Source organism: Muntiacus reevesi, chromosome 2 (assembly GCF_963930625.1).
Source record: "Muntiacus reevesi chromosome 2, mMunRee1.1, whole genome shotgun sequence".
Classification (NCBI taxonomy): domain Eukaryota; kingdom Metazoa; phylum Chordata; class Mammalia; order Artiodactyla; family Cervidae; genus Muntiacus; species Muntiacus reevesi.
In genome coordinates this window covers 58,822,723-58,966,901 of record NC_089250.1, presented here as the reverse complement: position 1 = coordinate 58,966,901, position 144,179 = coordinate 58,822,723, and the positions used below count along the sequence as shown (strand labels likewise).

The 144,179-nt window shown below is 43.2% G+C and overlaps 3 protein-coding genes and 1 pseudogene across 5 annotated transcripts in view; all 4 read right to left on the bottom strand.

The window, feature by feature from the left end:
• Window positions 1-3,599: 3,599 nt before the first annotated feature.
• TBC1D20 (TBC1 domain family member 20) lies at window positions 3,600-22,399 on the bottom strand. Its single transcript, XM_065921774.1, has 8 exons — window positions 22,185-22,399; window positions 13,524-13,709; window positions 11,236-11,316; window positions 8,460-8,646; window positions 8,202-8,303; window positions 7,146-7,287; window positions 6,164-6,351; window positions 3,600-5,900 (listed from the first exon to the last, which is right to left on the bottom strand). The coding sequence occupies exons 1-8, from the start codon at window positions 22,252-22,254 to the stop codon at window positions 5,645-5,647; spliced, it is 1,212 nt and encodes a 403-aa protein (XP_065777846.1). The 5' UTR covers window positions 22,255-22,399; the 3' UTR covers window positions 3,600-5,644.
• A 12,794-nt stretch (window positions 22,400-35,193) lies between these two features.
• On the bottom strand, window positions 35,194-90,010 carry CSNK2A1 (casein kinase 2 alpha 1). 2 transcript variants are annotated; one of them, XM_065921767.1, is made up of 13 exons: window positions 89,876-90,010; window positions 57,855-58,065; window positions 55,501-55,612; window positions 50,947-51,048; window positions 50,382-50,432; window positions 49,229-49,288; window positions 47,680-47,763; window positions 42,957-43,067; window positions 42,128-42,229; window positions 40,682-40,782; window positions 39,797-39,945; window positions 38,591-38,677; window positions 35,194-36,576 (listed from the first exon to the last, which is right to left on the bottom strand). In XM_065921767.1, the coding sequence occupies exons 2-13, from the start codon at window positions 57,953-57,955 to the stop codon at window positions 36,461-36,463; spliced, it is 1,176 nt and encodes a 391-aa protein (XP_065777839.1). In that variant the 5' UTR covers window positions 57,956-58,065; window positions 89,876-90,010; the 3' UTR covers window positions 35,194-36,460. The 2 variants fall into 2 exon arrangements, with proteins under 2 accessions (XP_065777839.1, XP_065777840.1); XM_065921768.1 differs by lacking the exon at window positions 89,876-90,010 and adding an exon at window positions 61,864-61,882.
• On the bottom strand, window positions 70,531-71,157 carry LOC136157944 (large ribosomal subunit protein eL19-like; annotated as a pseudogene).
• Window positions 90,011-137,443: 47,433 nt separating the features above from the next.
• TCF15 (transcription factor 15) overlaps window positions 137,444-144,179 on the bottom strand; it is a 9,603-nt gene continuing 2,867 nt past the window's right edge. The window contains exons 2-3 of one of the 2 annotated variants that reach the window (XR_010661288.1): window positions 141,043-141,183; window positions 137,444-139,592 (exon numbers count right to left, since the gene is read on the bottom strand). Coding sequence is in view for 1 of the 2 variants with exons in the window: in XM_065919731.1 (XP_065775803.1) it covers window positions 141,109-141,183 (75 nt within the window). In the remaining variant the exon portion in view is untranslated. Of the gene's footprint in view, window positions 139,593-140,214; window positions 141,184-144,179 lie in introns of those variants that run through there. The other variant, XM_065919731.1, reaches the window with a different exon arrangement.

Below are 144,179 nucleotides of genomic sequence, written 5' to 3'. Positions count from 1 at the left end.
TCCCTCTCCTGCCAGGGCCTGTCTTGGCCTTGGTGAACCATAGAGGCCTATTGTGGAGCAAAGTAGACCACTCTCGGTGCACAGGTACGAACTACTAAGCCCCAGGCTATAACTGGTCTACCTAGTCTTGTTTTATAAACTTGAATTGGTTGCTAGTATTTTTAAATTGAAGATGCTACATTAAAATCTAGATACCCAACTTCTCTTGAAAAACGTTGAAGCTCGGTAATCTGGGTCCTCATTTCCACGTGGCAGGTCCAGATCACATGATGTTCCTGATCCAGCTCACTGCAGTCCTTCACCCCTAGCGCTTGTCACACTACACTTCCCAGTGTCCTTGCACCATTCTTTTGAGACTGAGTACTAAGAAATGTTAATGAAACGTTTCTTTACCCATGGCTGTATCAAAAAAGAGAGGACAAGAAGGAAGTGGGAACTGCGTGGGCCGCATTCTTCACTTGGCCCACTCCATCTGCTCCAAGGCAGGCAGTGGGTTTATGTCTGCTGCAGCCAAATGGGGGGCTCAGGAGGGCAAATGGGAGGGTGCAGGGCTGTCCCAGGGTTCTAGCTTCCAGCACCATACATCACATGCCAGAGGGTGAATAATCTAAAATGGGCAGGCTCACAAGTGCTTCCCACTGCAGTCAAGTGGAGGTACCACCCTCTCCCAAGGAGTCACCCCAAACAGGGCCCTGGCACGAACTCTCCAGGGCGGACTTGAAACCAAACCCACAGGCTTTGGACTCAAGCCATCTACCTGAGGAAGCAGTAGGAGGTCCCGGATGTACTTGTGTGACACAGTTTTTCTCTCCAAGGCCAGTGGAAGCATACTGCTCAGATAAAGGGCAGCCGCTGATGTGGGCAGGAAGTGGCGGATGGGCCCCACAGCCTGTGTCAGAGTAACACGTGTCTTCTAGCGTCTGGGGCTGCCATGAAAGCCACTCACTCAAAAAGCAGGAAGCTGGAGGCAAGCCCATAGCCTTGCCAACTCACAAAGGCTGCTTGACAAATCCCAACCATATGTTAAGTCTGGAGAAAAGGGCCTTTGAGAACTGGAAAAAAGCAGCAGGATCCACCAGCAGCAAACATGGAGGGGACAGTAGGGCAAATGGAAGAACACAAGCCAGGCTGAGCCTCAGGCACCATCATCTGGTAGTTGTATTTGGTAGAAGCTTCTGGCCTATTCTTCAAACACCACTTAATCCAGGGATGAGCTCCCGGGGCGCAAGTGCAAGGCTGAATTAAGGTGTTTATTGATCTATATATGTTCACAGGTATGAAGTCAAAATACTTGTACAACTTCAGTTTGTAAAACATTTTCACAAATGTCAGTTCATTAAACCATCCATGGTGGGATGAGACTATCTCTATTTTACTGTCATTGACAATGAGTTGAGAGATGTAGTGCCTTGGAGAAGCTCACATTGCCAACGAGGGACACGTTTGCCATCATGTCATCAGTCACTCTCTCCAAACTGAGTTTTGGTCATGGCCCATCCTCACCCTACAAACTGCCTACAGAGGGAGTCCCAGTTGCCTTCCACAGATCTCAAAACTCCTCCGCCTGAGCCCCAAGTCCTCTTTCATTGACAATGCACACTCCATCTCTGTACAAAACACCCACACTTTTTATTCAGCTGTATTTTTAGTTTTCCCTTCAGCCTTGTGTGTTGTGCAGTACTTTCTTCTAACGCTCTCCCAACTGAGCTATTTCGGCGAGGCTTGTGCAGTACTTTCTGATATGACGCTTCTCCAATACTCCAACAGCAACTGGGTGTCCAGCAATTCAATCCAGTTCTGACACTAACTACCTGGGGAGTTAGCATCAGATGCCACAAGTTAAAGGGCTCAGTCCCACAAGGCTGTCCCATTTCAGATCCAGTTGCAAATGTGGTGCCCAGACCACCTACACTTCTGCCTGGTCAACTACAAGTTCACTAGTTTCCACAAAACCCTCTCAGGTTCAATAATTTGCTGGAAGTGCTCACAGAACTCAAGAAAACACTTCACTTACATGTACTGATTTACTGTAAAGGACACAACTCAGTAACAGCCAAATACAAGAGATGCATACGGCAAGGAAGGGTGGGAGGGCTGCGATATGCCCAAGCCTTCTTGGGCCATGTGATCCTCCCAGCACTTTGATGTATTCGGCAACCCAGCAGCTCTCTGAATCTCTGAACCAAGAGTTTCTGCAGCATTCAATGACCAGCCTCTCCTCCCCTCCCAGGCGGTCAGTGGTGAGGCTCAAAATTCCCACTATGTGAATTGGTACAGCCACTATGGAGAACAGTTTGGAGGTTACTAAAAAACTATAATGATCCTATAATGCCACTCCTGGGCATATGTCTAGGGAAAAACATGATCTGAAAGGAAATACACACCCCAGTGTTCACTGCAGCACTGTTTACAACAGCCAAGACATGGGCGCTACCTACACGTCTGCCGACAGAGGAATGGATACACGTACACAATGGAATACTTCTCATTAAAACAAGTGAAATAGTGCCATTTGCAAAAACATGGGTGGACCTAGTCATACTGAGTGAAGCAATTCACACAAAGGAGAAATATGACACCCCTTGTATGTAGAATCTTAAAAAAAAATGACATGAATAAACTTACTTAGAAAACAGAAACATACTCACAGACTTCAAGAACCAGCTTATGGTTACCAGGATGGAGGGGTGGGGGTGGGGGAGGGGATAGTGAGTTTGGGGTGAACAGGTACACACTACTATATTTAAAATGGATAACCAACAAGGCCCTACGTATAGCACATAGAATTCTGCTCAATGTTATGTCGCAGGCTGGATGGGAGGAGTGTTTGGGGGAGAATGGGTACATGTGTATGTATGGATGAGTCCCTTCACTGTTTACCTGAAACTATCATGTTGTTTGGTAATTGGCTATACTCCAATACACAATAAAAAGTTATAATAATTCCCCACTGTATAATCTTTCTGGTGTTCTGTCCCATCCTGAGGCTACTGAGGTGTCCAACCTTAACTCACCTCATTAATATCAACAGAGTTGGAATCAAAAGGAAATCATGATGAACAACAAAAGACACCCCTATCACTCAGAAAATTCAAAGGCTTTTAGGGGAACTGGTGACAAAACCCAAATATTTATTATACCACACATACCTTTTCTTCAGTTTTCCATTTATCAAAATTCTCTTTACATTTAATCAACTATGAAACTGCCACTGAAAATACCTTGCTCCTTCAATGCAGCTCTCTGGTGAGCTCCCAGAAGGCAGGGCGGTGTCCTGGCCAGCCCTGTATCCTCCATGAGTCAAATCAAAGGACAGCATGGGCAGCTGGCCTATGGTGGTGGGGCACAGTCAGAGAGCCAAGTGATGCCTGCTCAGCTTTCAGCCCCTTATGTCTCCCTCTGGGGCAAGGAAACAGTAAACTCAGACAAGTGAGTTCTTGCCTCAGGTGAAAGAGAAACTGTTTCAAGTTCTCCAGGTAAGTCAAAGCCAACCAAGAGTCCATAGCTTAAGGCACAGCTCCAGGTCAGGGGTGGAGGGAGGGAGTATCCAGATGTCTAAAGCCAGAGCCACTCCAACAAGGGAAGAATGACAAGAGGGGTCAGTAACCACATATGGCTGTTTATTTCATACAGGGCTCTGTACAAATTATTTACACGTATTCTTTACAGAATAGTAAACCACTTGAAGGTAAAAACTCTTTCTTCTCATTGGCAGGGGCTAATCCTGATGTCAGCAAAGCTATAAATCATATGAACTTTCTCCTTTCTAGGCCACAACAGAAGCAAATGCCACCTGTTTTCCTGGAATCCAAAAAACCGTGGCCTTGGGACTCTGATCACATGCACCTCCCCCCTCCTCTTCCCCATCACTTCCCTTCAGTATTTACAGACAGACCCGAGATTTGTGGCAGGAGGGGCCAATGCTGTACACTTGCAAAGATGATGATAAGACAAATTTGCTGTGGAAGACTGGGAATATCTGTCACATCATCTAGATCTTGGGAAAATTCCCTCTGTCTTGATAAATCTACCTTTTTCTAGATTAATCCACCTTTTTCTAGATTAATCCATTCATATCACGCTAACCCCAGATGGGACTCCAGCTATGGAGAATGATCCGTTGTTTTTGGCTATAAAGTGCTTAGTGTAACTCATGTAAGTAGATGCCTCTTCTAACCACTCTGCACACTGTGAGAATACGGGGAGGATGTGGAGGTCTGGTGTGGTGGGAGGGAGTGCTTATGGCATGTTTAAGAAAATACCTGCCTAGAGAGCACAGTGCCCGAGACAGACCAGGAAAAGAAAAGTACATGGCTGCTTCTTACCATACACCCCAGCTCTTCAAAGCAGCAAAAGGCACTTTTTTCCAAGCCACAGTTAATCTAAAACAAACCTAGGTTTGCTTACACGAAAAGCCGTATCAGAAGAACTGAATATGCATCGTGTTCCCTAAGGCCTGGAGAGTCCTTAGGAAGCCTGGAGCAGTGGGGCTGGCTGTCCCAGGCTCCCACCACACGCTTCAGGCTGCAGTTCGTCCCTTTCTGGGTGCTGACAAGTTCCCAGTGACATTTCCAACCAGGAAGGAGAGACCAGCAGCTGAAGAGATAGGTCAAACGCAAAAGACAAAACCAAGATCATGACTGGATGCTGATCTGGGGGGTAGAAGGGAGACTGAAGGAAAACATGAAGGAAGGAAGGGAAGCTGGACAGGAAGTGGGCACTGCGGAAGTGTGGGGCTGTTTATAAACAGCAGCTCTGGCTGAAGTGAAGTGCTAAATGCTTGAGTAGAAAGGAAACCTCAGGGTTTTAGAAGCTCATCCTTCTGATGAGAACTATTTTTTTCTTCCATGAAGGAACTATTATTTTAAAAGTGGTGGTGGTATTTTACATGTTGGATGTGTGTAATTCTAAAAATAGTAGTAAATGTACATTTTTATAACCACTGCGTGGCTTGTGGAAGAGAGTAACAAGAAAAAAAAAAGGCAGGCAAAAACCAGCCTATGTCAGGGGTCCTAAAACTTAATTAACATTCCTTCCTGTCTGACTGGAAATGCCCAAGTGATTTCTAGGCTGAAAATAGGTAGGATTTACCTACTAACCTAGCTCACATGTGTCTCTTAGATTTCTGACCAGCTTGGAGCTGTTCTTAAAAGGGGCCAATCTTGCTCCCAGGCCAGCCTCCTCTGCCCCATCCCCTTCATTCCCAAGTCTGACTAAAGCAGCAGCTCCGTCCTTCTTTGTCCAGCTGAAGCAGACAGACTGGAGGAGCCGCCAGGAGGGCCTTCAGTGGTCCAGTTAACTTACGAGCAGCCAAGACATTCCCCAGTGACCAGGCCCAGTGGGTTCCAAAGGCACCCAGGAGCTGCAGAGACCCATTTCCTTCAGCATAAGAGGAGGCAGCAGAGAGCTCACTCAGGCCACGAGAGAGAGGAGTTCTGTGCTCAGGCCCCCGAGTGCCCAGCGTCATGCAGGCTCTGCTACTGGCCTCTGAAGCAAAGGCATCCATGAACAGGAGGGAAAGGGTGCAGGAATAGAAAATCCTTGACAGAAACCCTTTTAATAAAGGAAATTCCACCCCCTCCCAATCTGTCCATGGAAGGGTGAGACTGTGACGTCATGTAAGAGGAAGTATCTTCGCTAGCATTTAGGGAAACAGCTGCAGCTGGAACTTTGGGGCCCACTCCAAGGCACTTTTCACCACGGCTAGGGCGGCTGCTCCAAGCGCCACTGTCAGCCCCATCACCGCCAGCTTCACAAAGCGGTTGGTCCTTGGTTTGGTCAGGACATCTTTTGTTCGCTCATCAGGCCGCAGGAGTCCCCGAAACCGCTGCCGCAGTACCGTGTCAGGCCTCTGCTGCGCAGATGCCAGCTCAAAGTCTTTGAACGTAGAGGCAGCCGTTCTGCAAAGGGGAAGGAGACAGAAGGGAATGGGATGAAAGAAGAAGGGGAAAAAAAATGGACTAAATAGTCTTGAGGGCAGAGCCATCCACTGCTCAGAAAACTCTTCTTGATCAAGACCCATGAAGTCTCAAGTGGGGATTCCACTGGCATAAGCACAGGTCTCTGGAAAAACCACTCCACCCTGTCCCTACCAGACACAATTGTCCATCACTCTGCTCACTAACAAACACCCCTGTGCAACCAGTGCCTCGGCCCCACTCACTTCTCGGTTTGCGGCTGGGCAGCTGCCTCTCGAGCAAGTTCGGACGGGGGAAACTGAACAAAGAGGTCTCCTGCTCTACTGATCAGTGTCTCATAGGGCAGGTCCTGAGGGATCTGGGACAACAGGTGGTGGACCGAGGCCATGTCGCAGTCACAATCCAGGACTTCCTGCTCTCGATACAACACGATCTGTGGGGAGCAAGGCCTTGCGTCAGAGACCAAAACACACAAGGGCGTGGCCCCTTCATTTCATTTTCCTTAGGGGTGATATAAATCAGTACCAAACAGGGCTCACCCAAAATGTTCAGCAAATTCCTGTATCTATCTGGGAAGTGACGCTATACTTATCTGAGTGCTTTTCCCAATGGGCCAGCACTTCCTGCTAGAGGCAAACTTCCACACCATGACATGAGAGGCTGACAAAGGAAGGAGGTTTTTTAGGAGGAAGGAAAGGAGAGAGATTACTGGAGATACCTTGAGCTCTAGCAAAGAAGAAATGGTTCAAAACAGTAGAAAGAATGGTCTTGCTTCCTTCAAAACACAATGAAGAACACCACCTCCACCCTCACGTCTGATAGTTCAGGCCTCTCTAATAACTGGAGGCCCTCATCCCCGACTAAAAACCATTTCAACTTTCCATCATAATATCATGCCTCTTCTTAAACCTGGAGTTGGCCATTTGCACTAGCTCCAGGAGTTGTCAACATAAACCCTAATAATTCACAATGCACATGAGCATTTAAAGGTTAAGAAGAATCAAACAGTAAACAATCTAACAACTTTGTTTAACCAGCATTTTTACACAGAATATTTTTGACTCCCATGACTCTCCCAGTAACATTCCAAGAACAGTGTCCAGGACGCCAGCCCAGGAAGTGCTGTCTTTTTTATCTTTCCATAATCACCAGGTTTCCTTTTAGGGAAGATAATCAAGCTGGTCTGGGGGGCACACGCCAAACTGCTGACTCATGGTCTGTACCTACCACAGCTGCAAAGTAAATGGGCATCAGCGGGTGGCAGGCCAGGAAGAAGTCGTATAACCGCACGACGTGCCTGAAGTCAGACAGGACGTGCCCGAACCAGGTGATGAGCCAGCTGAGCGCAAAGATGGTCCCCACCTCGGCACTAGGAGCAAGGGAATCCAGAGGTTAGGTTCCCTGCTGAGTTATCCTGTCCCTCTCCCTGGGCCTTCTTTGTCCTCAGTGCTGTGTGAAGAAAGTAACTGGGGAACACACTTTCTAGAAAATTCAGCTGCTGCTAAATTCAGCATCTTTTCCTCACAAAATATTATAGAAAGTCCTTGCAATATACTCCACATCGTGGCATTAATACCACTGTAGAGTCCTGGTTGGCCTTATCTCCTTGGGTGCTCTCATAATGGCCAAGAAATGTCAATTCCAGGAACAAGAATCAGCTGTTTTCAGAGAACTACATCATTTTCCTTCTGGGAAAGTCACACTCTTTTGGGGGGCACAGGCATCTATTCTTAGGCTTGAAAACATAACTGTATTAATTGTATAGTTAACATGAGATGACTGAAACACCTTAAGTCACAGTCTTTTTTTTTTTTTTAAAGAGAGGCAGGTATTGGCCAAGGACACACTTCCAACTAAACAGAAGAGAAAAATCATACAAGAATTATAAAGAAATATTTCTTCTCCTTGGTGTGTGGTAAATGGCCTCGGGTCCTACAGGACTCTGTACTTCTGTTGCAGCAAAAACCTCAAAGTCTATCCTGGCATACTTAGCTCGCCCACCTCTCTCCACTAAATGCAAACTCTTTAAGGGCATGGGCTGTGATATCTGCATTCCTTGAAGACCACAGCACGCAAAAGTGTTCTAAGACTGAGCACAGAACTGAATTATCTAGATTGCTGGTAACTGGAAAGGACAACTCAGAAGAACCTAACACTAATCAACATAAGATGATGACGCAATTGAGCTAGACTTGTGAAGAATAAACAAAGGCTAGGAGAAAGCTGAAGAGGGGTGTCTGTGTGTGTGTGCATGTGTACACATAAATGTAGACACATATATACCTCTGCATGAAGTCATGGAGTTCTGGATTCACCTGGTCAATGATGGGCATCAGATAGTTTAATATATACTTGGTGTTGTCCATTGTTGGGTCCATGAAATCCCTAGGAGACATTTCAATGAGCTTGGTCAGACCAAATGCTTGGATCAGGGTTGGGGGCAGTTGGGAGTGGGGTTCAACTCACTGAAAACACCAGCTAGAAAACGGGCTGAGGAGTTATCCCCGGGGGGAACTGTCTTCTGCCCTTTTGCGCGGATACCTGAGATGGTGGGTAGACAGCTTCTCTACCAGGGATGTTGCCAGCCTCTCGCCAAGCACCAGCAGAAATGTGACCACAATGTCGTGGTAGCCCTGGTAGTAGTGCAGCTGCGGGTTGCGCTCCAAGATGAGGAGGATGATGTCGATCAGCTCTTCCTGCAGCCCTTCTCTCTGTTCTTCTGGCATACCTGGGGGAAGGAAGTGGAGGGGAGAAACACTGAACAAGGCAAGCAGTCTAGTAACATGGAGGTAAGGAAGACGGTAAGCTGCGGATATGCAGAGAAACTATTTAGTAAAGTAAAACAACTTGGCAACACATTCATGATCCATATGCTGGTGATAGCCGCCTGGCCATGTAGGAAAGAGCCACAGACTTGGCAACATCACAGTCGGGGAACCCAGCCAACAACACCATCTTAACCAAGTCACCACAGGGCGTGATGCCAGCAGGGGGATTACTGGGCAGCATGTGCCTCTTGATGTGCTGGGGTGAAAAGAACTCAACATCGCTTCTGTGGAATTCCTATCAAGAGTGCATCACCTGAATCTTACAAGGAGGAAATAAAAACTGAGGGGGATTTTATAAAGTAACAGGCCTGTCATAAAACACAAAAGAACTAGTCCAGACTAAAGGAAGCTGAAGAGACATGAAGAGTGAATGGAAAATGTACATTTCCTATAAGGAACGTTATTGGAATAAATGGCAAAATATGAGTAAAATCTGTAGATTAGATAGTAGTATTTTTTGTTACTGATTTTAAGTGTGACTATGTATAAAAGAATTGTTTTTTTAAAAAACACACACTGAAATATTTAGGGATAAGGGGGCACCATGTATGTAATTTATTCTTAATAGCTCAGAGGGAAAAAACATGTGTATGTATGGGGAAGGAGAGAGAGAAAACAATACTACAGCAAAATCTAGTCAAAGGTTGATGTATAAAGAAATCTGGGAAAAACCTACCTGGGGAATTCTGTGTCCTACTTTTGCAGCCTTTTTGTAGGTGTAAAATTACATAAAAGCAAAAAATTTAAGAGATGTGTGCTCCCCTCAGAATCAAACTAAATACCACAGGAAGCACTGATCTTGACCCAGAGATGCAGCTGGAAACAGAGGAGCTGGTCTCGGGAGCTCTTTCAGCGCAGACACCTAGTCTGGCAGCGGTCAGCGTGGCTCCTCAGCTCTTCTGGCTCTTACCATAAAAAAGCCAACCCTTGGCCTCATGACCTGTGTTAGGAGGATGGCACACAATACAGCTTTCCCACACCATTAGGTTTTCCAGTCAAAAGTAGATCTTGTGAGAGAAAACAGCTAACGCAACAGCCCAGACTGAACTGAAAGAAAGGTTTTTAGGTGACAGTGATGCTCGTCTCTTGTGCACTTTTACCCATCCCTTCTCAAAAAGGCATATTGTAGAAGATAAAAAAGAAAATGTAAACCAAGTACTGTGGTCAGGTAAAGTAGAAACAGTGAGAGAAAAAAGTAAGCCTTATTTGAATTTTTGGTATAAAAGTGGTCAGCTAAGCTCAGAAGAACATGAATGTAAAAAGAATATGAAACCACATGGAAAGTTCTGTCTGGAAGAATAATATCCTGGACTGATGTCACATAAATGGAAGAGGAATAAAGGGCTCAGAAGGAAACCAGGTTACCTAGGGAAAAATATGAGATGCATCTGTCCTGTGTGGTCTCCTCAAGACCAGAGAACAGGAGAAGGGGACCGGACTGCAGGTGTATGTGTTTATCAAAACCAAGACAGCAAGCTACTGGCTACACAAGAATCATAAAAGACTTTCTGGGAATCAAGACTGTAAACAGGAGGGATGCCCTTTAATAAACAAAATCCAATGCCAGAGCATGGGCTCAGAAGAGTGAGGCAATGGGTTCTGAGACTCTTGTTCCCTCTAGCAACTGCCCTCTCTTCAATTCAAGGACTTGAGAGGTGGAGTTGCGAAAGGAAGAGAAACAGATGAGGTCCACTGCCCAGTTCCCTTCACTGTGAAAGTGGAGACAACTGCCATTCTTAGTATTTCTGGGAATGGAGAGACAATTTCAGTAACAGACTCTTTAAACATGTAGTGACTGGCCTTCCTTCTAGTCCAAGGCCCCAGTACATGTATATGCAAGATTGTTTGTTGTTGTTTAGTCTCTAAGTGTGTCCAACTCTTTTGTGACTCCAGAGACTGCAGCCCTCCAGGCTCCTCTCTCCATAGGATTTCCCAGGCAAGAATACTGGAGTGGGCTGCCATTTCCTCCTCTAAAGGATCTTCCAGACCCATGGATTGAACCTGAGTCTCCTGCAATGGCAGGCAGATTCTTTACCACTGAGCCACCAGGGAAGCCCATAGGCAAGATACTGCTACTTATAAATGAAGGTATTAACAGTTCCTGCTAGTGACATTTCCAAACCTATCTGCTCTTTAAAGTCAGACTGATGGCTCTAGAAATCCCTATGAAGTCTCTTCTGTAGCTCTAACGGGCAGGGGGAAAACCCTCTTCTCTCATTTACCACCTCTAAGCCAAGAGAAATTATTTTGGGCTCAGGCCTTCACAGTGGGGGTCTGAATGGACTAAGTCAATGAAAGAATGACTCAGCAGACTGGGAGCATGACGGGTCCCTGAGGAGGGAGGGTCCTGGACATGGTCACGTTCTGTGCTAGGACATAAACGTCTTGGGACGAGCAAACCCAACAGAGTAATGTAACTGAAACTGGACTGAAGCCACCCTACCAAACCTCCCCCTCCCCCCTCCAAAGACAGACAGAGCGTGTCTCACCAGGCGGGAACCGCCGTAGAGACCGCCGGACATCCAGGAGCACTTGTTGGTAGTCCTTGCTCACCTCTCGTAGGTTTTCTCCTATTGGAGGAGAAGGAACACGTTATTGTAGGAATGCCTGGGAAGCCACAGCAAGAGCAACACATCCTGGCATGACATAAAAGGCCTGGAAGACACACTCAAGGCTTTTCCTTGAAGGGGATATGACTCAAGATACAACGTGTGGACAGGAACCCCTGGTTTAGTTCCAAACATGCTGTTTCATGCAAGTCATGATGACCATGAGAGGAAGGCAGACAGATTATCCAGGAGCAATAGAGCAGCAGCGGAAAAGTCAGGAGGCCAGGACCCACTGTGAGTTACTGGGAACCACTCTGAATTTCAAAGTTCACATCTGTAAAATGGGGATTATTCCCTTCCATGTGTACCTCTCAGATTTCTGTTAAGCATCAAGTAAGATCATGAATGTGGAAACCACTGACTGCTGGAAAAACTCTAACATCTATAAAGTGTAGGGAAGATTGAGCTGTTCAGAAAGGAGTATTAAGATAAATGTATATGGAGAAGAACCCAAGCTCTCTTAACCCTGAAATTCTAAAACTAAAACACTGGTAACAGGAGACAGTACTTGTGTTCAGTTGTTAAGCCCAACTGAAAGCAAGGAGGCAGACTCCAGCTGTTATATATGTAACAAGTGCACATTTCCTTCATAACAGAAATCAAAACTTACCAGAGGAGCCTGTAGAATACTTCCCCACACACAGACTTCATCTTAAAAAGATATGAGAAATTTGGAATTTGACAGAACACCATCTCAGGTTTTAGAGTGTGAATATGGCAATGTCTATTCCTTCCAACAAAAGATCACTGCTCTGAGGCAGCCCAGGTCCAAAGACAGTAACAAGTGGCAACTTAAAACATCTACTTGGCCACACCATGAAACTGTGAACTTTTTATTGGTTGTGGCTGTTTTAATCCTCTCTGGTACCTAGCACACATTAGGAGCACAACTGTGTGTGTGTGCTAAATCACTGCATCCCCATGGACTGTAGCAGAATTAGTACTTGCCAAATGAATGAAAGAATCCCCAACACCTGGACTGTTGCCAAACATAGTAGGAAAGCAATAAACGTAAACTCAATGAATGACAGAGCGGATTCAGAGTTTTCTGTACTTTCTTTTGTATTCTGCACTGTATTCTAGAAACGTTTTTTTTATTACATGGGTCTTGCAGATAAAGTACAGTTAGTTGTCCCTTGGTATTTGAGGGGGACTGGATCCAGGACCCCCAAGGATAGCAAAATCCACTGATGCTCAAGTCTCATATATTAAACAGTTTAACATTTGCACATCCTCTTGTACACTTAAATCACCCTTAGATTACTTTCAAAACCTAACAGAATGTAAATGCTATGTAAATAGCTGCCAGAGCACAACAAATCCAAATTTTGCTTTTGGGAAATTTCTGGAGGTTTCTTCCCCCCAGAATATATGTGCGTGTGTGTACGTGCCTTTTTTTGGCCTTGCCAGGTGGAATGTAGGATCCTAGTTTTCTGACCAGGGACTGAATCCATGCCACCAGCGTTGGGTGTGTGGAGTCTTAACCACAGGACCTCTGCTGAAGTTCTTCTAGAGTATTTCTGATACATGGTTGGTTGAATCCTTGAACTTGGAGGGCCAACTGAAACAGCTTTTCATAGAATTACAGAAATTTAGAATTCAAAATGTTCTTAGTATTTCCCTATAAAAAGTATTTTTTTTTGTTTTGTTTTTAAGGACTATAAGAGGCATTATATCTCCGTAGAACCCCACGTTTCTCAAATGTCCATCTGTATCAGAATTATGTGGGATTTTTGCTAAAATACAGATTCTTGCTTCTAGGTGAATATAAACTGGAACATGCATTTTGTGTTTTGGCTGCACTGTGTGGTTTGTGGGATACTAGTTCCCGGATCAGGAATGGAACCCAGGCCCCTGGCAGTGAAAGCATGGACTCCTAACCACTTGACCATCAGGGAATTCCCAGAATATATATTTTTAATAAAGTCCCCTAACTAGCCAATAATAGCTCCCTCCCTACCTAATAAAAGCTCATTCCATTTTTAATTAAAATTTTATTTCGCAGTTTGGTCTTATTTTCACAGAAGGCCCAAGCATATCCTAAAACGCTTCAGGTGTTTACATGTCTACTCTTGGTTTGAAATGAGCATAAAAATTAAAGACCCTGGAATTCTTTTTTCCTTGCCTCCTAGACAAACTCCCATTACAGCAGCAATGTAACTAACTACCTGATATAGGAGGTGGATCATTGGTGTTGACATTGAGGAGCTTGGGCCACACTTTCCGCCTGATCTCATCAGTCAGGAGCCCTCCTTCACTGATCGCCATGCGTCTAAGGGCAGCCACATCAGTGGGCTCACTGTTCAGTGCCTGGTAGATCTCTGCCACTTTCTTTTTCCTTTTGGCATTAAAGTCTGCAAAACAGAACGGAAAAGGGCATTGGGCACATACTTACCGTGTGTATCTTTTCTGTTCAGGGCTCAGTCTCCTTACTTGGTTTGAAGTAAGGTAGATTTATTTAAAGTCAATTTACTGATGAGCATGGGCTTCCGAGGTGGTGCCAGTAGTAAAGAACCTGCTTGCCGAAGCAAGAGACGCAGGAGACATGGGTTTGATCCGTGGGTTGGGAAGATCCCCTGGAGAAAGAAATGGCAACCCACTCTAGTACTCTTTTCTGAAAAATCTAATAGACAGAGGAGCCTAGAGGGCTACAGTCCACAGGATCTCAAAGAGACATGACTGAAGCGACTTAGTATGCATACACACACACTGATTAGCATATATGGTGTGCGAAACACTAAGGAGACATACCATATAAGTAACAAAAAAGGAATTATAGTAAATGCTCAGTACATTTAGGCGTATCTAATAGCTACCGTTCATGTTTTCCTAAAGAATGCTGTGCTTCATTAATGCTAAACTTCACAGAGCATTGTTGTTGTTAAGTCAACTCTGCGACCCTATGGACTGCAACATGCCAGGCCTCCCTGTTCCTCACTATCTCCTCTCCTAGAGTTTGCCCAAGTTCATATCCATTGAATCGATGATGCAATCCAACCATCTCATCCTCTGTCGCCCTCTTCTTTTGTCTTCAAACTTTCCCAACAGCAGAGTCTTTTCCAATGAGTCAGCTCTTCGCATCAGGCGGCCAAAGTATTGGAGCTTCAGCTTCAGCACCAGTCCTTCCAATGAGTATGCAGGGTTGATTTTCCTTTTGATTGACTGGTTTGATCTCCTTGCTGTACATGGGATCTCAAGAGGCTTCTCTAGCACCACTTGAGAAAGCATCAATTCTTCAACCCTCAGTCTTCTCTATGGTTCAACTCTCACATCCATACATGACCACATATCTCTTAATATAATAAATTTTCTCTGTTATTTACTGAGGAAAAATGTACATGCATGTCACCAAAATTCAGTATTACATTTTTAAACAAAACCACATGTGAAAAACGCCTCTGGTTACATGCTAATACAATTGGAAAACATCAGAATCACATGGAGGTATTTTCAAAAGCAGAATGTCAAAGGGTATACTTGGGACTCCAGTGTAGCTAGCGGTAAAAGGGGCATGATACTGTTTCTCAAGAACCACATTAATCACTGGTGATCAGGAAGTAATGTATTAAGCATCTTACATCCTCATGTGATAGTTTGTTATTTATACACAGGCATTTTGCTGTGTTTAAATTACTTTTTTAGGAGACTAGTTGAGAGTTTTTTGTGGTTAATGTGCATCATACTATAACTGGCTCTATTTAAAATAATGGGGTAACAGGCTCTCAGAATTTTCATGCAGAATGTTTACTTCTAGGAACAGCAAACACAAGAAAAGTTAAAACTATTCAACCCACTGAAGAGATGTCACACAGCAGTGCGCTGTAATCGTCTGAAAAAAAGTATGAGCAGACACCAAGAGCTCAGACAGCTATGGGTCAGGCTAATCTAAGGAAGCATTATAGAAAAGTGAAATTTAAAAAGAAAGGGGAGCATTCAGAGAGGAGAGGAGGAGACCAGAAGAAAGGCTTAAAGACAGAAACACAGGCCCCTTCATTAGGAAGTATTTATGTAGCATATACGAGGGGCAGGGCATTAGCGCTAATGTAAAGTAGAAGATAACACTGGAAGGTAGGTCAGGCCTTAGAAAGGACTAACATCAGAAGGTAAGTGAGGCTTTTAGGACAGACACTAAGCGGCTTTCCTCAGTTATGTTCTATTCTGAGGCAACAGTATACAAACTGTTTCCATGACAAAGCCCCATATTGTTAACACAAATGAAAGGTGGTTCCAATAAGCCTGGTCACCTATCTATGAGAGAGAGCTGTGACATAAACCTTATAAACTCAAACCTTATAAACCGACTGGTTTGGAGTTCCATGCAATTGGAGATGCAGACAGGACAGGATGCTTTTTCACCCAGGTAAACCTGTTCTCCTGGCTAGACTGTTATTTTCCCTGGTGACCTAGTAAGTGAATCTGCTCCAGGCAGTCTGAGAGATTTCTGGTTTACATCTATATTTCTGGCATAGTTAATTGTTCATAGCAAACCCCTCCTCCCATCTGCACTCCCAAAAATGTCCCAGGTTGATGCTAAATTCAATGGTTACTCTATCTAGAAATCAGGAAAAATCAAGTCCCAATTCCCAATCAATCAGCACAGCACCAACTGTAACAAAATGCTTATTTACAAGGTGCTTCAAGCTCTTGGCCTGGACACGTCTTACCATCTATCCATGCACCTACCTGTCCGTTACTGTATCCGTTCACTGAGCACCCCGTCATTTCACAAGCAACTACCCACAGCGAAGCGCCAGGCTGTGCCGCGCTGCGCTTAGCCCCTCGGTCGTGTCTGACTCTCTGTGACCCCATGGGCTGTAGCCCGCCAGGCTCCTCAGGCCATGGGGAGTCTCCAGGCAGGCATACTGGAGTGGGTCGCCGTGTCCTCCTCCAGCAGATCTTCCCAACCCAGGGATCGAATCCACGTCTCCCGCATTGCAGGCGGGTTCTTTACCGTCTGAGCTACCAGGGAAGATCATGAATACTGCAGTGGATAAACTATCCCTTCTCTAGGGGATCTCCTCGACCCAGGAATTGAACCAGGATTTCCCGCATCGCAGGTAGAGACTTTACTGCTGAGCCACCTGGGAAGTCCATATAACAACATTGGATGAGACAAAATATGAGCAGCAATTGCATTTTTAGCAAAGAAGAAAATAAGATTAAAAAAAATTTTTTAACTTGAGTGTTCTTGTACTTTGTACTTTCTACACATCACAAATTAAGAACACTTAAATGGTAATACTGAATATTTTTTGAGGTATCTGATATTTATTTATTTATTTTTTTTTAAATTATTTTATTAGTTGGAGGCCAATCACTTTACAACATTTCAGTGGGTTTTGTCTTACATTGACATGAATCAGCCATATAGTTACACGTATTCCCCATCCCGATCCCCCCTCCCACCTCCCTCCCCACCCGACTCCTCAGGGTCCTCCCAGCCCACCAGGCCCGAGCACCTGACTCATGTATCCCACCTGGGCTGGTGGTCCGTTTCACCATAGATAATATACATGCTGTTCTTTCAAAACATCCCACCCTCCCCTTCTCCCACAGAGTTCAAAAGTCTGTTCTGTACTTCTGTGTCTCTTTTTCTGTTTTGCATATAGGGTTATCGCCACCATCTATCTAAATTCCGTATATATGTGTTAGTATACTGTAATGTTCTTTATCTTTCTGGCTTACTTCACTCTGTATAATGGGCTCCAGTTTCATCCATCTCATTAGAACTGATTCAAATGAATTCTTTTTAACGGCTGAGTAATATTCCATGGTGTATATGTACCACAGCTTCCTTATCCATTCATCTGCTGATGGGCATCTGGGTTGCTTCCATGTCCTGGCTATTATAAACAGTGCTGCGATGAACATTGGGGTGCACGTGTCTCTTTCAGATTTGGATTCTTCAGTGTGTATGCCCAGAAGTGGTATTGCTGGGTCATATGGCAGTTCTATTTCCAGTTTTTTAAGAAATCTCCACACTGTTTTCCATAGTGGCTGTACTAGTTGGTATCTGATATTTAGAAACCTTATTAATCTATTTGCTAAGAGTTTGGAAATTTTTCCTCAATTATTTTTAGACATATATCTACCCTGCCCCTTTTTCCACTTAAGCTATTCAGCAATCTGGGGGAAAGAAAAAGTGAAAGTGTCAGTCGCTCATCTGTGTTCAAGTGCAACCCTATGGGCTGTAGCCCACCAGGCTCCTCTGTTCACAGGATTTTCCAAGCAAAAATACAGCAGTGAATTGCCATTTCCTTTTCCAGGCAGAAAGGAAAACCACTGCTTATATCTTGCGGGAATTAACACTGTTTGCAATCAAGGGGACTTTTAGTGTGTGTTAGTCGTTCAGTTGTGTCCAACTCTTCGCAACCCCATGGATTGTAGCCCAACAGGCCCCTCTGTCCATGGGATTCTCCAGGCAAGAATACTGGAGCGGGTAGCCATTTCCTTCTCCGGGGATCTTCCTGACTAGGGATCAAACCTGGGTCTCCTGAATTGCAAGAAAGTTCTTCACCGTCTATTTTAACTATTTCTAAACCCAAATCATTGCTCCAATACTTATTTCTCTCAAAACTCTGCTTGGATTCTATTTAAGTCCTACATTTCAAAATTTACTGCTGTCATCCTGATTCTGATGCTCTGTGGGAACTCAATACATATGGGCGGAATAGAATAAATAATTTAACATAGCTACTGTTCCTCTGGAAAAATTGGCCTATAGTAAATGGCATTATTTCCCCATATTACTATTAATATTAAGAATATCCTCACTGTAGGGATTTCCCTGGTGGTCCAGTGGTTAAGAATCCACCTTCCAAAGAGGGAACACGGGTTTGACCCCTGGTCAGGGAACCATGAGCCCACATGTCATGGGCCAACTAAGCCTGTGTGCTGCAACCAGAGAAGCCTGCATGCCACAACAAAGAATTCGTGCTGCAATAAAGACGTGATGCTGTCAAATAAATAAATAAATTTTTAAAATTAAAAGAAGACAATACTCATTATATAACTCTAAATAGATTTATAGGCACTTTGGCCTTTTTCTAAATCTACTGGTGATTCCCAGGGTAGAATGCTGCTCAACTGTAGATTTTAGCTGTTGTCTGTTCAGACCCCAACATCACCTTTCTCAATCCCATATTTAAGTGATAAAATGTTAGTGGAAGATGAAGAAGGCACTCCTATGTGTGCCACACACAAACAAATATTTCATTGCACCTAATGTACAAGTTTTGATTGTGATATAAAAAGGTAGGAGAATACAGAAAAAAACTTAAATGATCTGGAGATGTATAAATTACATAGTGATAAGGTCAACTGTGAGACTACACAATGAGGGAGAAAAAGTTAATTGGAGTCTCAACCGAACAATTAATCTACGCATATCCTCTTTGCTACAGAAGGAGAAAAATCAGAGCTACTCTTGGGATGCATGGAAAAAGGTTAAAATAACTTTCCTCCTCCAGGGGATCTTCCCAATCCGGGGACTGAATCCGCATTTCCTGTGTCTCCTACATTGGCAGGTGGATTCTTCAGCAACTGTGCCACCTGGGAAGCCCAATGTCTAACTATCTATTTTAAGATAAATTTTACATATGGATTTTGGGGTAGGACACATTTCTGGACTTGAGAATGCTTTATTTGGCTTTGGGATAAAAGCCTACATTTCATCTACCGATTGCATGAAGTGAAGTCGCTCAGTCGTGTCTGACTCTTTGCCACCCCCATGGACTGACTGTAGCCTACCAGGCTTCTCCGTCCATTGGATTCTCCAGGCAAGAATACTAGAGAGGGTTGCCATTTCCCTCTCCAGGGGATCTTCCCGACCCAGGGATCGAACCCGGGTTTCCCGCATTGCAGGCAGATGCTTTAACCTCTGAGCCACCAGGGAAGCACAGACTGTATACATGTAAGTCAAATCCCCTTGAATCCTTTCTTCTCCAGTTTTGCTCTGCTTATATGAGATGTACTATATATTCCAAAACTGGTATCTTCCAAACCCTTTATAGTAAAGGTCTTGGCTTTCACAACCATGACAGAATGAAATGACTAACCTACAGCTGGCTGCAAAATACAAGGCACTGCTATAAATAAATCCCTGCTGTCTGAAAAGTAATTAATTCAACAGAGGAAAAAGGAATGATATTGGCATTACTTGACCAGCTCTCCATTAAAATGATCATTTAAATAAGGGGCACTGAAACAGTAGTTCTTAACAACTCTGATAAGGATGACTGAGTCTGTTATTGTCTCAAATCTCTCCCTACTCTGGCTATGGAAGTCAAGTAAAGATTTCTGTTTCCTCAGAGCAACAGGTATCTTCAAAAGCATCTGGCTTGGGAAACTTAATATATAGTTAAGGACAATGGCAAAAAATGAGTACTAGCTACACTTCCTCTAAAAGTTTTTCCACATCAGCAAAATACGTATCAGTGACTTAAATCAGGTAAATGATCTATACACTTAATATGCATCTTATGTGCACGAATAAAATTCCATACTGATTATTTGGTTTAAGCTTGCATATCAAGAAAGCTTTACAGACTTTAAACAGATGTTAAAATTAGCAACGCATTGTTGCTGTTGTTTAGTTGCTTCAGTCATGTCTGACTCTTCTGCGACCCATGGGCTGTAGCTCCCTAGGCTCCGCTGTCCATAGGATTTCTCAGGCAAGAATACTGGAGTGGGTTGACATGTCTTTCTCCAGGGAATCTTCCCCACCCAGGGATCGAACCTTGTCTCTGGCATTCTAGGCGTATTCTATACCACTGAGCCACCAGGGAAGCTCCCCTAGGCCTTAATCAAAACGATGGAAGAGGGAGGTCCCTGGTAGTCAGGTGGTTAAAACTCGGTGCTCCCAACGCCAAGGGCACAGGTTCAATCCCTGGTCAGGGAACTAAGATCCCACATGCCAAAAAAATAAAAATTATTAAAAAAAAAAACGATGGAAGAGCCAGTCAGATAGAGAGCCTCCCTGATAGACAGACACCCCCAGCTCCACTCCTTGAACTCCTGATGTTGATGCTGGAAATTAACTTAAAAATTTATGCTTACAAAAAAAGAGAATTACAGTGGGAGAGGAAAACCTAACCTTATTCTGATAAAGTTTAAGTGTTAGTCTCTCAGTCATGTACAACTCTTTGTAACCCCACAGACCCTCCAGGGTCTTCCGTCCATGGAATTCTCCAGGCAAGCATACTGGAGTGGGTTGCCATCCCCTTCTCCAGGGGATTTTCCCAACCCAGGGATCGAATCTGAGTCTCCTGCATTACAAGTGTAGTTTTTACCATCTGAGCCACCAAGGAAGCCCTATTCTGAGTAAGGTTCCCATCAAAAATAAACAAAAAAGAAACTGTTTTTGGAGGTCCCAATTAGTTTCAACAAACAGTACACAAATTAGCAGAGATTCAACGACTACCTGAAATATAAAGACAAGTACATATGAAGAATGATTGCTCTATCCACTCCCCAAAATGGAGAAAAAGAGAGTAAACCAATCCCATCACAACCTCCACAAAGGAGAGTTAACAGTATTAGTAACCTCTCCAATTCTCCAAGATGATGAAAACCAAAACACCAAAAATACGTAAATAAAACTCCTCTCATCTCTAAATTCCTCCCATTTATCCAGAGAAGCAAAATTCTGGACACTAGAGGATAAAGTCTCGCAACCTAGGCACAGTTGCACTCCAACAGGTCACAAGACCCATATGCCACTTGGGGCAATGACTATTATGCCATGAGGACAGATGTCATACAAACATCAGGAAAGGGTTACAAGGCCAAAGGGCCCAGAGGAGTAATATGAGGAGTGAGCTTCATTTCCATAGAGGACTGGAAGAGGAGAAAAAGGTAATAACAAAATGAATTCAGAGAAACAAAACTTGGGTTGCACTGGTGGTTGGTTCTGCTATGGGAATCATCCACCAGAGGATGGGAAAGTGGGAAAGTTACCTTACTCTTTCCCAGAGGGCAAAGAGATTATTTCACCTGGTACAGAGTAAACGTTAATAATTTTAACTGTCATGTATTAACCAGTCGGTAAAACATATTTGAAAACATAGTACACAATCAAACTCTTTCATGGAAATTAGTTTAAGGTGGTATAAAAAATAGACTTGCTTTTTACACAATTCCATAACATTAAAATAGGCAGCACAGGATTGGGACAGAGAATAGATTGGTAGTTGAAAGGAGCTGTGGAGAATGGGGCCTGCGGAGGGATGGTCTTTCTTTTTGGCATTAGAAATGCTGTGGAATTAAGACACTGCGATGGTTGCCCCACTTTGTAAAAATTACTAAGAACCACAGAACTGTACACTTTAAAGGGTGAACTTCACGGTAATTAAAAGAAATACGTGTCCAGCGCGTCAATCCAGACGACGACGACCGATGAATGAAGTTTGGAAAACTAGCCTGACCACTAGGGAGGCGGCCCTCCGGAGCCTGCGGACGTGGCCGGACAGTCTCGGCCGGGAGCGAGGCTTGGCCTCGGGTCTCGGACGAGATGGGACGTGGGTCCCCGCCGTCCTTCCCACTAGGGGGCTCGGGTCTGCCGCCAGTGTTCCTCCGGTCCCCTCAGCATCCGCTGACACCCCCCCCCCCCCCTCCCCAATGCCAGGCTGTCTTCCCCTTCAGACGTGACACGGGCCTTCAGTCTTTTCCTTTTTCGCTGTCCCGACCCTGGCCGGCGGCCCTGGGCGTAGCCCGCGCGGTCGTCCCTGGCCCCCCGGCCTGCGGCCCCCTCCTCCCGCAGCTGTCCCCTGCCCCCCCGGGCCGCCTCTATCCCGCAGGCCGCTCCTCGGCGCCCTGGCCGGCTTCCGTACCTGTCTTTTCCGCGCCGCCGTCCCAGCGGCCGGAGGTGGGGCCGTCACCCTGGGCAGTCCGGACAGCCATGTCCCGGGGGCCCGGGCTCGAGCCCGAGCCCCGGCTGGTGGCGGAGCAGACAGAAGACGCGGCTTCGGCCGCAGGTTCCAGCGCCTGCTCCGTGGAGCGAACTCGGCTTGGTCAGCCCGCGGCGCGCAGGCGTCCCCGCGCCGGCCCCGCCCCACGCCGGCACGTGACCACCCGCTACGCCGCGCGGGCGGCGGCGGGGCCGCGGCTGTCACCCGGCTGGCGCGCAGGCGCCCTGAGGGGCGAGCGAAGAGCTCGGGGAGCGCGCCACGGAGAGTTTGTTCCAACTGAACTTATAGAGCGTAGCAGTCTTGAAGTAATGTGTTCAGGAGCAGATTTTTATCATTTCTTTTGGTTTTCTTTATCTATAAAGTGATACGGATGATTATAGAAGTACTGGACTCACAAGAGTTCTTGGGAAAGTGTTTAGAGTATAGAAACTACTGGTGGCACTAGTAGTGGTAAAAGAACCTGCCTGCCAGTGCAGGAGACGTAAGAGCCGGGTTGCATCCCTGGGTTTCATGTCCATCCTCTGCAATCCAGGATCATGGTCCACCACCACATTGTCAGTCCTTTTTAAAAAGGTCCTCTGAGTAGTTTTCAGGAGCAGTAAAGACTGAAGTTAACCTGATTTTTAAAACTAATATTCAATTTACTAAAATTAGAAATCCTCAAACCTTGCTTTTCCTTGATTTCAACTGACATTTTACAGTTCCATTCATTAATCTAGTACGTTTAAACAATCACTTCTTTGGTACTATGAGTAAGACGGTATAGAGCCCTCGGAGGACAGACCCGGCACCCCTCTTCCATGTCCTCTGCGGGTGGCTTGTTGTGGAAAAACTTTAGCCTCCTAGGCCTTCCTCAAGTTCCAAGGAATAAATTTAATTAGAGAAGTGAGGGAAAAAAATATAGAAAGGAAGGAAAACAGTCAAACAAGACAAAATAATAGTTTAGCCAAGGCCCTTTAAGTTCCTTCTCAGGGGCTGTAGATATACTGGGAGCCATATCCTTTGACTTGTTTGGCAGATCCTGAAACCCCCACCAGGAGAAAAAAGTTAACTATATGCTGCCCACAAGCATGTAGACCCCAGTCCAGTTGAAACCGGAAGGTTGATGATGTTGACTCCTGATTACTTCACCACTAAGGAGTAAGAAAAATGTCCAAGAGCTGATCGCACACCATACAACCCCTCCCTCACCAAGTCTTTGAAAACCTTTCCCTGAAAGCCATCAAGGAATCTGGGTCTTTTAAGCACCAGCTGTGTGGACTCTGTGTTGACACCCTGCAATAAATGTTGCACTTTTCTTCTCCATAACCCTGGGTCGGTAGGTTGGCTTTGTTGTGCATGGGCCAACAGAACCAAGTTTGGTTTGGTAACTACCATTAATAAAACTTTATCAATTAATTGCCTTTGAACATTTGCAACTGCATTTATAAATGTAATAATTCATTTTTCTTTTTAAAGTACCACAAAAATATTAACAGTTTAAAACATTTCTAATTTTTAAATCATAGTTGTGATTAAAAGGTGTTTATTGCTTTGGAAGAAAAAATTAGGTCAACCCAATCTGGGAGTAGCATGCTGAAGCAATTTGGGATGTTTCTTCCCTTCTCAGTCACTGTGCTGGCCAGTTGAGCCAGCTGGATTCCTGCTTGCAATAGTGATGAGACGTGACTGGCTCCCCTCTCCACCATCACAACTCTAGGGCTAAATAGTGTGTGGTTATTGTGAAGTTTGGGCCAGCTCACATCCTCTGTAAAACAAGAAAGTGGCTGGCTCACCAGGAAAAGGAGGAGAGGGCCAACTACTGTCAAGTGCTCAAGAAGATGGAACAAGGTGTCCCTTAGAGATAATCAGTTTCTGTCCCAGACTGGTACCCCATCTTCTGAATAGCACTTTTTTTTTTTTTTTGGCAGCTTCATGAAGCTAGCAGAATCTTCATTTCCCGACCAGGGACTGAACCCCAGGCCCTCAGCAGTGAAAGCATGGAGTCCTAACCACTGCACTGACAGGGCATTCTTTTTTTTTTTTTCAATTCTTCCACTCATTCAATCAGTATCTACTGAGTCTTCCTTTATGAGAGCCCCTGCCCTAGCAGGTGGACATATAGCAGTAAATAATAGATACAAAAAAGAAATGAAGAGATGATTAAATATAGTTTGCTTCTCTGACTGGCAAAAATTTACAGACTGATAATATCAAATGCTGGTGGGGATGTGGAAAAAATGGGCTTTGAGCAGCACTTACAGTTGCAATTCATCACCATGGAGTTCTAAATAAGAGGGTGAGCAAAGATGCTAGTGATTTTGCCTCTTAATTTCCCATGTCCACTCTTGTTTAGAGATTTAGGTGGCAGGTGAAAATTTTGAAGAAACCTTCCTGAGTCAATAGAAACTAGCCTATGATCTGAACACTGGTCATGCCCACTGCACTGTGGCTTGGGTGTGGAGCCCGCTGGGTTGGTCTGCCACTGACACTGGGAAACATTAATATCTTGGAAGACCCCCAGTGACAAACATGGAGATTACTGTTTGCTCAACAAACGCTCATGGTCCTCCCCCAGCTCATGCTAGGAGCCAACATAATGAAGCTTTAGTCTCTGTGCTCCGGGAAGCTCAGATTAGTAAGGGAGATGGATTTATCAAAGCGTGCCAAGTTTTAGGAAAGGAAGAAACTTAAGAGGGTTATGCAAGCCCAAAGAACGGGATCAACCACACACAAGGGTAGAAGAGGGTGATGAAGGGAAGTTTCCTGGGGTAGTGATTTCTAAACTTATATAGAGCAAAGGGCAGCAGTAAGTCAGTTGATGTAGGGAAGACCATTCTAGTCGGAGAAAATAGCACAGGCATTATCTTGAAGCTATGAGGAAGCAAATTGTAGTCTAGAAACTACAAGTGGTTTAGTTTTCTTAAAGCACAGCAGGAAAGACAAAATGAACTTTGACACTAGTGAGGGCAGAGAAGTGTGCAGGGACAAGCCAGACAGAATCTCTTCAACCATATTCAGAGTTTGGACTGGATGGAGTCAGCAGGGTGAATTAAAGAATTTTTTTTTTTTAGCATTGAATATGTTCTTTGATGTCATCTAGATTAATCTTTATCTCCAATAAGAATCACTTCCACTTTTCCATATAACAAAAGTTTATGGATGAAACCAGTGCTAGGCTATGAGATAGGCCATAGATTGAGTTGAGTTGTTCAACTTCTAATGGGAAAGAGACAAGTAACCAGGCAATTGAAAAGCCAAGTGAAAAGAGCTCAGAAGAGGGCAACCTAGAAATCTGGGAGAACACAGAAAATCCCAGAAACCAAGACTCCTAACTGAGTAAAGGGCACAGGAGCACCCGTTAGGTCTGTGTGGTAGGCAGGATTCTAAGATGGTCCCCCAAATCCCCACTCCGTGGTGTACATGCCTGATGAATTCCCTCCCTTTGAGTGTGGGCAGGACTTGTGACCATAATAGGATCTCAGTCTCATGATTCAGTGATGTTATATGGCAAAGATGAAGACATTCTGCAGAGGTAATGAAGGTCTTAGATCAGTTGATTCTGTTAGTCAACTTAAAGATTGGCCTGGGTGGACCTAATCAAGCAAGTCATTTAAAAGAAAGTGCAGACCTTCCCTAGAGACATTCAAAGTAGGGGATAGTCTCCTGTAGGCGTTTTATCAATTTGTGGTGTTTTCTTACAGAGCAAAGGGATGGACAATTTCACTACCCCTCCCCCCCCCCCAAAAAAAAGCTCAGGCAAAAAGATACACTGGTTCACATTAAATGAAAAGTTGTTGCCCTTCTACATCTCCTGTCTCTCAGCTGCCCATCTCTTCATGTTGATTGCATTCTTCCACAGGTCCTCGGTTCATAACGACTCTGGCAGCTCCAGGTTTCACATACTTCCTACATCTGACTCTATGAAATACAGCTGAATTGTCTTTGTTTCTGCATTTCCAAGAAAAGTTCCCAAACCCTGGTGCTGAGAGTGGGAAAGAGGTGGAGATTAATTTATGATTGCCCTAGGATTTACAATACACATCTTTAATTTACCAATTTGCCTTCAAATAATATCCTGCTTTCATGGGAAGTATAATAAAGACCTCACAACAGTAGATTCCCATTTCCTCCCTTTTGTTCTTCATGCTGCTATCATATGCTTTTTAAATTCCTTATTTTGCTTATTAAATTCCTTCCTCTTTCCGTTCTACCCCAACCCTGCCTCAACCTACACTTGCAGGCAACTGCTTAAGCACATTCTGTCACTACATTAGCTTGCATTTTCTGGAATATTATGTGGATGGAACCAGATAGTATGTAGTCTTTTTGGTCTAGTATTCACTCAGCATAATATTCTAAGATTGACCCATGTTGTTGCATATATCAAGTTTATTACTTTTTATTGCTTAGTAGTTCATTATATCCTGCAGTTCATTTATTCACATTTAAAAACTTTAACATGCTATAAATACACAATTCATTGTTAATATTTTTGCTTTAGATTAGGGGTTAGCAAAGGGTAATTCATACATGCCAAAATCAGCTCACTGACTTTGTACAGTCCATGAGCTAAGAGTGGCTTTTACAATTTTAAATTATTGGCAAAAAAAAAAAAAAAATCAAAGTAGGATAATTTGCAGCACATAAAACCTATATGAAATGCAAATCTAAATCCATAAGTAAAGTTTTACTGAAACACAACCATGCTTTACCTAGTGTCTAAGACTGCTTTCATGCCACAGCAGAGTGGTTGCAATAGAGATCATGTAATCAGCAAAACCTAAGTCATTTATTTGCTCCTTTAGAGTAAGTTTGCCTACCTCCTACTTTAGATTTAAGGCAATTAAATCTTTTAAAAATTTACTTTCACCTATTCCATTTACAGTACTCTTTCATTGTGTACGTTCAAGTTTCTGTCTGGCATCCTATTCCTTCTGTCTGAAGAACTTCCTTTAATATTCCTTTATTATTTCTTCCAGTAACATATTTCCTCAGTTTTTCCTTGTCTGAGAAAAGGCTTTATTTCCCCCCTCATTTCAAAAGATATTTTCAGTGGGCATAGGATTCTAGATTGAGTTTTTACTTTCAGTACTAAAGTCACTCCATTGTCTTCTAGCTTGTATGGTTTCTGATAATTCTTAAGCTTCCTCTACATGCAATGTCCCATTTTTTTTCTCCCCTTTGGGCTGCCTTTAAGATTTTTTCTTAACATTAAAAAAAAATTTAAAGAATACTTTATTTTTGGCTGCACTGGGTCTTCATTGCTGTAGGTAGGCTTTCTCTTGTGGCCAGTGGGGAGCTAATCTCTAGCTGCGGTACATGGGCTTCTCAGTGCCATGGTTTCTCTTGTTGCAGAGCAAGGGCTCTAGGGCATGCAGACTTCAGTAGTTGTGGCACACCACCTTAGCTGGAGTATGGAATCTTAGTTCCCAGATCAGGCATTAAACCTGTGTCCTCTGACATTGGCAGGCTGATTCTTAACCACTGGACCACCAGGGAAGTCCTTTTAGTATTTTGAATATGGTATGCCTAGTTGTGTGTGTATAAATTTATGTTCTTAGAGCTTCTTGGACCTCTCTGTGGCTTGGTGTCTGTCCTTTGGCCTCTTGTGCCCCAAGCCATCCACCATAAGAACATGCCCTGGGTATCTGCTGCAACTTCAGCATGGGACCCAGAAGGAACTACATGGAGCCTGAAACCAAACACAGGAGCTCAGTTCAGTCCCATCAATCCTCAAGCTGAAGCTGAGCTGCTTGGCTGAACCCACTTTAGATCAGCTGAACTATAGTTGACCTAGAGATCTGTGTGAGGATAATGCAAGGACCAGAGAGCAAAAAAAAGCAAGAGAAAATTTATCTTTAATGACTGGTTAGAAACCTGGACAGCGATCCCAGAACCACAGCTATACAAAGGCACTCTGTGAAGCAGAACCAAGCAACATACATGGATTCTGATGGCAAGTGTGGGCCCTGGCAGCTCGAACTTGCTAAGGCAGGGCCTCTGTCAACTCAGCTTCATGTATCCCCTCCTCTGCAAAGGCTTTCTTGATCATTCTCCCCTCATCAAGAGTTCAGGACTTCTTTCTTCCTAAGGAGTTTTTCTAAAACATGGTATCACAAACTCACCCTTCAGAAGCAACTATAGCTAAACTTTGCTTTCTTCTAAACTCTTTTCCCAGAGGCAGCCTTTTCAAGTGCCAGAGGATTCTTTGTTTTTACCTTCAAAGACACTGAGGTTGTCTTCTCTCTCCCTCGGGGCATTCAAATCCTAGCCCCTAGCCTCTGAGGCCCACCTGTATCCAAGTCACATGTCCTGGGGCCCACTGTGACTTCAATACCCACTTACCTTCAGGATGAATTCTGTCTTCCTTTCTGCCATCTGGAAATTCCCACTTCTTTCTTTGAAACTGGCTATTTATTTTAAAGTAAATTAAGTTATATCAGCATCCTCACATATTTAGAGGTAAGTACCTATCTTTAGAGCAATCCACTATGCTGACTAGCAATATGATTTTTTTCCCCCTAGGGAACAATTTGTTTTCTGCTTTTCTGTTTGACAATAACACATTTCCCCATGGTTGTGCATCTCATCTCTCCCAACCTCCAGTGTTTAGCATGGGGCCAGGCTCACAGACATCAGCACATGTTTACTGAGGGGCATATTTTATAAAAAAATGAATTCTGTAAAGACCAGTCAAGATGAGTAGAAAAGTAACCCTGATTCTGGGCTGAGGGGATGAAGTTGAGTGGGTGAGCAAGAAATTAGAATGAGTAAACAGCTATGAGAATTTAGGTTTCTTCATAGGAAGTGTACCACAGAATTCTCAGAACTGTTCAACAGAGAAGCAAATCCTCTCTTTCTAGATAAGTCTACAGATGTCTATCTATAGCTGAGACTCTGACTCATAGGATGAAATCAGGAAACCACTTGCCAGCTGCTGCTACTTTTCCTTTTTATCATAAGAGGAGCCAAGAAAATTCTGTCAAAGCAGGTGATGCAAGAGTGAAGCTGATTCAGAAATACCCAATCCCCTCAAGAACTTCTCCAAGAAAGGGATTGGCCATCCTGTAGTCTCCCATCTGGGGGTGTCTGGGGAAGAGCTTCTTACATCGAGGTCACTAAGAATCCCTGGTGATTATGACCACAGGGAGACAAATCCAGACTGTAATTTGCTGTAGTGCAAGAATATTTGGCTTTCAGTAGAGAAAAATTCAGAGACGAGAGTGGTAGGATCTTAGAGGCAAAGAGTGATGGGGGTGAGAACAGGCCAATGCTGGCCTTCATGCAAATTAGAAACAACCTGCATCTGTTGAAAACCTGTCATATTTAGGGCATGGATTTTTTTTTTTTTCCTTTTAAAACCAGATACTTAGAGCCATCTGCTGTAAAATTATAGAAATAAATGCACAAGTCTACAGCACTGCACAGCTTATGTGGCATCTTTTTCTGCACATGCACATGACCTACACAATTACACACAATTCAGAGTGGAGATGAATCTCAGCCTAACTTTACTATGTGCCAGACACTGTGGCAAGCATTTGTATCTAACCTGAATAACCACTTTACAAAATAGATACCAAGACTCAAATTTTATATATGAGAACAATATTAGAACCTCTGGGGCAGGGAGAAAGAGAAGAGGGGCAAAAGGGGCTTCATTTGTATTGGTAATACAGACTCCGGTGGGTTCATGGGTGTGTTACAGCTTCTTTACAACTTGGTACATCTAAAAAGTTTTACAATGATAATTTAAGTCATCTGTGAGTATTCAAGAGGTTAAACTACTGATCTAAAACTATACTCTTGTGTAGCGTAACTCTCAGCAGAACCAGAGCATGTGAAGTTCAACTAGGTTACTTCTTGGCAGTAGTTAAAATTTACCACAGAATCACAGTAAGGTTATAAAATCTCAAAAGCACTTGTCTACATTAAATTTGACTCCAGAATCAGACTACCCTGTGACACCCTCTGTATGTCTGTTCTACTTGGAGAACTGCCTGAATTTCACATTATTATACACAGATGGTGTAAAGCAGGGATATTGTGTGTGGCATCTAAGTCTCTTAAATTGGTCAGGATCATTGCTCAGCCTTCAGCCACTTAAGATTTCACCAAAGGCTCATTACATTACTAAATAAAGCAGCAAACATTAAATAAAAATTTTGTCGTGTTAATCCAGTCCGGCCTATATCTTATCATTACAGCTGCAAACCTATGAACAAGGATCTTCTGATCTTAAGATCTTATCCAACAATACTTCCAATTAACTTATTATATGTGAGGGAGGGGGAAGGTGGAACTGGGAGTGTACGATGGAATTACTATTTATTGAGCACCTACTAGGAACCTGGTAGGGCTTCCCCGGTGGTGCTAGTGGTAAAGAATCTGCCTGTTAATGCAGGAGACTGCTAATGCGAGAAATGCAGGTTCAATCCCTAGTTCAGGAAGATCCCCTGGAGAAGAAAACAGCAACCCAATCCAGTATTCTTGCTCAGAAAATTCTATGGACAAAGGAGCCTCCCAGGCTATAAAGGAGCCTCCCAGGCTATACAGTCAATGGGGTCACAAAGAACTGGACACCACTAAGTATACACACACACGGTGCCAAGCATGTTCCCTGTGATACTCCACTGATCTTCAATTCTGAGGGATATTACCACATCCTCATAAAAGGTTTTTATGAGGATGCACAGATTCACTGATTAGTAAAACATACAAGGTCATCAGGGAGTTTGCATGCAGGGTGGGAGAGAGACAAAAATAACAAGTTCAGGTGTTACTAGGAAAAAGGGCACAGGGATAGAGATGGTAGTGGGGGAAGCAGAGAGAGGTGACTTTAAATATGGTGGAGATTAAGGTTTTTAGACCCATTTTTTTGAAGACAGAACTGGGGACAACTTTACTTCAAAGACTTCTGGTGACCATTTGTCAAGCAGGAAAAAATCCCAGGAAGAAAGCCTATCTAGCATGCACACCACTAATGATCAGCCACAGTCCTCAAAGCTGAGGCACAAGGGAGGGTGAAATTACCAGCAGGGACGTAGGAAAGGACTGAAAAGATGAAATAACTACTCAAACCCAACTCTAATCTCGGGAGAAATCTGCTAGTGGGAATGGTGACAGAACTAGGTATTTTTTCAAGAGATACTTATAACATACTTGACAACAGGTGAAACATGATGAAATTTAAAGACTGAGAGGAAATTAAAAAATTTTGAAATCTGTCAACCAATCCGCAATGTTCTCTACTATGTTAGGATTATAGTCATTGGTCACACCCTGAAGTTCTAATTTTACAAAGTATATTCCTCTGCCTCTAATAGGCCCACTCTAATAATTTAATCTTCCTATCTGTCTCATGGATAAAATAAGAAAGAGATAATGTCAGAAATTAACATTCAATTAACCTGGGCATTTCAGATACATGATATTATGCAATGGCTCCTTTTATCTAAACCATGTTTCTCAACTCCCAATATTAATAATATATGGATGCACTGAACATTTAAAGAAAACTAGGAATCTGGGATAACAGCATCTCCTGATTTCAACCTTATTTCTTTAAATGAGAAAGAATAAATGGCAATTCAAGTATATAATGTTATAGAATATACTCATTTGACATCAGTAAGCAACTACGTGGATCATAACAAACTGTGGAAACCTTTTCAAGAGATGGGAATACCAGACTATCCTAAGAAACCTGTACGCGGGTCAAGAAGCAACAGTTAGAACTTTATATGGAACAGCTCACTAGTTCAAAATTGAGAAAGGAGTACAAGGCTGTTTATTGTCACCTTGTTTATTTAACTTATGATGCAGAGCACATCATGCAAGATGCCAGGCTGGATGAGTTACAAGCTGGACTCAAGATTGCCAGGAGAAGTATCAACAATCTCAGATATGCAGATGATAACACTTTAATTGCAGAAAGCAAAAAGGAACTATAAAGAGCCTCTTGATGAAGGTGAAAAGCTGGCTCAAAACTTAGTATTAAACTAAGATCACGGAATCCGGTTCCATCACTTCATGGCAAATAGAAGGAGAAAAGGTGGAAGCAGTGACATCTAAAATCACTGTGGCTGGTAATTGCAGCCATGAAATTAGAAGATGCTTGCTTCTTGGCAGGAAAGCTATGACACACCTAGACAGTGTGTTAAAAAACAAAGACATCACTTTGCCGACAAAGGTCCATATAGTCAAGGCTATGATCTTTCCAGTAGTCCTGTACAGATGTCACAGCTGGACCATAAAGAAGGCAGAGCACCAACGAATTGATGCTTTCAAATTGCGGTGCTGGAGAAGACTCTTGAGAGAGTCCCCTGGACAGCAAGGAGATCAAACCAGTCAATCCAAAGGAGAATCAATGATGAATACTTGGAAGGACTGATGCTGAAGCTCCACTACTTTGGTCACCTGATGCAAAGAGCCGACACGCTGGAAAAGACTCTGATGCTGAGAAAGACTGAGGGCATAAAAAGGGGGAGACACAGAGTGAGATGGTTGGATGGCATCACCAATTCAATGGATATGAACTTGGGCAAACTCCAAGAGACGGCAAGGGACACGGAAGCCTAGTGTGCTGCAGTGCATGGGGTCACAATCAGTCGGACACGACTTACCAAATGAACAACAAAAGCCAACTCTGTTTCACTTCTTTTACTGGCCTTATCATAGTTTCTATTTAAGCTGCCAAATATGTTCCCATAAGCTCACCAGTGGACCTTTCATTCTAGGCCCCAAGACTGCAAATTGCCTCCCACACTGGGAGGTATCTCCAAAACTGATCTTCCACAGGGCTTACTGCCATTAACTAACACTGGTCTTTTCTGCTAACACACTGTCTCTATGGGCCTTTATGCACCAACTCAAACTTTCTAAAATCAGTGTCAGAGCTGAAAAGAAGCTCAGAAGACATCTCATCCAGTCTCCCCCTGACTGAACACACAGAGGTCCCAAGAGAGCCAGAGGAGACAGAGGTCATACTGTGAATTACCTGCAAAGTCAGGGCCAAGGACCAATCCTCCATATAAGGGGCCAGGGGAGTTAGGTTTAACAGGTGCCAGACACTTGATATTTACTCTCATTCAATCCAAAAGAAGCAGTGGCTCCATTTTGTGGATGATGAAACAGATCCAGAAGTAACTTGCCAAGTAGCCAAGTATGTAACAAGGGCAGGAATGAAACCAATCCTGTTTAGCAACATCGTGCTCTCTTCATTGTATCTCTATGTTAAAAACTCCTAGACTTCAGTGCTCCTCCACCAACCTTAATCCATCCCGCATCACATTGCCATCAACCCAGTATTAAATTCAAAGCACATGAGAACTAAGGAATCTATAACACACGGTGTCGGCAGGAGAAGCATACTGCTCAGGCTGCAGGGACATTTCATTTGTTTAAATGTTTTTTATTAAAAAAAAAAAAAATTAAAGACCTTCATGGCACAACTTCTTCCCAGCACAATTTATGTTTTTGTTATACCAATTACAATACAATTACAACCAATAAATCATTGAGGTGGGGAGGGGAAACTTATGACTTCAAACTTAAAAGTGGGGGGAGGAGCACTTCAATGTTAAAAAAATACTTAAAAAAAACAAAAAAAAACCTTTCAGAGTAACTGCCAACACATCTGAGATTGGCATTCCAAATCCTGCCATCTAATCAATGCAAACAGATAGTGCTGAGAAATGAAGTGTTCCAATACAAGGTATACAGATGAGGTAATTTACAACAACACAGAAGTTGTTACTCTGTAAACCCTTGTCCCTCCCACCCACCCAATTGGGTCTTTTTTAAATTTTTCATGCTTCTGCAGTAACTCCTTAAGTAGCATTTTTAAAACTTCTATTTCTTTTAAAAGGCTCTTGGGTAGCATTTCAGAGTCCTCTGCATTCACCTTCAGCTTTCTTCATGGTCTGTTGCATGTTAGGAGGTCCAGCTATTTGCAGCTTCCCACATCAGCCTCAGCTACACCTAGGTTGTTCTCTGAGCTACAAGGATGTGATGTAAAATCTTGATTTACAACCCTCCTCCCCACCTCAGAAGAAAGAATTCATTAGTCCTGTTCAAATCATAATCCAGTGCAAATGAAATCACAGACTGCATCTCTGGCACATCCGGTGCTTTGAGCTTCTGCAGATTCAACATGGTAACCCCCTACAGCATTCTAGGGCAAAAAAGAGTCAAGAACAATAAATATCCACTGTATGTGGCCACAAAGAAGAAAATCACCCTGCCACACAGTCAGAATGTTTTCCCTATGGTGGAGAAACATAAAAGAAGGCTTTAGTTTTCTCTAAAGTTTACCATTATATTTACTAAAGCCACCACCTTGATAAAGTTACTAGAGCCAAGATGGGTTACAAAGTTAGATAAGCTCATTAAATTCAACTCCTCAAACAATTATGTTTACCTCTGCTGTCCGGGTGAGAAAAATTTGTAAATCTATAAAGGTAAGAGAATGGGGAACTAAGACTTCAGGTCTTAAAATATGTTGGAAGAATTTTTCCTAGTCCCCACAAACAGCTACTGTAATGGAATAACAGGAGATAATACAGAGCTGATGGTTTTGCTATTGTGCTTAAAAAACTAGGCTTCCTCAGTGAAGCACCTGATAAACTTAGGTGGTTGGATTACAGTGGAAAATCCACTTTACACACACACAAACACACAAAAACTGGCGACTTTTCCCATCCCCAATCCCTGCACTGCTGAGACACAAAATGATTTTATGGCAAAGGATCCTTAATCCCCAGAGACGCTTTGGCTTGTGGTGCTTTTTTAAGGCCTCTCTGCCCTGCCCGGTACCATGGGTTGAACGAGGGGTGTATAAAAATGGGGGCCTTGGGAAGCCTCCATGGTTCAGGGCTGCAGGCCCTTCAGATGTGAACGTGAGACACCCACCCAGCGAGACCTTTACACAGGGAACTTAAATCTAACCTTGATAAATAAAACCAAACGTTTATTTACACCAAAGAATTCCAACACTGGATCTTTCACATATGAAGGACAAAGTATTATATATATACACACAGCAAGGGGTGGCAGGGCTGTAACAAGAGAGTTTAGTTTTCCCACAATTACAGGTCTACCATTTCCGTTTCACTGGAGATAGTGGCTCTGCTCCTACCACTCAGACACATCTATAAACCTGAGGGGCGGGTCTTCTCACTGGATGACATATGAGGGAAGGGGAAGGTAGAAGGAAACGAAGGTAGAAAGCTGAAAACGGACTTCAGTGGCCGCACCTCTCATCAGCTCTTAAAGAGGTGCTAGCATGAAACCTACAGAGACAATGCTTTTTTTCCTTTTGTAAAAAGCAATAAGTTATGCCCAATAACTAACTGAATTCAAAAGGGCCAAGTCAAAGAAAACTGAAAAAGATTTTACCTTCCCCCTCCTACCAGCTATAGAGCATGTTGGGAGATGAAAGGGCAGAGGACCAAGGTAAGGAGTCTGGGAGGGATGGTATTAAAGTTTTAAACTAAACAAACTAAATTATAAATGAGCTGGATTTAGGTTAGGTCAATAAGACATGATTCAAACTGCACGGAAGTTTTCAGGACCTGTCTGCACTTTGGGTAGATTTTCAGCATCTCAATGTAACTAAGACATATTTCCCCTAGATTCACCAGGATAACCCTACTGAAGCACTTTTGGAGTAAAGTGATGTAAGTGACTAGCAGTGCACTGCTTTTATAGGTTGGGTCCTACCTTCCTCCTTCCTTCCCACCTCCCCTGAAGAAGCTACATTTTTGTAATCTCTGGAGAACAGTGTGAAGTACAACCCCCCCAGAGTGTGGGATGGTAGGGGAGCAATGGTGAGCATGGGAAGAAATCTCCACCCAAACACAGCAGCTGGAATTGAGGCTGGTTTATCTTTGATCTTTAGTGACGAGAAACTGAATTTGGAAGGGGAGAAAAAAATTTGTCCGTGAAATAGTCCACCTGCAGATAATTTTTCAGGGAATCCCCTGAGTTATGAAAAGTTCGAGTTAAAAAAAAAAAAAAAGAAAGAAAAAAGAAAAAAAAGAAAATCAGCCTATTATAATTTTTTTTTTATGACTGAACTACTATAAATCCACAAGCAACGGTTCAGACACGGTGCTTCTGAAGTATTTCATCCCTCCCCGCCAGGCGCAAGCTGCATCAAGGGAGAGAGTGGACTCCCCAACCTCTGCTCAGGCATTAGGAGATAGAAGGGGCCGTTACTGCTGAGCGCCGGCGGCAGCTGGAACAGGCATCCCAAGGGGGTTGGCAGCAGCAATCACTGGTGAGCCCGCCAGAGGTCCAAGGGGTGAAGGGGTTGGCACTGAAGAAATCCCTGAAAGAAAACAGCTGACAGTGAGCTAGAAGTACCAACCACAGAACTCTTAAGTCACCAGTTTTTCAAAGCACCTATCTCAAAAGTGACACAATAAATACTCTCTTTATTGAATGCCTCGCCTTAATTTTTACAAATTAATCTCAAATTAAATCCTCACAAATTAAAATTTAAGTTCCAACAAATTTAGAAGACAGAGAAGGAAATCTAAGTTTGGAGAGTTTGAGCAGTTTGTCCAAGGTGCACAGCTAAGTAGCAGGTATGTTATGCCTGGATTTCAATCCAAGACTGTCTAAGATAACACAGTCCAACCAAACCTTCTGCTCTGTAACCTGTACTAACATGACAGTCACTAGCCACATGTGACTACTGAGCATTTGCAATGTGTAACTAAACTAAGCAACTGATTTTACAATTGTATTTGACTTCAGTGAATTTAAATAGCCACATGTGGCTAGTCACCACAAACTGAATAGCAGAAGGCTAGAGTCAAAGTTCATGGCCACTGTGCCTAGAGTCAGCCAGTGCAGAGAGGATCATTTCTCATCTCTAAGTTAAAAGTGTTTTAGGATTTATTTCCACTTACTTTCTTGATCATATTACCTGTTACCTTGCCCTCAGTCAGCTAGTTCTTTAAATTTTCAAAATAGTACATATATTTTCTGAATATGTAATATGGTTACATGACTCAAGTAACTGCAAAGAGGATACAGTGAGAATTCTCCCTTATCCTATAACTTGGCCAACTTACAGCACTATTTTTGGGAGTGTATCCTTCCAGAAATATTTTATGGATATACTTGAATTTTATAAAAATATGCATATAAGAATCACATATAAGAACTTGATTCTATGTTTTTGCCCATTCCTAGTCTTGAGCATGGTTCTGAATCTTGCTTCTTTTCACCTCACATTACTATCTTTGAGTTGAAGCTACAAAAGAACACAAAACACTTGTTCTATTCTCGGAGTATATAGTACTTTGCTGAAAGGATGCCCCATAATTCATCTTATCATTTCCTTATTCTACAAGGAGCTGTTTTTAATGTTCTCTGATTACAAATATGGCTAGAATGAGTAACCTTGGGTATGTATCATTTTGTACATTTGCATGATACCCAGAGGTTGAACTCTAGAAGGCAGCTAGTTCTTAAAAAAAAAAGAAATTGAGACAACAGCAATTCTTTGAGGGTGTCGGAATAGGTGCTCTCACAAGAGTATCCATGTGGGTGCTGCCCATGTATATAATCCTTAGGGGACAGGCCTATGATTTCTTTTGGGTAACTGTGGTTTCTTCTCGGTAAAAACTCACTCTAAATCATAATGACTCAACAACAACAACAACAAAAAGTAATTGCACACAAACCATTGTAATTTACTAGGCACCCTGTAGCTGCTCTGGAAAAAAGAACCATTCTTATTCACATATGTACCCATGTACAAACCCCCATCTCTCCTCTCCCTCATTTTCTTATGTGATGAGGACAACATCATGTACTGCCACTCTAACCTGTGAGATGAAAGGATCTCTTTTCATTCTTAATGGCTTGTTGAGACTGTCAAGTCCCAAACAATTTTTGTGATTCTGGCCTCAAAGAGACTGTTGATACTCTAACTCAGTGATGCCCAACCTTTCTGGCACCTGGAACTGATTTCACAGAAGCTAATTTTTCCATGGACTGGGGTTGTGGGGAATGGTTTCTGGATGATTCAAACACATTACATTTATTGTGTGCTTTATTTCTGACCTAATGCCACTGCTGATCTGACAGGAGGTACTGTTCTGTGGCCCAGAGGTTGGGGGACACTTGCTCTAACTACTAAGGGATAAGAGGTTTCAAAAGCATCCTGAAACCTGGTGGAGAGAGCCACACAAGTCAGTATGCTAATAAGGTAATCATTATAAAGGAGAGCCATAGAAATCAGGCCACAAAGGAGGAGCAAAATTAAGAATGACAATTGACTTCTATATATACATTTAACAAAAAAAAAGAAATTTACCAATGACACTGACCTGACATCATATTGGCGCTGCTGACAGGCGTACTGCCCCCTGGCATGCTAGATGAGCCCATTCGAGCCTGGTCCTTCACAACAGTGTCTAGAAAAAGAGACAAAAATGTGAGGTTCTGTTATGCTTGAAGAACTGAACTAATGGTCTAGGGTCTCATAGCAGCCATCCTGATTCTTTACATTTTATTTAGACTCTGTATTATTCCCCTAATAAAAGAATTGAGGTGTCAACTACCTTCACTATGAAATCAACAAGTAATAAAAAAACAAACAAACAAACAAACAAAAAACAAGTATTTACTTTTGGACATGCTGCATGGTATGTGGGATCTTAGTTCCCCAACCAAGAATTGAACTTGTGCCCCCTGTGGTGGAAGCACAGAGTCTTAACCACTGGATTGACAGGGAAGTCCCAGTAGAGCTAATTTAAGACAAAAACAATCCTGTTATAGTTTAATGAGACAATACAATCTACCCTACCTATCAGTATTATATTATGAGAATGAATGAGTTTTGCTGCAGTTGGTCAAGCATGGTGCCAAATGGGCCAAAACTACAGGTCTGATCAAGTTACTGCTATGACCACAGACTTAACTCTCCATCTCGATCAGCCTGTCAGTCAGCTTCAAGTATAGGAGATTGAGCAAGAATATAATTGATTCACTAAAACACCATCCCACCACTCCCCAAGGAACAACCTGACACTGACGCTAACATCACAGTGAGGATGCAGTGGAGTTAGCTAAGTGGCATTTTCATTCAAGACAGCAGAGTTAGCTATATTCACATACCTAGATCAGGGTGTTCATATAATTAGATTTTCAAGCCTCTCTGGCTCTCTCCAATGAATGATTAATAGGACAGACATAGGGCCGTATGTTCTAATCCAACCACTCCAAACTAGCCACGAGAACTGTTGCCCACACAATAAAAAAAGAAGTTTATTTAGGGATGACATGTGTCAGGTATTCTGTTAGACAAGAATCCTCTCAACAATTCTGCAAGACAACTGCCATCACTATCCGCATTGAAGAGACCAAGGCTCACTGTGGGTGAAGTAACTTTGCAGCAAGCTAAGTAAGGGAGGCTGGGATTCCAATTGTATTCTATGGGTCTGGAGCTTTCTTCACAGCATGTATTCTCCCTTGCTCTGTACAGTCTGCTGGTCAGGCCTGCAAGGCTCTGTGGACTGAACAGCTGGACTCACAGAAATAGGGGTGCTCCATGGCCTCTCTTGCAGTGAGCCGCGACTGGTGGTCGTATCGCAGCAGCTTGTCCAGGAAATCCAAGGCCTCAGGACTGACAAGGTGCTGGTTTTCACTGTGGACAAAGCGTTCCCATCGCTTACGGGAATGTCTGCAGAGCCAAAAGGGAGAATGAGAAATGGACCCAGAGGGAGAGAAGCCCAACATTTCAATCCTACATTTTCCTTAGTGGCTAGCATTCCAGCCAATCACAAAGAGAGGTCAAAACTCAAGACCTAACTGGAGAGACTGGAAATGGCAGTGTTGCAGAAAAGAGAAATCTGGGTCCCCACAATTTTATGAAACACAATTCAAGTTATAGAAGGCTGGGCTGGTTGGCCTCCTCCCCACCCCAACCCATATTCCTGGCATCTCTACCCCTTGGCCTCCAAAAGCCTTTGTAATAAGAAAGCCTACCTCTTCCCGTTAAGTGGTGAGTGAATTAGGACTGGGTCTAGTCACTACTTTTAGAGTCTATTGTCTGTAAATCAGTCTGAAACATGCACTTTCTAAGATTATTTCTTTCTCTTAGAGGGGGTTTTGTCATCTACAGAAGCAAGATAAATCTAGATTTTCATTTCTGACTCAACTACAACCCTTCTATTGGACTCTACAAGGTCAGGGATCCTCTGCCTACAACCTCCACACTCAGACTCCTGTGGGTGAATCTGGGAAAATGGCCATTCAATCCAAAGCTTTCATCATAGGCTTGCCCATGCACATCCTGTAGCAGTGGACCACAGACACTTTGCAGGCAAACAGAACATTAACTATTTTGGGAATCCAAAGCATCATTTTACATCCAAAGTGCTTATGGCACAGATGCATAATTTTGTTTTATGACTTACCTGCCCAAGATATCGTTGAAACGTGGATCTAATTCAATGTTGTATTTGTCAATATAGTCATATAAATCTTCTGTCCCCAGAACCTTGGCTATCCTCACCAACTAGGATTGAAAGAAGACAAAACCCACACCAAAAGCACATTACATGATTAAATCAACAATTAACCATTATTGAGTTAACAGAATGGGACCATCATGGCTACAGGTATGAATGCTACACCCATTTACTTCAAATTTCCTTGCATAGCATGAATGGATTTCCACACAACATTCACATTGTTGGATGTGAACATATCCAACAATGTGAACATATCAAAAAGAAAAAACAAACTATTTTATAACCTGGTTCCTTCCCTCAGGTGAAGTCTCATCCCTCCCCCCTGACCCCAACCACCTAGCTGAAGATGTTACTTCCTTTGGAAAGTTCTACATACACTTCTTCAGACCACTCACTCCCATTATAACCGCCTTTGTGTATCTTATCTACACTTTCACTGACATTTACGACTATAACTTATTTTCTTATACATTTGGTTCTCTTACTAGGTAAGACTGTGAAAAACCTTTTGTGGGACAGGGGGCTATTTTTTCTATATTCCTCAAACCTGTGTGGCACCTAACAAGAAGCTGCTGATTTTAACTGAATTCACCCAATATTCTTCAACTCATATGAAGAGTAGTCATCTTCATATGAATTGTAATATGTAAGTCATAGGTTTAAGTATGACTTCATAAAGTCATATTTACATAACATTCTTGGAATGCTAAAATTGCAGAAATGGAGATTACAACATAGTAGCATGAAGGCCAGGGGGAAGCTGGTGTGACTACAAAAGGGCAAATAAAGGATTCCTGAGGTGACAGGGATGTTCTGGTATTCTGGCTGTATTGATATTAATATCCTGGTTGCGATCTTGTACATAGTCAGCAAAAAGTTCTATTTGGGGGAAACTGGGTAAAAGATATACTATATCTCTCTGTATTATTATGGTAACTTCACGTGAATTTGCTTCCCTGGTGGCTCAGCTGGTAAAGAATCCGCCTGCAATGTGGAAGACCTGGGTTGGGAAGATTCCCTGGAGAAGGGAAAGGCTACCTGCTCCAGTATTCTGGCCTGCAGAATTCTATGGTCCAGGCAGTCACAAAGAGTCGGATACAAGTGAGTGACTTTCACTTTCATATCAATTTACACTATCTCAAATTAAATCACTGTGCTCAAACAAGGCAATAGTATCTCCCACAAGGCCCTGGAATCATTAAGTGAACAAGTCATTAACTGAAAACTATTTTGGAGTTTTACACTCAGAGATTCTAATTTATTAACAGCTCTCAGGTAGGGGTTAGGCATTTGTATTTTAGCAAGATTCATTGCAGTTTCTAAGGAGTAAGCAGATCTGGCCATTGTGAGGGTACATCAATAATTCCCAATAGGAACAACATATATTACCTGATCATAATTGTCATGTCCATGGAAAAATGGCTCCTTCCGGAAGATCATACTTGCCAGCATGCAACCCAAGCTCCACATATCCAAACTATAATCGTACATCTGCATTAAAGAAAATGCTGTCATCACACGTGAAATGACAAGATGAATCTTGTCACTTCAAATAAAAAGCTCTTTTTTAAAAACAGAAAAACAAACAAATCCCACTCCATTGACTTTAAGGTCCAAATATCAGTATCTTTATATATTTCTTTTCAGTCTTTTCTTCTTTGCATTTCCACTTATACTTCCTAACCCTCTCCTTTGAAACCTGTACCTACTATTTTGAATTACTTTCTTTACTTACATAAGAATACCCAATTGTTAGCTTATGGAAACCTTTTAATATGTACCATTATTTTATAGCATGACTGTTTCAGCATTTAATCTTTAGTGTACCCTATAGTAGAATAGCATTTTTCACCATTATAAATAATGCTGTAAAAAATATTTTTATGTATAAAATGCTCTTTGAATTCAGGGCTATACCAGAAAAGAAATTTCTAGGACAGAGCCTGAACTTTCAATTCTAAAAGAAGCTCTGGAATTTCTGATTACAAGTGACTTTCTTTTCAGTTAGGATCAAATGCAGACTTATATTCTACTGACACTGTGACAATACACACAAAAGTTGTGGTAGATTAACTGAAGAGATTCATATTTTACACTCCTATAAAAGGGACAGTCATGGATGTGCAAAAATGGCCCATTCAAAACGCAAAAGAACATTTTTAAAAAATCACGTGCAAAACAAACAGGACAAAAGTTTTATCTGCCCTTCTCTTCTCACCTGATAGTCTACAAGTAGCTCAGGACCTTTGAAATATCGGGAAGCAACTCGGACATTATATTCTTGGCCAGGATGGTAAAACTCAGCCAAACCCCAGTCTATTAGCCGTAGCTGAAGGGAAAAAAAAGATAATAAATAACTGTGTCTTTTAAGATACCCCCACAGTGCCATTAGAGTACTCTTTTTTTTTTTTTGGCCACATTGTGTGGCCTGTGGGATTTTTAGTTCTCCAACCAGGGATTGAACCTGGGCCCTTGGCAATTTAGAATTCCCAAAACTACTCTTTTTAACATATAATTATTTTGTGTTTCTGCAAATTTCAACTACTCCTCTGACTAAAATGTCTCTACTATTCAATCTAGACTCCTATTCTGGTGAACATCTCTTCTGAGTTAACTCCTTCAGCGAAATCTTTTCTAATTATGTAAATAGAAGCAACTACTGTCTTTGAATTGCCTCACCCACCAACCTCAGATAAATTTCTTTAATAGAACCTACAACTCTTTACTGAATATTTGCTTTCTACTTTTTAAAAAAATATGGACTGTGAGATCCTTGAGGGTAGGGACTTGTTTTATTCACCTTTGCTAATTTTTAGAATTCAACATAATGCTCAGTACACAGGAGAAAAATAAAAATACAGCTCTTACCAAAATAGTATTGGGTTGGTCAAAAAGTTCCTTCGGTTTTTAAGTAAAAATAAAAGACACAGTTTTCATTTTCACCAAGATCTTTATTGAACAACGTATTACTGTTTTGTTCTACTACATCCTGCCATTTTCCAGGCAATTTCACAATTCCATTTTCCCAACACTTTCTTTCTGAGTAAAGAACTGTTCCAGGTGCCTTTACAGTCTTACAGGAAACTGAAGTTTTTTCCACTAAGATAATTTCATAAAGACCAAAATAAACAGACATCCGAAGGTACAATGTCTGGTGAATATGGCAGATGAATCAGAACTTCCCAGCCAAGGTGCTAAACAGTTTTTGCCTGGCCATCAAAGAAACATGCGGTCTTGTGTCATCCTGGTGGAGGATTATGCATTTTCTGTTGACCAATTCTGGAGCGCTGCTTTCAGTTGGTCCAACTGGGAGCTGCACTTGTTGGGATTAATCGTTTAGTTTTCCAGAAGGAACTCATTATAGAGGACTCTCTTTCAACCCCACCACATATACAACATCACCTGCTTTGGATGAAGATCAGCTTTTGGTGTGGTTGATGGGTGGTTCATTTCGCTTGTCCCAAGATCTCTTCCATTCCACATTACCGTACAGTATCCACTTTCATCATCCGTCACAATTTGTTTTAAAAATGAACAATTTTGTTACGTTTAAGTATAGAGAATCACATGCGGAAATATGGTCAAGAAGGGTTTTTTACACTTAACTTATGTAGAACCCAAACATCAAAGTGGTTAACATAACCAAGCTGGTGCAAAGGATTTTCAACGCTTGATCTGGATATTTTGAGTATGTTGACTATCTCTTGCGTGGTATGTAACATTGATTTTTTTCAATCAATGTCTCGATTTGATCGCTATCAACTTCAATTGGTCTACCTGACCAAACAGCATCATCCAGCGGGAAGTCTCCAGTACAAAAGTTTGCAAACCACTTCTGACACAATCAGTCACAGTACCTTCTCCACACACTGCACAAATCTTTTTTTGCATTTCAGTTGCGTTTTCACCTCTCTTGAAACAATAAAACATATGCTGAAAATGTTGCTTTTTTCTTCCATCTTCAACATTAAAATGGCTTCACAAAAATTCACCAATTTGGCTAAGTTTTTTAAAAATGCACACTGATAACAATATAATCCGACAAAATTATTTCTAATGAAGTTAAAGACAACTAAGTGCTACTAGAGTCATCGTATGGAGAAATAAACAAACTTTTTGGCCACCCCAATAGTAGCAAGGACAAGAGGCAACCTTATTTGACCTTCATGCAAAGCATGACCATAACTTGTGTGAACAGAAGGGCCTGAGTAATGCTTGACTGCTCCAGCATTGTCTCCAAAACTTCAGTTAATTAGGTTCAGTGTATTCTTTTAGACAACAAAGGGAAATATAACAAAAAATATGAAAATGTAGCCTTTTAATAGTCTTTCTCTTCAACATCTTAATATCAGTGCTCCAGAGTTATTCCTGAGTTTCCTGTCTTATCAGTTAAGTATTCCCAGATGGCTATTTCTGGTCTTGTGGCTTCACACACAGCATCTCTGCTATTTCCACCTATATTTAGCCCACACCTCTCACCAGCCATCTCTCTCTGATCACCTGAAAGACATCTCAGAACTAAAACTCTGATTATTCACTGCAAAACTTGTTTTTTCCATGGAATCCTCCTCCTCCTCTGTTACCTTAAATGTAATTCCATTTATTCTGTCATTCAGGTTAAAAACTTTTCACCCTGGACTCTTCTCTCCCTCTACCCCGCATCTAATCTGTCAGCATATCCTGATGGTTCTATCAGATTCTGACCCTATCATCACATCCACTGCCACTGCCCTGGTCCATGCTATCACCAATCTCTGATTTACTGCAATAGCTGCTTTTCTTAACTGGTCTGCCTTTCATTTTTACCCTCGATTCTCCACACAGGAACCAAAATGATTCTCTTAAAAAATATTGTAAAATGGTTATAAATTCACAGGAATCTGGAGGTGTTCTGTGTACCCTTCATCCAGTTTCCCCTCATGGTAACATCTTACGTCACTATAGTACAATATTAAAGCCAGGAAACTGACACAATTCAGAGACCTTTCTTTTCAACAGTTTTACATGTGTGAATAGTTCTACACAATTTTATCACATATGCAGATTCATACAGCTAGATTCATATCTAGTCCATGATTAGATAAAGAGCATCACAACAGTTATCCTTTATGCTACTCCTTCCTCTCACTTTCTAAGCCCTGGCAACCCTTCTGTGCTCTAACTCTGTCATTGTGAGAAGTATAGAGATGGAACCATCAGTTTAAGTTTTTGAGATTGCTTTTTTCACTCAGCATGAGACTTATCCAAGTTGTTGTATCATCAATAGTTCTTACTAATCGGTAATGATACTACAATGGTATAGATACATCAGAGTTTAAAGAATCATTTATCCAACTGAAAGTTTCTGTATGGATCTCAGTCTGTTTCTCTGGGATAATGTCACTGCTGGGATGTTTGGTAAGCATATGGTTAGTTTTTAAAGAAACTGACAAACTATAAAACAATATAGATTGAAATTCTCCAAAATGAGTGTGCCACCTAACATTCTTACCAGCAATGTATGAGAGATTGAGTTACTCCACATTCCTGTCTGTATTTGGAATTCTTTTTTAAAACTTTTAGCTGTACTAATAGATGTGTAGTAAACTTTTAAATACAGAAGGGAGAACTTATCAACCCTCTGCTCAAACCCTGCAAAAACTTCTGTATCTTCAGAGAAAAGGCCTGACAGTGATCTTCAAGGTTTTACAAGATATGGTTCTATTTATCTCTCTCGATCTCATTTCCTTCTTCTTCCTCATGTTCATTCTATCCCAGTTCTACCCTTGCGCTGTTTTAATATGCCAGGCACATTCTTGTCTCAGGGTTTTTGCATCTGCTATACTCTCTTCTCAAAACCACACAGCTAATTCAAGTGTTCTACAAAATGTCACCTTCCTAACAAAATATTTTCCTTGTCACCCTGTTTAAAACTGAAACACCCTCTGACACTCCCCACTCCTGTTTTATTTTTCTTCCATACCACTTTTAACTCTGTATCCCACCAGTCTCCCTCAAGTGCAAGCTTCTATGGACAAGAATTTTTTGTTTTACACATACACCCCAGCCTCTAGAATAGTCCCCATTACACATAGTGTATATATGTGTAACAGGATATTAACTGAATGAATAAATCACCTATATCTCCAAAGCCTGCAACAGAAAGCCATCACTGCATACAAAAGGTGGGCTTGGGTCACCTTAAAAAACAGAAATGTTATACTGCAACTAATACTCATGACACCTGCAGCAGCAGTTTCTGAATATTTCATCCATTTTACAACTGTACACACTTAATCCTCATAATAACCTAGTGGCATGTACAACAAATATTATTACTTGTATACCCCCAAAAGAAAAAAAAGAGGCAGATGAGAAAAAGCATTTCCCAAGAGAGTAGTTTTTCAATAAATAAGACTAAAACCCAAACTAATGCTTTACCCACAACACTAATCTCTTTTATTTTTGATAGGAATATGAATGAAGTTTTAAACATTGTGATTTTTAAAAAAATTTTTTATTCTAGTTGATTTACAACGTTGTGTTAATTTCTGCTATACATAAAAGTGATTCAGTTATACATATATATACATTCTTTTCCATATTCTTCTCCATATGGTTTATCACAGGATATTGAATATAGCTCCCTGTGCTATAAAATAGGACCCTGTTGTTCATCCATTCTATATATGTTTTGCATCTGCTAATTCCATACTCCCAGCCCACCCCTCCCTCACGCACCTTCACTTTGGTATCCAGTCTGTGAGTCTGTTTCACAGATAAGTTCATTTGGGCCATATTTTAGATTCCACACTGATTTGTTCATTCATTCATTCGTCAAACATTTATCAAGTGCCTAATAGGTACCACAGACTATGACAGATGCTAGGGATAAAATGTTGAAAGACGGGCTGTTAACTTTCTTGTGCTGATAAATAAGACTTGTCCTTCTATCACTTTACCTTTCTGTGCTCATGATCAATCATGACATTATGGGGCTTGACATCTCTGTGCATAATCCCCATGCTGTGGCAGTAATCCAGAGCCTGTGGGAGGAACATGTAAAAAAGGGAAGAGTTAGCTTGTGTAAGACATTTTTTTAGTTGAAGTCTTTTACTTTCTCTTCCAGTTTTCCTTCAAGCCTCCAACACTCCTGAGAGTCAAGGTTAGGACAATCACTTCCACAGGTATTTTTCAGAGACTTGTGCAAACCCACGGACTCTAAATTCCCAAGACCTGTTCCTGCAGAGGTATTTCAACATCTTTCTTGTTAAAAACTCAAAAGTGTATACCAACTACTTCACTTCTAATTTCTCCCTCTTACCGAGAGCCTGGATTATTTTCACAAACATGAGCCCCTCAAAGGAAGAAACCTGACCTGTACTACAAACCTCTTATTCAAAGAATAGTAAATCTAGCAGCTAAGAGTCTACAACAGACGTCGGCAAACCACGATGGTCCCATGGGCCAAATATGACCTGTGGTTTGTTTTTGTGAATGTTTTATTGTAATGTTTTTATAAATTGTTTTATTGTTTTTAATAGCCACAACTATTTGCTTTCATGTTGCCTGTGGCTGCTTTCATGCTACAACAGCAGAGCTGAGTAGTGTGACCAAGACCCTCTGACCCACAAAGCCCCAAATTTTTAAACCATTTGGCCTTGTAAAGAAGTTTGAAAACTCCTGATTTATGACATCAAATCCAATTTGAAAACCAAGTCCAACTTCAAACTAGTGAGAGGCATAACTTCTGGAGTTTGCTAATCCAGGCCTTCAAGCCAGCTGAAGCCACTGGCCAAATTTTTGTCCTTTCTGAAGGGCAACCTGGGTTCCTATGATACCCAGGGTTAGGCAAGCATATCCTTAACTTTGTGAAGTCCTGCGTGCCACAAGACTGCATGAGCCAATGAAAGATAAAATAGTTCTGCTAGCGCAGTTTCTCTAGGGTACTTCTATAGTTCAAATGTAGACTTTATGTCAACCCTCATTTAGTAAAGCACTAGCCAACTCTTAGCAATTTTCTTACCTATAAAGCTGATCTTTTGAGTACTGGAAGCAATATATTTGGTGATCCTACTTTAGAAATCAAAGCTCATTCTAAATCAGCAATTTCTAAGCAGAGATTCACATAATCCTTAGGACAACGGCTCTTTGAGGGTTAAGTCAAAGTTTACTGTTTTATTTGCTCAATTTTAAGTGAAATAAAGTACATCAGAAGCCAGTACAACAGGAATTATTTTTGATAGAGATTACAAATGTTTGTTAAGGAGTCTTCTAACCTCTCTTCTAAATACCCTTTCCAAAGCATTATAAATTATATTCCTACTAGACCCTATCTTTCAATCAGCGTAAGAGTTCTGATGCTATTAGTTTATTAAGTATTTATAGAAACAGACTCCCCCACCCCAACAAATTTTACAAAGTCAACCCACTGGCTTCTCTACAGTCATTTGGATTATTTAACAAAAGGGAGATCAATACTACAATATTTAGTATTCAAGAATCCCTTACCTTCAGAATCTCATACATGTAAAATCGAATATCATAGTCTGTTAACGTCTGGTACAATTGCTGTTGAAGACAAATGCAACATTTGAGCCATGAAATAGTACTGAAAAGAAGGCAACTTCTCATTCTCATTAGTAGTAATTCAAATCAAGACTTGGCTCATGTACCACTGTTCTAAGATCTGTCTGTTTACCAGTCTCTACTTCTCCAACAATACACTAACTTTAAAGAGATACTGTGGGTTTTCAACTCTATATGTAAAAGTGAAGAACTACTTAAGCTCATATTGTTCAAACTGTAATCTACTTCTGGAAGCATACCAATTGATATTTGCAACATGCGCTGATACACATTTTCGGCTTAGTTTGTTTTTCATTTACCTCCAGATCCTCTCATAAAAGGAATGTGGGCAAATATATCACCTTAGTAGGGAATTAACCCACCTTTGGCCTACACAGTCATAGCCACTGCAGATCACCAGTGGGTATGCAGACGGCTTGTTGCCAAACACATCAGGCAATTTAACAGAATATTTCTGTCCCAATTTGAAAGTAAACTTTTCTTCCTTGTTTTCCTTCTCTCAGCATAAGAATTCAATCATTTATCCAAGGGAGTGCCCACATTCTTCTACTGTACTGGAATTGAGAACTGTTTGAATTTGGCTGGAGGTAAGAGATACCTATTTCAGGAGTTTGTGTTTTAGCAGAATTTACTACCATCCTTTCTTTCCCATCCATCTCTTTTTAAGATCAAGAGCCCAAAGTTTCTAAGGAATTCTAAGGTATAGCAAGCAGTCCTTGCTTTTATATGTATAATATATTCCTTCCTGAACTTTGTCGTTTTTAAAGCAAAATGCTGTAAGGCCAGATCCTGATTAAACATGAGCTGTTGCTTTCATTAAGTTTGACATCAGTGGAAACTGTCAAATGAATGGTAAACTGTCAAATGGTGACAAACCTACGCACTGGTCATTATTAAAGAGCATTAAACAAATAAGAGAGCAAAATACAAGATGTGGAAAGTGGGCCCTATACAACAGTATGTCTGTCTCTAAATTAACACTATAAGGATGAGAAGCTCTTCTAATAGTAACATCCCTAAAAGGTTTTTTATATGGCCTAAAACCCAGCTTGAAATGGTTGGTTATACATTATACCTTGAAGTCTGTGTTGTTTACGTGTTCAAAAACCAAGGCGGGAGTTCGTGACTAGGGGAAAGAAAAAGAAAACACACATTAGCAACAGACCTGGCAGCTTTAGTGGGCACATTGTTTGTGGACACTACGTGGTGCATTTGGCAGTCCTCGCCTCAGTAGTAGGAAACCCTCTATTGCTACAAGCCCTCCCCACTCTGATTGTCACCACACTTAGGTCACTTTGGGGATGGATTTCAAACAGAAGACATGGAGCTGAAGTCTCACCAGGCTCTAGGCAGCCCGACAATGCGCCCATCGCCCATCGGCATCGGACCTGAGTTTGCAAAATGGATTAACACATTTCAGTTTCCAGTGCTATCAGTCTCTTAGCCTAGAAGAATAAGAAATAGTCTGTGGGTGGAGGTCTCTTTGAAAGAAAGACCCGAACTAGTCAAATGGTATAACTGATTAAGCACTTTTAAAGCAGGACTTAATGGCAGAGGGAAGAACAGAAAGAGGCCAGTTGTGCTCAAGGTCAAATACCACCTCAGCCCTTGTGGGCCTTACTAGTGCCTACTATACTCACCACAGGGTCTTTTACAATGTCTGCCAGTGTGATGATGTTGGGACCACCTCGCAAATTCTCCAAAATCTTTATTTCACGCTTGATTTTCTTCTTCTTTACTGGCTGAAAGGGTAAAAGTAAAAAATTAAAAAAAAATTATTTCAGGATATTTCAATAGGTAGTATAATACACAAATGGTTTGCTTATGAACTCCTTGAAGGAAGAAAATGTGTCAGACATCTCTCTGAAGTCCCCTCTCCTGGTCCTGTGCCAGGTACTCTGCAGCTACTTAGCAATACTGAACTGAGAGAAAATAAAGATTTCTACTCCAAACAGCAGAACCCTGCAGAACTGGCATTTAATTCTGATGATCAGTCTTAATGTGTTAACATTAGAATGAAACATGGGGCTGTTTCCATTCCTTCCTCTAAGTCTTATTAACACCCTACAGAAATGAAGGAAATCAGGACCAGTAGCAAAGATGGTCAAACTATCTTTGTGCAGTATAACCTTTTGGGTTAAAAGTGGGCCTGGGAGTCAGACTGCCTAATGTGAATCCTACTTTCATTACCTGCTAGCTGTGTGTTTATAAGCAAGTTATATAACCTCTCTAAACCTTTCATTACAGGTAAAACGATCAATAAGAATACTTATAAAATTATTGTAAGACTCAAATGAGACATCTAAAAAGATCTCAGAATATGACTGAGACATAGTATCTGTTAAGCCTTATAACCAATGTATCTTTCATATTCCTTTGTCTTCACCCATCATTTCCACATCTGTTTTAGTACAGAAATCACTTTCATTTTTCTGAGAAGGGTTGTGGTCCAAATGCACCTCCTCTGCAAAGTCTTCTTTCTAAACAGTCTAAAACAGTGCTGGTCCAAAGAAATACAATGCAAGCCACAAGTGTATTTTATTTTTCAATCTATTTTGGTCATGCCACGAGACTTAGTTTCCTGACCAGGGAATGAACTCTGAGGCCATGGCAGTGAATGGACAAAGTTTGAACCACTGGACTGCCAGGGATTTCCTCACGTGTCTATTTAAAATATTCTAGCACCCACATTTTTTTTGTTATGTTACACATAGTTTTATTCAACTGGGTCAAGCAGCCATTATATTGGAATAGAAATGCTGAAAAGGAAGATTGTTCAGAGGTGGTATTGCTGTCAGTTAGCACCCACATTTAATATTTTAGGGCTAACAAAAAAAAATCCAAAATCTTATAATTTCAATATGTAAATCAATATAAAAAATTACTAATGAACAATTTTATATTCTTTTTTTGGTACTAAACCTTTAAAACTGCTGTATTTCATCCTTACAGCATATCTCAATTTGGATCAGCCATATTTCAAATGTTCAGTGTGACCTGTGTCTGCCACAATGGACCATGTGAGTCTTTCCTATCAGTTTTGGTCACCTCAGACTACTGACACACAGTATACACTTCTTAGAAATTACTGTAAGCATATAACATCTCTTCTTCAACAAGACTACTGGTCACTAAACTTTGATGATCAACCTGAATTTTTTAATATACAAACTATACAGACCCACTGAATCAGAATCTTGAGAAGAGAGATGGAGACCTATTTTTAGACATTTCACAGGTTGATGATTTAGGTCTAGGAACTACTAAACAATACTGCAGACTTTTTAAACCTTGAATCCTAAGCACATGGTACAGCAGAAAGGAGAAAGTTTTGGAAACAGACTGTCCTGAAAACCTGGCTTTGTAGCTGTGCAACTTTGGGAAAAACACTTAAGTGTTTCTGAACTTTACACCTGCCTTGCAGAATTGTGACATAAAACCACAGCTAGAAAAGGGCCCAACGTGGGGACTTCTCTGGTAGTTCAGTGGCAGAGGAGTCACCTGTCAATGCAGGGGACACAGGTTCAACCCCTTGCCTGGGGAGATTCCACATGCTGCAGAGCTACTGAGCATGCATGCCACAACTCCTGAAGTCCGTGTGCCCTAGAGCCCGTGCTCTGCAACAAGATAAGCCACTGCACACATAACTAGAGAGTAACTCCCGGTTGCCATAATTAGACAAAGTCGATACACACCAATGAGGACCTCGGGTGGACAAAAAATTTAAAAAAAAGGTCCAATGCAAAGTAGGCATTCAATAAATGAAAGCTATTTGATTATACTAACAGTGAATTCCATTTTTAATTCAATCCATGGCCTCAGCCTTGCTTCTATTAGAATTCAGCACACTGGGTGGGAAACTTAGCTAATCATAAATTTTCTTTTTGCTTCAACTATATCTTTCTCATCTGCCAGAGTATCTAGGAGATGTTTCTCCTCTCTAGGAAAGTCAAAGTGTTAGTTGCTCAGTTGTATCTGACTCTTTGCAACCCCATAGAATGTACCTGCTAGGCTCCCTCTGTCCATGGAATTTTCCAGGCAAGAAAACTAGAGTGGGTTGCCATTCCCTTCTCCAGGGGATTTTCCTGATTCAGGGATTGAATCCGGGTCTCCTGCATTGCGGGAGAAGGCAATGGCACCCCACTCCCGTACTCTTGCCTGGAAAATCCCACGGACGGAGGAGCCTGGTGGGCTGCAGCCCATGGGGTCGCTAAAAGTCAGACACGACTGAGCGACATCACTTTCACTTTTTACTTTCATGCATTGGAGCAGTAAATGGCAACCCCCTCCAGTGTTCTTGCCTGGAGAATCCCAGGGACGGGGGAGCCTGGTGGGCTGCTGTCTCTGGGGTCGCAGAGTCAGACACAACTGAAGCAACTTAGCAGCAGCTCCTGCATTGCAGGCAGAATGTACACCATCTAAGCCACCTGGGAATCCCTTCTCTCCAGAAACTAATCCAGTAATCTCTCTTCTGTTTTCTACTAATTGCTGTATCTCTATTGCTGGTTGATGGCAAATAGCTCCTGGTTTACAAAATGTTTTTCCTATAGAATCCTTTAAAATCTATAAGCTTACAAAAGCTAGTTTGTGATAGAGCAGACAGGTCACTTAAACCCTAATTTAATGTGATCAATGCAAATTTTGTCTTAATAAATGGGAGGAGATTAAAAAAAAAAAATCTTTCCAAACCACCCATCACTAAAGACCATTAATGGCTCCCAACAACCTAGAAGAAACAAAAATTGTAATTTTTTGGCTGGAAGGAAATGCAGAGGTTATCTTTTCCAGGTCATCACTAATTTATTCTCCCTTTCTAAGTTTACTTCCTATGTATGGTCACATGATAGCTTCCATATGAAACATTTCTCTCACTTATTTCTTTCTCTTTTCTTATCTTGTGCATTCTAGATTATGCTTCCCTCCCACCCTCCCATGCACACCGATCCAAATTCTCCTCACTCAGGCCCTGAAAACAGTTTCAGGGACCTTTCCCCAAGCACTACCACTGTCTTCTACACTGTAAGATTCACTACTTGTGCATTTCATATGACTCTAAATGATCTATCACCTCAGTCTATCATATACTTTTCTGTAGGAATATCATTTTATAATTACATAGAACTTCGGTGTCCAAAGCGTATATCTATATACAATTTTGTGTTTGATCCTAATAACTCTGAAAAAGACAGATAAAGCAAGACTATCCCATTTTCAAAGATAATCATGTCTTTAAAAAACAACTACCATGGCTAATTACTTTTAAAGTGGGATTAGAATCTAAAAGTCCAGATTTCAGCCTAGTTCTCTTCATACACACAATAAGATATAAATACTTAAATTCTCTGGTTCTTGAAAGGTATGCCAAAACACCCAGAAAATTCACAGGTGCTCTGTGGGCTTTTTAATTTTTGAGGGAAGCACCAGTTAATACTTGTGGTCTGCCAGTCACGACCAGCTTAAGGTAGTTCAGTTTCAATATTACACTGCACTACATTATCTTTGATGGCATATTTTTGTGAAGCTGGGTTTTCAGCAGTTGCTACGACAAAAAGCAAGTATCATGCAAAAATCAGTGTGAAACAGGAAATAAGGCTGCCTATGTCCAGTGTGATTCTGACATACCAGAAGCTGTGTAGCAACTAATAGGTATACATATCCCAATAGTAATTAATTATGGTGACAGAAGAATAAAACAATGTTAGTTTTCTCTTTAACTTCATATGTATAATTTTTAAAAGGCTACCAAGTTGAAACATAAATACTATTTTTAGTTATTTCTACTTAACTTGATAAACAAAACTATTTCATTTGGCTTAGGGGCACCATCAAAGTTAATGAGGCAATATGGGTGCTATAAATTGAGAAAGTCTGGGGCCCTCTGCTTCTTGTGTCAAATATAGAAAAGTTTCTGTGGTAAGGAACTATATGCTAAGTTCCTCGTATGTGACAGTACACAGTACAGTTATAACTAAAACAACCTGTACAACAGTAGCCCATGGGCCAATGTGGCCTGTACAGTGTTCTATACAACTTGAGTCAAAAAACTGCTCTTGCTTCAGTTTCCTGATTTGTCAAATGAAGATAATCTCTTCTATCAACTTCAAAGGAACAATAAAATAAAGGCATTAAAAGCACTAGAAATACACCTTCAAATGCTACTTAAGACCTCTGAATTACAATCTTTTTGTACTTACCTTGAGGATTTTAACAACAACTTTTTCATTATTTGTGATGTTGATGGCTTCAAATACTTCACTGTATTTACCCCGACCTAATTTTCTAACCAGCTGGTAGTCATCTTGATTTCTGGGAACAAAAAGAATCAAAGTGATTTACAAAGTTCAAATTATCAAGGACTAATTCAATTTACAGAACTGTCAAGTGTCAGTTGCTCAGCTGAGTACAACTCTTTGCAACCCCATGGATTACAGTCCGCCAGACTCCTCTTTCCATGGGGTTTCCCACCAAGAAGAATACTGACGTGGATAGCCCTTCCCTTCTCCACCCAGGGATCAAACCCCAGCCTCCTGCATTGTGGGCAGATTCTTTATCATCTGAGCCACCAGGGAAGTCCATACAAAACTATACCCAGTAGAGTAAAAGAAATAAGAGGTAGTTCAAATAATTCCTTAATTGGTTTCTTTGTATTTTTTTTCTTAAGTTGGCCAATTAAAAATGTATCTTCCAAATCCCAGAATTAAAAATTCAAGTCTTTCAGTTATTCTTTCAAATCCCAAGCTGTTTATATTTCTACTGACATACCACACATAGATAGCTTGTATTGGGGTTTGTTATGTATGTTTATCTCCAAAAACAGACAGCTTTCCCTTGGAAAATAATTTTTATTATATTTCTGTCCCCCATAGCCCTGCCCACTGTTGGCACCTAGTAAGAAGTCAATACGTGCTGTAAGAATATTTCAATTCACCCAACACTTCGGGAGTTGCTGATTTTTAATGGGTCTCTTGGCAGATAAATGACTTTCAAACATATAGGTTTGACTTCCAACTTGTTCTCCAAGGCTCTGAGGACAGTCCACGTACTGGAGTTTGCAAACCACACTACAGAACATGAGTCAGTTTGATGTTCTTCCCGCTACTTTCACCCACATTCCAAGACCACTAAGCAACATCTGAGGTGAAAAGGAATAAGGGAAAATGCCAACACTTTTTCTTTACCTCTGCTTACAACTTAGAGGAGTTTGCTCTTAAGAATGGCAGTCTTTTCAATAAGGCCTAAATGCTATTTACTCCTGCTGGGGACCCTTGAAAATCCAACATGTAAAAAATCCACCATTCATTTTCCTCAAGCAGCTATAAAGAAAGTAAATGAACAGAGAAGGCAAAAGGTACCACGGACAATGGACAATGTAATAATCAGTGCAGGCCTAGGGAAGGAAGCTCTTAGTTCTGGTTGAGTTCTTTTCCTGTGGGAGGGCCTAGAAGACAAATGCAAGCAAGCAAACACCACTAAGCCAAAAACTCAAAAGGGTTCTTTAGTGTCATTTAAGCAGAACTAAGCACAATGGAGTTAATTTGAAGACAGTGGTTGAAATTTCTGCAGTAAAACTCAGATATTCCTAGAGTCCAAAGCATGTGATGTAGAGGAAAACTGTTAAGATTATCAGTAACACTTATTGGCACTGTACCACAGTTCTTGATGGCATCATTGAAGCACATTGAGCTTCCTTGTGCAGAGGCAATATACTTACTGTTAAGAATTACGGCCATCAACATATTAATCATCAGGATTAAAACACACCCTATGATAATTTTTGAAGACTGCCTGTAAACACTTACACGCTATGAAAATCACATGTGGACAAATATAAAATGTAACATATAGGAGCTGCAGCTTTACTGAGTTTTCAAATTGCTACCTTTTGTATCTGAGTATCAAAATAATTTTATCACAAAATGTACAACCCGATCAATTATATAAGTACATGCTATGCTGGGACAAGATATGCAAAAATCCAGAGGAGACTGCACAGAGGATTATAAGGGCAAATATAGCTGTTCAGGCAGACTGCAACTGCTCAGAATGGAATTGGGGCTGAATTCCATGTTACACATGGCTAGTCTCATGATAAGGGCAAATGTTTTAAGGTTTTAATTTTGCTTCTCATCAGAAAGAGGACACCTTTCTGGAGAACTGTTTTATCCATCAGTATCATCATGGGACAACATTCTCTGACCTCAAAATTCTTTTATATAAGAGTCTAGTGTTTTCAAACTCTCTCAAGTATTAATTCTCACCTAACTGCAAAGCCTTTAGCTGAGCAAGCTAATAGGTAACTCTTTGTTACCAGCTTTATATGTATCAGAGAAAAAAATAAGAGATTGAAATGATTTTTAAATGATAACCCAACAAAACTGTTAATTTGCCAAAGCCAATAACCTGTTTCTTTTCTGTAGAAGAAAACAAAAACTGGGTTCAATCTTGAGATCTATAAATGCAGTCAGGGAATTTCTGATGTAAATTACTCAACAAATCCACCACAGTCGGCCCTTTGGATGAGAACAATGAAGTGAATGGAAATGATTACCCCCATTCCACCACATGTGACTCGTAATCCCAGTACTCTCGGGGTCTGTGTGTATTCACATCTGTGTAAACTCTGGCTCTGCTTGGCACGGGTCCCGACATGTCAGACAGGTTGGCGGACAAAGCTGGGCTTGGTGTCTGGAGAACTGGCAGTCACTGTGTTGAGAGGCAGCTGGGGAGCAAGACCTTGTTTCAGCCCTGTTTTCTTCAAACTGCAGAAACAAAACACATAAAGGCCAAGGAACCATTTTTAAAAAGCATAATGGGAAGAAAAAAAGTCATCTTACAATAATGGTCTCAAGTATACCTCAGGCTCTCTACTGATTAACCAATGAATATATCCCAACTGTGCCAATCAGTATTTCCTAAAACATGGGGAAAAAAGTAAAACAACAGAACTCCAAGAAACATATCTAAGCCTATACTGGCCCTGATCCCATCCTACAAAGTAGCCTGTTACCTCTTCATCAAAAGCTTGGATGCTCTTGCAGTCTGAAAGTGAACAATGGCACTGAGGATACACCATCAGCATTACTACTATTTACACATTCTACAAAAAGTTTTCAACAATTTTCTACAGCTCAAGGAGGGGTGCTAAATGGCTCTAGAATGGTGGCAAAGTTGAGTACAAACCTTAGTCTTACTCTAATATTTGATGAAACCAGGAAGGGAATAAACACTTGTTCTCATACATCAAAGTTCAATGTTATTTTATTATTTGGGGAGCCTTATGTAATAATTGATAGGCACGTGATCACCAATTGAAAAATACACTTCATTAAAGAAAAAAAAAAACAGTAATTTCCTCCTGATTTATTTAATATACGAGCAAGCTTAATACAAATGGGTAGAAGACAGTAATATATACTGGTTGAACTAACACAAGATTTTATACCCAGGAAAAGGTGCTGAAATTTCAGAAGTGTGCTTTCTACCAAACCAGTAAAAAATGAAGTCTCCTCCATCACCAACCACTCCAATCTAGCTATCTCCATTCTCGAAGAGTCCTATAGCATTTCTTGATTCCCTTTACTCTGCATTTAATTACAAATGTATTGCGGGAACCCCCCTCTGTTTGTCTGATGGGACACTGTCCAATGCATAAATCTGAATAAACACAATCATATTTTAAAAAAATGTAATGAGTCTCCAGGCCGTGCATATTTCAGCCTAGATTGTGTAACCTCCATCTAATTACAAGGAAAACACAAATAGAAAATGAAGAAGCTTCTATTTAAAAAAGTCAGCAATGGGGAATAATATACTGTGCTCTCCAAAAATGTAAATATTATAAAAGATAAAGAAAGGCTAAAGAGACATGGCAACTATATACAATGTCCTAGACTGTATCCTGTACTAGAGCGGGAGAAATGCTATAAAAAACAATACTATCAGGTCAAATGACAAAACTGTTATTTAGACAGGTATGTACACGAGTACTTACACATGATAAAGCAAATGTGGTAACATGTTCTTTGTACTATTTTTATTTTGCGGAAACACTTTTAAAAACTATTGTAAAATATATATAAAATTTATCAACTTAAATATTTTTAAGCATACAGTTAAAAGGCATTAAGTATTTTCACATTCTTGTCCAATCATCACATCATCCATCCTCAGAAATTTTCACCGTGCCAAACTGAAGCTCCGTACCCATTAAACACCAACTCCCTCATCCTTGAGCACCTAATAACCACCATTCTATTCTCTCAGTCTGACTACTCTAGGTAACTTATACAACTGGAATGGTAGAATACTTGTCCTTTTACATTTGGCTCATTTTTTCATTTAGCATGTCTTCAAGGTTCATCCATGTTGTAGCATATGTCAGAATTTCCTTTCTCTTTAAGGCTGAATATCTCCATTGTATGTTTGTATATTGTCTATCCATTCATTCATTAATAGACACGAGTTGTTTCAACCTTTAGGCTATTGTGAATAACGCTGCTAGAAAAAGTGATGCACAAATATCTTCTGGAGTTTCTGCTTTCAACTCTTCTGGGTGCAATTGAAGATCATATGGCAATGCTATGTTTAATTTTTTGAGGAAGCAGCACTCTTTTCCACAGTGGCTGCATCATTTTATATTCCCATCAGCAATGCACAAAGATTCCAATTTCTCCATATCCTCTCCATGTAATGGCTTTTTAAAAAAATAGCAGCCATCTTAACAGGTATAAAGTGGTATCTCATTATGATTTTGACTGGTACTTTCCTAATGATTAGTGATACTGAGTACTTTTTCAGGTGTTTATCAGCCATTTATCTTCTTCAGAGATGACTATGCAAGTATTTATTTAACTGTTTATTTTGGGGGGGGTTGAGCTGCAGAAGTTCCTTATATATTTTGGATATATCAAATATCAGATATATTATTTGCAAATATTTTCTCACATTATGTGGTTTGTCTTTAAAAAAAAACTTTACTTATTTTCGGCCGTGATGGGTCTCGGTTGCTGTGCGGGCTTTTCTCTAGTTGGGGAGAGCAGGGGCTATTCTCTAGTTGCAGTCCACGGGCTTCTCAGTGCAGTGGCTTCTCTTGTTGCTGAGCATCAGCTCTGGAGCGCAGGCTCACTAGTTGTGGTGCATGGGCTTATTCGCTCCGTGGCAAGTGGGATCTTTCCAGACCAGGGATCGAAGCCTGCAACTCCTGGGTTGCAGGTGGGTTCTTTATCACTGAGCCATCAGAGTAGCCCTGTGGTTTGTCTTTTTAAACTGTTGATTGTATCCTTTGATGCACAAAACTTTCAAATTTTGATGAAGTCTAATTTGTCTCTTTTGTCTTGTCTGTGCTTTTGATGTCCTATCTGTACTATTTTTATTTTGGTCTCATGTAAATTTGAAGTTACTTCCAAATAAAAAGTTTTTAAAAAACAAGCATTAGAAAACTGAGGCTCATTTACCTCAGAGGAAAATTTACCTACAATCACATAGCTACTTAATAGCAGAATAAGGACCAGAAACCAAACTTCTGTTTCTTGTGACAGCAACTAATTTTTGCCATGTAATCATAAATTAATTAGATAACAAAAGCTAACGTCTACAGGCATTCATGATGTGCTTTACATGAATATTTCATAATCCTTACCACATGAGGAAATGCTAAGGAAAGGTTACTATTCTTTCCAATTTACAGGATGAGGAAAATGAAGTGAAGAAAGATTAAGTAACTTGCCAAAGGACACAGTTAGAAGGAGCTGGCAATGTTCAACCAGACTACAAATCAAGAGATAATTGTATTCACCTCTTAGGTTTGTGGTGAGGATCCAATAAGCTAATAAAATATCTAGAACTCTGCCTATTTGAGAGCTCAATGAAACTCATTTACAGCAATCTGCATGTTCTCTCCAATTTGTCTCCTTATACCTAGTTTCAGTGGCTTAAAGCTTTAGAGGAAGAGCATGAGCGAGCAGGGGTTAACCATATATTCCAGAAGTGACAGAGAGTGATACTCCCACTCCTCCCACAATACACGAGACCAAAAAATCCATGTGTCTACTTATGGATTCCCCCATTCATAAAACCCAATATAATCACCACCGTTGACCTCTGGTGTCCTTTAAGTATACAATTTATATGGCCAGAAAATAACAACATAGTTCAGATAGTTATTAAAAAGTGGACCAAAACTGCCTTTAAAATATTTCCAAATTATTTCTTTGGTTTTATAAAACAACTTGAGTGGTAATAACCTAATTTATCTTTATCTAATATCAGTTAATTATAAACAGACACACATATCCCAAACAAGCAAAAAACCAGAAAGCAGATACTTTTAAGTTTCCTTTTTCCCAAAGAAACAAGGTCATTTGTGCTTTAGGGCTGTTTGCTTCTTTGGTGACTATTATCCCTGCACTAAAAACAGCAAAAGACACTAGGGAGATGAGTAAAGGTGTGTGTATGTGCACAAACAGCCAAAACAGTAGAGACAGCAGTATTAAGCCAGAAGAAATACTGTCCCGGGAATTTATAAATTATAATGATACTAGATACTTTTAAATTCTTACCTTCTTCTCTGCAACAGTATTTTCCTCTTCAGTCTCTATATTCCTTTAAAATTTACTCTTTCTGTTGATATTCTATACCTATACGACGACCTTTAACTGTGGGTCTCAAAGCTCTTCCCCTATGAACTTAACAAGTTTACAAAATCAGCATAAATTTAATAAATGGGATTAGATCCAACAGGGTGAGGAAACAAGCAGTCAAGTCCTGAGTTCAAATCCCTAATTGGTTGCAGGACCTCTACTGGGCTTCTTCCAGCTTTGATTCATCACTTACAAAACTTGCCTAATTGCACTTGCTCAAGTGAGATATTCTTCCAAAAAGGGCTCAGAAACACCAAATACAATGTAAATTAACATTGAATGATTACTATACCATTGCTCCTTTGTGAAAAGGAATAAGCAGAAGCCTAGCCTTAAAAGGCTGTGGTCTTCAATTTTAGTTTTCTTCACTTCATTTACAAAAATTATAGGAGCTGAGGTTAACTCCCAGCCTCTGAGGGCCAACTTATGGGTGGACACGCCATTACAAAATGAGACCTCATTTCTCCATGGAAATCATCTGACTCACATGGAAAATATTCCCCAACTCCTTTAACAGACCAAGCATCAATCACACGCTTACCAGCAAGTCTTCAGCTCTCATATGGCCTTGATATTCTCTGAGAAAGAGCAGAGGCAAGACTACTCACTAATGAAATCCCTGAAATCCTCAAATACCTGTTTAACTGACATTTGCAGCTTTGTGCCTCATCAACAGGGACCTGATTTATTATGAACAGGGGAATTTCATCCTCCACTGGGACGACAACTGGTTGTTTTGCAGCAACCCAAAGCGGTACTTCACTTTATTGTCATGCATACCAAGTAATCTGCTTAGAGTAAGAGTCATTCACATGAATTTCAAATAGCTGGCCTTCGTTAATTATGCGGGGAGAAGAAAATGGGTGTGCATGTGTATAATCGTGAACTACATAGCCCAGCAACTTCAGATAAGTAAAATGGTACAAGGAGAGGTGAGGGAGGGTGATGGAATGGAGAGGGGATGTGAAGATGGAAAAAAGAAGATAAACATTATTCTACTCAGAAATACTACTTCACTTGCACCTCTGTAAATGTGTATGGATATTCACATGCTCTATACGGTCAGCAAAACAAGACCGGAAGCTGACTGTGGCTCACATCATGAACTCCTTATTGCAAAACTCAGGCGTAAACTGAAGAAAGCAGGGAAAACCACTAGGCCATTCAGCTATGACCTAAGTCAAATCTCTTATGAGTACACAGTAGAACTGAAGAAGTGAAGTCACTCAGTCGTGTCCGACTCTCTGCGACCCCATGGACTGTAGCCCACCAGGCTCCCCATCCATGGGATTCACCAGGCAAGAATACTGGAGTGGGTTGCCATTTAGTGGAAGGATGAATAGATTCAAGAGATTAGAACTGGTAGACAGAGTGCCCGAAGAACTATGGACAGAGGTCCATAGCACTGTACAGGGGGCGGTGACCAAAACCATCCCAAAGAAAAAGAAATGCAAAAGGGCAAAATGGTTGTCTGAGGTGGCCTTACAAATAGCTGAGAAAAGAAGTGAAAGGCAAAGGAAAAATGGAAAGACATATCCAACTGAATGCAGAGTTTCAGAGAAAAGCAAGGAGAGATAAGAGAGACTTCTTAAGTGAACAGTGCAAAGAATTAGAAGAAAACCCAGAATGGGAAAGACTAGAGATCTCGTCAAGAAAATTAGAAATACCAAGGGAACATTTCATGCAAAAATACACAGAAGAACTACACAAAAAAGGTCTAATGACCCGGATAACCACAATGGTGTAGTCACTCATCAGAGGCGGGCATCTTGGACAGTGAAGTCAAGTGAGCCTTATAAAGTATTATTATGAATAAAGCTAGTGGAAGTGATGGAATTTCAGCTGAGCTATTTCAAACCCTAAAAGATGATGCTGTTAAAAGTACTGCACTCAATATGTCAGCAAACTTGGAAAACTCAGCAGTGGCCACAGGACTGCAAACGGTTAGTGTTTATTCCAATCCTAAAGAAAGGCAATGCCAAAGAATGTTCAAACTACTGTACAATTGTGGTCATTTCACATGCTAGTAAGGTAATGCTCAGAATCCTTTGTGCTAGGCTTCAGCAGAACATGAACCAAGAATTTCCAGATGTAGAACCTAGATTTAGAAAGGAACAAGAGATCAAACTGCCAATATCTGTTGGATCACAGAAAAAGCAAGGGAATTCCAGATAAACATCTACTTCTGCTTCACTGACTATGCTAAGGCCTTTGTGTGAAAAATTCTTCAAGAGATGGGAATATCAGACTTACTTGTCTCCTGAGAAACCTGTATGTAGGTCAAGAAGCAATAGTGAGAACCAGATAGGAAACCATGGACTGGTTCAAAACTGGGAAAGGAGTGTGTCAAGGCTGTATACTGTCACACTGCTTATTTAACTTATATGCAGAGTACATCATGCAAAATGCTGGGCTCAATGAATTCCAAGCTGGAATCAAGATTGCCGGGAGAAACAGCAACCTCAGATATGCAGAAAATATCACTCTAATGGCAGAAAGTGAAGAGGAACTAAACAGCCTCTCGATGCACGTGAAAGAACAGAGTGAAAAAGCTGGCTTAAAACTCAACATACAAAAAACTAGGATGATGGCATCCAGTCCTAACACTTCACGGCAAATAGATGGGGAAAAACTGGAAACTGTTTACAGATTTTATTTTCGTGGGCTCCAAAATCACTGGGGATGGTGACTGCAGTCATGAAATTAAAAGACGCTTGCTCCTTGGAAGAAAAGCTCTGACAAACCTAGATAGCATAAAGCAGAGATATCACTTTGCTGACAAAGGTCTGTCTAGTCAAGTTTTCCAGTAATCATGTAGAGACATCTCTACATGACTAGAGAGTTGGGCCACAGAGAAGCATGAGCGCTGAAGAACTGATGCTCCTGAATTGTGGTGGTGGAGAAGACTCTTGAGAGTTCCCTATACAGCAAGGAGATCAAACCAGTCAATCCTAAGACTTCCCTGGTAATAAAACAGTTAAGAATCCGCCTTCCTGGAGAAGGAAATGGCAATCCACTCCAGTATTCTTGCCTGGGAAATCCCATGGACAGAGAAGCCTGGTAAGCTACAGTTCATGGGGTCTCAAAAAGTCGGACATGACTTACCAACAACAAAAAATCGGATTAAAATAAATAATATGAATTTGTTAGAAAAAAAAAAAGAACCCGCCTTCCAATGTAGTGGATGTAGGTTCCATCCCTGGTCAGGGAAGATCCACATTCTGCAGATCAACTAAGCCTGTGTGCCATACCACCGACCCAGCAGAGCAAAAAATACAATAAATAAAAATAACTAATTTAGGGTTAAAACAAACAAACAAAACCACCAGTCAATCCTGAAGGACATCAACTCTGATTATTCACTGGGAGGACTGATGCTGAAGCTCCAATATCTTGGCCACCTGATGCTGGGACTCATTGAAAAAGACCCTGATACTGGGAAAAACTGAGGGCAAAAGGAGAAGAGGCGACAGAGGATGAGATGGTTGGATGGCATTACTAACTCTACGGACATGAGTATGAGCAAACTCTAGGAGATAGTGAAGGACAAGGATGCCTGGCATGCTCCAGTAATGAGGCTGCAAAGAGTCGGACATGACTTAGCAACTGAACAACATTTACATGCAGCCTAACAAGAAAGAAATACAGGGATGGGCTAAAGCTCTCAACTACAGATTTGGTTCTTTCAGACATTCCTTTGTTCATCCCTTTAACCATATGAGCATCTACTATGAAAAAGTAGTGTGCTAGGCTGTGGGAATATAATAATAAGCAAGGCAGAACACGGTGAGATGAATATGCCTTTAAGATTTTATCTGCAGATTAAGGACAATGGAAATTCATTGAAGAGTTTTACGCAGACAAGTGACCTGTATGTACATTTTGAGTAAGTTTATTCTGGCTGGTGTGAGACAGGCAGAGAGAATACATTCAGGGAAAAAGAAAAGTTATCAACAGTAGCCTATGTGAGAGAGATGATGAAAGCCTGACCTATGGTGGTAGCAATGGAGATAAAAGAACTAATTATGATGAACAAAATTTATGGTGTAAAATCAACAGCTCTGGGTAGACTGGATTAATGGTGTAAGGAGTGGAAGTGACTTTCAGATGTCTGGCTAGGGAGACTGTTGATGCCATTCAGGGAGATAGAAAACATTCTGGAAGAGAGCTCACCAAGTCAGGTTTTGAACGTAAGGTTAAAATGGTTCTTTGACATGCTAAAAAGAGAACTGAACAGGCAATTAGGTATTACAAGTCTGGAGCTAAAAGTTTTCCAGCTTTAAAATATCTACCCCCAACCTCTCCTCTAGAATCCTATGTGGCAGGCATTTCTTTTCCTAATCTACAGGTAAGAAAATAGCCTAAGTAAATTCAGCAGCTTTACCAAGAACATCCAGTAGAGATGGAGCTGGAATTCAAAGCCAAGATGACTGGCCTCCAAGGTGTCTTTACATTCCTACAGAACTTAACACTTCCTACATCATATGGTAGTCTTCAAACTTTAATTTCCTTATTAGACCTTTAGCTACTTGAAGTCAAGATTAATTATCTAATCCATCTTTTTACATTACAGTACAAGCCCAAGGCATTGCATTTTGTAGGATGTTCAGTAAATATTATTCATCAATCAAATCAATGTTGGTTTTTTATCCAAAAATTGAAACATAAATGAAGCTGCCTCCAAAAGCAGGGTACCCCGAAACACTTCAGGTCATCTGGTACATAGCTAGAAAAACTAAAAGACTAACTCAAGGGCTCTTGAGTAATTCTTCCTTCCACTCTCTCCCCCTTCACAATACAGCTTTTTCTATCAAATGACAGGGCCACAGTTAAAATTTGTCTTTCACACAATTAGAATTAAGAGAATACTAAGAAATTTAGTTTAGCAATTTTTACAATGGCTTATCTGAAAAGTCAGGGAAATTGCTTGAGTTCTGAAGGTCAATTCTCCTATCTGCCATTCACAATCAAGTGTACCTTTTAAAAAATATAACTTACAGAAGAAGCAACACCTTTCCTTTTAATTTCTATTTTAAATGACCTTACTTAGTCCTTACTGTCCCCATGTATGTATAATAGATGCAACTTTTGTGGTTAACAATTTCAGATCACTTCTATTTTAAAAGCCCTCAGACTAAATGAAGACATGGCTAAGTTTTGTCTGTTCAAAGTTTAGCCTAATAAAAGCCAATTAATCAACTATGAAAAGTTATCTTGTCAACAAGTTTCCCTACTAAAGCCAGACTACACCTACAATCAAAGCCAATTACATGGCTCTGATTGACCTATTCTTTAATAAAATGCAAGGAAATGAAAACTTCATTAAATCATCAGGCTAAAATATATACTGTCAAAATCATAAGTTTATTGACATAAATGTAACAGAACTAATTAATTTCAATAAAAACTCCTTTTGCCCTCTTCAGCCAGTCTCTCCCTCTAATCTCTTCTACTCCATGTGATTTCTGTTTTTCAATCTGGTAACTAAAAAAGAAAATTAGAGGCTTAGTAAATGGTCCAATAACAGAAAACTGCATAAGTCTAACCAGTTATTTGTGCTAAATATATCTTTATGGATCAACTTTCTAGTATGAGAACTGGAAAAGATTATTCTGAAACTTTCAACAATTTTCAAGCCGTGAAACAGTTCTAAGTCTTTTAACCCTAATATTTACTGAGGGTCTCCATCTTAAAAAAAATAAAAATTGCCCCTTCCATCCCTAGATCAACCATGGTGAAAAGACAAGAGCTCATACTCATCCAGACAGAACAAAGATGAGTTCTACCGTAAAGAATGAGGAATGTGCTTATACTGCATTGACTACATGATTTAGGACTACTCGTTTACAGGAAAAGCAGTTGTATGAGGAAAAATCAGCTTTGAAGCAGTGGCAGAGAATGACCTCTTCTCAGCAACCAGGCAGCATAAACTAGTGAGAGGATTTGTGGAACAAACTATGAATATGTTTTTGCCTTGTTGTAGAAGCAAAAGCAAACATTTGTTTAGTCATACAAACTTGTCCTTTCCTCTTTCAAAGTAGCACTGTTTAGAAGGCCAAATGAACACCAAAAAAGCCTAAGTAGTTAATACTATCTGAAATTACTTGTTTCAAATGTCCACAGTTGCTCTTAATTTCCAATTATCTACTCCTTTCACATCAAGAGCAGAATGTTCACTCATCAAGCATTTATCTAATACTTACTATGTACCAGGAAACATGCTTGATTGCCAGGAAGGGATCTTTTCTCTAGACCCTAGAGAATAAAGAGAAAGTAACTCTGCCCTCCAACAAAGAAAACAGACTGTTACAATCGCAAGCAATAAGTACTTGAAAGAATAAAGTCAGGGTGCACTTGTAGGAATTGAAGGGAACTCCAGTCACCCACCAATCCATTACCATGCATTCAATAAATTTCTGTGGAGTACCTCAATGTTTGGGAAAGGCAGTCAGGGAAGAAATAACACCTATACTCAGTTTTGAGGCATGCACAGGAATTATTCAGATGAAAAAACACCAAAACAAGAAATCACAAAGCCCTTCTTTAAACAAGTTAGGAATTTTAAAGACTATAATTTGTATCCCCAAATGACCAAAAGCTGGCACACCCTGTAGTCCTCTATAAGAAGCATATCAGATCAACAATCTTTTAATATCTGATCTAGAAAACACCAGTGCACTCTACTCCACTGTTACTGTGTGCGCCTCTCTCCTCTGCCCTGAAACAATGATTAACTCACAACCATTCCACCTGAGATCTCATTCTCTTTGCTTTTCTACTACTCAAACAAATCAGTTCTACTGTAGAGGTGCCGAGGTCACAAAGGAAAACGCCTAGAAAGGCCAAGTAGCTAGAGTATGCAGATGATCCTTAAAAGTGTGACTGATTCTCAGTTTTAAAAATAAGAAATCAAGGTTTTTGCAGGTAACTCGTTTTCAGTAACGGCAGACTAGGTCAAGTTTCCTACAGAGAACCAAAGAGAATAGCTTTAACACCCCCTCACCCCCCCCTGCCATTTTCCTCTTCCTCTGCTCATCTGTCTCACTTAAAAATATTTTTAAATTAGAGAATAACTGCTTTATAATAATGTGTTGGTTTCTGCCATACATCAACATGAATCAGCCACAGGTATACGTATGTCCCTTCCCTCCTGAACAACGCCCTCATCTCCCTCCCCATTCCACCTTCAAGGCTGTCACCGAACAGTGGGTAGAGCTCCCTGTGCCAAACAGCAAATTCCCACTTGCTACCTATTTTACACAGGGTAATGTGCATGTTTCCATGCTATTCTCACAATTCATTCCACCCCTCCTTTCCCCCCCAGTGTCCACAAGTCTGTTCTTCACATCTGACAAGCAAGCATAAAGCCAAAAGTGAAGAGAAAATGAGAACTCCGAGAAGAAAGCAAACAGGGGAGCCCAAAGGGTCTTTGTTTGATCCCCTAAAATTAGAGCATTGTTCTGACAGAAGGCAAAGTCCCAGGGTTCTGACAAGGTGAGGAGTCATAATAAATAATGAATAGATATTTATTATTAAAAAGTTATTCATAATTAGTAAACAGGTAAATAAATGGAAGGGAGGAGGGAACGAGGGAGGATAAAGACCCTTGTCACAATAAGCTGAGACTTGAGAGTCACAATCTTGGGGAGGAAGTGAACAGGAAGTAAAGATCCAGGGAAGAGTTACAGTCCTATCTGTGGAGGGAATATCTGAGATGAAGCCTGTTTCTTTTTAATGCCTTAGTACTTGGCTCATACAGCAGATACTTTATTGATCATTACTACCATGTAACAGGGAAGATAAAACCTACTTCTTATTTGCAAAGAATATAAAGTTAACCCAGAATGGCTTTGACAAGTGTGTGTTATGTGCCTTTATTCCAACTCTTGCCAAGAAAGTCTTTTCCTTTGGGCCCCTTTTAATGGTTATAAAGCAAAACACAAAACAGGAAACAGTACTAATAAGAACAGAAAAGAAAAAAAGGTTTAAAAATGAAAAATAGGGATGCTCAAAATGATGGCTTCAGTTCTATCTCAATAAGGCTGTCTAAAGAGCTCAGACAGCAGTCAGCAGTTCAGGTTCAGATCATACCTTCTGGACCGGTGGTGGTTCAACCCCCACTGTTCTGGGGTTCCAAGGCAGCAGACTGCAACTTTGAACCTCAGTGCAGTTGAGGAGCCCAAGGATATTATTTTCTGTCGTTTTTAATTAATGTGACAACTCACAACTGAATACCAAGCAAAAACCAACATCTGAGACCATGTCTGAGGTGCCACTCATTCTCTGCTGTAAAGGGCAGTTTTGAGGCACAATATCCGAAGCTTGGGTAGAAGTCATTCCTCCCTGCCCTTCAAAGTAGGCCCACACACCATGGATGGAGGGGCCATGAGCCTGACCAGAGCGTAGGAGTCAAGGAAGCAACAAAGCAGGAACCCAGGGAAGGGTTTGTATCTCAGTCCTCAGTTCTGGTCCTGTAAACAGTGAAGACCCCACTGAAGACTTTGGAAGCAGAGAGGTAGGCAGATAAAGGCTTGTCTTTTATTGAATGAGTGATCTATGCAATTGCCAAGGCCACTATGTACAGAGAAGAGGGGGAGAACGTTATTTCTTGGTATCTTCCTCCTTGTACAGAGTCTGATGATTTCCTCCTTCTTGGCCTGGAGCCGCTCTTCACAGCGCTTGCAGGCTTCCTTGGTCTTAGACCTGCGGGCCTCAGCCTGGTCCGCCAGAAGCTTCTTGCGAGCCTTGTCTGCCTTCAGCTTGTGGATGTGTTCCATGAGAATCCGCTTGTTTTTGAACACGTTACCCTTCACCTTCAGGTACAGGCTGTGATACATGTGGCGGTCAATCTTCTCAGATTCACGGTATCGTCTGAGCAGCCAGCGCAGAATTCTCATCCTCCTCATCCAGGTTACCTTCTGGGGCATTCGAGCATTGGCAGTACCCTTTCGCTTACCTATACCCATATGCCTGCCCTTCCAGCGAGCCAAGGTGTTTTTCTGGCATCGAGCCCGGGAATGGACAGTCACAGGCTTCTGGATGATCAGCCCATCTTTGATCAGCTTCTGGATGTGCTGATGGGAGTTGGCATTGGCGATTTCATTAGTCTCATTGGGGTCCAACCAGACCTTCTTTCTGCCACAGCGAAGGACGCTGGAGGCAAGCCTCTTCTGAAGCCTGAGCATACTCACGGCCGCGGCTGCAGCGGCCAAAGGAAAGCTGAAGCCTGTTTTAAGGTGACCTCTAGATCACCTGTGTCCACAGATACCTGACACGAGCAGGTTCTCTGTAGAGAAAAGAACCTCGCTATGGGCTTCAAATGAATCTTACAAATAATTTTTCAAATACGACATCCAGGTTGTAACAGAATAAAAACTAGAAGAAAAAGAACTGATAACAAAAAAACTCTACAGACTTTTGATCTTAGACTCAAGGAAACAACTACATTGACTATCCTTACAGAAGGGATGCTCTGCAGGGAACAGAATATTTTAAAAATAGCCAATTTCAGGGCTTCCCTGATGGTCAAGTGGTTAAGAATCCACCTGCCAATGCAGGGAACACGGGTTTGATCTCTCCTCTGGGAAAATCCCACATGCTGTGGAACACCCAAATGCCACAACTACTGAGCTCTTGTGCTGCAACTATTGAAGCCCATGCACCTAGAGCACCTAGAGCACCTAGAGCTGCAACAAGAGCAGCCTATGCAATGAGAAGCCTGTACATGGCAATGAGGAGCAGTCCCCACTCGACATAACTAGAGAAAGCCCGCAGGTAGCAATGAAAACCCAGTGCAACCACACAAAAAAGTGAGATACACTCTATATTAAAATAGTCAAATTAAAAAAAAAAAATGACAGCACCAAAAGTTGGTGAGGCTATAACAGAAATTAATTAGAGCAAAAGAAACTAACTGACTTCTGATGAGAATACAACATGGTATAGGAACCTTGGGAAAATCTGGTCACTGATTACAAAGTTACATAAACACTTACCATAGACTCAGCATTCCCCCCAGGTATTTACTCAAGTGAATGTATGTTCACACAAAAACCTGTATACAAATTCAGACAGCAGCTTTATTCATTAATTGCAAAAAGAAAAAAAAAAAGGGAAACAACTAAGATGTCTAGGAGGTAAATGGATAAACAAATGGTACGTGTATAATCACACAATGGAAAACAAGTTATTGATTTGTACAATATGGATGAATATTAAATATAGTTTGTTAAGTAAAGGAGCCAGATCCAAAAAGCTAGATATAATATGTTTCCAATAAGACATACTGAAAAAGACAGAACAGGAATGACCAACACATGGAAATGCAACTGTTGTGTTTACTATTAATTTGCTATTCTAAGTATTCTCAAAACCCACAGAACTGTCCATGACAAAGGGTGGACATTACTGGCTGCAAATTCCTAGCTTTGTCCACTGAGAGCACCCAGAAGCTGTGCTAATGAGTAGCAACAAGAGTAAGTAGCATCCAAACCTTGGTTTCTCAATACCTTTCTCCAGTAAAAGGAATGAGGGCTCTTTAGAGAAATGGCTTAGTCTAGGATTGAGTCAGGGAAAATATAAGAAAAAGGACATAACTGGTAAAAATCGAAATACAGTCCACAATTTAATTTATAGTACTGTATCAATGCCAATTTCTTAAGTTTAATAAAGTGTCATGGTTATGTGATATGTTAACATTAGGGGAAGCTGGGTGAAGGGTATGTGAGGATTCTATCTTTGCAACTCTTCTAAGTCTAAAGTTATTTCCAATTAAAAGTTAAATGCAGACAACACTAGGTGCTAGAGAGACATGGAACAACTGAATGCTTACACTGCCAGTGGGAATGCAGACAATACTAGGCGCTAGAGAGACATGGAACAACTGGATGCTCTCCTACACTGCCAGTGGGAATGCAAACGAGTACAGCAAAGCCCCTCTGGAAACAGTGTGGCAGTTTCTTAGAAAGTCACAAATTTTCATATAACCTGGCAACCCTCCCATGTTATAAAGCCTATACAAGTGCATTTACAGCAGCTCAACTCATCATCACCAAAAAAATCTTAAATGGATAAGCAAACTGTTGTCCATCCATACTGTGGAATTCTACTTAACAATAAAAAGGAACTGACCACTGATATACATAATTTCAATGAGTCTCAAAAGCAATATGCTGAGTTAAAGAAGCCAATTTTCAAAATATTATATATCGCCTGAATCAATTTATATAACATTCTCAAAAAGATAAAACTATAATAACTGAGAGCAGAATAGTGGTTGCCAGAGAACAGGGGTGGGAGGCTGGGTAACACGGGGAAGTGATATGTTCTGTGTCTTGGCTGTGATGGTGGTTACTTCCCTGGTGGCTCAGACAGTCAAGAATCTGCCTGCAAGGCAGGAGACCTGGGTTTGCTCCCTGGGTTAGGAAGATTCCCTGAAGAAGGGAATGGCCACTCACTACAGTATTCTTGCCTGGAGAATTCCATGGACAGAGGAGCCTGGCAAGCTACAGTCCATGGAGTTGCAAAGAGTCAGACACGACTGAGTGACTAACACACAGAAAGGAATCAGTTTTACTGTATATTAATTAAAAAAATAAAATTTAAAAAAAGGGGGGAAATCCTATCACAAGCCGTATCCTAAAACATAGAATAACATGAGAAACAAATTTGAAATATTGAAAGGAAGAAGACTTAGAAAAGCTGATACAAGAAGAAATGAAAATCCTGAATATCTAGCCATTTCCATTTCAATCAGTATAACTGGCTATCAGTTTTCAACCTCCTTTCCATCCTAATGTTTTCCTACTGCATAGCTTAATATTTCTATAACACTTTTTATTTATCACTGTGCCTAAGCCATGCTGAATGTTTCATGAATATTTGATGAACTGATATTAAGGCAGTGACAGACAATATATTGGCAAAGATCAAACCTGTTTGCATATGGATCTGCTCCTCTTCAACACTGAGACAAGTAGTTTGGCTGTATAGTGGATATTTGGTCTGTAGCTGATTTTACAGTTGCTCTTCGGTTTTACATGTAAATTTTATTACACACATCACTAACAGAGGTACAACAGTCATACTATCACTTCCCAATGAGATGTGAATTTAGTCAAAATGTGTGGGAGATGTTTCTTTAGAGCCATGAGTTTTTATGAGGCCATGTAATTTACCCATGTGATGAGCATCCCTGATACAACTACAGAAACAATATAGTACTCTGTTACTGAAAAACATGAACCTTGGATTTATAAAGCCTCAGGAGGTGGTAGAAAGAAGAGGAACACTTGAGCCATTAAGACCAAATATGGCTCTGGGACTGTCATTTAACCTATCTGATTTCACTGAGAAAACTGCAGGATATAAAGAGTAATAGTCTCTTCCTCTCCCTCCTTTACTATCATGGAGGTAGGTTACCTAAGAGACAACCATACTTCCTGCAGGTGATCAATAAGCAATAAAAAATACGGTGGGTTGTCCTAGACTTACCAACAACAGAAAATAGGTTGGAAACAGGACAGCAAACATTATCTATCCCGCTTCCAAATCTAAAGAAATGTGAATGCCTATACCTATACTGTTTCTTGGGATTTAAAATGTTTTGAACATAACAAGCCCAGTGAAAGTGAAAGTCACTCAGTCGTGTCCAACTCTTTGCGACCCCATGGGCTGTAGCCTGCCAAGCTCCTGTCCATGGAATTCTCCAGGCAAGGATACTGGAGTGGGTAGCCATTCCCTTCTTCAGGGGATCTTCCCAACCCAGGGATGGAAACCAGGTCTGCTGCACTGCAGGCGAATTCTTTACCAGCTGGGCCACCAGGGAAGCCCAAGACCTACGTAATACCTTTCCCATGTTACAGTAGGTGAATCCGAACAACTTTTACAATGTCACAGAGGGCAAGTGATTTTAAGATATTCTGTCTAGATTCAAAACCTATTCATTCTGCTTTACAGCAAACATATATACCCTATTTAGCTCATGCAGTCTCTTTTCTTCCAGTTTTTAAAGCTGAGAGAAAATCCACACAACATCACATCCATCATTTTAAAGTGTACAATTCAGTGGTTTTTCTAATGTTTTTAACATGCAACCGTCACTAGCATATGATTACCTTCACCTCCAAAGAAAACAAACATCCCATAGTAGTCACTCCTAATAACTCCTCCTCACCCCCAACGTCTTAACAACTATTCATCTGCTTTCTGCCTCTAGAGATTTGCCTATTCTGGACATTTCATAAAAGCAGAATCACACAATACATAACCCTATGTGTCTGGCTTCTTTCATTTAGTATGTTTTCAAGGCTTATTCATGATGTAGCTTTACAATAGTTCATCCCTTTTTACAGCTGAATCCACTGTAAGGCTATACCACATTGTGTTCATCCATACATCAGTTGATGGACATTTGTTATCACTTTATGGCCACTATGACTAATGCTGCTATGAACATTCCTAGGCAATTCCTATGAAAATTCCTATGGAAATTTTCCACAGTGTGAATCACATAAGTTGAATTATGTGTTAAAGATTTTCGTGATAAATAATTAGTATTTTTAAGTGTAACTTGGTTGCCAACACTAAAAACCAAATTAAAGTTCAGTTTCTTATAAGAAGAAATGAGAAAAAGTAGGTAGGTCTGTCTTTTTGGTAACAATGATTCTGCATTCCTGCATTGACCACATCACTTTGTATCTGCTGACTGTGATTATCCAGTCAAAGATGCCACAGGTAAACCTGAACAATTCTACACATTTATCTTACTGGCCTGACTCCTGCAGGTATTTCAGTTAGCAATCCCTGACCTACATTAAACATGTAATTTTATAAGTATAATAAATAAATTTAAAACTATTTTAAAAAGATAACTAGGGAAAAATACTGGCAAAGAAAATATTCAGCATAATCAGATGCAACAGTAATAAGCCCGTTGAAGCTCTCAATTTAAGACCATTTGCTTCTTGATTTAGTTTCCGTTATTAGTTCAATTAGAGCTTAAAAAACAAAAATCATGGAGTAGTTCACAGTATGCTTTCGGCCAATTAGGAAATACAGAACTGACTAGATTCATAGAAAATTTTCAATGATCAAGACCCTCCTTCCTCTGTACTCCAACAGCATACTTTGCTTACCTCTTCCATTTAGCACTGTCACTGTACTGTTTCACACATCTGTCGCCCTAGCTAAACAAAGCTTCAAAGGCAGAGAATATTGCCTTTGCAGTCTCAGGAGTCTATCACAGAAGCTGACATACAGAATACCATGCAGAAATATTTGTTGGATACTGTGACACCTAAGGAGTAAAAAACAAAGCAAGAGGTATAATTCTCCCAGACCACAGACAATACCATGTATGTATATATGTATGTATGTGTTAGTTGCTCAGTCGTGTCCGACTCTTTGTGACCTCATGGACTGTAGCCTGCCTCTGTCCATTGGATTCTCCAGGCAAGAACACTGGAGTGGCTTGTCATTCCCTTCTCTAGGGGATCTTCCCAATCCAGAGACTGAACTCAGGTCTCCTGCTTTGCAGGCAGATTCTTTGCAGTCTGAGCCCTGAGGGAAGCAGACAATACTACAATAATCCAAACAGTGTGGTACTGATACAAAACCAGACATATGGATCAATGTAACAGAACAGAGCCCAGAGATAAAGCCACACACCTACAGCCAATTAATCTTTGACAAAGCTGGCAAGAATATAAAATGGAAAACAGACAGTCTCTTCAGCAAATGGTGCTGGGAAAGTAAATCAATGAAGTTAGGCCACACCCTCACACTATGCACAAAAATAAATTCAAAATGCTTTACAGACTTAAGCATAAGACACAACACTATAAAACTCCTATAAGAAAATAAAGGCAAAATATACTGACATGAATTGTACCAGTATTTTCTTAGGTCAGTCTCCCAAGGCAAAAGAAATAAAAACAAAAATGGGATTTAGTCAAACGTATGACTTTGCATAGCAAAGGAAAACAACAACAAAAGAAACTGAAAAACCAAAACCAAAACAAAACATGAAAAGACAATTCAGGGAATGGGAGAAAATATTTGCAAATGATGCAAACCGATATGGGCTTAATCTTCAAAACATACACACAGTTCATACAACTCAACAACAGCAAAACAAACAGACCTTACATTATCCCCAACAGCATGAGTTTTGTGATGAAACCTCAGGATGCATCAGACATTTCTCCAAAGAAGACATACAAATGGCTAGTGCATGTGTGCATGCTAAATCGCTTTATTTGTGTCTGACTCTTTGTGACCCCATGGAATGTAACCAGCCAGGCTCCTCTGCCCATGGGATTCTCCAGAAAAGAATACTGGAGTGGGTTGCCATGCCCTCCTCCAAGGAATTTCTCAACCCAGGGATCGCACTTACATCTCTGTGTCTCCTGCATTAGCAGGTGGGTTCTTTACCACTAGTATCATCTGGGAAGCCCTACAGATGTCCAGTAGATACATGAAAAGATGCTCAACATCACTAATTACTAGAGAAATGCAAATCAAAACTACAAGGTACCACCTCACATTGGTTAGAATGGCCATCATTAAAAAGTCTACAAAAAACAAATGCTGAAAAGGGTGTGAAGAAAAGGGAACCCTCCTACTCTAAAGGTGGAAACGTAAATGATACAGCCATTATGGCAAACAGTATGGAGGTTTCTCAGAAAACTAAAAATAGAATGATCTAGCAATCCTACTCCTCGGCATATACCTGGACAAAACTGTAATTCAAAAAGATATATGCAACCCTATATTCATTGCAGCACTATTCACAATAGCCAAAACATGGAAACAGCCTAAATGTTGATCAAGATGTAGCACATATATATACACAATGGAATACTATTCAGCCATAAAAATGACATATGCAGCCACATGGATGCAAGATTATTAAAACTAAGTGAAGTAAGTCAGAAAGACAAATATCGTATGACATCAGTTTTATGTGGAATCCAAAATATAGCACAAATGAACCTATCTACAAAACAGAGAAAGACTCATAGACACAGAGATCGGACTTGTGGTTGCCAAGGAAGAGGGGGGAAGGAAGAAGTTGGGAATCTCAGGTTGGTAGATGCAACCTACAACATTGAGAATGGATAAACAAGATCCCGCCGTATAGCACAGGCAACCATATCCAATCTCCTGGGATAAACCATAATGGAAAAGAATATTAAAAAAAAAGAATGCACATGTATGTAAAACTGAGTCACTGTGCTGCAGAGATTGGCACAACACTGTAAATTAACTATACTTCAATTAAAAAATACTGTGAAAAACGATAAAGCATACAAATGTTACTGTATTAAACATAATAAAATGGGGGAACTGTTATTTGGACTAAACCAATTTCAAACTGGAGTTCATCAATGAGACTGGAGGTCCATGAATTCCCTGAAGTAATACAAAGTAGTGTGTACAGTACATTTTTTGAAATAAAGGTCTGTAGCTTTCACTACAGGCTCAGAAAAATCTATAAACTTCAGCAGAATTAAGAATTGTTAAGCTAGACAAAAGGAGATATTTTAACACTACAAAATATCAATTTTTAAAAGTTAACTTGATGGGAATTCCCTGGTGGTCCAGTGGTTAGGACTCCATGCTTCCACTGCAGAGGCACAGGTTTGATCCCTGGTTGGGGAGAGGCTGCAGGCTGCACAGCATGGTCAAAAAAGGGGGAGGGGGGAAGCTAACTTCATAATTTACATAAATATTAAACAATTAAAATTTTAAGTTAAGTATATCCCATTCTTTCCGAAAGGAAGAGAGGAAGACAATGTATCCTAGGTTTCAATTTATGTTAAAGCAGGAGACCCATGACTGACGAATGATTAACAAAGTGTCAGCTCCCAGAAAAGATACAGTGGCATTCAGAGTCAGATGAGGACACCAATTTTATACAAGGTAACTTGTTTTGCTTCACATTATTGCTTAAAAAAAAAAAGAACTCAAATTTCTTCACAAGTGCCCAAACTCTAATGGTTTAGTCTCACATTTTAAAGTATACTCCCTGAATTATATGTGGAAAGGGAATTGCTTGAGGATTAGAAAGATACACTTTAAAATGGTCTTTTCTAAACTTAAATCAAGACTATTTTCAGATCAGCATCCCCTCGAACCTTAAAACTGTTAAGATACTCAATTACTGAACTTTCTCAACTAGCGCTTACATGTAGCCTTTTAAAAACTCAAAACACAAAGAGATAAGAGTATTTTTAATAATGGATAAATGATCAAGACTTTTGGGCTTAAGGTCACTGGTTTGGAGGCCCTGTACTCTGCCCAAATGGCCTGAAGGCTGAGGGGACCAGAATCTCAGCATATCTGTAACCCTCCCTGACATAGTCCATTGGCTGAGAAATTCTGATTTAACTAAAGAGATCATAAGCTGAATTGTCAAAATCCATGCAGTAGGCTGAGAAAACTATTTTCATAGTGCTCCTTTAAGAGACACACAATTTATCTTTCACAGCTTTGAAGTACAGTTCACTAATACACTACCATTTCTTCTGGGAGGTCATCCATTCAGAGATCACTGGCACAAGAAACCCAAAACAATAAACACAACCTAAACCTCCTAACCCTATAGCTTGAAAGAATAAGCCAAAAGAAAACAGGTTAATGGTGGAAATAAAATGAAGATTAGATGAAGCGATCTTCTTTCCTCTATTTTAAAATGATTCTCCCTCATCTATCAAACTAATGCCATAATCAATGGTGTTTTTTCAATTGGGGAAAAATACAGAGGTCAAGAAGTTAACAATTTAGCTCCTTGAAAGTTCGCAATACCCACCCCAACCCTCAAATTCCAAGATCCCAAGTAAACACTGAAAAGGAAGAAAACTACCTGGTTCAAAGCTAACAGTGTAAGTTTTTTTAATCCTGTTAAGGGTCTGAATTTGGAATATAAATTTCACAATGACACCTGATATAATCCTAACAAGGGCTTCCCTGATAGCTCAGTTGGTAAAGAATCCGCCTGCAATGCAGGAAACCCCGGTTTGATTCCTGGGTCGGGAAGACCCACTGGAGAAGAGATAGGCTACCCACGCCAGTATTCTTGGGCTTTCCTGTGGCTCAGCTGGTAAAGAATCTGCCTGCAATGTGGGAGACCTGGCTTTGATCCCTGGGTTGGGAAGATCTCCTGGGGAAGGGAAAGGCTACCCACTCCAGTATTCTGGCCTGGAGAATCCCATGGGCAGAGGAATCTGGTGGGCTACAGTCCATAAGATCACAGAATCGGACATGACTGAGCGACTAACACTAACTAAACTACTCTAGTACATACAAATATTTCTGAATCACTTTGCTGTATACCTGAAACATTATAAATCAACTACATTTTAATAGTACCAAAATCAAACATCCCCAAGCAGTCTGATCTGAATTAACACAGTTCTACCTCAAACACTTGACATAAGTTTGAAGTACAATACTGTTTCCAATAATATAAAATACAATAAATGGTGGGCAAAGAAGCTACCACCTGTGTCTTTTTACCAGGCAACACAGTGAAATAAAGTCACAATCTGCTCCTCTATTCCACTTGCTACCACCCTCCGGAACCAAAAGATTCATTGGGACCTAGAGTAATCTAAAGTATGGCCCATATATGTAATATATCACACCATATGTAATATATCATATAGTTATATGTAATAACTATCATTTGAATGTCTCTTGTAAGCCAGACATGGTATTAGATGCAGATTCCCATTTTAGCAATAAACATGGATTCAGAGGATAAATAACCTGCCAAATATCACAGGACTACTAAGTAACTGAGGCCAGGTTTGAACCCAAGTCAAATCTTATGTTTCAAAGCCTAAATAGGGATTATTTTTACTAGTTAAACACTATTTCCCCAATTCTGCACACTGATTCAACAACAACCTATCATTTGTAATACTACAATGAAATGGATTTCTTTAAATTTGGAGGCAAGGGGAGGGGTGAGAGATTTGACTTTCAACAATCTGGAGTCTTCCTTATTCTCTTACCTGAATGGGCTGGCCACAATGTCACAGTGGTATACAGAATCAGATTTGGAAAGATGGGACAACTCCCAAGGCAGATGGCTATTTGTATTCATTCTATACAGAGTCAAAAATATACAGAGGACTGTAAGTACTGATGAAGACAGGTTTCTGCTATGCCTAAGGATGTGTGTGTATGATTTAAGAATACAGAGCAAAGAAAGCAAGTTAGTGGATTACCTGAGTGAGCAAGACACAGAAAAGATGTTAATGCCGGAAAAAGTTCTCCCCTAAACAAATCCCTAACACACAATACACAAGTTAATTCCCAAACTGTGATCAAAGAACCATCAGGAATAAGATCTCTGATCTCAGATTCACAAGTCCATAGGTGAGCAAACTTTGAACTTTCCCCAAGTCTGAGATGGAGTCACTTTTCTATCTAGAAGCAGCAGAACCCTAGATTCACCAAGACTAGATAACAACCTGACCATGTTCACTGTAGATGAGTAACTGAGGCAATCTACACTGGGCATGAGCTACATACTGACCCACCCCTAAGCAGCAATTCAGTACCTCACCCATCCCACAGGCCACATCAGATACAGGAAGTACAGGTCAAAAGGCCTCACTGAAAAATAAGAACTCCTGGCAGCAGAAAATGACAATGAACATACAGTTTTCACTGACAGGGAAGGAAAAGGTACCTGGCATTTTATAAATTATCTCCTTTAATTTTCAGTTGTGAAGTGAAAGTCGCTCAGTTGTGCCTGATTCTTTGCGACCCGAATTCTCCAGGCCAGAATACTGGTGTGAGTGGGTGGCCATTCCCTTCTCCAGGGGATCTTCCCAACCCAGGGATCGAACCCAGGTCTCCCGCACTGCAGGTGGATTCTTTACCAGCTGAGCCACAGGGAAGCCAAGAATACTGGAGTGGATAGCCCAACCTTTCTTCAGCGGATCTTCCTGACCCAGGAATCAAACCAGGGTCTCCTGCATTGCAGGCGGATTCTTTACCAACTGAGTTATGATAACTAGCTGGTGCTTTACTTATTAATCCTCACAAGAATATTCGGAGGTAAGTACTGACGCCCATTTTATAGATGAAGGAACAGAAGGCTAATAAATAAGCTGCCCAAGGTAGTTGTTATCCCAATTGCAGAGATGACAAAATCCAGGCTTAAGAGTTAAGTAAACTTGGTTATTAAACCCAAACTTGGTCTCATTCCAAAGCTGACGCTTTTCCCAACCATACTGCTGCCTCCCTCCCTTAGTTCCCCCAGTAATCTTTTTTTTTCCTCTTTCTTTTTTATTGAAGGACAATTGTTTTACAGAATTTTGTTGTTTTCTGTCAAACCTCAACATGAATCAGAAACAGGTATATATATATCCCCTCACTTCTGAACCTCTCTCCCCATCCCGCCCCTCCAGGTTGACACAGATCCCGTTTGAGTTTCCTGAGCCATACAGCAAATTCCCGTTGGCCATCTATTTTACATATGATAATGTAAGTTTCCATGTTACTCTTTCCATACATCTCACCCTCCCCTCCCCCTCCCCATGTCCATAAGTTTATTCTCTATGTCTGTTTCTCCATTGCTGCCCTGTAAATAAATTCTTCAGTACCATTTCTCTAGACTCCATATATGTGCACTAGAATACGATACTTATCTTTCTCTGACTCACTTCACCCTATATAATAGGTTCTAGGTTCATCCACCTCATCAGAACTGACTCAAATGGTGTTCCTTTTTATGGCTGAGCCCCAGTAATCTTGGTTAAAGAATTTCATTAAGAATCAAAAATCCTGAATCCACTGTCCACCAAATTTCTGCAGCTGTTTCAGAAACTATACCTAAGATACAAAGCCAGTAAGAGTTTTCATAAGAAAACACTCTCCAGAAAGCTGCTGCTATGGCTTCTCTGCCTTTTGGCTAAGATCAAGTGCAGAAAGCTGCCAAGTTATGGAATGACATATACATTATAACAAAATGACACTCAATTTTAAGTTTGAGGTCAAGGACCATCTAGAGATCAGGTAAGCACAGCACCTACCTGAAATACACCAGGCACTCATGGCTTGTTGCAAGAATTAACATCATTTGACTGGTTATAAATCCAATAAGGTCAAATGGCTATTTTGTACTTTCTGATATGACATGATTAAATTTTTAGGAAAATAATTTATCCATTCATTTTAACAAGGTTGCTTTCTTAAAAATTATAGAACATTAATGAGAGAGCTAAATTGAGAAATGCCCACTAGGGCATTAGTCATAACTTCAGAAAAATTTCCAAGTGTTCACTTTTCCAAACAGATTAAAATGTTTCAGCTAATAAAAATCTGTCAGAAAAATCCACAAGACCAGAAAGTATGAAAAGAAAAAAGTAGCCAATATAAAGGCATTTAAGACATGACACATATAAAATTATAAAACATTATTCTAAGTATACCCTGGTATTTAACCCTAAAATCCTCACTTCAGATAACACAAATTTTCTATGCAAGAAAACACTATCATCACTAATGTAATAAAAGCTTGCCCACCATAGTAACTGTTGCTAAGTACATTTCTTATGTCTAAGGCTGAAAGACACACTTTGTAGAAACCAGTGAAAAGTCACTCTTAGTATGATACTATTAATTCTTTCACCTTAAACTTTTAAAAAGATAATACTTGATTTCTATAATTGAAGGAGAAAAAAGTTTGGTCAACAAGTAGGTCAGCTGAACTCTACCTTGGAGAAACTACCAATTGCCTATAACCCAATGTAAATATTTGTTACAATGACAACAGTTCCTTTTTCTTAACAATTCTAGAGGAATTTCTTCCTTTGAAAAGCTAGATGGCTTAGCTCTCTCTCTCTATTAAGGAAGAACTAAATGATACAGTACCATTTTAAATTATCCATTTTAGGAGTTCAAAGAAATGTAGATGTATGAAGACACTAACATTCTTGTGAAACAAACTTGGTCCAGGTCACCCAAAGAATTAATTGTGACAGACCAATGATTAATTACCTTAAAAGAGTAAGTCCTTACCTAATCCAATGCCAAATCACGTAATTCTATTTCTGAACTTGTACAAATTGTGCTGTAATATTTATGCAAAAGATATCAAACAGCTGTCAAAACAATTATCATAGATGTTAACAGTTAACATCTTTTGGGCACTTACTGTGTTAGGTGCTATGCTAAATGTGTTATATGTGTTATCTCAATCAATCCTCACAATGACCCCATGAGGAAAATGAGGCATAGAGAGATAACCTATGTAAGGTAAAATATAGAAAAAGGACAGGATCGAGGTACACAGAGAATATATTCTTAAAGCCACGAATCCCCACCGCCTGGACCAGGATTCTAGGCCAGCTGCAGGACTGAGATACTTGGTTTAGTCACTTAACCTTCAGGTGGCCCAATTTCCTTTACTCTAAACCTAAAAGTCAAACAGATAATCACAAAAGTCCTTTATATCCTGAAATGCTCTAATTTTGTAATCATCTTTCTATTCAGGTAACTCAAAGACAAACTGTCTTATTTCCTCCATGCTCTGAAGTTCCCTTCACTAAAGCTGAGAGTCCACATCTTATGTATCTAATCAGTAACACAGTGATAAACAACAACAAAAAGGCCTTTCTTAAAAGTCAGAAGTCTTTTCTGCAATTATGATTCCAAAATCGTCTTCTTTTTTAAAACTGTATTGGCTCTTCTAGAAATTAAGAGTTGCTCTATGGTGCTACAATAGTTTCAGGTGCACAACAAAGTAATTTAGTTACACACATATACCCAAATCTTATTTATGGCTGCTATGGGTCTTCATTGCTGTGCATGGGCTTTCTCTAGTAGACATGAGCGTAGGCTATTCACTGCAGTCCCTTTTCTTGCTGGGGAGCACAGGGTCTAGGCGCATTTACTTCGGTAGTTGCAGCATGCTGTGGGCTCAGCAGTCATGGTGCATAGACTTAGTTGCTCTGTGGTATGTGGAATCTTTCCAGACCAGGGATCGAGCCCGTGTCCCCTTTACTGGCAGGCATATTCCTATACACTGTACTACCAGGCAAGTCCCCAAATCTTATTCTTAACCTCAAGTGACCAATGACAATGACTGGACTTCCCTGGTGGTCCAATGGTTGAGAACCTGCCTGCCAATGTAGGGGACATGGCTTTGATCCCCGGTCCAGGAAGATTCCACATGCTGTGGGGCAACTGAGCCTGTCCTCTGCTACAGGAGAAGTCACCGCAATGAGAAGCCTGTGTACCGCAACTAGAGAAAGTCCATGCAGCAACAAAAATCCAGCTCAGCCAAAAAAAAGGGGGGGGTGGGGGGGGTGGGCAATGACAGGGAGAAAGACCTTGTAACAATTTTGGGTTGGGGTGGGAAGTCTGAAAGAAGAGACTACTGTATATAGGTGGTTATCAATTCCTAAAAAATAATCACCCATTTTCAGCTCTTCTAAAAAAACAGGAAGTCTTGTCAAATAAAGGAAGGATTTATCAGGAAGGATTGTCAAATAAACTCAATGCTTTATTCTGCTAATAAAGATGAAGGAATTATCCAGGATGCTTATTATAGGCATGGAAGAATCATCAATTTATAGAAATTCTACCAAAATGGCCTAGAACTTTAGAATCTATGTTTTACCAAGCTGTTCATCTAGCCCCTTCAAACTTCATCTAATGACACATGCTTACACATCTAGGAAGAAGCCTAGGTTCCACTTAACACCATTATTCTGTGAGGTCTTCCAGGACCAAATACCCACTTTACAGAATAATCTCTGTTGTCTTTGTTCTCTAGAAAATAATCCCTGAAAGATTCTAAAATAAAGTAAGCAAAACCCCTCTAGTTAGTTTTCTTTTTAAAATTTTCTAATTAGTTTCCTATTGTCGCTGGAACAAACTACCACAAACATAAAACAACACAATTTATTATCTCACAGCTTCTATAGGCCAGAAGTGATGTAGGGTTGGCTGGATTCTCTATTTAGGGTCATGCAAGGCCAAAAATCATGGGAGTCTGTAGGGCTATGTTCCTTGGTGGAAATTCTGAGGTGGGGAATCTGCTTTTAAGCTCATTCAGACTGTTGGCTCAAAGAGGTTCCTTGTGGGCACAGGACTAAGGTCCCTATTTCCTTGTTGGTTGTCAGCTGGTGCTGATGGCATTTCCTCTTGTGCTTACCACGTGGCCCCCTCCAGGAATGGCAGGTTGAGTCCCTCTCATGCTTCAAATCTAACTCTAGCTGGATAAAGCTGTCTGCTTTCATGTGAACAGACTGGACCTACCTACCCAGAAAATCCAGGATAACCATTCTATGTTAGAATTCTTAAACCACAGTTTTATCTGAAAAGTCCCTTTTGCCACAAAACAGTAACAAACTCAGATTCCAGAGGATCTTTGGAAGAGTCCACCCTAATGGCCTCCAAAGACTCATACCTCTCCCAAATGCAAAAACCATCCAATTCATCATAAGGTCTCATTTCACTAAACATCAACTCTAAGTCCAAAAATCTCATCTAAAGTTCATCGATTTAAAACTCCCAAATCTCACCATCTAAAGCAGGTGTGGATGAAGCTCTGGGTATAATACATTAAGTGCAACCCCCTGGAGCACAATTTCTTAAAAAACAACAAAAAAGACAACTAGTTATCTGCTCCCAATCTGTAATGGTGAGACAGGCATAAGGCAATAGTCAAAAACATTCCAGTTCAAACAGGGAATATAACTATAAAAGAAAGCAGGCAAAATATAAGGGAAAGTGGATCCATCAGTCCAAAGCAGTTTCAAAATGTGGGCAAACTCCATTACATTTCAAAGCCAGGGAAATCTCTTCTGCAACCTTCAGTTCCACCTCTTTGGGCTCTTGGTTTCACCCTCTAAGTCACCCTTTTTTAAAAGAAAAGAAATACATTCATATCTCTAGTTTTACCAGCCTGCTTCTTACTAGTAAAAAAAAAAATCTGGGGGAGAGGAAGGGTTGAGAGCCCCCTTTAATTTCATACTCTATGTTTTTCAATCAAGCGGACATTGTTTCTGCTAGTATAAAATGCTCAAGAACTTAGAGGGCTTCATGTGAATTTCACAGGAGCTCACCGTTAAACCCACATCTACAAATAAACCAATACTTCACTTGCAAATCTCCTCAGCTAAACATCCAAGTTCATCAGTTGTAAGTTTTCTTTTCCACATGACCTCAGGACACAATTCTAAGTTTATTTGCCACTAGGTAAAAAGATCTTTTCTCCAGTTTCCAATGTATACCTCACTTCCACTTGAGTCTTCACTACTTCTACTAACAATCTGTTTCTAGGCCTTTTCTATCTCATGCTCCTTCTCAAAAAACTGTTGGCCTCTTCTACTGCCACTTCCACGTTTTTTGGTAATAATACCCCATTTCTGGTACAAAAATTTATATTAGTGTTCTACTGCTGCCGTAACAAAACCACACACATAGTGGCTTAAACCAACAGAAATTTATTATCTCGTAGTTTCTGTAGGTCAGAAGTTAGGTGGGCTTGGGTAGGTCTTCTGCTCAGGGTTTCACAAGGTCAAAATCAAGGTGTTATCCTTGCTGGAAACTGGGGAAGAATCCACTCTCAAGCTCATTCAGGTTGTTGGCCAACTTCAGTTCCTCATGGTTGTAGGACTGTGGTCTCCATTTCCTTCTTGGCTGTCAGCCGGGGCTGGTCTTTGTTACTAGAGGCTCCCTGCATTCCTTCTCATGCTTTCCATGAGGCCCCCTCTAGCAATAGCAAATGGAGTCCCTCTCACGATTCAATTCTCTCTGATTTCCTCTTCTGCCCCATCTCTCTTGACTCCCAGCTGGAGAAAGTTCTCTGCTTTTAAGGGCGCATGTGATTAGATTGGGCCTACCCACAAAATCCAGGATAATCTCCCTGTTGTAAGATGTTTAACCCTAATAGCATCTGCAAAGGCCTTTTACCATGTAACATGTTTACAGATCCGGGAATTAAGAGTTTGGACGTCTTAAGGGTGGTGGTGGTGGTCATTCTGCCTACTACAACTCCAAACCCTAAAGTAAAGCTTTAAACTCAGTCCCCAAAGAAAATCTCTTTCTCCAAGAGTGTGTGAATTAAAGGTGTATGTTCAGAGACAGAGACAACAGAAAAACCAAGGACTCACTCTGGAAGAGACTGGCTAAGCAAAAGAGATTAAAAATACATTTATTTCGTCCCTAAACAGTTATATAATTAACACACTAGGTAGAAACTCACCCTTTGTTCTCCCTTAAATGTGTGTTTGCTTCTCTTCTCTACTGTATTCCATATAAAAGGATATAACTAGACATATTTGGGTTTTGCTTTTTAAAAAAGGTTACCCCAGGGTGACCTAATTTTGTAATCAGTTGATAAACTGATCTAAGCAAACTTGAAATATTTTCATTCTTTCTTCAAGTCACATACCCTCCTCCAACAGCAAATGAAAGTCAAGTATTTCAAAGTTACAGAAGGACAAACCTGTCTAGGTAAAACTGCAGGTGAACTTTAAAAAAAAACATGAGGGAGAACTAGCATTAGTCCTGGTCTTTCAGCTCAAGGTCCACCAAGACAATTAAGCCAAGTGATTTAGAACAAAACACTACAATGACTACAAATATAATATTCTGAAGCCTCGCCTACTGTCAGATTATTGATCATATACTTTACCTAGATTGGCGGAACTCCGAATATACCAAGTAGGCCCTTTAAGAAAACGACACGTAAGGTCTATCCAGCACTTACAACCTGCCAGGCACCGTAGTAAGCACTTGACACAAATTTTCTTATTCACTCACCACAAACTTATCCTCTAAGAAATATTTTCATCCCCATTTTACAGACAGAAAAACAGAGATTTACAGAAGTTCGGTCACACAGGGAAACAGCAGTGGCACTTCTAACTGGGAATCCAGAGATGTACTGTCACTTCTTAGATGGAATGGACTCTTCCAACTCTTAGAAAAAAATCTTCCCTTTCTAGCTTTCTTTTCATTTCCTCTCCACACGCCCACTTCTCATAGAATTTAGCAGCTGAAAAGGTAATCAGGCCTCCCCAATTAATTTGCCACCTCCCTGCCAGAACTCTTTCCTTCTCACAACAGCAATAGCCAAGAAGCAACTTCTCCTGACCTCGACTTTGCTTCCCAAAAACAAACTACATAAGCTCCACCCATCACCTGCCAAGGCAAGAAATGTTCCAACGCTGCAAAAACAAAAACACAACAACCGAAAAACAAAAATAAAAGTCCTACTCTTCAAAAGGTCACAAACTAACATATAAACTCAGCCAACCTTTCATTCTGTGCATCTCTCCTCTTCCATCCAAGGTCCCAACTAACCCTTAACTCCAACTCCACCCGTTCTGTCCCACTTCTAGGTTCCCTTCCTCTTTATCCTCAATGACCTCGCCCCGGGTCGCCTCCACCTTGCACCCCAGTGTGCAGGTGGGAAGCCCTGCCTCGCCCAGAGGGACCTTAGGAGGCCTCCACTCCAGCAGCTCTGCTCCACAGGAAGGTCCACCCCAGCCTACACTGAGGGCATCACTCCCCTAGTCACCCTCCCCTAGCATCCCCCCCTGCGGCCCCACCCCTCAAGCTCCCTTCCCCCTCTGGCGACCCCCTTCTCCAACTTGCCCCCTAGTCCCCGCCCCAGTCCAACCCTCTCCCCGGTCATAAGCTGGACTCGAAAGCCAGCTCCCATCCTCACATCAGCCTCTGCCCCCAAAGCCTCTCTCCCCGCCCTGGGGAGTGGCCCCAGGCCTCTCCGATGAGCTGCAGGGGCCTCGGCTGGTGAATGTCGGGGGGGGGGGGGGGCAGGGGAAGACGAAGGGTCGCTCGGGAGTCCGCTGGAGGCGTGAGAGGCAGCCGCGCCCTGCTGCCCCGCCTGGGTCCACCCGCACCCCCCAACGACCTCGCCTGGCAACTCCCACAGTACCTGGGGTGGAAGCGGCAGCGGCGGCGGCCGCTCTCCCCTCTCCTCACACAGACAATATGGCGGCGGCGGCGGAGGAGACACACGGCTCGGCCGCCAGCCGCAGGGACCAGAGCGAGGCTGCAGCCGTCGCTGCCGGAAGCGGAAACCCCCCTCCGACCGGGAGGCGGGGAGGGACCGCTTCCGACTCCTCCCCCAGCGGAGTCTCGCAGAGTGCGGCCATGCTGGGATGTCTCATTGAATCCCTAGGGGTTCAGTTCTGAACTGCGGCGCAAAATGGAAGGCGTTCCTATCGTAAATCATAATAAGGAGACTTGAAATAATTAAGCGAACTTTATTGCAGTACCTGTGCGAGCTGACGAGAGAGAGAACACGAACCTCCCCCTAAGTGTACAATTGGTTTGACCTAAGGTAAGATGGCGGTCCCTAGGTTTCCCGCATTTCATCCAGTTGGCAAGTCCTACAGTCTGCAAGCCGGTCCGCCTTTCGTGAAAAGAAGCATGCGCGACCTGCAGAGCTGGAGAGCAAAGCATTTTGGGAGTTGAAGTCTCGTTCACTGGTCCCTCGTCTAGGGTCGGGGTTCCAGCAGCACATTTTTTTCTGCTCACACTTCGAGTTCCGGAACAAGTAAACGAAAGTTGGGCCCCAGGAGTGGGGTGGCGCAGGAGTCGAGAAGTGACGGTACTAGCCCTTTGGAGACTTAAACCCAGTTCCTGCTCATCAGGAGTCCTAGCCCGAATATAATATTTTGTCTCTTCGATCTGCCTCTCCACCCCACTTTCCCGGGCAACCTCCCCAAGGCAGGTATAGGGGACTTTCTATTATGCAAAACTGATTATGACGTCCTCTTGGTTGAACATCTCCCAAGACTTTCCTTTGTGCACCAAAAAGAGCGCAAGCTCTTCTGTTAACACCGGAGTTTCTGCATAATTTGGACACTGTCGCCATCCTCTCTCACCCCCGCCCCCGCCGTCTCTAGCCGCCTCTTCTGCCGCTCTCATTAAAATTTCCTGAGGCTCCCACTCACTAAAACTGCAGACTGTTCCTGGATCTTTTCCGTGTTGCCTCCCTCCCTTTGCACTGGCAATTACTTCTGTTACTGTCACCTCCTGGACTGGCTAACTTCGGTATGTCCATTGAACCAATCCAGGGATCCTTTCCTCTGGGGTTCTTCCCTCCCTTTGCTGTCGTTGTTCAGTTGCTAAACTGTGTCCTACTCTGCGACCCTAAGGACTGCAGTCCCCCAGGCCTCCCTGTCCTTCACCGTCCCTGGCCTGCCTCTTCCATCAGACTGTGACCTCCCCGTGGACAGGGCTGAGTCTGATGGTCACCCTGTTCCCTGCAGGCCCTGCTGAAAGCTGGTGTGTGTGTTACTGAGAGGAATTCAGGTGTTAGCCTCACCTTTGGTGGGGCAGAGGTGTGAGGTCTGGAACAAGGGCGAGAAGGCTGGGTTATTTTGGTACCGGTTTTTATCCCTGAGCTGCCTCAGAATAGCTGCTTGACCCAGGGGATGGGCCTCCCCACCTTCTCCAGCTCTCCTTTCACAGCGCTTCAGCTGATTGGCACCTCTGCTGTCAAAGAGACAGTCTCCTCCCCTGAGGGATGGAGTGGTGGCAGCTGCAGACATACAGTGGTGGCCTCAGGGAGGTGGCTGTGACCTTTTCTGGGCCTCTTCTCTCTGTCAGAGAGGTCTGTGGCATTTGACCTCAGTGGACTGAAAGTTCACAGTAATGACTCTCTTGAGTGCCATCACGCTAGTTCGGTTCAGTTCAGTTGCTCAGTCATGTTCGACTCTGCGACCCCATGGACTGCAGCACACCAGGCTTCCCTGTCTGTCACCAACTCCTGGAGCCCACTCAAACTCATGTCCGTTGTGTCGGTGATGCCATCCAACCATCTCATCCTTTGTCATCCCCGTCTCCCGCCTTCAGTCTTTCCCAGCATCAGGGTCTTTTCCAATGAGTAGGTTCGCATCAGGTGGCCAAAGTATTAGAGTTCACGCTAGTTACTTCTGCTTTATGAGTCTTAGTTTTTCACAGGTTAGACAAGATGATTCTAGGTTTCTGTGAAGCTATCTTCCAGGAAATGAGGCCTTCATTTAGCTTTTCAGCTGTCTTTTAACTCTCTGGTTCCTTTCCCCTATCTTTATTCACATTTATTCAGTTCATAGCTTTTCATCACTCGCCATGAGACAGACAGTGTGCTAGATGCTGAGGATGTGATATGAGCAAGACAGATACCAGTTCCTTGTAAAACTCACCTTCTAAAGTGATAACAAATAACACACAGGTAAACAAGTGAACAAACGCTATGAAGGAAAAAGATAAGTAGGTGTGAGGGGAGAACTTTAGCTTGAGTGGTTCAGAAGCCCCTCTGAGGGAAAGACAGAACAAAAGTCCTGAGGCAGGAAAAAGCTTGATAAGTTTGAGGAAGGAGGCCAGGGCAGCCAAAGCATTCGGAATGAAGGAAAGAAGAGTAGGAAATAAGGTGGGAAAGGTGGCCAGGGCATTCAGGCCATGGTTAGGAGTCCGGAATTTCATCTGAAAAGAGTAGGAGTAAGTCCCAGGGTGTAACCCTCATGAGACCTTTCCAATGATCTCAGCAGCCCCCACAGCCTCAGTTCTTCATTCTTCTACCCAGTTCCGGCCTCCATGTGTGACGTCATTCAGAGGGCTCACCCAGACACACGCATATAACCCCTCACACTGTGTAGGTCACAGTTGAGACCCAACCCCTGCTGTCTTCCAGGCCAGCTTGGTATAGGTCTCTGATTCCAAAAAGTTCTCAATCTCCAATGTTCAGTAGTTATGGTGCCTCCAAAAACAGCTTAGTTATCTTTAATACTAATTCCTCTGTCCCTCCATAGCACAGCTCTCAGATTAAACTTTCTTTAGACAATAACAATAGCTACAGTCATAGTTAAAATGTTCATAGTACTTGTCCTGTGCCACACACTGAATGTTCATCATCTCATTTTATCCTCACATCAGCCTAGTGAGGTAGGAACTAAAAGTATCCCACTATACAGACGTGGAAACTGAAGTTCAGTCAGGTTGCAGGACATGCCCAAGGTCACTTAAGAAATGGAGCTTACATTCCAACCAGAGCCATAGGCACTGCATAAGAACCTCCGCATATCAACTTTCTATTGTTGCTTAACAAATCATCCCAAAACAGAGTAGTTTAAAATGACAGTAATTTTTTGCCTATGTTTGTGTGAATTGGCAACTTGTACTGTCTCAGCTGGGACAGCTCTTTTCAGCTGTACATGGTTTTACCTGGGCTTACTGCTGCATTGCAGTCAGTTTGCAAGTCAGCAAACTCATTGGTCATACATATATGGCCTCATTCACGAGTCTGGCAGATGGCTGGGGCTGCTGGCTTGAGGGCCTAGGTTCTTCTCCACGTGGCTTCATCAAGCTAGCTCAGGCTTCCTCATGATGGCCTCTGAAAGGAAAAAACCAAAGCAGCAAGACCTCTTGAGGCCTAGGTTCTGAAGTTCTCTGAAGTGCTATAGCATAATCTTCACTACATTTTATTGATCAATGCCTATCACATGTCCAGATTCAAGGAGACTAGAAATAGTCTCTTGATGGAAAAGAAAACAGAGTAATATTGCAGAGTCAAATATGTGGGGTGGGGGAATCATTGTCACCATCTTTATGAACAACACAGCACACTAAGTGACCATGGGTACAGAACTGGTTAAGTATATTATGGTATAGCTAAACATGGATCTATTAATAGGGAGAGCTAGTATGTTTTGAGCTCTTAATATGTCAGAATGTACAAGATGCTTTCTGTGTATTAACTCATTTAATCCTCATAATGGCTCTGTGTGACAGGTTCATGTTTATCCGAAGCTATAAATTAAATATACCCAGTCTTAGGTTAAGCCACATGTGCAAGATCCCACAGCTAGTAAGTGGCAAAGCCCTTAAAAGTGATTTCTGGAAATAGAAAACTGATCTTGTCATACTAGTATGTGATAAAAAGCAAGAGACAAAAGTTTGGTGAGAACACATTTAAAAAACTTTACAGGTATATGTATAAGTATTATGTGGCTTTAGACATAGTTCAGGAAAGATTTACCATAAACTCTTAATGGAACTTATTCCAGGAGAAAGGAAGAGGAGGGAAATTTTACTTTAAACACTTTTGTCTGCACAGTGTGAATTTTTTGTTTGATTTTTTTTCTTTGTACAACAAAGATAACTTTGTTTCTACATGTAGCAAAGAAAAAAAAACATTTTAAAATGTTCTTAACTTGTCTCTTACGTCTTTCTTTCTATTTGGTTTTTGCATTTACTGATTTTTTAAAAAATATTTATTTGGCTGCATCAGGTCTTAGTTGTGGCACTCGGGCCCTCTGGTTGTGTCATTCGGGTTCCAGAGTGCATGGGCTTCAGTAGTTGCGGCTAGCGGGCTTTGTTGCTCCATGGCATGTGGGATCTTAGTTCCCTCCCTGACCAGAGATTGAACCCATGTCCCCTGCATTACCTTGTGGATTCTCAACCACTAGACCACCAGGGAAGTCCCTGTTTTCCCTTTTTGACACTACCCCAGCCCAGCCCCTTATCAATTCTGACCTGAAATTTTGTGACTATCATAGGGGGCCCCTCCTCTTTCCCTCTCCCATGTGCTCTGCATACTGACTGCTCCTTTCTTGTTCAAGAGTTTTCAGTGGCATTGCATTCCCTTCAAAGAAAGCCCAAACATCTTGGTCCTCAGATACATGGCATGTGTAACCTTGATTCCAACTTGATTGGATTCCAGCTCTGTCATTTACTAGTAGTAAATCTTGGAGAAGTTATTTGACCTCTCTGAGCCTTAGTTTCCTTATCTGTTAAGAGAGAAAGAGAAGGAAGAAAGAAAGGGGAGAGGATATAGCATGACATATACTTTTGTATTTTTTTCCTGTTAGGATAATATACTGATTGCCTTTTATTTTCAGGATTCTTCCTTTTTTTTTCCTCCTTTTTTTTTTAGTGGAAGTATAGTTGATTTACAGTATTGTGTTAGTTTTACATGTACAGCAAAGTGATTCAGTTATATATATGTATATATATTCTTTTTCAGATTCTTTTCCACTACATGTTATTGTAAGATATTGAATATAGTTCCCTGTGCTACACAATAAATCCTTGTTTATTTTATATATGATAGTGTGCATTTGTTAATCTCAGTTGCTCAGTCGTGTCCGACTCTTTGCGATCCCATGGACTGTAGCCTGCCAGGCTTCTCTGAACATGGAATTCTCCAGGCGAGAATAGTGGAGTGGGTTGCCGTGCCCTCCTCCAGAGTATCTTCCCAACCCAGAGATATAACCTAGATCTTTTAAGTCTCCTGCAGTGGCAGGCGGGTTCTTTACCACTAGTGCCACCTGGGAAGCCCGTTTATCTCTCACTCCTAATTCATTTCTTCCCCCACTCTCCTTTGGTTACCGCAAGTTTGTTTTTTATGTCTGTGGATCTATTTTGTAAATAAGTTTGTGTTATTTTTCATTTCCACATATAAGTGATATCATATAATATTTATCTTTTTCTAACTTATTTCACTTAGTATGTTAATCTCTATGTCCATTCATGTTGCTGCAAATGGCAATATTCCATTCTTTTATGGTGGACTAATATTCCATTGTGTACATATGTATATGTATGCACGCCATATCTTTCTTATCTGTCTATTGATACTTAGGTTGCTCCCATTTCTTGGCTAAATAGTACCACTATGAACATTGGGGTGCATATGACAAATCTTGCAGCAAATTTGATTACTATGCAATGACTCAGTCTCTCCCCCAGTTAGGACTGATTGATACTCTCTACTTTGTTGATATTAGATGTAGCCAAGCAGTTTGCTTTGGCCAATGGAATGTGAATGAATATGACAATGTGTAAGTTCAGCCTAGGCCTTAAGAGATCTCTCATGTTTTCAGCTGCCTCCTTGGAATTTCCTTCTCTGTCATAAGGATGGGACTGTCATTAGTATATTCCATCTTTTGAAACAGTGTCAGTCAAAGTTGCCATAGAAAAGTCTGGGATAAGGATAGTTTCATAGTTTAGTGTTTTGTTTGTATTCTTATTTTTGGGTGACTGAGCCACATAGCTTGCAGTATCTTGAACCTGGACCCCTGGCAATGACAGTGCCGAGTCCTAACCATTGGATTGCCAGGGAGTTCCTAGTATTAAGTTTTAGGTTGTATTTTCGCTTATTTATTTAGCTGTGCCAGGTCTTCATCACCACATGTGGGATCTCCAATTTTTATTGTGGCATGTGAACTCTTAGTTGCAGCATGTGGGATCTAGTTCCCTGACCATGGATCAAACTTGGGCCCCCTGCATTGGGAGAGAAGAGTCTTCTCCACTGGGAAGCCTCCAGGGAAGTCTCCTCTTTTGCATGTATTATTTTTTTTTTCCCATGAACTCTTTCTCTTTTGCATGTCAGGAAACTAAACAGGCAGGAGGAGAATGCTCTGTGTCAATGTAGGAAAGCAGTAGTTTCTATCCAAATCCCTCACATCAAATCCAGAAGAATAAGAGACACATGTAGTAGTCAAACCCAGCAGAGCCCAGCTGAGATCAGCCAAACCCCAAATGCAGGTGGAAGAGGGAGAAATCGGCATTTGCTGCCGTAAGGCATGGGTATTTGGGATGGTTTGTTATGTAGCATTACTATAATGCTATACCCACCTCTAAGGGCCCTTGTTAGGATTAAATAAGTGATAACAGCATGTCATGCTCAGTAACTCAGTTGTGTCTGACTCTGCAACCTCATGAACTGTATGTAGCCTGCCTACCATTCTCGGTCCGTGGAATTTTCCAGGCAAGAATACTGGAGTGGGTTGCTATTCCATTTCCAAGGGATCTTCCCTACCCAGGGATCGAAACTTCATCCCCTGAGTTGGCAGGTGGAGTCTACCACTGCACCACCTGGGACGCCCCCAAGTGGTACAGTAAAGCCCTTAAAAATATGCTGACATGTAACAAGAGTAAAGTCAATGTGAGTGATTACTATGGGGGTGCAACTGGGAACAGAGAAGTCCCTGTTCTCACAGGTCTCACGTTTTGTAGAGAGAGATGTGCTCTGTCAGAAGGTGATGAGCACTATGGAGGAAAACAAGGCAGGGAAGGCAGAAGGGAGTGCTATGGTGTAAATTAAAATAGATAGTCGATGGAAGCCTTGCTGGGAAGGTGATTCTTAAGGAAACACGTGGAAGAGGTGAGGTGGGGAGTCACAAGGGTATATGGGAGAAGATTGTTCCAAGCAGAGAATAGGCAAAGACCGTGAAGTGGACTCATGCCTGGTGGGTTTAAGGAAAAGCCAGTAGACAGGATGGCTGAGCTGAATAAGCAAGAGAAAGAAGATGTCAGGGAGATTCCCCTGGGACTAGTTCATGCACACTTTTGTGGGTCATTGTAAGGACTTTGGCTTCTGCTATGAGTGAGGTGGGCCATATTGGAGAGTTTTGACCAGAGAAAGGACAGGATATACTTTGCATTTTTACAGGATCTCATCTCTGTAGCTGATGAGTGTAGAACAAATGGAATGTGAGTGAGCTGAAGCAGAGAGACCAGATAAAGAGGCTGCTGCCACAGTCCAGACAAAAGATGGTGATGGTTTGAACCAAAGTTCGACTTTGGGATTATTATGAAGGTAATAATTGGGGGTTATTATGAAATTAATCTACATTTTGTAGCAGATTGATGATGGAGTATTTGAGAAAGAGGACTTGAGGATGACTCCAAGATTTTTGCCCAGAAGAATTGCAAGAAGGAATTTGCCATTAACTGAGATATGTAAGTCTGTAGAAGGAGAACTTTCTTGCAGAGGAAAGGAGAGGAGAATTAACAGTTCTATTAATATTTGGAACTTGTTAAATTTAAGGCACCTATCAGATTTCCAAGTGGAGAGGTCTAGTTAGAAGTTGCATTTGTGAATCTGAGCCCAGGGTGGAGTTATAATTTTGGTAGTTGTTATGGACTGACTTGTGTCTCCCCAGAATTTGTGTCAAAACGCTAACCCCCCATTGTGACTATGTTTGGAGATGGGGCCTTTGAAGAAGGTAATGAAGATTAAATGAGGTCATGAGGGTAGGGCCTTAATTCAGTAATCCTTAGAAGAAGACAGAGAGACATCTGAGTGTCTCCTCTGTCTTTCTGTGTGTGTGTGTGTGTGTGTGTGTGTGTGTGTGCAGAAGGCAGGCTATGTGAAGGCACACAAAGAAGGTTGCAACCCAGGAAGAGAGTTCTTGCAGAAACCAGCCCTGCTGGCACCCTTATCTTGGACTTTCAACCTCCAGAACTCTGAGAAATAAAAAAAAATTCTGTTTTTAAGCCACCCAGTCTGTGGTATCTCGTTATGGCAGCCCGAGTAGATTAACACAGGAGTCATCATGTGGAAATGATTTTTAAAGGCATGAGGCTGGGTGAAATCTCCAACAAAGTGAGCATAGACAGAGAAGAGGGCAGGGCTAAGGACTCAGGCCCCGGGGCCCCCAACATTAAGAGACAAAGAACCAACAATGGAGCCTGAGATAGGGCAGCTAGTGAGGAAAATGGCCCTGGGAACCAAGTGAGGAAAACATTTCAAGGCGGGGAGAATTTATGAACTGTGTCAAATGCTGCTGAGAGGTCTAGGAAGATAAAGATCAAGAACTGATTTCGCCAAATGGAGGGCATTGTTACTTTGACAGGAAAGAGTGTAAATAGAAAAATGCGAGCAAGAGTCTGATTGGAGTAGGATTAAGAGAGTGTATATAAGATTAAGGTATAAACACACACATACATACATACATATATACACATAAGGGAAAGGAAAGCCCTTAACAGTAAAAGAACAAGTAAATGTAGAAAAAGAGGAATTAAAAATTTACCATTTGGCAACCATTCTAGTCATAATTGTTTCAGGAGAGAATCATTAATGGATATTGCAATAGTGGATTAAAGTTTGACAAGAAACAGGATATTTGCATAGTCCTGGAGTGTCTCCTCACAGGGTACTTATTAATTACAAATGGTAACATTGTAACTTTACAGTGAAGAAACGGATCAAGTGATGATAAAGAACCACCAGTAATGGGGCAGATTGACCTATCCCTTATATGACGCTGAGGGGGATGCAGCATACTTTCAGTGGTATTTCTGTTAAAGTGCATGGCCGATTCATGAGGAAATGTCCAGTCACCAAGCTGTGTCTGACTGTGACCATATGGGCAGCAACAGGCCAGATTTCCCTGTCCTTCACTATCTCCTGGAGTTTGCTCAGATTCATGTTCATTGAGTTGATGATGCTGTCTAACCATCTCATCTTCTGTCTCCCCCTTCTGCTCCTGCCCTCAATCTTTCCCAGCATCAGAGTCTTTTCCAATCAGTCATCGGCTCTTCTCAGGTGGCCGAAGTATTGGAGCTTCAGCTTCAGCATCAATCCTTCCAACCTCTTCAGGGTTGATTTCCTTTAGGATTGACTGGTTTAATCTCCTCACTGTCCAAGGGACTCTCAAGGGTCTTCTCCAGCAAAATTCGAAAGCATCTATTCTTTGGCACGTAGCCTTCTTTATGGTGCAACTTTCACATCATACATGACTACTGGAAAAACCATAGCTTTGACTAGACAGACCATTTTTGGCAAAGTAATGTCTCTGCTTTTTAATATGCTGTCTAGATTCGTCAAAGCTTTTCTTCCAAGGAGCAAGCACCTTTGAAATTCATGGCTGTAGTCACCGTCCTCAGTGATTTTGGAGCCCAAGAAAATAAAGTCTATCAATGTTTCCATTGTTTCCCCATCTATTTGCCATGCAGTGATGGGACCAGATGCCATGATCTTAGTTTTTTGAATGTTGAGTTTTAAGCCGGCTTTTTCACTCTCCTCTTTCACCCTTATCAAGAAACTCTTCAGTTCTTTGCTTTCTGCCATAAGGGTGGTGTCATCTGCATATCTGAGGTTATTGACAGTTCTCCTGGCAATCTTGATTCCAGTTTGAGCTTTATCCAGCCTGGCATTTTGCGTGATATTCTCTGCATATAAGTTAAATAAGCAGAATGACAATATACAGCCTTGATGTATTCCTTTCCCAATTTTGAACCAGCTCGTTATTCCAAGTCCAGTTCTAACTGTTGCTTCTTTACCTGCATAAGGTTTCTCAGGAGACAGGTAAGGTGGGCTGGTATTCCCATCTCTTGAAGAATTTTCCACAATTTGTCGTGATCCACACGATCAAAGCCTTTAGCGTGTAGTCAATGAAGCAGAAGTATATGTTTTTCTGTAATTCCCTTGCTTTTTCTACTATCCAACAGATGTTGGCAATTTGATGTCTGGTTCCTCTGCCTTTTCTAAATCCAGCTCCTACACCTGGAAGTTCTCAGCTCATGCACTGCTGAAACCTAGCTTGAAGGATTTTGAACATTACCTTGCTAGCGTGGAAATGAGTGCAATTGTGTGGTAGTTTGGACATTCTTTGGCATTGCCTTTCTTTGGGATTGGAATGAAAATGACCTTTTCCAGTTCTGTGGCCACTGCTGAGTTTTCCAAATTTGCTGGCATGTTGAGTGCAGCCCTTTCACAGCATCATCTTTTAGGATTTGAACTAGCTCAGCTGGAATTCCATCACCTCCACTAGCTTTGTTCGTAGTCATGCTTCCTAAGGCCCACTTGACTTTGTGCTCCAGGCAGCCTGACTCTGCAACAAGAGAAGCCACCATGGTGAGAAGCCTGCACACCTCAACTGGGAAGTAGCCCAGCCTCACTCACCACACCTAGGGAAAGCCCGTGTGTTGCAACAAAGACCCAGAACAGCTAAAAAAGAATAAAAAACAACACATAAATATTTGGGCACAATATTGTCACGAAGTACAGTCAGTCCTCCATATCCAAAGATTCAACCAACCTTGGACTGAAAATATTTGGGGAAAAAAAATTTTTTTTTTCCAGAAAGACCTAAAAAGCAAAATGTGCATATACCACACACTGGCAACTATTTACTTGACTTTGGGACTTCACTGGAGGTGCAGTGGTCAACTCCTTGCTTCCAATGCAGAGGGCTTGGGTTTGATCCCTGGTCAGGGAGCTAAGACCCCACATGCTCCAAACTGCAGCCAAAAAAACAACCATCACCACCAAAATACATGACATTTACATTGTTTTAGGTATTATAAGTAATCTAGAGATTATTTGAAGTATATGGAAGGATGTATGTAGGGTATATGCAAATGCTATACACCATTTTATATAATTTTATATATCCACAGACTTGAGCATCTGTGGATTTTGGTATCTGCAGGAGGCCCTGGAACCAATTCCTCCCTGGATACCAGGGGATGACTTGTAGTTGGGAGGGCACGACTGTAAGTGGACTCATTGTGAATCTGTGGGCTGAATCAGGAGCTCCGACTACTCAAACACTACAACTGCATGGCTGTGATGGTCCAAAATGTGAGTCCCAGCTCTAGGTAAAGTTCTGAACCAAGCACAACCTGATCTGTTCCCAACTTATTTGCTTTCTTGGCAGATTCATTGTTTATTAAAACCAAGCAAATACTGTGTTGGAAAAGGCAAAATTATAGACAATAAAAAGATCAGTGGTTGCCAAGGATTTGGGGGAAGGGCAGGAGGGATGAATAGATGATGCATGGGCATTTTTAGGGTAGTGAAACCCTTCTCTATGATACTGTCATTTGAATACAAGATTACACATTTGTCAAAACCCACAGAACCTTGCAACATAAAAAAGTGAATCTTAATGTAAACTATGGACTTCCCTGAATAATGGTGTGTCAGTATTGGTTCATCAGTTGTAACAAATGTATCACACTAATGCAAGATGTCAAAAATAGGAGACACTGGGTGTGTTGGGGGAAGAAGTATAGAGGTACTTGGTATAATTTCTGCACAAATTTTCTGCAAACCTAAAACTAAAATAAAGCCTATTAAAATGAATGAAGCAAAACAAGCCTCCCAGAATTCCCTGGCAGTCCAGTGGTTAGGACTGTTCTCTCTGCCAAGGGCCGAGGTACAATCCCTGGGCTGAGGTTCCATATCTGGTTGGGGAACTAAGATCCCACAAGCCTCCTGGTTCAGCCAAAAAAGCAAAAACAAAGCAACAAAAAACAATGACCCCCCCCCCCCCCGACACGCACACACTGTGTTTGCTGTAAAATAGAATTTAGTCCCAGGCTCAGATTGTTAAAAACAAGATTTTCACCTATGCTAATTAATAATGGAGTGTTTGAATACCGCATTTGACTTGGGATTCGTTGCAGGATGTCTGCACTCCTGCTTTCCTCCTGCTCTATGCCCAGGCCACACCCCTACCAGTGGGACTGCCCAACACCCCTGACAATGCTGCCCCACTTGAGATCTTGGCACTGGACCCTTGCCCTCTGTCCCCTGACCTTGAAGAACATCCTTTAAAACTCCTAAGTGCCTCTTGCTGACCTTGGGTGATGGAGGCTTGATGGCCAGATTGAAGAGTCTCGCTAGGGGCTTCCCTGGTGGTCCAATGATTAAGAATCTGCCTTCTAATGCCGGGGACACAGGTTCGATCCCTGGTCAGAGAACTAAGATCCCGTATGTCATGGGGCAGATAAGCTCTCTTGCAACTAGAAAAAAGTCCACACGCTATAATGGAGACCTAGAGGAGCCAAAAAAGAAAAAAAGTCTCCCTAGCCTCAGCAACTCCAGGGTTACTGGAGTTCTTCTAGCCTCTATGAACATAGCTCATACATCAGCTTCCAGAACTCCTTCTTTCTGTATGAATCTCAGCCCCTTACTCATTGTATGAGCTTGAGTTAGTCATGTCATGTCACTTTACTAAGCCTCAGTCTCCCCATTGGTCAGAAAGAGGGTGGTAAGACCTGTCTCACAGTGTATTTATTTGTTTGGTAAATATCTGTTGCACACCAACTGTATGTACTGGAGCTATAATGTGAACAGAATGAACATCCCTGCCTTATTGGAACTCATGGTCTCAGAAAGATATACAAAGATCAAATAAACATATAAAACAATGTCAGGAAGGAAGAAAAAGAAGACAGGGTCATAGAAATAGGGTTAGGGCTGCTTGGGTATAGTTAAGGCTTCCTGAAGGAGGTGGCATTGGAACAGAAATCTGATTGAAGTGGAATGAGCCATGCAAGTCTGCAGGGAGAACTTTCCAGGCAGAACAGCAAGTACCAAAGCCCTGATATGCTTGGTGTGTTTGAGAATCAAAGAGGAAGCAAGCTGACGGGGAGTGCATGAGTGAGAGGACAGAGAGGGTGAGGATAGGAAGATAGGGAGAGAGCAGACCAGGCCAGGAATCTGGGCTTTATCCCAACTGTAGCAGGGAAAAAACCTGAAGTTATTCACTGAGGAAGCCCTCCTATGTTGTGTGTCCTTGCATATGAGGAAAGTGGGCAGGTACACTCTAAAGCCGCCCTCCTGTCCAGGACCACGGTCTGTGTCCTTTTGGTGGAAAGTGCTCTTCCTCTTCCCAGCCAGCTGGTGATGGAATGTGTATCCAGGCTGTAGTTCCCATAAAATAACATGAGGTGGCGACTCGGGGTCGCGTTTCTAACTTGTGGGTTATTGATTCAACCCTGAATATTCATTGGAAGGACTGGTACTGAAGCTGAAGCTCCAATACTTTGGCTACATGATGCGAAGAGCCAACTCAATGGAAAAGACCCTAATGCTGGGAAAGATTGAGGGCAAGAGGAGAAGGGGACGACAAAGGATGAGATGGTTGGATGGCATCACTGACTTCAATGGACGTGAGTTTGAGCAAACTCCGGGAGATGGTGAAGGACAGGGAAGCCTGGTGTGCTGCAGTTCATGGGGTCGGACATGACTGAGTGACTGAATGACAAAATTGATTCCAGCACAGTGGTTACCAAACTTGTACATCATCAAAATCACCCGGAGGGCTTGTTAAACCCAGCTTGCTGGGTCCCGCTTTCAGAGTGTTTGATCTGTAAGTTTGGGGTTGGTCCCAAGAATCTGTATTTCTAACAAGTTCCAGGGGATGCTGATGCTGCCAGTTCAGGAACCTCACCATCAGAATCCCTGATTGGAGCCCTGAAGTAGAAATCAAGACTGCCTTCTTCCTTTCAGAGATGGGGCAACAGAGGTGTCTGACCAAAACACTCCAGTATCTTCCCATCATGTTTAGAATTAAATCTAAGTCTCTGATCAGATTCCCCTCCACCCTTACCACAAGTCCTGGTTTCTCTCCTCACCTTATCTCCTGCCACTTTCTAAGCAATGGCCACACTGTTTTGCTCCGTCCTTGAAGCTGGTTCCTGCATCATAGCCTTTGCACGTGCTGTGCCTCTCACCTGTGATGCCTTCCCCACAGCCTTTTCCTTGGTTGGCATCCTCTCATTCCTTATGCACCAACTTGAATGTCACCATTTGAAAAGCTTTTCCTCTGCTGGCCCGGAAGCTGGCAGCCCTGCTCTTCTTCACCCCTGTTCTTTTGCTTTTGAGTGTGTGTGTGTGTGTGTGTGTGTGTGTGTGTGTGTGTGTTAGTCGTTCAAGTTGTGTCCAACTCTTTGCAACCACATAGACTGTAGCTCCCCTGTCCATGGGATCTTCCAGGCAAAAATACTTTTCCTCTGCTGGCCCGGAAGCTGGCAGCCCTGCTCTTCTTCACCCCTGTTCTTTTGCTTTTGAGTGTGTGTGTGTGTGTGTGTGTGTGTGTGTGTGTGTGTGTGTGTGTGTGTGTGTGTGTGTGTGTGTGTGTGTGTTAGTCGTTCAAGTTGTGTCCAACTCTTTGCAACCACATAGACTGTAGCTCCCCTGTCCATGGGATCTTCCAGGCAAAAATACTGGAGTGGGTTGCCATTCCCTTCTTTCTCCAGGGCATCTTCCCAACCCAGGGATCAAGCTCAGATCTCCCACATTGCGGGCGGATTCTTTACTGTCTGAGCTACCAGAGAAACCCAGCTACCTTATCTTGGTTGATTGTTTCCTGTTTAGATTCTAGGCTTTTGAAGTCAGGGACTGCTTTCTGCTTCATCCCAAGTACCCAGGACAGTGCTGGCAGCACGTAGGCCCCCCAGGAAATAGTCATTGAATAAATAGAACTAAACACTTTTCCAGACCCTACCAGACAGCCAGTGGGTGAGCAGGGACTCCATGTAAAGGATATGGATTGTGTGATGTTCAGTATCACCTCACCCTTGTTCCAACCCTGACATTCAGAGTGATCTGGAAGGAAATAAAGATAAATAAAGGGACGTACTTGGTGGCCCAGTGGTTAAGAATCTGCCTGCCAATGCAGGGGACGTGGATTTGATCCCTGGTTCAGGAAGAGTCCACATACTGAAGGCCAACTAAAGCCTATGTACTACAACTACTGAAGCTCTTGTGCTCCAAAGTCTGTGCTATGCTACAGGAGAAGCAGTGAGAAGCCTGCACACCACAACTTGAGGGTACCCCCCCACCATTTGCCACAACTAGAGAAAACCTGAGAAGGCCCAGCACAGCCAAAAGCAAATAAATGAATTTTTTAAAAGATGAATAAGGTGGTGTTTGTTAAGAGTTTATAGCCTTGCAAGCAATCCTAGCTCACTGTGTACCTCATTTGTTTTCTATCATAGGGGCTGCTCGGAGGGACTCCCCCAGAGTTCTGGGTTTGGTGGGCAGAGACACTGCACAAATAATAAATTTGTAAATCCTTTCTACCTCTGTTATTGCATTGCACCCTCAGGTTAAAAAAAACTACCCCACACTCAGCAATAATGCAAAAGGAGAACTGTGTGTCCTTTCAGAAACATGCTGGAGCATCCTTTTAACAGGCCCACTCAAGGGTTATCTAAGTCTCTAGGGGAACAGATCTTTTTCTGACTTGTCATTTACTCATCTGCTAGGGCCCGAACACAGGGAAGTTCTGTGTTCACTTGTAGGTTTATTTATGATTTTTGTCCAGTAGAAAAGGTCATCCTTAAGGTTGCATTTGTTTTGCCCTGTAGGAGTTTAGGCAGTTTCACTCTGCAATCATTTTTCAGCATTTTGTCTTTCATTGGTTATAAACTTTCTTATACTCGTTGGACTAGCTTAATGGCCCTGCTGATTGGTTAAATGCTAATGAATTACAGATAATTTTGGCATGTGCTTTTTTTTTTTAAGCGAGGTCTTTATTTTCAAGGAAAAAGTACCTTTTCTCATTTTCTGTTCTTGGTATAAATTTTAATTATTTCCAGGAACCAAAACTTCCTGAACCGCTTTCAGTGTCATCTAAAACTTGAACTTTCTCTATTTCTGGGTAAAATGAGCTGTGCAGTTCTAGCACCCTTTTTGACTTCAAACTTTTCTTGGCCAAAATAACAGTACAACACCAACATTTCCTCTATGCTCTTCATCTATGACACCAGCTCCTACATCTATGAAGTGTTTTACAGTCAAGTCAGAATATGGAGCTACTCTCCCAAAGCACCCAGAAGGAAGGGCTAGCTGAATTTCAGGCCATGATCAGGGCCATGACGTGCTCTGAGAGCCAAGCAAAGAGGAGCTGCATGCTGCCTCCTCCGCAACCTGGGCAGCTTTGCTGGGGGAGATGACTTATGCCTCTTGAGAGCAAGACACGGTTTCGTAGAATGTGGGCCCAAGAGAGAGCAGGGAGGACAAGCACTTAAAAAAAGAATTATTTATTTGCCCACACAGGGTCTCAGTTGTGTCATTCAGGATCCTCACTGCAGCGCACTGACTCTCTAGCAGTGGTGTGCAGGTTCAGTAGTGTGGGGCTCGGGTTTAGATGCCCCCAGCATGTGGGATCTTAATTCCTTGACTAGGGATCAAATTCACAACCCTTGCAATGCAAGACGGATTTTTAAACACTGGACCACCAGGGAACCCCTTGGCACATGCTTACTTTTTATTTGTATGAGAATTATGTCTTTAAGTTTGAAAAAATTGATCTTTGGTGATCATCTTTATGATAGTGGCTGATCATTCCTGTATTCCAGATGAGTCTGTTGAGGCTCAGAGAGATACAGCATTTGTCTCCACGAGCAAAAGTGAAGTGGGGTCTTGACCTTAGATTGGCTTGACCTCAGTGCCCCCGGTCCTTCAGCAATACCACACTCATGTGCACGGTGCTGTTCTGGGCCCCTTATAAACTCTTCCACTTAATTCTCACAACTCAACAAACAACATGTTGCTATCTGCATTTAAGGACTAGAGTTGGGAAAGAAGTCACTCAATGTCACTCAACTCTTTGATGGTTGGCAGCAAGCCTTTTGGAATCCAACAGACCTGAGTTTCAACTCTGGCTCACAGCCTCTTTAGCTGTGTGACCTTAGGCAAGTTGTTCACCTAACTTCTCTGAGTCAAACTGTAATACGGGAATAAGAGCCCCTTCCATGTGGGGGCTGTTGGTAATACTGATACGCAAATCTAGGCCTGGGGCCTCCAGTCTCACCGTGACACCAGCTTCTCTTGTTCTGGAATCTAGGGGGAAAGAGCAGTTGATTTGTTGCTGGCTCTTCCTGGTCTTCCCAGGTGGCACTAGTGATAAAAAACCCTCCTGCCAATGCAGGAGATGCAAGAGATGCAGGTTCTATCCCGGGGTTGGAAAGATCCCCTGGAGTAGAAAATGACGACTCACTCCAGTATTCTTGCCTGGAAAATCCACGGATAGAGGAGTCTGGCGGGCTGCAAAGAGTAGGACATGACTGAAGCTTCTTAGCATGTTCCTGGGCTGACTGGCATAAGGATCCTGGAAGGACAGGCAAGTACCTGGTGAAAATGGGAGGGAGAAGCTGCTGAGCAGGAGTGTTGGGGAGCTCAAAGGAGTCCCCAGGTTGAGCTCAGGTGTGGACTGCTGGGCCAAGATTCCAGTCAGTCAGCTGGGGACAGCAGTGGAGCCAGGGCTTTGGGGTCAGGGAGCTGGAAGTTCTCTGAGCTCCAGCATCCGGATCTGTAAAATGGAATAATAATGACTCTTCCCTGATTTGGATTATTGTGAGGCCTCTGCTGACAGTGGGCTTAGCTGGAGGGGTGCTATTCTAGGGTGTTCTCTGGAACCTCAACCCTTGTCTGTGGCCTTTCTAAAGCCTGAGGAGGTTATTGATCATGTACTGATTAGGATAATGATGGTAGAGAACATCTGGGATAGATTAGGGGCCACTAGGAGGTCCTCCTTCAGAGTTTTGGGTTTGTTGGGTCAGAAACATGGCACAAATACACAGCCAAGGGTCATTTAGGGCTTTGCAGTTTTACAAAGACTTCCACGCAGTGGCATCACGCCCTCGTGTTAAGACAAGCTCTCTGTGTCAAGCATTCTGTTAAAGGCCTGACAGGCTTTATATTTTACTCTTCCAGGTGAAGTAGGTGGGTGTCTTGACCCTCATTTTTCACCTGAGAAGAATGAGGCACAGGAGGGTTAAGTGACTTGCCTAAAACTACACAGGTAACAAGTGGCAGACTGGGGACTGGAGCACAGACAGCTGAGTTTCCGAGCTGGCCTTTTGAGTGGAGAGATCATGCAGTAAGTTGGAGGCTCAGAGGCCTTTGGAAGGACCCCAAGGCTCCTCTGGCCACTCCTGTCTGGCCTTGTGCCCCATTGTACCCCCTGGAAGTGGCTGGAGGGGAGAAGAGAGGATGGCTGGGGCGCTGAGCCTGAGGGGGAGGCTTTAGGGCGCAGGCCAGGGAGGCAGGGAAGGAAAGGATGTAGGGAGGGCCTCTGTCCCTCCAGAGCAGCTGAAGGGAAGATAAAGTCCTGAGGAGATGTAGCTAGGGGCCCAGATGAGGAGGAAAGGAAGAGGCTGGGAGGCGGAAGATACAGCTGCAAGAGAGGAAGCAGAGTCTGGAGTCTCAGGGGAGAGGGGAAGGGGTGGGCTGGGGACAGGCCAGGCCCTTGGCCCAGGGTTCTGGACCCCTGCCACTCCAGACTCCACAGATGGGACCCTGTGGAGGGACCCTCAACAGATGCCACCTTCACTCCTGTGCTACGCAATGCTGGTGCCACCAAGGTGAGCCCACAGTCCCCGGCCTCAGTGACTCACACACTCTGAGTGCAACTGAGTGACGGATGGGCACTGTCCAGGGCATTCATTCATTCATTCATTCATTCATTCAACAAACACCTACGAAGGGCTCACCGTGTGCCAGGCTGCTCCTGGGCGCCTCCTAGCAGGAAACTAAGTCCCTCTGAGGAGACACCAAGTTCCAGGTCAAGCAGCCCCCAGTCTCACGAGGAGACAGACAAGGCACAGGAAACAAATCAGTGTACAATAGTATCAGGTCAGGCTGTAAAGCCCGAGAGGTGAGCAGAGCTCTTTTATGAGGGTAGTCAGGGAGGGCCTCTCTGAAGGGACGTTTGAACAAAGACCTGAAGTCTTGGGGCAAAGGAGCCTCACTCATGCCAGCGTTGATTACTCTCATAGTAAAATTCTGCCATCTTCTCTCCTCTGTGGACTCACTCCCAGGTAATGTCACCCAGCCCCGCGACTTTAGCCTACCCATGCCCTGATGACTCTTAAATGTAGATCTAACATGTAGGCAATTCCCTGGTGGTCCTGTGGTTAGGGCTTTCACTGCTGGGGCATAGGCTAAATCCCTGCTCAGGGAACTAAGATCCCACAAACTGTGGGAAACAACCAAAAAAAAAAAAAAACCTGACATGTGAATCCAGGCTCTCTCCTGAGCTCTAGATGCTGCTATCTGCGTGCCCATCAACGTGCCCACCACTGTTGGCTTCTGCAATTCTCTCTGTCAGTAAAGGGCCTCCCTTCATGCCGCTGCTGAGGCCCAACACCAAGGAGGGACCGCCTTGACTCGTCCCACCTCACCCCTGCGTCTTGTCCTGCTGGTCCCATCTCTAACATGCATCTGGAACTCCATCCCGTCTCCCCTGTCCCATCGTCACTTTCATCCGGCAGCTTGACTGTGATGGCACTTAGACCACATCAATTCCAGATTGAGAGCTGACGGCCGGGGGAAGGTGTGGGCTTGTGAGGACACAGCCTGGGATCCCAGGTCCAGACTGAGTCCTGCCTAGGCTACTATCTGTCATGTGATCTTCAGCAAGCTGCCTTCCCTCCTAGTCTGTTTTCTCCTCCCCGAGGTGGGGATGAATGTGTCTGCCTCACTGGGCAGAGGAGAAGGTCCAGTAAGATAACTCTGGCCTTGGTGAGGGGAGAGGAGGCCCCCAGCAGGAGACAAGGATTTAATTCGACAGGTGTTTATTGCACCCCAGCTATGTGCCCGGCGCCGTACTTAGTTCTGGAGGTGTGATGGTGGCAGATAAGAATGTCGCTGTCTTTGCTCTCAGAGCTTTGATGGTGGCAGGAGAATGGGGAGACCAGGAGGGCACCCCTGTCAGGGGCATGGCATAAGCCAGGGTGTGGAGGTGGGACGGATGGCAGTGCAGGGGCAGGGAACCGGAGGCACAGTCTCTTGCCCCGGGCCATGGGAGGACCCGTGAGAACCTCAGATGTCAAATTCGGTTCAGGGATCTTGCCCAGCAGCACCGGAGCCCCCTGTGTAGAGGCCAAGGAAGGAGCCCTTGCTGCCAGGCTGGAGGGAGCCACCTTCCTGCTCCTGTCATACGACTCCCCCTTGACTGGGGGCCCCAGCCTAGGACCCTCCCCAGCAGGGACACCCCTCCCCGAGAAGCCACAGCCTGGCAGAGGGTCTGGGGTGCTCATGATGGCATTTCTCACCTGGACCCCAGATCAGCTCCTGGTTGGGGAGGATCAGCTCCTTTGTGAGAGTCACCTCATTGAGTCCCCAGGGCCCCAGTTCTCTGCCTCTGAGGCTGGAAGTGAGACTGTAGGAGTTAGGAAAAAACCTGTGTGTGTATATGTGTGTGTGCGCACATGTGCGCCTGTGTATGGGTGAGTACATGTGAGAGAAAGAAACACAGAATGAGCCTGAGTGTGAGAGGCAGATTGAGGTGTGTGTGAGAGAGAGAATGAATGTGTGTGTGTGTGTGTGTGTGTGTGTGTGTATAAAGCATGAGAGATCATCTCTGCCCAGGCCAGGCAGCTGGACTAACGGTCCATTTCCCCCCTGGTCCAGAGGCCTCCTCCAGTCCCCCAGCTGCCCTGATGGGCCAGGTCAGCACCCCCACGGGAGCCCCCAGCCGCTCCCCACTCGGCTTTCCTTGTATTGTGCACAGCCTGGTTCCTCGAGGAAATGGGGCGGCTGCTGGGTGCGGGGGCGGCCGCCAGCAGCCCCACCCCCTTCCCCCCATTGTCACTCCTGGCTTTGGCCCCTGGCCCCTGCTGCTGACGCTAAAAATAGTCTTGTTCACAGGGAGACAGCCGCACCCCTGAGCTGGCTTCCAGACTGGGCGTGAGGCCAGAGTTGCCAGGACAGACTTGTTTTCCCCGGGGAGGGGGGTGAGATGCACCCATCGAGTAACCAGGGTCAAAGCACAATAGAGCTGTGTGACCTCAGGTCACCTCCTTCCCCTCTCTGGGCCTCAGTTTTCTCATCTGTCAAATGGGGATGAGGGCACCTACCTCCTGGAGTTGCTCTTGAGAGTGGACAGAAGTGCGGCTGGGTCGCCAGGGCTCTGTCGGTGCCACCTGAGTATCTGGAAAGCCTAAGGCGAGAGGGCACAGGCCTTCATCCTCATCCCTGTGAGAGACAGTCCAGTGGCTACCAAGGGCCTCCGATTTCCCTCTGCACAGAGGAGCTGAGGTGCAGGAGAGCCCACCTGGAGTCTAGAGGCGTCTAAGATGTGCATGTGAGACCTGGGAGATATGGGCTCTCTGTACCTCCAGGGTCTGTGTGAGTATCTGGCCACTGTGAATTATGTGGCCAAGCTGGGACTCGAACCCACGTCTCCAGCTTCTGAGGTCTGTGTTTTTTCCGCTCTGAGGGGCTGCTTCCATGCTAATGACTCTGCAGACTTCCTGGCTAGATCACCTTATCTTTAGTCCACAAACACATGATTCATCGTGAAGGAAGACGCTGGGTGGTGGGTGTTGAGGTTCGGGCTGAGGGTTGGGTAGTTTCCCTGGAGCAGACACGGGTGGACAGCTGCCTGCTCTGTCTCCTGGCCACTGAGCTGGGTCTGCAAAGGGGATTATCTGTGTGTCTGTCTACCGGGCTCTTTCTTTCTTCTTTTTTGCTTTGTCCTTTTTTCTCAACCATGATTTGTTTGACATGGGTTCTGTTGTATACTTTCAGGATCTGGAACTCTTAGAATTACTCTGGCCACAGTTGCAATTTTATATGTCTTTGTGTGATTAACTGTGTCTCCCACTAATCCTGGGCCCCAGGGCAGTGACTGCGACTTTATTATTAAAAGTCATGTATCCCTGGAGACAAATACAGTGTGAGTGTTCTCCCATGAAGACCCAGATCCTGTGCAGGTTGATCTCCATCCACTTGTATTTGGGGATTTGTAGGGACGGCTTGTCACCTGGTTTGGATGTAAATCTGGGCGGTGGGGTTTTGGTTTGCTAACTAGTTGCTTCACCTATTTTGATGTGGGGATTTGGAAAGATTCAAAAACTGCGTTTCCACCACAGTCACAGTCATCTTCCCGGAAGCCTCACTCTTTCTGAATTTTTATGCACAGGGGGAGAAATCAGTACTCGAGGTGTTGAGTGATGGATCTCCTTGGGACCCTGGAGATGACCACTGTTTCCAGTTTGGGCCTCCTTGCACATCAAGCAAATGTAGGTACCCAGATTGTTTTTACACGGACACTGATGCATCCTGCTTTTTGTATTGCACTTAGCACAGTGTTTTGACATTGTTCCAAGTCAATATACAGAGTACCTTCCCACTTACAACCAAAAATGGCTGCATGTAAAGCAGGGATTTTTAACTTTTTGTCCTGTGGACCACTTTGGCATCTGGTGGTAGGATGGACCCCTTATCACAATCATGGTTTTTAGCCACATAAAATAAAGTGCATAGAGTTACAAAGGAAGTCAATCATACTGAGATGCCATGACTGCAACAGCAGCAAGAATTCGCGATGTAGTAACAGAAGAGCCTCTTTATAAAGACATTAAGTTAAAGGTGCGCAGGCAGGTTTGGGGTCTCGATGAGCTTAAACAATATGTGTGTGGGGGGTGTCTACACGCACTGTGATGATGTCAGACAAGTGTCTCCAACTTCTGTTGTGGCAAGGTCACTGCTGACCCTCCCGGGGCTCGTGGTCCCCATTCATACTTGAAGGGAACTCTGAATTTCAGTTAGAGGTTGGTGACTGTACAGTTTTTATTTCATTCCTATCCAAGCTCACATAGTCCCTGAGTCCTAGAGCCCAGGTCCAGAACCTCTGCCACAGAGTGTGGCTGCCCTCACTTTATTCACCCCCATCTCTGATTGAAAAGTCACCCTGTCTCAGCGTTTCTCCAAATCCCATTATTGCACAGAGGGGGAAACTGAGGCCCCCCAGCTGGCGAGTGGGCTAGGGTGACAGAGCCCCGGGTCCTGACTCCTGGCCCAGATGCTTGCCTGGCTCCTCCCCCACCAGGCTGGTGGCAGGGAGTCCAGCAGGAGCAGGTTGGCAGCTGGTGTCCTGCCCGGAGAGTGACCCGGCCCCGCCTGCGCCCTGCACCCCGCCCTGGCCGGCACAGCTGTGGATGTGACAGGAGGCTTGGCTCCAATTCACCCAGGCACATTCCTGGCCCAGTCACTAATTTTTTTTTTTTTTTGGTGACTCTTTCTCCCACACCCCCAACCCTCACCCCCCTTTTCCTCAAAAATGCTCTGTCTCTCCCCAGAGGGTCCCTTTGGGCGGCGGCTCCTGGAGGGAAATGCGGCCTGGATTTCCTGGAACACTCGGAGCTGGAGTCCCAGTGCTGGGAGGAGGAAAGCTGCTGGCAGCAGAACACCACCCCACCCCCCAAACATAACTGGTTTCTCTGGAAAAAGGGGGTGAGCTGGAGCCTCAGGATTCCCGTTACATTGGACGCTCCTAGAAGAGGTGCCTACTCCTGTGATGGGCCGCCACGAGACACCCCTTCAGACAACTGTGACCCTGTGACCTTTAGGGCTCTGTGACCTTGGACAAGCCACAGGTTCCTGCTGGGATCTGGTCCTCTCACGCCTTAGCCTGGGGCCTGTGACCAGGACCTGCCAAGGCCTGTGGATGGTCCAGTGAGGCGATAAAGCTCAGCACGAGCAAGTGAGGTATTGGGGGGTGTTGGTGAGGCAGGTTTGGGGGATACACTGGGGCAGGGGTGGGATGAAGATCCTCCATCCTCCTTCATTCGTTCATGAGACAAATAACTTGTTAAGCACTTACCATTGTGCCAAGCACTGGCACACAGCAGTGAGCACAAGAGACCAAGGCTCAATCCACAGACAGAAGTCCCCTTAAAGCCAAGAGGAGATGGGGAAAAGTGAAGCAGGGTGTGAGGGTTGGGGGAGAGCCTCTGCTGGGAGACCAGAGAGCCGAGGCATGAATGAAGCGGGCTAGGCTGCAGAGGGGACGGTGGGCTCCTAAGGCTCAGAGGTGGGTGCAGGTGAGGGAAGGAGGGGGAAGCCCATGCTGAGAGAGAGGTGGGGGCTTGTAGCCCAGGAAGGGCCTTGGCTTCATTCATGGGAAACCACCAAGAGCTCTGACATGTGCAGTGACATGTCTGCAAAATAACCCACAGGGGTTGGGGGTGGCGTAGGCGATGCTGCAGGAGACGCGCCCTCAGAGTATGGGCTTTGAGACCAGGCAAGGCTGCTTCCCGGCTCTGAGTGTGGGCAGGGAACTCCCCCTCTCAAGCCTCAGTTTCCTCCTTGGTAAAAGGGAGGCTCATAGCACTCAGATGATCAAGAAGAAGGACCATGAAGGGTGTAGCGACAGCTTCCCAGGGTGGGAGTTGCTCTTTCTGTGAGTCTGAAGCCACTCGCTTGGGCAGAGCTCAAGGCTGGCTTTGAATGTGAGCATGGGTGTGGCTTTGAATGAGGCTGCTCAACTCCCAGGGATGTGTGGGGTCATGACCTTGGATGGGGATACCCCTGAGTTGTCTGCAGCTGCTTTCCCTTCCTGAGGCCAGAGCTGGATTTAGGAGAGCCACTAGGGTGAGAGAAGAGGGGCAAAGAGCCACCTTGAGATGCAGAGGAGTCTGGGGGTCCTCCTGTACAGTCTCAGGTTGCCCTTCTGACTCATCCTTCGCCCCCAGAGGGGGCCGGACCCACTGGTATGCTCAGTCAGTCTCCCTCTCCCCTGATCCTCAGCCGCCGTGAGGGAACACAGCAAAACCCAGCCCTGGCGCAATGATGGGAAGGGTAGGAAAGTAGTGGTTTGTTGTGCCTGACGTGTCTGGACAGGGCCGCCTGCCGAGGAGAAGGGACCCCACCTGCCCAGGTACTGTGCTAAGTGCTGTCCTGCATCAGTTGAAAGCCAGTGGAATGATTTCCTTCCACTCCACCTTTCAGTGGCCTCCTGTTGTCCTCCAGATGAAGAACAGACTCCTGTCATGGGTGCCCAGGCCTCCTCGTTCTTCCTCATTGATGCCAACTTTGTTCCAGGATTCAGCCTTGCATTGATCCCTACACCCATCCCCCTTGGCCAGGTAAACTTCTGTGCCCTGTTCAGCTCAGTTTTTAACTGCCTCTTCCTAGAAGAAGCCCATCTTGACCTGCAAACTAGATTGAGTTTCATGTTGTTTGGTCCTAAGGTTGCTACCTCCTCTTCTGGCAACACCTATCACTGTTGTAATTTCATGGTGTGATTACTAGGTTATTGGCTATCTCCATGTTAAGACTGTAGTTAATGAGGTCAGGGACGCTGTCTTGTTCAGAGTGGTAGCCCCAGCGTCTGACACAGTGTCTGCACATAGCAGATGCTCAATACAAGCCTATGGGATGATGGAGGAATCCTCTTGACAACCAGAGGAAGGAGGTGGTATTATTCTCTTTTTTACAGATAAGGAACCAACAGCACAGAGAGGTTAAGTAACACGCCCCAAGGTCACACCGCCAGAGCACAGCCAGACTCAGATGGTGTCTGTCTGGGGATGACTCCCTGCCAGCAGGGCTCAGAAGGTGGGCAGTTGGGGTTATGCAGAGGGGAACTAGGACCATCTGGACAGGGAAGGGGTGTGGGGGCGTGCCCCACCCATCCGTGTTTTCTCCTCACTCCGGTGGTTCGTGGCTGTTTTCCTCAAGGGCGACTCAGGTGACCTTCAGGTTGGTCCCAGGGGCCGGCTGGGTGGAGGGCCTGGTCTGGCCCCGGCTGCTTTCCTCGCCCCTTTGCCCGCCCGCTGGCTTCACGCACAGATTACAACTTCCCCTCCACGGCAGTCTTACGCAGGCCACCTCCGGCTCGCCATTGTCTCATTGTTTGCCGAGGGAAGCTCCAGGAGGAAATTAACCTGCTGCTCACCCCAAGCAGGGAGTTTCACCCCCAGTCCCCACTGGGAATGACTGGGGCCTGGGCAGGAGGGGGTGGGGGCAGGTAGTAGACAATACAACAGGCAGCCTTGAAAGGAGTGAGCTCCCAGGCAGGGAAAAATGCAAGCAGAAGCGCCATTCCCTGGCAGATTTACTGGGCCGTATTACGGGCCAGGCTGTGCATGAGGGAACTGGAGACACAGATATGAGACAAAGGTCTTCTTGAGGGCCCTGCAGCTGATGGGAGCTGCTATATGGGGGCCTCAGGGCCAGATGGCTCTGCAGGCTGGACAAAAGTCTGAGAATATGTGGGCAATGGGGAGTGGTGGGGCATATAGCAAAATGAAGACTGAGGGCATCTCCTAAAGGCCTTTAGATCCTGATTTCATTTTAACAAGGTGCTAATGAAAAAATGCTCAAAATCCTTCAAGTTAGACTTCAGCAATACGTGAACCGAGAACTTCCAAATGTACAAGTTGGGTTTAGAAAAGGCAGAGGAACCAGAGATCAAATCGCCAACATCTGTGGGATCATAGAGAAGGCAAGGGAATACAGAAAACATCTACTTCTGCTTCATTTACCATGCTAAAGCCTTTGATTGTGTAGTTCACAATAAACTATGGAAAATGCTTCAAGAGATGGGAAGACCAGACCACCTTACCTGGCTCCTGAGAAACCTGTATGCAGGTCAAGAAGCAACAGTTAGAACTGGACACGGAACAACAGACTGGTTCAAAATTGGGAAAGGATTACATCAAGGCTGTATATTTGTCACCCTGCTTATTTAACTTCTATGCAGAGTACATCATGGGAAATGCTGGACTGGATAAATCACAAGCTGGAATCAAGATTGCTGGGGGAAATATCAACAACTTCAGATATGTAGATGATATCACCCTAATGGCAGAAAGTGAAGAGGAACTAAAGATCCTTTTGATGAGGATCCTTTTGATAAGGGTGATATAGGAGAGTGAAAAAACTGGCTTAAAACTCAGCATTCAAAAAACTAAGATCCTGTCATTCAGTCCCATCACTTCATGGCAAATAGAAGGTGAAAAGTGACAGATTTTATTTTCTTGGGCTACAAAATCACTGTGGACAGTGACTGCAGCCATGAAATTAAAAGATGCTTGCTCCTTGGAAGGAAAGCTATGACAAACCTAGACAGTGTATTTATTGAAAAACAGAGACATCACTTGCCAGCAAAGGTCCGAATAGTTAAAGCTATGGTTTTCCCAGTAGTCATGTATGGATGTGAGAGTTGGGCCATCAAGAAAGCTGAGCACCAAAGAATTGATGCTTTTGAATTGTGGTGCTGGAGAAGACTTGAGAGTCCCTCAGACAGCAAAGAGATTAATCAGTCCTAAAGGAAATCAACCCTGAATATTCATCAGAAGGACTGATGCTGAAACTGAAGCTCCAATATTTTGGCCAGCTGATGCAAAGAGCCTACTGACTCATGGGAAAACACCCTGACACTGGGAAAGATTGAGGGCAGGAGGAGACAAGGATGACAGAGGATAAGGTGGTTGGATAGCATCACCAAATGAATGGACATGAGTTTGAGCAAACTCTGGGAGATAGAGAAGGACAGGGAAGCCTGGCGTGGTGCAGTCCATGGGGTCACAAAGAGTCAGACACGACTTAGCGACCGAACAATAAAATGAAACAAAATGCATCCCCTAGACTGGTGTAGTTTGCAGACTCTCAGTCTAGACTTTAGAAGGGAATTCTTGTTCTGGGGTAAAACTGGATCCCTGGTTATTATTGGCATCCCACACTGCTGACTTTGGCTGGAGCTGTGGTGGTAACTTCCCAGCAAACTGATGGTATCCCACCTCAAGTACCTGTCAGTCATTTGGCTTCTCTGAAGCCTTGGTAACTCCCAGCCAGGACTTGGGATCAACTGACCCTTTCCAGAGGCAGCCCTCTATCATGCGGGTGGGGGGTTGAAGTGAGTAGATTATTGTCTCAGTCTCTTATTCACTGGAGTTGACTTTCCTTGGCTGCTGAGAAGGTCAGACGTGAGATAGGGCACCTTTACCCATATTGGAAACTGGCTCTGTCACTTTTTTAAAATTGCTTTTCCTCCCTTCTTTGTTTCAGTCTCCCAAATTCCCCCCTTGCTTCCTGGGCTACTTGGCACTGAAATCCTTGTCGCAGGTTCTGGTCTCAGGGGAATCCAAGTTAAGACAATCTCTAACATTCTTTCTGAATAGAGTTTATGATTCTAACCTTCTGTGATTCTAAGACTGAGTGACTTTCACTCTGTGATTACAAGTTTTCGTAAGTTAATCCATCTGTGATTCCAGAATGGCATCATTTTAATGTGGCCAAAACACACCTCTCAGCCATGTACTCAGACATGCAAAAAAATGTAACACTCCGTTTTCTGTAAGGATTTTGCTTCTCCTGAGCTTCTATTTTTCCTGATGCCAAAAAATGCAAACTTCAATCAAATCTAGGCAAAAAAAAACTATTTCAGATTTGAATGAAATTGAGTGAGTGAAACTTTCCCTGTCTTCCGTTTTTTCCTGGATTGATTTAAGTCCTGGATGGGTGGGAGCATCTTGATATTGGTTGGGGGTGAATGGGGAGCTCTATAACTGGTATTTCTCAAGATGTAGCAGTCCCCCCGCTCCCTGCCCCGCCTCAGCCAGCTCTCCAGCATGCCTCTCCTTGGCATCCACTGAGAAAAACTCCACTCATGTTGATACATTGACTTCTAGAGTCAAAGAAACATAGGTCTTCCTGAGACACTAAGTGTAAATATAGTTATAGCCACTCCCAGCCACTTAGTTGCCTGGGAAAAGATTTGAATATTGTTTCCACCTCATGAAGCCGTGGTATGCAAATTCATCATTCAATCTATTTGTTGAGCATCTATTGTGTGTTGGGCATTGTGCCAAGTATTGAAGATACACAGATGAGAAGACAGACATGATCCCTCCCTCATGTCATTCACAAGCCAAATAAAGTGTGTATATTTATAACTTACATATCATGGTGTCTGTTATGAAGGAAACAAATAGGGTAGGCAGAGAACACCTCTTTGAGGGGTTAACATTTAAGCCAAGACTAAGAATCTAAGGTCGAGAGAAGCCACCAGAAGAGCTGTCAGGAAAGGGAGATGTCTGGGTTGTATCTGTCGCTGTAAGCATTCTGTAATGTTGAAGACGTCACTTGCATTTCTTTTACACTTTGCCTTTCCTTTCCCCTGTTTGTTAGTGGCCTCTAGCACCTTAGACAAGGCAGAAAAGGAAGAAATTCTTTTTTGAGTCTCAAAGTCCCAAGCTTTTGGTTTGGAAAAATTATAGAAATTTAGTCAAAGCCCTGAAGAATTTGAGCATATACAATTTATGCTGTAACTAACAGAGTGGGAAGAATAGGTGAATCAAAATTGGTTTTCCTCTGTAGGAAATGAGATAAAGATTATCTGGGAAGTGGGGAGAAAGGAAGTGTAGCAAAGATATTTAGTCATCAGGCAATTATCAGACTTCCCCTTCTGTAGCTGCAGATGGTCACTCAGCTGAAGACTACATTTCCCAGTGTCCTTTGCAATTAGATGTGGCCACATGATTAGGTACTGACAAAGGACAAGTGAACCCAATGGTGTGTGCAACTTCTGGGTTATGTATTTAAAGAAAAAAGGGACGTTCTATCATCACTCCTCTTCTACTCCTGCCAGCTGGAGTTTGACATGCCTTCAAAAGCTGGAGCGGCCGTCTTAGACCATAAGTTGAAAGCCACGTGAGAAGGATATCAGAGCAATAAAATGGAAGGAGCTAAGATCTCTGACACCAGGGGACTCCATATCAACTGCACTTCCTACCCTCTACTGGTTAGTGAGAGAGAAATCAATTTCTATCTTGTATCAGTTCAGTTGCTCAGTCGTGTCCAACTGTTTGTGACACCATGGACTGCAGCATGCCAGGCCTCCCTGTCCATCACCAACTTCCAGAGCTTGCTCAAACTCATGTCCATGGAGCCAGTGATGCCATTCAACCACCTCATCCTCTGTTATCCCCTTCTTCTCCTGTCTTCAATCTTACCCAGCATCAGGGTCTTTTCCAGTGAATCAGTTCTTCGTACCAGGTGGCCAAAGTATTGGAGCTTTAGCTTCAGCATCACTCTGTCTTATATGGGACACAGTTTGGCCTGTGTTACACTAGATAAATTCGCATCCCAAGTAATACAGAAGGTCAGATACAGGAAGCTATAAAGTGAGTACATACTGGTGTGTGACCCTGAGAAAAGAATACAGAAACCTCAGGTAATCTTAAGGGATCAGAGAGCAGAATTTATGGCCTCAATCCTGGGTTAAACCTAAGAAAGCTGTGAACCTAGATGTCCGAGAAGGTGTGCAGGCCCCCTGGACCATGACTCTTTCTGCACATACCAGGAGGTGAGAAAGCAGGTCATCTGAGCAGGGAAAGTGAAACAAGATACCCAGAATTGAGCAAGATTAAGTTTATACCACTCAGTGGAATGGAGACTATTTACATTGGGTGTGGCCTAAGAGTTACATTTGCTTCACTTCTCCTCCCCTCTCCTTCCCCTTCTCCTCCTTCCTTCTCTTTCTTCCACTTCTCCTGCTTCTCCTTCTCTTCTCTCTTTCCTCTCCTTTCTTCTCCTCCTTGTTCTTCTTCTCCTTCTTGTTCTTTGTTCTTGTCCTCTTCTTTCTCCTCCTCTTTCTTCTTCTTTCCCACCCCCCCACCCCAATACATTTTTGGCTGAGCACCAAGGCTCAGGTTCAGGTTCCAGCCCAGTCCTTCAGTGTGCTGTGTGGTCTTGAGCATATTGCATCACTTCTCTGGCCTGGAGTAACTTCACTGGGAACATAAAGAGGTTGAACTCGTTTGTCCAAGGTGGCTCTATCTTCATTAGTGTTCTGTGGCTCTTCTCTATATCTGATACTGAAGAGGGTTTAGGAAATGTGTGACAAAGTATCTCTCTTCCAATTCATGAAGTAATTGGACACAAAGAGATGAGGATACACGTATATACACACTTACACAAATGAACATGGATAACCAAACATCACAGTGGCCAAGTAGATATATGGTGTCAAGGTTTAAGATGCAGGTTTCGGAACTAAACAGTCCAGAGTTTCACTCCCATCTTCTTCACTAATTAGCTGATGACCTTGGGCAAGTCACTGTACTTCTCTGAGTTTTAACTTTCTCACGTTTAAAATGAGAATAATAATAGCTAAGTTTAGGTCTCTCATGGACAGAAAATGAAGTAATATATGTAGAGCACCAAGCTCAATGCCCAGCACATGGTGGGCACTCAATAAATGGTTGTATTTATTGAGTCTGTTGTAATGATTGAGAACTGTCAATCATGGTACCAGTGAAATGTAAAAAAGGGCAGGGTGAAGAGGAGGTCTCAAGTGCAGAGCAGAAAGATCCCTGAGGGTTGGAATGTGGGAAGGCAAGCCATGAATGGTGCAGGGAAGTGCAAAATGGTTAGCAGAGGGGATAAGGTACTACTAGAGGGAGAAGGAGAAAAGATACACAGAAACAAGGTGGAACCAGACTTGAGAAAATCTCTTCCTCCCCTGGACCTTATTTTCCTTATTTGTAAGGTAAGCACAACAATATCTGCCTTTCAGTGTTGTTGCAATGGTTACTAGAGATGACGAGGTCAAGCACCCATGAAGAGGACTGGTTCATAGGAACATATCAAATATCAGTTTCATTCATCTCCCAGGGAAGAGGTAGTCACACAATATCAAGGCAAGAAGGACCCTCAAAAATATATATATGGTGATATACATGCCTATACATGAACTGTTTGCACATCATCCATCAATCTACCCAGCTATCATTTAATCCATTTTTCATACATCCATTCAAATACCAACAATTCATTTATCACCCATCCACCATCCATCTAGCCAAATGTCTATTCAGACTTCACCAACTGTCTATCATATATTTACCACCAACCCACTATCCATCTACCTATCATCCATTCTATATCCATCCTCCATCAATCTATTTATCACCTGTACTTCCATTCAGTCAGCCACCTAGCCAGCCATCATAATTCCATCTATCTATTTATCTATCATCCACCCAACCATCATTCATCTTTTCACCATTAACTAGCCCTTAATAGCCATCCACCACTTTTTATACAATTATTAGTTCCTCATCCACCCATTCTTTATGCATCTTTTTATCCCTCATCCAGCCATCCATTCATTATTCCATTTGTCACTTATCTTTCCACTCTTTCTCATACATCAAGTATCCACTCAACATATATTCTGCATTCGTTTCTTCATATCCATCATTCACAAGTTAATCATCAAGTCACCAATCTAGGTTCCATCTATTTCTCTTCCATCTACTACCCATACTTCATTCTTTTACTAAATATCTATCATTTATTAGGCACATCTATCATCATCTATGCAACACCTATGAAGCCATATAAAATTAATCTAAACATTTTATCATCCATTTGTACCCATCTATCCAGTTGTGTTTCATCCATCTATTTATGTTTCATTTTCCGTGTTACCTAGGGATAATCTACACTAGGAATCTACACTGGGGATACAGGCTAAATAAACTACAATCTGTCCTCAAGTACTTCAGAGTCTAGTAGACAAAGACTGACAAGCCAGGAGGTAGTTAAACGTAATGTGATGGCTTCTGTTATAGGAGAATGATTGTACCAAACACTGTGGGGGAGAAGTCAGCCCCTAAACTCTGTCTGAGGGAACAAAGGGAGGATTATCAAGATGAGTGGCTACTAAATTGGGTTTTAAAGGATGAGTAGAAGTTCAACTGGTGTTTTTGTTGGGGGGAAACAGTCCTAACGCAGGGAAGTGAGCACACAACCTTACTGAGAGCAACAGAGTTGAGACTTGTAACTGCCTGCGGCCTCCTAGACTAATGTTTCTACTTCCCAATTCTGGGCAGACATGTCAGTGAAGAAAAACCCACGTCAAGGCAGGGGAGAGGCTGCTCAGGATGGGATGGTGAAGAGGATTTCCTTAGACCTCAGCTCTCCATTCACGGAAAGGTGACAACAGAGGCCCTAGGAACTGGCATGGATTTGACAAAGAGAAGAAAAGAATGGCCTTCGGAGGAAAGAAAGAGACAGGGAGCAGGTGAGGTGAAAACATTTAGTCCGTAGCGTCTTAGGTGAAGATGGATCAGAAAAGAGACACCTAGTATATCCTTGTTGGAGAAGGCAATGGCACCCCACCCCAGGTATTCTTGCCTAGAAAATCCCATGGACGGAGGAGCCTGCATGGAGTCGCGAAGAGTTGGACATGACTGAGCGACTTCACTATCACTTTTCACTTCTATGCGTTGGAGAAGGAAATGGCAACCCACTCCAGTGTTCTTGCCTGGGGAATCCCAGGGATGGGGTCGCACAGAGTCAGACACGACTGAAGTGACTTAGCAGTAGCAGCATATCCTTGTTATCTTTACTCAGGTAATTATTAATAATATTGCTACTCTCTTACAGTCATGTTTTATTCATCACAGACTATGTGTTAAGCTTTCCATGTATTATCTCATTTTATTCCCCGCCCCTCAGAAAGCCCAAGAAGTAGTTACTACTTTCATTTCCATTTTTCAGATGAGGAAACTGAGTCTCTGAGAAATTAATTTATTGTTGTTATTCAGTTGCTAAGTCATGTCCAACTCTTTATGACCCAATGGACTGCAGCACACCAGGCTTCCCTGTCCTCCACTATCTCCTGGAGTTTGCTCAAGTTCACATCCATTGAGTCGGCGATGCTATCTAACCATCTCATCCTCTACCTTCCCCTTCTCCTTTTGCCTTCAATCTTTCCCAGCTTCAGGGTCTTTTGCAATGAGTCGGCACTTTGTATCAGGTTGCCAAAGCATTGGAGTTTCAACTTCAGCATCAGTTCTTTTGATGACTATTCAAGGTTGATTTCCTTTAGAACTGACTGGTGATCTCCTCGCAGTCCAAGGGACTCTTGAGAGTCTTCTCCAGAGAAGTTAATGGGCTGTGCTTAGTTGCTTGGTCGTGTCCGACTCTTTGCGACCATATGAACTGTAGCCCGCCAGGCTCCTCTGTCTGTGGGGATTCTCTAGGCAAGAATACTGGAGTGGGTTGTCCATCCTCCAGGGAATGGTCCCAAACCAGGGATCGAACCCAGGTCTCTCACATTGCAAGCGGATTCTTTACCATTTAAGCCACCAGAGAAGCCCTATTTTCCCTGCTAGGGCCTACCTAACTGAATCTTCAAAGCAAAACAAAAGACTCAGTTCAAGCAGGGGTTAAGGACAAGAGTAAGAATAAGAGAAGTTAATGCTAGGATTTAAATCTAGTTCATGAGGCTACAAATTCCATGTCTTTCCCACTCCACTTCCTCTCTCTCATGGTCCTTTGGGCATGTTGTATGGTTGTGCTGGTCACTGAGCTTTGGAGGTGAGTAGGGAAGGAGGGAGGGCAGTGGGAAGAGGAGAATCATACATGACTAAGACAAAGTCACTCATGTATTAAAACATGTGCTCCATCACGTTGGAGATTATCTATGTATCCCCAGACTTTTAAACGATGCCTGGCACATGGTAGACAATAAATGTTTGTTTTTGCTTGAATTCTTAAAAAAATGTTATTATTTTTTTTTAATGTGTCTGATAGCTTAGGACAAGGTCAGTCTTTTTTTTTTTTTTTAATTTATTTGTTTTTGGCTGCACTGGGTCTTTGTTGCTTCCCGTAGGCTTTTCTCTAGTTATGGCAAATAAGGGCTACTCTCTTGTTGCAGGGCTCAGGCTCTAGACTGTTCTGGCTTCAGTAGTTGTGGTACATAGGCTTAGCTGACCTGTGGCATATGGAATCTTCCTGGACCAGGGATCGAACCCATGTCCCTTGCATTGGCAGGCAGATTCTTAACCACTGGGCCATGAGGGGAGTCCTTGACTGAATTCTTTTGCAAAGAAAATGGGTGACCCATTAGAATATAGAGCATATAGACTCAGTTGTTCTAAAATAACACAAATTCTAAGTGATGATAGCATAAAGAAGAAAGTATCTTCTTTGTTTCAGGCCTGGACATAATAACTCAAGACTAGCTTGGTAAAGTTGGGGTCCCAGGCTTCCCTTAGCTTGTAGCTCTGCCATCCCTAAGGTGTCGCCTGGCTCCTTATGGTCTCAGATAGCTCCTCCATGTCTACACCATGGCCAACCAGCAGGGGTGGGGTTGGGGGAAGGAAAGGGGCAGTCATGACTTAGAAGACATGCAGGGTACTCTGTGTGCCATTAGTCAGAATTTAGTCACATGGCTAGAACTAGCTGTAAGGGAGAAGCTGGGAAATAGAGTCTATTTTGTGTGGCTAGGTGTCCAGCTAAAGATCAGAGGTTTTATTTCTGTACGAGAAGGGGAGAATGGGTATGAAGGACCAGCAGTGGTCTCTGTCACAAGTGGTATTCTTCATGGTGTGTAAACTCCGTAGGGACAGATATGGTCTCTCCCACTAGACTGCAGGCTCCCCGAGGGGCAGGAGACTATGTTACATCACTCTGATATCCCTGGCAGCTTCTAGCTCAGACTTAAGAAGGAAGATCTCTCAGACCTTGGATAGAGTTTTGATGATATGATGGAATCAGAACAAGTGGGTTAGAGGGCTTTTGCCTGGTGATGATCAAATGGAGAGGACTAAAGTTCAGGCTGGGCATCTGAGAGGAAGCCAGCTATAGTGGAGGGACTCGGGAAGGTAACTTACAGGAGGACTGAATTGGGTGAAGGGGCAGAGAAGATCTTGGAAGGAGGAGGCAGAGTTGGGGGCAGAAGGGACTGTGAAGTAATCACAGCTCTTCTACAATAAAATGCTCAGCAGTCCACAGAGCATCTTGGCTTCTGCTACCTTATCAGTGAGGCTAGATGGTGCCTGAATTTAAGTGGGGGATATGAGGTGCATCTTGAATGCCACTAGCCTGTCCTGTTCCTATCAGAGAACCAGCACTGGTTTCCTCCCTCCTTCCTTACCTCCCTCCTGCTCTCCCTCCCTCCTTTCCTTCCTTCCTTTCCCCTTTTATTTATTCAGTTTATCTCAGAAATTTGGAAGGATTTCATCTTGTACTGGGATCTTTCAAGAGGTCTCTAGGTCTGTTCTAAACTGGGAAGCACATAACCCCATTCTATCTATCTATCTTTCTCATATACAAGTGTATATATACATATACACAGACACATGGATATGTATACATGTGTATATAATCATCTACTCTGTCAATGCTAGCCACTATGCTAGTCTCTGGGGAACACAGTGGTGAACAAGTTGAAGTCCTTGTCCCATGGAATGTACAGTGAGGAGAGACAGATAATACACAAATGAATACATAAATAACTATAAGTATTAAATTATTAAATCAGTGCCACAAAGTTAATTAAATTATTAAATCATTACAGTGGTTTCCTTGGTGGCTCAGTGGTTAAAGAATCCTTCTGCCAATGCAGGAGACATGGGTTCGATCCCTGGTTGCGAAGATCTCCTGGAGAAGGAAATGGTAACCCACTCCAGTTTTCTTGCCTGGGAAATCCCATGGACAGAGGAGGCTGGCAAGCTGCAGTCCATAGGGTTGCAAAAGAGTTGAACACGACTTCGTGGCTAAACAAAAGTACAGAATGCTATGACAGCATAATCACATTTCATTCCAACATTCATTGTACAAATATTTAACAAGGGAACTTATATATATTAAAAATAATTTTTTCAAAAGAAAAAGTCATGCCCCTTGTTCAAATATAAAATGAACATGTATCAAAGTTTTTATTTAAATGATTAATTAATGAGAGAAACAATAAGATGTTAAAAACTAGATCAAAGGAGAAGCCAAAGCATATATATGCTGAAATTAATTTGTTAAGATGTAAAACTCTTTTCTTCCAAGAGGGATGGGGAGGGGGAGGGGGGGATTGATTATACCTCCAGCAGATAAAACTTACTTGCTTCCCTATGAGCAAGAATTATTTGTGTCACTACCAGTCTTGTTACAACTTACACAGAGATGTGCCATAGCTCAAAGAAAAGGAAAGGGATCAACTATTATATAATCAGTTAACCCCAAATGAGGTGAAGACTAGGGATAGGATTCTATAGGACAGCCGGTGATCTTTGTGGTTCTTGTTTTGTTTTGTATTTTGCCATTTTGAAGTCGTTTACAATTTTCCTCAATATGAGTCAAATCTGTACTAGGTACAGGTAATACAGAGGTAAACTATACAGACACAATATCTCCCTCAGGGAGAAGAATGTTGAATGTTCCCTTAAGTTCTTATAGTGGGGCAGTGGTCTAGGGAACAGAAAGTTTTGGGAAGCCAAACCATGTCTCTGCCATTTTTGTCTAATAATCAGATCAGATTATAAAAGCACTTTATAGCCTGAGAAAAACCAGGGCTCTCCTGTCTAGTTCTAAATCCCCAAACAAGCCAAGCCTTGAGGCTTTCCTGTGAATTTCCACCTCTCTAACAAAAACAACTTTATTTCTTACTTCTGCAAAACTATGTCCAAAAATAAGTGATTACCTTTGCAGATATAATAATCAGGTGAGAAAATAATTTTTTCTAACTTGGAGAGACTAATCCTTGGTAATTTTTCTCCCTTGACATATCTGTTGCATTTTTAGTTTGTTAACACAAATACCTGTTGTATTGTATCTGTGGTCTTTGTTGCTGCACAGGCTTTTCTCTCACTGTGGAGAGTGGGTGTTACTTTCTAGATGTGGTGCAGGGGCGTCTCATTGCAGCTGCTTCTCGTGCTGTGGAGCGCAGGCTCTAGAGTGTTCAGACTTCGGAAGTTGTGACTCCCGGGTCTGGAGCATAGACTCAGTAGTTGTGGCACATGGGCTTTGTTGTCCCATGCCATGTGGGAATCTCGCCAGACTAGGGATTGAACGCACGTCTCCCGCATTAACAGACAGATTCTTTACCACTGAGCCACCAGGGAAGCCCCACTGTTATATTTTTTTATTCAGTGATTTATCATTCCAAAACTTCTTTTCAGGTAAATTTTTGTTTGCTTTCTAACTGCTTTTGTCTCTAAATTTTCTTTGAGACAACTAACAGTTATACGCTCACACATGCCAAACAACCAGGATAATTATACACTGTTCTAAGTGCGTGAAATAAATCAATGCAGTGATACAACCAAAATGAACTGGGGACAAGGTCCTACTGTATAGCACAGGAAACTATATTCAATATCCTGTGATAAACCATAATGGAAAAGCATATGAAAAGGAATGTGTACAATGTACAACTGAATTCTTTCTAAATTAACACAACATTGTAAATCAACTATAATTAAAAAGAAAAATAAAACTTGGGAAGAGGGGAAAGATTACTTTAGATACGGAGTCAGCAAACTTTTTCCTGTAAGGGACCAAACAGTAAATATTTAGGCTTTGAGGCACATCTAGTCTCTATCACAGTTCTTAGCTCTGAATTATAATGGGAAAGCAACCATAGACACTATGTAAATAAATGTATATGGCTGTGTTCCAATAAAACTTTATTTATAAAAACAAATGGTGGGCCAGATTTGGAATATGGCCATTGTTTGCTAATCTCTGCTTTAAATAATGCAGTTTTACAAGGGCTTCCTGAGAAGATATTTAAAATGAAGCCTGAAGAAAGAGAAGAAGCTAGCATCCCAAGCAGAGTGGACAGGATGTGCTAAGACCACAGGGTAGAAAAGAGTCTGGTGTATCTGAGGAATAGCAAAGGGACCAGTCGCAGAAGCACAGTTTTAAAAGAGTGAATAAATGAATGAATGAATGAACTCAGTGCCTAACACAAAGACTGCTTACATAACAGGGGCTATAATAAATATTTGTTAAAATTTGAGTGGGTGATATATTCACACAGTTCAAAAAGTATAAAAAGGGATCCTGTGAAGAGTCTCATTCCCAGTCTGTCTCCTTCCCACCACTTTTATCCGTTTCTGATCTTTTCAGAGTTTCTTCATTCAAATTTATGCAAATGAAAACTACATCCTTGACCCCCAGGCCATGCTTGGTGAGAGTAGCTGGGACTGAACAGGTGGAGACTCCTGTGCCCATGTACAAGAACCAGAGCTCCCAACTCAAGCTCCATCCTGGCTCCATCCTGACCTTCTCCACCCTGGCCTGTGTGCAGGGGAGGCTCGGCCCCTCCACAGGAAAAACAGCTTCCTAAGAGTGGGTGGAGTGGGACAGGTCCCACCTGAGCTGCTGCCAGGTGGAGCCACTCCCAACTTAAGAGCAACTTAGCCCAGAGTGGAATTTTCCTCCCTTTCCCGTTTTCCTTCAACTTGTTGTTGAGGAGTCTCTGTTGAATGCTGGTGTGTTTTTAACACCTCTCTTAACACTTACTTCCCTTTTTAACAGAGAGCAGGCCTCTACCTCCGAGCCTTCGGCAGGCAGCCGGATCTGGCAAGAATTTAATGACATTGTTTTGTTTTCATTGTACTTATTTTTATGGTTACCTTCTATTTATGGCATGAGATACTGGTTTTCCATTTATGGAGGGATCTAAAGTTCCCTTTTGAAATGAATATATCTATGTTTTTAAAAGAGGGTTCATTTAAAGAAAAAAAATATTACATAACTGATGACACAGGTGGTACCCAGACATGGAAAAAATTGAAAAGAGGGACATGATGGGCTGACAGGGAGGAAATGCCTCTTAGGTCAAATGCCTTGCCAGCCCCTGCGGAACAGAAAGGACCTCTGAGGCTTGGCAAGGGGAAGGGACTTTTCTAAAGTCACATAGATGACATGGACTGAGACTTGGACCTCCTGATCCCCTTGTGGTGGGGATGCTGTGCCAGAGGGATAGGGCAGGGTCAGGGATCATGTGTACTCTCGCGGGCCTGGCCAAAACACAGACTGAATGTAAAGAGGGCTCAGATTGCGGAGGAGAGGAGGTAAGCACAATGACGTCCCTCCAGCAGAGTCCATGTGCTAGACCCTGAGCTGAGATCTTGCCCCGGGGGCACTCACAGATTCAAGGGGAAGACAAAAGTAACTTTCCTGATGGCAGTGTGGCCAGTGCTCCAACAGAGGCATAGCTGTTCCATTCATCACTACTGACATCTGGGACTATTGTCTGCCCCAGTAGCCATTTCTTTTGGGAAAACCACCCCTCCTCCCATTCTGGGTTTTGTAGCTCAGGTCAGGTAAACCCCACACCCACTTCAGAGATGGCCATAGGATTAGGTCTAGCCAATCAGAACGCTTTGTGCTTCTAGCCATAGTGATTGGCACAGGTCAGTAATGTGTAGGCCAGTGGGGGCCTTCTCTTGGATTTCTGCTGGAACTACTAGAAAAGGGGCCCGGTCCAAGGGGTTTCTAAAAGGATGAGTCCTGATCTAGCATTGTTAGCAGTCACCTTTGATACCAACACCACATCAAACTTCAAAAGCATCAATAAACCATTTAATGAGCACCTATTAAGTGCCATGTATGGTCGTGAGAGTTGGACCATAGAGAAGACTGGGCACTGAAGAATTGATGCTTTTGAATTATGGTGCTGGAGAGGACTCTTGAGAGTCCCTTGAACAGCAAGGAGATCAAACCAGTCCATCCTAAAGGAAATCAACCCTGACTATTCACTGGAAGGACTGATGTTGAAGCTGAAGCTCCAATACTTTGGCCTTCAAATGCAAAGAACTGACTCACTGGAAAAGACCCTAATGCTAGGAAAGACTGAGGGCAGGAGGAGGAGTGGGTGACAGAGGATGAGATGGTTGGTTGACATCACTGACTCAATGGATTTGAGTTTGAGCAAACTCCGGGAGATGGTGAAGGACAGGGAAGCCTGGCATGCTGCAGTCCATGGAGTTGCAAAGAGTCGGACACAACTTAGCAAGGGAACAACAACGTCTACATGCCAGGTACTGTTGAAGGGCTGGTAAGGCAACAGTGAACAACACAGCCAAAGGCCATGCTATCTTATAGCTTCCATTCTAAACAGACAGGCAATAAACATGATAAATTGATAAATAAGTATCATAAGGTCAGGTAGTAATAACTTACAAAGAAAAACTAGGACAGACAAAGTGGATGAAGGTTGGTGGAGAGCTGTTTGGCATTGTGAAATGTTCTGAAAACAGATGGCAGTGATGGTGTACATGGTGAAAGTACTTAATGTCACTGAATTGTACACGCAAAAGGGTTAAAATGGTGAATTTTATGTTACGTCTATTTTATCAGAATTTAAAAAATAGATGGGTGGAGGAGCGCTATTGTAGTGGTGGTAGTCAGGACGGACCTCCTTGAGGAGGGGACATTTGAGCAAAGATATGAAAAACGGGAATTAGTGAGCCTTGAAGATACATGGAGGAACAGCAGTCTAGGTAGAAGGAATTGCACAAACAAAAGCCAGGAGGCTGGAGTGTGCCTGGTGCGTTGTGAGAATTGCTAGGAAGCTGGTGTGCCTGGGGCCAAGAGGGCAAGGGGGGAAGGCAGAGAGCAAGGGGGACAGGGAGGGAGGAAGATGAGGCCACATGGGGGGCAGAAGCTGAAGCACAGGGAGAGAACTTTGGGTTTGGTTGTAAGAGTGATGAGAACCCTTGCAAGTGTGGGCAGGAGAAGGGGCAGGAGTTGGCCCTTTCTGTTCAACTTTTCCCCTCTCTCCAGCACTGTCTCTTAATCAGGTCAGTCATCTCACCTCTGCTTCCTGAATATCTCTCCTGGGCTGCTGCCCTCTTCTTCCTACCTTCGTGACCACTACCTAATTTATCATTTTTTAACACAGATGACACAAGCAGCCTCCATCCAGCCTTCAGGCCTCCTGCTAATAGGGCCTCCACCATGTCCACTGGAGGATTTCTCTACCTGCACTTGTGACCAGTCCTTCCCTTGGCGAGAGCCGCGTCTTCCCACTTTCCAGTCCAGCCCTGTCCAGCTCTCCAGTCTCTTCTCCCCTCACACTCGCCCCCCACACCTTGGCTGCTCTGAGCCTTCCAGGAGTCCCCCTGCTGCCTCAGGCTCTCTCTTCAAGGCTGGTGCACGTACCCTCTCCTCTACACAGGTCCCTTTTTACCTAGAGAATCTCCCCCATGATCCTTTAAGAGTCAACCCAGCACCACTCTCTGCAGAGACTTCCCTGACTGTCTACACCCCAGGCTACCTTAGCTGTCTCCTCTTCTGTGTTCCCCCGCCTCTTCCACCAGCAGGCCAGAGGACACTGTCACGCATGGCTGCTTGGTTTGGTTTGATTTTTTCCAAACCGCTACCTCTCCTCACTTCCTGGAACCCCCTAGTTCTCTGCCCATAGTATGTTCTCAATAAATATTTGTTGAATAAATGAATGATTTTGGAATGTATCTTGCAGAAACAAAATAGCTAACTTGGTTTAAGGATGTGCTATGTGCCAAGCTAAATACTTTAGAGTCTGAATCTAATTTCTTTTTCACAGTCTTAGGAGGAAGCTACTGTAATTAGTCCCATTTTAGAGGTGGGAAAACTGAGGCTTGGTGAGATTAAGCAATGTCCCCATAGCCCTGAAACCTGGAAGCAGTGGAGATGGCAGCGGACCTGGCAGCAGAGCTGACAGTTCAGAGAGCCCAGTTCAAAGTCATGGGCACATCACACAGCCAGGGGAGGTTTTAATGGCATTATTGGGCCCATGGTGGGGTTTCCAGGAGTCTCTGAACTTTATATGAAGCTCAGTTGTTCATGAGCTGTTTTCAGAGAGCAGGCTGATTGCTGTCATCAGAGTCTCAGAGGGGTTCTTGATAACCACTATGTTCAAGATGCTCTTCTGCATACAAGAGAAAGGTGGAGAATTTTTGAATATTGGACTGATGAATTCCAAGTTATGCTTTGTGTTTTTTTTTTTTCCCAAGTTATGCTTTGGAAGGATCACTTGGGCAATCATTGCAGCATTATTCATAAGAGAAAAAATATCCTCAATGTTCACCAAGAATGGACATATTAATTATTTTATGGTAATCCTTCCATAGAAGGGAACACCATGCAGTTGTAAAGATGAATGAAGAATCTCTTTCAGCACCAATCTGAAATGATTCTAAGATACATTTTTAAGTAAATGAAGGAAAGTGCAGATAAGGGTGTATAATAAACTTCTGTTTTTAAAAAGGGAGTTGAGGGTAAGATTACACATCTAGATTTGTTTCTATATGCATAGAATACCTTTGACAATATTCACAATATAGACAATGGAAACCCTACTTCATACAATTTTTATAAAGATTAAATGAGTTAATATTAGATAATTGTTTAGAAAAGTGCCTGGCACATAGTACATACTACAGGAGATTTTGTTGAATAAAATAAAAGAGGAATTGCCACAGTGGGCAGACAGGAGATGATAGGCGGCGGTGGAAAGACTTACTTCATCTCATGCTCTCAGGCAACTTTTGAATTTGGTAACATGGGCAAATACTATTATTATTTTTTTAATTATTGACGTGGACCATTTAAAAACTCTTTATTGAATTTATTACAATATTGCTTCTGTTTTTTGTGTTTTGGTTTTTGGCCACGAGGCTTGCAGGATCTTAGCTCTTCAACCAGCATTCCCTGCATTGGAAGGCGAAATTTTAACAACCAGACAGTCAAGGGAAGTCCCCGTGGGCATGTATTATTGATACATATTTTGAAAGTTAAACTTAAGTGTATTCAGATACATAAAAGATAATCTGAGGGGATCAGAGACTGGAAGGAGGTCCCACCCAGCATCCCCGGGAATTAGCTGGAATTGGTCAAAGACTGCATTGTGTAGTGTGAAAGTCAGGACGTGAGGAAAAAGCAGAGGGGGGCGGGTGGACACCAAAACGCCCACGCCCCAGGGCCCACTATAAAAAGCACATTTGAAAACATCAGACTGGAAATGTTTTTTTTATTTTTATTATTATTATTTTTTTAAATAGCCAAAGCTCGTCCCCCCAGGAGGCGTGTTGCAGCTGCGGGCCGTGGCAGTTCCCAGGTGATGTCAGTCCTGGCCCGGCGCCAGCCCCGGCCCCTTGGAGACGGTCTTGGTGGGTTCAGCTTGACTGTTTTTCCTTCCTGAGACTTGAGGACACCTTCCTGTCTCAAAGAAAGCAGCCTTTCCAGGGCTTTCTGAGAGCCTGGGGCGGGGGAGGTGGTGGGCCTGGGCTGAGAGGAGAGAGGGAGGCAGGGGAAGGTAGGTGAGGGGTGGGGAGGAGGGGGAGGCCGCACCGAAGGAGAAGAGTGAAGGCTGGGCGAGCTGCAGACGGGCCCAGCTCCGTCCGGGTGGCTTCAAAACCACCCCACAGGGGACAGGAGGGGGCGTGCTCCTTGGGAATCCAAGACCCGTCTCCCTGACCCCTTCCTCCCGCTGCCCTGGCTGCTGCCTGGGGGGATGCACTGGGGTGGGGTGGGGTTGGGGGCAAGATTCGTTCCCACGGAGTTCCCAGCTGGTCAGCGCCTCCTCTCTTCTCTAAGCTCTGGGCCTATCCCTCTCTACTCTCTGGCTAAAGGCCCGTTGCCAGTATCTTCTGAGCTTTCAGGCGTGGGTTTCTACAGATGGGATGAATTGCAGAGCCGGGTTTGAGGTCTCACTGTGCTCCTCACTGTGTAACCTCGGGTCAGCCACTGCCCCTTTATGGTCGCCACCTATGAAATGGGTCAAACCCGCCTCGCAGGATGGATACGAGACTCTGATTCTGAGACTCTGGTTCCCTCAGTGTGGGCTGGACTCTGGGCAGGGGAGAAGACCCAGACTCAGGGGGATGAACTTCTCCGTCTTGTTCTGGAAGCCCAACCTCTTGGTCCTTCGGCAGGTCTCTGCTAAGCACCCGCTATGTGCTGGCACCGTGTGAAGCCCTGGGATGCTGCCGCGTGATGGTGGAAGCCAGAGGTGTTGTGAGCAGGGGCTCTGGCCCAGCTCAGGGGCCTGGGGAGAGTTGCCTCCTGCCTCGGAACCTCGACACTGAGCGCGTGGACAGCAGAGGAGGAAGATGAAGGGGTGGCTCTGGATTCTGCGTGTATGCTGTCTCTTCAATCGTGTTCAACTCTGTGCAATCCTATGGACTGTAGCCCACCAGGCTCCTCTGTCCATGGGATTCTCCAGGCAAGAACACTGGAGTGGGTTGCCATGCCCTTCTCCAGAGACTCTTCATGCCTGGGTCCAAATCCTGGTCTATCATTCAGTGGCTGAGTGACCATGAGGATGCTAACAGTCCCTGCCTCTCAGGGTTGGAAGAGGTAGATAAATTATGGGTTCATACCACGCCCGGCGCAGACCTGGTGCTCCGTGAGCTCCCCCATGCTTTTCTCCTCTGTCCGCAGAGGCGTGCCTTGCTCTGAGTACTTTGCAGAGCAGCTCTGGATGCCCAGAGGAGATGTGTCAGGGATTATCAGGTTATGTTCAGGGGAGGTCCAAGGACCCACAAGAGCCCTAAGCACTGCATCTCATGCAGGGGTGGCCTGAACAACTTTGCAGGACCTTTGCACACTCAGCAAAGTCTTTTCTTGCCTCCGAGGCATCATCCTTATATTTCTTCTATTCTTTCTCATTCACACACCCCCACAGACGTTGGAAGCACCCATCGTATTTTTACTCTTTGCTCACAGCCTGTTTTTCTGATGGACCTTGGCCTCTATGAGAGCAGGCACCACATCTGTCTTACTCTCTGGTCAGAATGACCTTTTCGATCTTGTTCTGCAAGCTCAGGTTCCGTCCAGGCCCTTACAGGACTGGGCACATACCTGGTGAGGCTGTGTGGGCCAGGGGTGAGAGTTCACTGAGGCTCTGCAGCCAGAACCTGGTTCAAGTCCACTTGCTTGCCAGGGGCCATGTAAAGGTGGGCATGTTCCCTGTGCCTCAGTTCCCGAACCTATAAAATGGAGCCATAACTTGTTGAGTAGGTTACAGGTTACATTAACTTAAGCAAAGTGTGTAGATCAAGACCTGACACCTAGTAGGACCTTAAAAAAAAGTCAGGCACTCTTCCAAGTCTAGAGGATCTGGGCATTCAGAAAATACCAACTCCTAAATTTTACCAGTCTTCCCTCCACAGGGCCAATCTGTCCTAGTTCATATAGCCCTTCTGGTCTACTTGGTGCAGGCTGTGCTAAAACGAGGAAAACCAAGGCCCAGAGAGAGGCAGACACCCACCCTAGGTCACACAGGAACAGTGGCCAAGCCAGGTCTCCTGTCTTCCAACCAGCTCAACCTCAGGATCTCCTTGGTTTCCAGGCCCTGGTGGCCTACCCTCTGACCCTGGTTCCCCCGAGAGCCCAATCTCAGGCTCATGGGGTCTACAAGTCTGGTCTGGATTAGACACGCTGGTAAGCAAACGCCGGGCCCCCCCAGCAGGCTGCCTGGCGGGACCCGTGCTCACAGCTGCTGAAGCTCACAGGGATATAAATCATGGTGGCAGAAGCCTCTGGGGCTGGGACCACCTTAGCCTCCTGAAGGGCACAGTGGCCTGAGAGTCATGGGTAGGAATGCTTGGGTCCACTGGGGGTTTTTCTGTCCTCTGCTGGGGCAGCTGGAACAGGGCAGGTCAGAGCGGGCCAAGAGACCATTGGCAGGCCTTACCTCCTAGAGGGCCAAGATCTCAGCTCTGTTTTAACTTTTTGCTCTGGAGTTCTTTACAAACATGCAGAGAAGCAACAGAAGGAGTGCAAAGAACTCCAATATACCCTCTACCTGGATTCCCCGAGTTTTAAAAGTTCGCCACATTTGCTTTGTCTTACTCTCACTCTCGCAGTTAATTTTTTCTGATCCATTTGATAGTATGTCACCTACATCATGTTCTTCTACTCCATAAAACTTCAGAGTGTGTTTCTGAAGCACCAGAATATCCTCTTACATCACCGTACTGTTAGCAAATTCAGTAAATGTAATGTTGATGTATGTGTGTGTGCTCAGTTGCTAAGCCGTGTCCAACTCTGTAACCCCATAGACTATAGCCCACCAAGCTCCTATGTCCGTGGGATTTTCCAGGCACTGGAGTGGGGTGCTGTGTCATCCTCAAGGGGATCTCCCCAACCCAGGTGTCGAACCTGAGTTTCCTGTGTCTCCTGCACTGGCAAGCAGATTCTTTACCACTTGAGCCACCTGGGAAGCCCCAAGTGTGACACTGATATGATACCTTAATCTGTTGTTCTTACTCCAGTTTTGACAACTGCCCAGTAACATCCTATATAGCATCAACCCCCAGTAGGACAGGGCCCAGCCCAGGGGCATGTGGCATTTTGCTGTCCCTATCTAGACTTTAGATATCAAGCCCACAGGAAGTAAAATATACAATAGCAAGAGATGTAGACAGGTTGAAGAAAGATGGTCAACCTTACATGTGTGTCCCACAGACTGATGATTTTGTAAATCTTCTAATGTTCTCATGATAATTCATCATTCTTGTGATTGTATAGGTTGCTTAATAAATTAACTTGCTGAATATGCTAGAGTTTTGAGGATTCTATTCTGTAGTGTGTTTATTTTTTAAAAATCTAATAGAAGCATCATAAAATGGAAGTGGTCTGGGCTACTGAGGGGAACTAAAAGTGGTGGAGGAACCCTGGGCTAGAGAGAGGGACTTTGCATTCTCAGCTCCAAAAGCTGTGCAACTCTGGCCCTTCGCTGTCCTTCTCTGTTTCTCCATTTCCATGGGTGGCCTCTGAGGCTTTCCAACTTGCAACTGTGGAATTAGAGGAGAGTCCTAAATGGCAGGCAGGAAGACTTGGGCTCCTGGTGGCTCAGCAGAGCCAGGGACTAGCTAGGGGACCTCGGGCAGGTTGCTTGTCTGTATCGGCTCCACTTCCCGTGGTGAAATGATGCACTCTGAGATCCTTCTTGTGCTGATGCTCCTTGCGGCTAAGAAGGCTTGGGTGGAGGGTGTAAACTGATATTTAGGCCTCCCCTTCAGGGTCCAGGTGGCCTGGATGAAGTTGCTCATCCCACCTGCCTCAGTCCTGGGTTTCTCCTCCCTGAACTCCTTAAACTCCTCTAGCCCTGAGTTAAGTCCTCACTCAGGCAATGGAATGGCTGGGTTGTCCCATCCTACAGGCAGAAAGAGTGTGTGTTGGGGGCAAGGATGTTTGGCAAGTGGCTCCCAGAGATACTGGTCCACAGTTGTGCCTCTCCCAAGTCACGTGTGTTGCACTGGCCTTGTAGGTCACATGGGCCCCAAGATATTAACTGTCCACTACCCAGGAATGAGGCCCAGGGAAGACAACAAGCAGCAAAACATGCAGAATGGAGCAGCATGCTGCTGCAAAAAAGCATGAGGCAGCAAAAAAGCATAAAACAGCTCTTTAAACACTGAAGTGTCTCCAAGATGTATTGTCCAGGGGAAAAAAAAAACACAAGTGCAGATCAGTGTGTGAAATGTCACTTCTCACATGGAAAAACAAGATACATGTGATATGCTTGTATCTGCAAAGACTATCTCTACAAGAATCCCTAAGCTCTGGTTAACAGAATTGCCTCTGAGAACCAGAAATGAGTGGCTGGGAGAGGTGACTCGCTGTCAGTTTATTCTGTCTTCTGATGTGTGAGCTCTGTAAGTGCATTGTCTATTTCAAGGGGAATACGACGGAAGCAACCCTGTATGAGGAGGTACGCATGAGGGGCTCCTAGGATGATGCTAATCGCATTTCTTGCTCTGCATGCTGGGTGTGCAGGTGTGCTCAGTCTGTGAAAGTACACTCAATGCCACATGGACTGTCCTGCACTTATGTTACACTTTGATAAAAGTTTTAACTTAGTATGTTGTAAATGATTATTTAAGTATATGTGTTTTACAAAAACTCTGAGGATATTATAGTGTTAACAGTGGTTGTCTTTGGGATGGGTGGTATTTCTAAGATCCTGCAGTATTTGAGTTTATATATATATATACAATGAATACATAAGCAGAGAAATCTATAAATACTTTTTCAGAACCAGTAATCAGTAGAGAGCATTTCTGGAAGGACACACGGAAACTGCTAACAACAGTTGCCTTTGGGGAGGAGCCTGAGGGAGGTACATACTTTTCACTGCTTCTACTGGATACAACTGGTCTTGTTTACCCAGTGCATAAATGGCCTATTAAAAACTATTTAATAAAGCAAAACAAATAATTATTATTCTGTCTCAGCTGTTCTTGCTGGTTAGGGATTAGGCCAGGGAGACTGCGAGGGGTCAAGCAACTTCTCTGGGGTCGCCCAGCAAATCTGGTGGCAGAAGTGGGCCTCTAGCCCAAAGCATCCAACTATCTACTCTGTCCTTACTCCCAGGTTTCCTGCCATTGATAAGGTCACAGTCCTCTTCCCGTGGCTTTGCCAGGGGCTGCCTGGACCTGGGTAGGTGTGGGGTGTACAATGTGCTTTCCTAATTAACTCCCGAAGGGGGACTGTTTGCTGATCTGCAAAATGGGTGGCTCCATTTCAGGCTCTAACTGAGGGCCAAATACAGGGTGTGACAGAGTGGGTGCAGCATGGAATCTGGAGCCAGTCTTCAGCTGGTAAAAAGTGTCTGTTAAAAAAAATAAAGAAATAGGCATATGAAAGTACCTGGAGGAAAGGGCGGCTGCCTGGCTTTGCTGTCTCTCCTGGCCCCTCTCCTTGTTCCCTGCCTTCAGCTTCCCCAGCTTCTCTGATCCTGGACCCACAGGGACAGAGCCCCACAGAGAGAGTCAAGAATGGCTCCACTGACCAGCCGTTCCCATCGCCCTCTTGGCTGGACCTGTGAGATGGGGAAACACCACCTCCCACCTCTCAGAGCTGCTGGGAGGATAACAAGGGTCACAGGTGCTGGCACCCCGACTGGGGCATCTCCAGGGCAGGGGAAGGAGCTCACTTTGGGCTTTACAGGTGAACAGACCTCACATCATCACCCTGCCATGTGCCAGCCATGCGCCTTTGGGTGTCATTATTTCTTCAAACCATCTCAGTTACAACAGGGGTAAGAGTACCCCCTGTTAGCACATACTCATTTGCACATGCGGAAAACCACATGCCTCCCCAACCCTGTTTGTAAAGACATGGATAAGGCATAGATTAAAGTGTGGCACGTTCACAAGATGGAACAAACAGCTACTAAAGAAATGAAGAGAACCCTTTTCCTTTATGTACTGACTTGGGATAACAGCCAAACTAGATTAACAGGAAAAAAAAAAAAACGCATGGAGCAGAAAGAAGGTAACAAGGGGCTACTGTCTATGTAAAGGGTAGAAGAAAACATACATGAGTATTTCTGTATTTGCTTGGTTATTCACATGGAATAGATAAGTCACACAAAACTAGTGGCTGAGCCTGTCTGCAGCGGGAGAACTGTGGCCAGAGGACAGGAGGGAGGGAGACTTGTTTTTTTACTACATACCCCTCTGTACCTTTTGAATCGTGAACCGTGTGGATGAATACATTCCTCATTCAAAAATAAATAAAATTAAGATTTTTCTTTTACCAACCACACCAGATACCCAACAGTTGTTCAAGAAGACAGTGATGAAAAACTAGTTATCTCGATTTCTGGAGAGGGAGACCCCTATCGTCCTTCAGCCCCACTCCCTCCAGGATACAGGGTAGCACCTGTGACACCTGTGTCTCTTCCAAGGTCCAGGAGAAGGGCCACCTCTGACCTCTGATGTCCCTAGGCCCCTCCCTTCTGCAGCTGGGAACATCTTTTACTTAAAAATACCTTTTATTTTAAACCCATCAGTTCTCTCTCTCACACATACACCCACACTCATCCATAGACACACACATCCTCTGTCACCAACAGTCTATGTTTTTCCAAAAGATCTGCCTTGTCTCTGACCAGCCAGGGCTGGGGCCGGCTGGACGGGTCCTCACGGCTCTCCAGGGTGGGGCGGAGATGTCCCAGGGGGCCTGCTCTGAGGGTCATGGGCCCAGGTCATTGTCCTCTGGTCCCTCCACAAAGAAGGGACCCAGGTTTGGCTCCTGGGGTCTTCTCCCCTGTTCACCTAGTGGCTGGCCTCTGGCCTTCTTCTCAGGGTCCTGCTTGGAGCAAATGACACAGGGATCCAGGCTCATCTCCGTGGCACTCGAAGTGGGGCTACCCCCCTCACTTTCAAGCAGCTGCCCCCCAGGTCACGACGGCTTCCCTGTGGGAAGGGAAAAAAGAGGTATTAAGGGCTTCAACTGTCTCCTTGAACCCTGGAACTAACTTCTGTGCCCAGCAATAGGGGACTTGATAAACACATCAGTTAGCCACACAGTCAACTTCATGAAGCAGAAGGCAGAAGACACTATATGGACTAACAGGGGATGATGCTGCAATAGCATTTAAAGACAAGACCGAGGACTGAGTGCCTGCTCCTGTGTGCTGAGATGTCCAGAGAGGGCACATGGGAAACTGCTAATGGGTTCATCAGAGAAGAAGACTGTGATAAGGAGGAGACAGGATGGGAGGGAGGCTTTTTAAAAAAACTCTATATACTTTTTTACCTTTTTCATTTCTTTTTTTTTTACCTTTTACATTTCTTCCCCATGTAATCCGTTGCTTAAAAAAATCCAACACAGGTTAAGTCATACAATTTTACACTCAAGGGTATAACACATTCCACAGTGGTTCTCCTGCTGCCCGGGCTGTAGACTCAGTGGCCTCCTCATCAGCCTCAAAATTAGATTCTGGAATTCTGGCCTCCCTGCCTTCATTCAAGGGGTTCCCAGGAATATGCACTCTGGTCCTGTCCTGGGATGTTTTCTCTGTTCCTGCAATTGCCTGGCACTCCTTGCCTTTCTGGGGCCAGGATAAAACCCAGAAGGGGAATATGGGATCTCTCTGTTCTCCCATCAGGCTGGGAACTCAGTGGGGTGGCTGGAGAAAATCCTTCACTCGTAGCCCCAGTTCCAGCCTGGGAACTGGCATGGAGCAGTTACCAACCAATGCTGCTTGGATCAGGGGTGTCCACTGGAAGACGAGCTAATGGTGGCAGCCCTGGAGGCCACCTGTTTCCCTCACGCGGCAGGGACAGTCTCTCCCCGCTATTCTGAGGTCTGACACCAGGGTTTCAGCCTTACTGTAAGCCAGCAAAGTCACAGACATTACAGCGCCCCCTCTTTTGCGTCCTCCAGCATTGCATGAATGGCTCAGAGGCACCCAGCCAGTTGGTAAAAAGGGCTGTGCTAGAAAATCCATGTTCTTCAGTCTGTCTGGTTTTCAGGACATAGTGGGGTCTGAAATCCCACTGTAAACGCTCATTCCTGAGCCTGACTAGGGGATGACGGGACCAGCCTTTTTCTCAGCCATCTAGAGAAATAGCTGACCATCTGGGAGCTCTGCCCCCTGCCCCCCTCCACTCCTGGGCCCAGGTTGGGGCAGATCCATCCAGATGCAAGCCCAGCCTCCCTTGAGGCTCTCTGGGCCCAGGGACAGCGTGTTCATTCACAGGCAAGGCTATTTTGAGGGCTGAGGCCACAGTCCCAGCAGAGCCTGGGGCTTGGGCTTCTCAGACAAACTCTGGCAGCCACAGCTGAGAAGGGCGGATGGGGGTGGCGCGGGGTTGGGGGGGGGGGGTCTTGTTGAGGTTGGAGGATAGAAAACCAGCTTCCCACCTTTTCAGGGTCAGGAGAGCCGCCTCTGACCCATGTCTGGCAGTCATCGTGAGACTGGCATTTCCCTGAGAATGCTGAGACTGTTTACCTCCCTGAACCTCAATCTCTTCATCTATGAAATGGGGACAAAATGATTCTACTTGCCACCACAGAGGTGCAGCCAAACGCAAGTGCAGCTGTGAAAGAGGCTTGTAAACTGCCAAACACATTTAGAAGAGGCCTTGACTAGGCCCCAGATTCTCTGTCCTTTTGCCCCCGAGTGCCAAGGGCTCCGAGAAGCACTGTAGTTAGTAGGTGCTCAGAGTAAAGCAGACCTAGCTTCAACCGCAGCTTTGTCTTGGACCACCTGTCAGACCTCGGGCAAGTGACTTCAGCTCACGGAGCCTCAGTTTCCCCATGTGGGATTACCATGAGGATTATACACATTGACACAGGTAAAGCCCTTAGCAGAGTCAGGAACATAGCGAGTGTTCAATGAACATTCAAAAGTGTTAGCATCAGCATCACCTGATGATGGCATCTCCTTGCCCTACTGCTCCTGGGCTGGTACCCCAAGTGGGGAAGGCATTACAAGATGATCTTATGTGACCCCTACCCTCAGGTGACAAAAGGGAAAACAGGGCAAAGACAAGAACCCCCTACTTCCCCTTGCTATTTCTACCACAGAGGGCCACACCTAACCCCTCCTTAAACAAGATGTTGCAAGGAGCTATCTCCATGGTGACCCCAACCCCTGACCAGCCAGCTTGGGGCGAGACGGTAGCTCGGAGTGAAGGGATAGAATCCGGGGCTTTAGAGCTTTCTGGAAGGCTCCCATGGGCTCCCCAAGACAGCCAGTTTTCATCCAGTTGAGTCCCCAAGTCTTTGAGAAGCCAGAGCCGGCCAGGATCGCCCTTTCTGCCTATTCCCAGAGGAGTCTGTGGACTTGAGAGCATGGCTTCTGCAGCCAAATTTGGTTGGGTTCTAGGTCCTGTAGACAGATCCCAGGGAAGGGGCCAGATCCAGGCGAGGCCCTGAGACCAGCAGAGAAGCCCCCAGGCTACCTGCTATATGGGTGGGCACATGACAGACACACCCTCTCCCCCAGGCCTACTGTTACCAGGCCTTCCCACACTAACCTTTCCTATTTCCCAATCGAGCAGGCTTGAGTTTGAATCCTGGCTTCTTCATGGGCAGTATCTGAACCAGTAATGGCATTTCTAAGCAGGTAGGGATAACTAGAGCACCTTCTTCTCCAGCTATTGGGGGTTTTTATCTTTTTTTTCTCTTTTCTGCACCATGCAACATGTGGGATCTTAGTTCCCTGACCAGGGATGGAACCTGTGTTTCCTGCATTGGAAACTCAGAATCTTAACCTCTGGACCTCCAGGGAAGTCCCTGCTGGGGGATTTTAATGGTAACACATGGAAGGCAGTTAGCACGAGAGATCAGGGCTCATCAAGACTGCTGACACCGCTGTCACTGGCCTGTCTTCGCCTCCCCTTTGTGTGTTGCCACTTTCAACATCTTCCCTTCTTTAGGTCATGGTTTCTGATCCCAGCTC

Bases quoted from the DNA above. Each gene is read 5' to 3' on its own strand.
- TBC1D20 (XM_065921774.1), bottom strand. From the start codon at position 22,254: ATGGCTGTCCGGACTGCCCAGGGTGACGGCCCCACCTCCGGCCGCTGG. The intron at 8,304-8,459 runs GTATCCGCGCAA...AATGTCTCCTAG, and splicing joins CTGTCTACCCACCATCTCAG to GGATTTCATGGACCCAACAA. The intron at 7,288-8,201 runs GTATATATGTGT...CCTTGCTCCTAG, and splicing joins CTCCATGACTTCATGCAGAG to TGCCGAGGTGGGGACCATCT.
- CSNK2A1 (XM_065921767.1), bottom strand. From the start codon at position 57,955: ATGTCGGGACCCGTGCCAAGCAGAGCCAGAGTTTACACAGATGTGAAT. The intron at 43,068-47,679 runs GTAAAGTGATAG...TTTTCCCTTCAG, and splicing joins TTGATCATGAGCACAGAAAG to CTACGGCTAATAGACTGGGG. The intron at 40,783-42,127 runs GTAATATATGTT...TTTCAATCCTAG, and splicing joins GACATGACAATTATGATCAG to TTGGTGAGGATAGCCAAGGT.